This window comes from Drosophila yakuba, chromosome 3R, assembly GCF_016746365.2.
Source record: "Drosophila yakuba strain Tai18E2 chromosome 3R, Prin_Dyak_Tai18E2_2.1, whole genome shotgun sequence".
Lineage (NCBI taxonomy): Eukaryota > Metazoa > Arthropoda > Insecta > Diptera > Drosophilidae > Drosophila > Drosophila yakuba.
Window position 1 is genome coordinate 23,717,733 of NC_052530.2, and position 103,460 is coordinate 23,821,192.

The 103,460-nt window shown below is 45.0% G+C and overlaps 7 protein-coding genes and 1 long non-coding RNA gene across 17 annotated transcripts; 5 read left to right on the forward strand and 3 right to left on the reverse strand.

Moving 5' to 3' along the window:
- Window positions 1-2,018: 2,018 nt before the first annotated feature.
- LOC6538145 lies at window positions 2,019-3,198 on the forward strand. Its single transcript, XM_002098643.4, has one exon. The coding sequence runs from the start codon at window positions 2,036-2,038 to the stop codon at window positions 3,134-3,136; it is 1,101 nt and encodes a 366-aa protein (XP_002098679.1). The 5' UTR covers window positions 2,019-2,035; the 3' UTR covers window positions 3,137-3,198.
- A 105-nt stretch (window positions 3,199-3,303) lies between these two features.
- Window positions 3,304-4,287, forward strand: LOC6538146 (seminase). Its single transcript, XM_002098644.4, has one exon. It carries the CDS (start codon window positions 3,338-3,340, stop codon window positions 4,247-4,249), a length of 912 nt encoding a protein of 303 aa, XP_002098680.1. The 5' UTR covers window positions 3,304-3,337; the 3' UTR covers window positions 4,250-4,287.
- Window positions 4,288-7,870: 3,583 nt separating this feature from the next.
- Window positions 7,871-11,009, forward strand: LOC6538147 (putative polypeptide N-acetylgalactosaminyltransferase 13). The gene is made up of 7 exons (XM_002098645.3): window positions 7,871-8,723; window positions 8,787-8,935; window positions 8,994-9,172; window positions 9,228-9,691; window positions 9,835-10,004; window positions 10,148-10,327; window positions 10,554-11,009. The coding sequence occupies exons 1-7, from the start codon at window positions 8,592-8,594 to the stop codon at window positions 10,948-10,950; spliced, it is 1,671 nt and encodes a 556-aa protein (XP_002098681.1). The 5' UTR covers window positions 7,871-8,591; the 3' UTR covers window positions 10,951-11,009.
- Window positions 11,010-15,475: 4,466 nt separating this feature from the next.
- LOC6538148 (allatostatin-A receptor) lies at window positions 15,476-23,295 on the forward strand. 3 transcript variants are annotated; one of them, XM_039376841.2, is made up of 5 exons: window positions 15,476-16,770; window positions 19,349-19,627; window positions 19,697-19,855; window positions 21,711-21,792; window positions 22,730-23,295. In XM_039376841.2, exons 1-4 carry the CDS (start codon window positions 16,231-16,233, stop codon window positions 21,783-21,785), a joined length of 1,053 nt encoding a protein of 350 aa, XP_039232775.1. In that variant the 5' UTR covers window positions 15,476-16,230; the 3' UTR covers window positions 21,786-21,792; window positions 22,730-23,295. The 3 variants fall into 3 exon arrangements, with proteins under 3 accessions (XP_039232775.1, XP_039232774.1, XP_002098682.1); XM_039376840.2 differs by having other exon boundaries at window positions 21,711-21,758; XM_002098646.4 differs by lacking the exon at window positions 21,711-21,792.
- Window positions 23,296-26,030: 2,735 nt separating this feature from the next.
- LOC6538149 lies at window positions 26,031-64,921 on the reverse strand. The gene is made up of 29 exons (XM_002098647.4): window positions 64,751-64,921; window positions 64,229-64,486; window positions 63,949-64,165; window positions 63,758-63,887; window positions 60,129-60,812; window positions 59,064-59,690; window positions 55,246-55,569; window positions 54,270-55,189; window positions 51,736-52,533; window positions 50,137-50,724; window positions 49,865-50,048; window positions 46,625-46,902; window positions 45,603-46,151; window positions 45,037-45,194; window positions 44,261-44,882; window positions 41,598-42,278; window positions 40,823-40,990; window positions 40,442-40,731; window positions 39,995-40,076; window positions 38,958-39,851; window positions 38,683-38,876; window positions 36,501-36,749; window positions 35,204-35,567; window positions 34,820-34,957; window positions 34,393-34,655; window positions 32,885-33,059; window positions 31,486-31,735; window positions 27,972-28,240; window positions 26,031-27,200 (listed from the first exon to the last, which is right to left on the reverse strand). Exons 1-29 carry the CDS (start codon window positions 64,822-64,824, stop codon window positions 26,784-26,786), a joined length of 10,845 nt encoding a protein of 3,614 aa, XP_002098683.1. The 5' UTR covers window positions 64,825-64,921; the 3' UTR covers window positions 26,031-26,783.
- Window positions 64,922-65,230: 309 nt separating this feature from the next.
- LOC6538150 (ABC transporter G family member 20) lies at window positions 65,231-86,197 on the reverse strand. 8 transcript variants are annotated; one of them, XM_015193191.3, is made up of 11 exons: window positions 78,694-79,204; window positions 74,803-75,026; window positions 70,840-71,046; window positions 68,466-68,982; window positions 68,250-68,398; window positions 67,940-68,081; window positions 67,589-67,876; window positions 66,798-67,246; window positions 66,663-66,723; window positions 66,266-66,597; window positions 65,231-66,205 (listed from the first exon to the last, which is right to left on the reverse strand). In XM_015193191.3, exons 2-11 carry the CDS (start codon window positions 74,814-74,816, stop codon window positions 66,031-66,033), a joined length of 2,334 nt encoding a protein of 777 aa, XP_015048677.1. In that variant the 5' UTR covers window positions 74,817-75,026; window positions 78,694-79,204; the 3' UTR covers window positions 65,231-66,030. The 8 variants fall into 8 exon arrangements, with proteins under 8 accessions (XP_015048677.1, XP_015048683.1, XP_015048678.1 ...); XM_015193197.3 differs by having other exon boundaries at window positions 67,595-67,876; window positions 67,940-68,045; window positions 78,694-79,203; XM_015193192.3 differs by having other exon boundaries at window positions 67,595-67,876; window positions 78,694-79,203.
- On the forward strand, window positions 79,309-85,395 carry LOC120321739. Its single transcript, XR_005561453.1, has 2 exons — window positions 79,309-80,766; window positions 81,011-85,395. It is a non-coding gene; the product is annotated as an uncharacterized LOC120321739 (long non-coding RNA).
- A 2,836-nt stretch (window positions 86,198-89,033) lies between the features above and the next one.
- Window positions 89,034-90,481, reverse strand: LOC6538151. Its single transcript, XM_002098649.3, has 3 exons — window positions 90,324-90,481; window positions 89,862-90,269; window positions 89,034-89,812 (listed from the first exon to the last, which is right to left on the reverse strand). The coding sequence occupies exons 1-3, from the start codon at window positions 90,388-90,390 to the stop codon at window positions 89,145-89,147; spliced, it is 1,143 nt and encodes a 380-aa protein (XP_002098685.2). The 5' UTR covers window positions 90,391-90,481; the 3' UTR covers window positions 89,034-89,144.
- Between the last annotated feature and the right edge of the window lie 12,979 nt (window positions 90,482-103,460).

Sequence of the window (103,460 nt, forward strand, 5' to 3'; positions counted from 1 at the left end):
CCACTTTTCACTTGGCCAGCGGCGGTTCGTGTCCATTGCATCCATGGCTTTCTTTTGCCGTGTCCATCTCCGAAAACTGCACAAGACAAATGTACTCGCACAGCTGACCCTGCAGCCAAATCCCGGCCAGAGATCCATCGGAGCAGATCCTTCTAGACTGAAAGGCAGCAGCGCCTTTGATTGCTTTTAAAGTGCTCCCATTTCCAAATTGAATTTACCATTGGTCGCTGGCAACTTGTAAATTCAAATAAGCTCAACCCCCATCATCTAGCTGGCCCCCTCCTGTGTTTTTCATTGCGTCATGCTGCATAATGAGCTGCAAAATCTTTGCCGGCTTACATGGCGTGTGAGTGACATTTAATTTGCCGTCGACAGCGTTTGGATGAAACTCAACTACCGCCCTGGTGCAAATCATCCTTTAAGCAGAGTACATAATTGGGCTTTAGTTTTACGGGAAAGGGTTCATCATGCCACTCGAACATATGAACATCCTTTTATGCAAAGCCTCCATCTAGTTAATAAAAAGGGAATTTTTCCCACCATGCGTAAACAAATCGGGACTCGTCTAATGTATCAGATTTGGCGCCTATCCAACTTGCGAATGGAGATTGTTTATTGGATGAAAGTCAGCCCCTAGGAGCACTAAAATCCTTCCGAATCCGGGAACCGGATCCAACACGCGTTTTACAGCTAATAATAAATGACCCGAGGTTGTTTGTCGTCGTCCACGTTTTTCAGCCGGGCACGTACGCATAAATTTCGACAAGGCCGTTGAATATCCTTTTTTTTTCTGCCCATGCCAGGTGTAGTCCTCCCTTTCGTCCCCTGGCGTCGACACATAAACATAATGACCAGCTATTATGGCCGGTCGGATCGGCTTACGGGTACGGCAAACGGCAAACACATGTTTGTCAGTCGGGTAATGTGCCAAGTGTAACATATTTTAAATAATTGATGAGCGAACCCGACCCGGCAGCTGTTCCTGCTCCTGCTCCTACTCCTGTTCCTGGCTGCCTGCCTGCCTGCCTGCGGATATCCAGATCCTGACCCGTACTATATATTTGCATGGAAAAGCCTTCGTCTGCCCATCAATTAGACGCACTCGTCGCCGTCGAGCCTGCCGACATGGCTGTCACTTTTTGCTGTCGACGGCAGTGGAGGAGCAGCCGGAGTTGCCAGCTGGAAATGCCTTTGGCTCATCCGTTTTCTTGCCGCAGGCGGTGCATACATTACAAACACTTCAATTTCCGTCTGCCAGTCAGTCCACTTCAGAGGCCACGTCGAAGGCTGATTCTGATTCTGATTCTGAATCAGTTCTTTCAGTTTTTCCTCTAGCAAAAGGGGGGGGTACTATCCCGCACCAGACAACTGTAATCAAAGCAAATTAATTATCTATGTCCTTCGTTGTGCGCCGCACTTTTTCAGCCATCTAGCTTATATACCTTTCAAGCCTTTCATGTCCGGCACAATGTCGTCTGCCGTTGACAGGACGGTCCACTCAGCTGTCTGCTCCGATCTCGATGGCGGCAAAAGGCAAGAGTTAAATGCCGGGCATCGATGCCTGGCTTATAATTCAATGTGCAACCGCAGTCCAGCACATATACCCTCACAAATTCCAGCAAAAATCCTTTATTCCTTCATTCACTTTCGGCGCGCACGAAAGTAGACTACAAAAAATGGCAATGCCAAAACAATGACAGACACGGCAAATAAAGGACATGCAGGAATTACACAGAGAATGTGAGAGAAGAGACTGCCGATTGGCTTTCATCTAAAATTTTTAATTAATATTTCTACACTAAGAAAAAACCTACTTATCGCACTTAAAGATAAAGTTAAATAAAGCTAAAGTTCAACAAAAATAAACTTTATTTTATGTTTATATTTAATTGTAAATAATATTTTTTTCATTCGACCTTACGCTTTTTTTCTAAGTGACTTAATTTTCTATTGCTTAAAGTGAAACTAATTAAGTTAGCTAAGTGAATCTCTTTGCCATGCTGGAGTCTGATCAAAGGGCCAGTTTCTTTTCAACATGCGAATCTTAATCACATGCATTTTGTCCATCCTTGGGCTGGACTATAGTGCATCCATGTGGGTTAAAAAGTACGTGGAGAACTACCACCGGCCCACATACTACAATCGAGCCCATAGAACCAAGGACCACGTCGATTACAATCGCGAAGCTCTCGAGGAACGGGACAAACCGAAGGAGGCGGAGGTCCACGAGCGACTGCCCTTCGATGCGACGAGGGACCTGTCATACTACGTGAATGTGCTGAACGAGGGATCCGTCATTTGTGCGGGTGCGCTGATCTCCCGCAGAATGGTGGTGACCTCGACGCACTGCTTCCCGCCGCGGAGATACGATGTCCTATACGAGTACACGGCCAACCATCTGTCCGTACTGACTGGCAAAGAATTTGCCGACAGTCCGGAACCGCATAAAGTGCTCGGATTTTTCATGCCGTTTAATAAGAAGGAACGCCGTACCAACCACGTGGCTCTGCTCGGCCTAGCGAACAAGCTCGACCGGGACCAATACCGATACATTCCCCTGCAACGCAAGAAGCCACAGGAGGGGGATGACGTGAAGATGGCCTACTATGGTCCACCCAAGTACCAGATCCGACTGTACGATACGCGGGTACTGGACTTTGCTCGCTGCCAAATCTATTACAGTCTAAAGGAGGTATTCACCATTTCCACCATTGAGCCGGACTTAATCTGCGTTCGGAACAAGCGGCACTCGAAGAAGACTACCTGCAGCACCCGACCCGGGGATCCCTTACTGGTTGACAACAAACTGGCGGCAATCAATATATACGGCGAGCACTGTGACGAGGACGACGACTCCACCAACATGGACATATACCTACCCATTAGGACGGTCATACCGTTCATCCAAACGGCAACGGATGCACTGAGGGCTTTCACCGGTTCGGGTCCATTCAATGAATCGCACGCCAACGCATTGACACCCCTGCTTGAGTCCTTGATAAAAAGGTCGCCCAATGTTTATGTTGGTGGCGCTCTACCGGAAATACCATTTGATGATCCTATTAATGGAGGACCAGATCGTCAGGCCAAGAATCCCATTGACGACCATGTTGCATCGGTCCTCGATTATTATTAGTTATATTCAGAAGCAAAAAATGCTATGGTTTATTAAAGACACGTTCAATTTTCACCAGTGTACAAAAATACTTTTGTTATGGTTGCAAATATTGTAAATGTCACATTATAATCGGTTGTAGACGTTACAAATTGATTTTATAAGCCCTATGGTCAAGTCAAGAAGGAGATATGCTTAGTACCAGAGACTTATTGAGTAGCGATGCTGCGACCACTCTGCATTATTCAAATCCTGCTACTTGCTTTCCTGGCAAACGCGTCGGCATCTTCGAACACTCATGTCCATCGCTATATGCTGAGCGGCTATAAGGCCCAGCACAATCCAAGGACCCAAATGGACTACAAAAGACGTCGTACTGTGAACAAAGATGAGCAGATAGCATCCGCTCCCAATAATGACACAGCACAGTATGGACATTCCAAGGAGCCCGTACTTACGTTGACCAAATCAGACAAGAAGGTGCCGCTGCATGAGCTGATGGTTAGGATCTATCAGCAAAACAAATATATGTGCATGGGCACATTGATATCCGAGATGCTAGTGATTACCACTACCACATGTTTCGAAGATGACTTACATGACGTGGTGACAATGAAGATGCACGACGACCAACCCCTCGAAGGAAAAAAGGTGCCTTTCAACCAGACGTACCTGAAAGGAGCGGATCCCATGCTGGTTGTCATTCAACTAACTGAGTCCCCGAAAAATTCCAAAGTGACTGGCGACACTGTAAAGCTGTGTGACTCGGAGCTGGAAGTATACGAGCCCATAGAGATGCCACTGTGGATAAGGAGTCGCCACAGTATTCACTCGCAGACAACGTACACCATACCGGTTCAGGCGTGCCGACTCCGCATGCGGGATCCCGATGCGGTGGTTGCCACCGATACCATGATCTGCGTGAAGAATTTTAAGTATACCAGAAAGTGCCAGATGGCCATCGGGAATCCCCTGGTCCACGACGAGCGCATCTGCGGCATCAATGTGGCTGGTCACAACTGTCCCGCCTTCACAGGCGTTGATCTGTACATCCGGGTATACGATGCTCTCGCCTTTTCGATAATGGGCATGGAGATCATTAAGGACTCCCGCATCGAAGATACCATTTTGTAATATATTGGCTTAAGCTATTAAATAAATATTAATACAAATATTTTCTTTTATTTTTGCTAAATTGTAAGGGTCGGTAAATATATTATGCAACTTACTTAGTAAGTGACTACTTTAAGTCCCATGCCAAATTGCCTGTTAAAAAGCGAATTATCAATGGGGAGGTGTATTAAATTGCCTTTTAAAAAGTAAGCCAGTTGAAGATAGACAGTTGCTTACTATATATCGCCATGTTGAAAGCGGTAGTATTTTTGCTTTTGGCTTTGCTGCACTTTTGCAAAGGCGAAAAAGTACCCATTATTGGAGTAAAACACCACAAGATGAGGTATATGAAGGGCGATTGGCGTCCACACTTCGGGTACAAGCGAAGCCACTACGCAAATTCGCATGGATGATTTCATTGGGAACCTTCTCTAATTCAATTAAATTGTATATTTTAAATCATTTAAAATACAATATTTACTTTAGATAATAATCGATGAAAACGTCACTTAAAATACAAGTACAAAACTGTTTCCAGCAAAACATCAATAGTTTATACCTGTGAAATTGAAAAAACCATGCGGTGATTTTTATTTTCTGCATGATAATATCGTAATCGCCTTATTTATTGTTCAATTTGTTTCTTTTAAACTGAACAGTTTTCCGACTAAGGTCCAACCTGCGGAGATCAAATGAAAACCATTTTTTGTGTGTCGTAAATATGACATTAAATTGTTCTGCCTCATTTCCGTTCGGCTGACTGAGGTTCAATCAAATTAATGAAAAATTTCTGCCTTCGCCGCTGCCGCCGCTGCTAAATCAAAGTTGCCTAACAACCTGAGAACCATGAAACGCGCAGACGCTTAGCAATATTTGCCAGAAATGTCCTTTGGCTCAGAGTCAGTCATTGACGAAAAATCCGGCCGAATGAATGGCAAGAAATTGTACAAACACTGAGATGAAGTGGCAGTGGCAAAAAATCTTTTGTACTGCAGCGATAATGTCATCAACTAAAGTACTCCGTCGGGCATAGTGAAAAGTTCTAGTCAATCGCCATTAAGTACATAATGTGACGGGGAGTCTGGGAATCAGATACATTCGTCCATGTTGACAGGCGCATACAAACTGTGTAAACATCATTAAAATGGTTTTTCACCAAGGGCTTTCCCCCTCCCAATATCGAAATCGAAATGGAAAATCATTGAAATTATATTTCCGTCCATGTGTTCTGTTTACATTGGAGATGTTCCCTTTTGATCTTCCCGCTGCGATTTGTGCCGCTTCCAAGAAGTGAGGTCCTTGCAAATTAGCCGCATATCACTTCATGGAAAAAGCTCTTTGGTAAATTAAACTAAATAATTCAAGGGCGCGACCGCAGTTCATAAAATGGCCCGCCACAAACAAAGCACAACATTTGCGCCTCGCAATCTTTTGTTTTTGCAAATATTTCCAGCTGACACACACGCACTTCTAAGCGAATATGTGGCTGCAGCTGGATATGGAAATGTTTGACAAGAAAAATGCGGTCGTCTACTTTGGGGGAGAACTCAAACAATGTCAGGCGAAAAAATGAAACCATGCACTTCGAGAAAATGTTGGCATTTAGAAAAAGTTAAATCGAGTGCTAAAAGTATTTTAAATACTTTTATAAAAGTGATAAATCTATTTTATGTATGTGCAATGCCAAGAAACTTGATTAGTAAATACTCCTTTCCACTTCAAGAGCCTCCACATTTTTTCTCTCTGCACTCAAACGCATTTGTATGTGTGCGCACGTCCTTGGCCGTCAATTGTGCGGGTGTGTGTCAGTGTGTGTGCGTAAAATTTTACGATAATACGCAACAATTTCGAAATGAGTGCACCCTGCTAAGCGGCCTGGTCTGCTGAGCATTTCGAGTGCAAAGAAAGCAATTTCCTCAATTCCTCTTTATGGCTAACAGGAGGCTGCGAGAGAGAGAGAGGGAGAGAGAGAGAGAGAGGGAGGGAGACAGGAAGGAGTGAGTGGGACAGGAGGCAGGGGCACTGCTTGCTGGTTTTTTGTTATTATTTTCAAAGTTCCATAAGCCGCTTGCTAATAAAATTTTAGAAGCTTGTGCTGGGCTATTAACATTATCATAACAAACACACAGCCCAGCGCATGTGTGCGTGTGTATGAGAGAGAGAGTGTGAGTGTGGGAGTGTCCTTATAATAATCATGGCCCACACTCACACTCTCACATCCACATACACTCACCCACACTGACAGACATTTACATGCCACTTAGGCATTGTCGCCCATTCCGTGTGACTAGCGTTACGTATACGCCGCGTTGTGCGTGCGCCTTATAATTCATTTATTGGCATAATTTCGTTTTATTTTTATTTGTTTTACGGCTTTTGCGATTGCCTTTGATAGGAGCTGCTATAGCGATGTGCATGAAAAAAGCGGCAAATTGAAAACATATTGAATATCGAATTTGGTCTCCTTGGATGCCCTTGAATTGGCCGCGCCACTTAATTGCTAAGCTGCACACGCGACCCGGCATACAATTAGGTGTCCTGGCTGCTGCAGGATGCTCCCTCTTGCTGGATCCTGGGGGCCACCTGACCACCTGGCCACCCTGTGCATTCATTACAAAGCACTTTAATTCGCTCGAGCTTGAGCGCATAGATCACGCCCGGCTTAATAAATTCCCACGCCAACGGCAACCGAAAACAAAAGAATCCTCGGACGTCGCTGCCACTCAGTGGGGGCGTATGTCTTACCTGGCACCAGCTGGAATTGGAGTTCCAGCTCTGTCTGCACACTTGTCTGGTTTGTGGAGACGTGACTGGAAAAATGCATTTCCGCTGCACGTAAAATCCGGGGAAGAGCCAGAAAAAAAAAAGCACGGCAAACCGAGAGCGAAGAGGAAAACGAGAGGCACGTAAGTCAATCAGCAACTGGGCAGCAGCCACCGCCGCACAGGACGAAGGACGAAAGGCGAGAGGGGCGAAGAACCCAGGTCCGACCTAACAACTAAGTATAACCCTAATGCAATGCGGAAGTCACACTCCAATTTGGCCCAGGCATGGCGCCTGATTTTGTTGCTAACTGAATGAGTTACTTCCGCTTTGCCTATTTTAAATAAAATCACATCACTGATGGCGAAGGCGGGGCTTCCGGTCTATCCCGCCAGCAAACTCGGACACTAACCAATATGGACAATGGTGTCTGGTGAGTGTGTGTATCTCCTCCAGTTTCCCCATTTTTTTTTTGTTTTGCCCCATGAACAGAGACGTGGATGTGAATCGTAAACGACGCGACGCTGGCCATTGAAATATTTATGGCAGCTAGAAAGCGGCCATAAAAAAGGGAATGCCAATATGCGAGTGAGTTCGTTGTCCATCTGGTAGCCAATTGAATTCACTCCGGGGCAGATGTATGTGCCATGAACTGATTGACATAGGAAGCAGTCTATATTTGCAAGTCCATCATATTATTATGTTACCGAGCGCAAATCAGCGACAATTATGTTTGCCGTTTGCAAAAATAAAACAAATCAGTATATAATGAGTGTGGGGAAAATTGTGCAAATCATTACACTCAATTAATTGCGATGGCGAAAATATGAATTGCAAAATATATTTTCACCCCAGTACACACGCGCACACACACACACACACACACACAGTAATAATGCAATTATAGTGCAAACATAATTTAAACAAATGAGAGTGCATTCCACTACCCGTGGCGAAACTCGAATTACAATTACCTAATAAACGATGTTTCTGCTTTACAGCTACACATTTCTCGTATATCAATAACATTCAATCACAATCAGCTGGATAAAAACTTGTAAATGTTTGATAGCGAATTGCGCCAAGGGCCATGAATGAAATATCATCGATGACATGCTCTTGCTCACGTGTCCATTCCCCATAGCCCCCCCCTTTGCCCCCCCTCTGCCCACATAGCCCCCATAACCACCCAAATCTCACCGAAAAACTGACAGCTCATGGGTAATAGATAGTTTCGTTTGGCTGCAATTAACACCTTGCGAGCTGCACACAAATATTTGCCAGACTTATCGAGCATTTATCAATGACAAGTGTGACATATACCGATGATATGGCGTTGGGGTAGCTACGATTGTGGCATTCTGCATGTAACGCAACAACAAGAGGCAGCTAAGTAAAAAAGCTGGGGGGAAATTAAATATAGAAACAAGCTTTTTCTTCGGAGGTGATAATATGAAAGGCGGCCGACCAAAAGTTATAATGCAATGCGTGAAGTCGCTAACTCAACGATTTAGTTTCGCTTTTCGGCCCGACTTGTGACCACTTGGAGCGCCATGTGGAACCCAAATGGGAATCACATCAGTTGCTCAACATATTCGTCATGTACGCGTGTGGAAAATATTGCAGTCCTCGGCGATGCGGCTTCTATATCATTGCATTCCTCATTTGTCAATTGGTTTTCATAGTCATATTTATGCGGAGTGATCGCTATGATGATATATACGCAAGTGAAGTGAGTTAGTTATACAAGAGTACATATTTAGCATTGTGAAATATCATTGGAGTGTTTTCTTAGCTGTTAGCTTACAAAAATGTCAGCTACCTGGATTGGCGTGCATTCATATCCCAAACACCAGAAACAACGGAGGATTATTACCAATATAACATTGAACTGAGTAACGCTTTGGGTCTCATACGTAAGTTGCCAGTAACAAGGCATTCCAGGTAAGGAACATAAAATCAGTTAATACAATTATTATTAAAATTAATTTCACCTACTCAGTTGCACCACTCGAAACCCAATACTTCCGCCCCCTTTGGAGGCCAATGTGAGTGTGGTGATCAGTTTCCACAATGAAGCGCGTTCGATGCTGCTGCGCACCATTGTATCCCTGCTGCTTCGCACGCCGGAGGACCATCTGCACGAGCTAATCCTTGTGGACGACGGCAGTCAGCGGGATGGTAGGCCATTGAACCCACTTACGCAGTAGTATGGCACTTATCGCTCAATTAACAGTGACCCTGCTGGATGACCTCAAGCGCTGGATGGGCGGAGTATTCGGGTCGAGGCAACGCCTGGGGCTCATCTTCCTCAGGAACGAGGAGCGCATGGGCATGATTTGGTCGCGCAACAGGGGCGCCTCCTTGGCCAGTGGACGCTATGTGCTCTTCCTGGACAGCCACTGCGAGGTGAACGATGGTTGGCTGGAACCGCTGCTGGAGCGACTGGCTGGCAATGCCAATCTGGCGGTTAGTCCACTACTTGACCCCATTGATCCGACCACCCTGAGCTACCGGAAGGGCAACGAGATGCTGAAGGGCGGATTTGACTGGTCCCTGCACTTCCACTGGCTAAAACGCCAGCTGGCCAGTGGGGAACGCTTGGAGATGCCCTACCAAAGTCCTGCCTTCGCTGGCGGTGTGCTGATGATGTCACGCGACTGGTTCCTTAGGCTGGGCAGCTTCAATCCGTATCTGAAGGTGAGAAAACCCAATTAGCCGATGTCAATTGCTCTAATTGCTAATGTCGAATGCCGAGAATGCCGGAATGCCGCTACCCTCTGCCTACACTCTGCCACATTTGCCAGTGAATACCCACAGTTGTCTACATTCATCCCTTGCAGATCTGGGGCGGCGAGTCCATCGAGCTGGCCATTAAGCTGTGGCTTTGCGGTGGACAAATTGAGATCGTGCCCTGCAGTCGAATCGGACACATCTTCCGCCGCCGCCACGCCTTCGACTTCCCATCGCAATTCGACCAGCAGTTGAGTCCGGCCCAGGAAATCTATCTGCAGTGAGTCCGAGGTCGGGGATTAGGTGTGAAATGGCCGCACCGCCTCTGGAATTTTTCAATTTCATTGCTGCCCGGCTGCCCGTTTAATATAAACATTCCAATCACATGCTGATTGAACTCTTCTCCCCCTCCGTCCCCCTTAGCAACTCAAAAATCATAGCCGAGTCCTGGCTGGACGAGTATAAAAATATGTTCTACGCACTGAGGCCGGCGGCCAGGCGAATTCCACTGGAGCACACCTATGATGAGCTGCAGCGGATGCGAACGGAGCGGCAGTGTCATCCTTTCGACTGGTATCTGCGGCATGTCAGCCCCGAACTAAGGTCAGTGCACTGGAAAAAACATTGGGTGCATAAGTAGTGTAGAAACTGAAACTTATATGGGAATAACATGACTATATTGTAGTTATATCTAATATTTAGTTATGATTGCAGCTTTTAATATTATATTTATAACATATGTGCTAATAGTTAAATTTTTATGAGCAGTGTGCTCAGTTATCTGTGTTATGGTTATATGAAAAATAACTAACCCTCAATCAACTCGCAGGATGCACTTTGACGAGCTGTCGGCCACGGGAACGTTGCGGAACGAGGATCGGTGTGTGCACGCCAGGCACAAGGACTCGCAGCTGATCCTAGCCAGCTGCTACCTCAGCGACATTACCCAGTGGAGCCTGCTGCGCCAGAGTGGACAGCTGAGCACCCATCGGGAATTCTGCCTGACTGTGGGATTCGGGATGCGAATAGCACTGGAGCCGTGTGGCCGCAATGAAACCGCGAGGAGGTCGCAACGATGGATGCGCCTAGGCACCCGGCTCATGCACGCCGAAACGCACCTGTGCCTGGATAATCCGCTCAAGGAGCGATTGGAGATGAGCACCTGCCGTTCGCATGCCGTATCGCAGTCGTTTCAATTTGCATTGGAAATGGAGGGGCGCACATAAACTTGGCTAATGATACTGAAACTGAATCCGATAACGGCACATGATACACATGATACACATTCGATGAACCTGAGCCTCTTAGTTACCGGTGCTCAGGTGGCTGAGATTGTGGAGCGAATCTCTGGGCAAGCAGGTAAATCAAAACGCTGACATGTTGTGCTAATCTCTGTGAAACATTTCCGCTGCCGGAGCGGCATGCCCATAGATTACGGAGGCTCCGGTTGAGGGGAAGCAGTAAATTATGGCGCCATGGATATAGCACGAAAAGGTGCTCCTGCAACTCCCAACTCCATTCGCCTCTTTTTTTTTTGCCGCTTCGCAGCCTTTGTTGCCGGAGTCGGACTATCAAGACTCGCAGCGCTTCCTGTCGCATCCGTCACACGAGACAGGACACAATGGATTTGAGGGGGGGGGGAGGGGGATTGGGGAGCTGGGAGTTGGGGGGCGTGGCCAGATAAAAGCCAGCGACGCCGCGCGTATTGTGCGGCTTGTTTAGGCGGTGCTGTCATCAGTCAGCGAACAAAAGCGTGGCATCCTTCGGCTGCAAGGAGTCGGTCGCAAATGTAATTGAGTTGATGACAATGCCACTGACTGCCCGGCTCGCGCTTCCGGCAATTTTGATGGCCTCCGGATGCCGGCGACAAAAAGCGGCGACTCCGGAAACAAGTCCAAATAAAACACACAGACACAGAGCAGTTAGAGCAACAGTAGCAGAAAACAGGCAAGCTGAAAACAGAAGTTCATGCCATGGTGTGGCTGGCGTTGGAGAATTTCCAAAGTGCAGTTGCAACTTAAGATTTGTTTTGTTTCACCATTCACCATTCTTGCGGTAATAAAGCGTAAAAGTTAATTTTGTATCTCAACAATGGCAACAAGTGTGTCCTGCAGATCCTGCAGCTACTACAGCTCCAGCAATATTTCCCTCACAATAGCGCCAGCTGCGCGTAAAAATCGCATTTCTCACGGAAGTTAATAAAAACAAAAAAAAGGCTTGGGTGACCAGGGAAACGGAAGGCGGAAGTCTAACAAGTTGCATTTGCAGTTGCTTTGGCCATCGTGTTTGGGCCTGCTCTCCTCCTGGCATCCGGAAAGTTATGACCGCCCGACATCGCGACATTTTATTGTCCTGCACCTTGCCAATGCAAGTAACAATAAAGCGGCGGCGGTAATAAAACGGCGAAGCACTAGAAAATTTAATTTTCTATAAAGTTTGTCCAGGTAAAGTCCCTGCTGCTAAATTGCCGTAGCACTTTAAGAACGCTTCGCTGTTGGCAGTCCTTGACTTGAATTCGGCAAATTTGTATTGCCTTTTGAGAGCTGGATGCTTTCGAAAAGCTGCTCCATCATCGAATGAACCCAACTGGGAACTGAAAACTGGTAACTGGGCACTGAGCACTGGGCACTGGGCACTGGGAAAGGGGCACTGGTAAACTGGGCTCAAGGACGGACCTTAATTATGAGCGGTGGAACCATCAGCCAGGCATGCAAAACTTGATTATTCATTTGAAGACTCATTTTATTATCTGCATAAATCTTTGCCGAACCCGGCAACCAACTTTCTGTTTACTTTGTTTGGGGGAGGCCGAGAGCGAAAAAAGACAAAATGGAATCCATCATTCACTGGCGTGGCCGCATTTAAAACATCTTGATTAAAAAACTAAAAAGGGAAGTCGGCAAGCTAGAAGAATGGCGGTCGGTCGTTCGGTCGGTCGGTGAAATGGCAAAATGAAAGCCAAATGCAAACTCAGCGCATTCTAAGTGCGCCAGCGGAAAAAAACAAAAAAGGGATAGAAAATTCGCGGAAAGTACGAAAAAAAATTAAAACGAAATGAGCGAGGGGCTAAAAACTTATAAGCCGCGAGCGTGGAGCGTAGAACTTGCGGAATAACCGACTGGTGGGCAGCGTTTAAAAAGGGATTTCAAAATTAACGTCCATCGGGCTGGCAAAAAAGTCAATTTGAATGATTAAATAGCAAAAGCTGTGTAAAAGTTGTGTCGCCGTACCGCCTTTTGCCATCGACCCCAAAAACCCAGGCATTTCCAATCCAAATCCGTTGAGTTGCGCCCACCGTACACAAAAAAGCAGAGAAAAAAAGCGATTAGTGTGGTCTTTTGTGTGGCTTAAGCATACCCGATGCCTTCTTTTTTGGCCATTCTCCCAGGCGGATTTACATTTATTAATTCCCCTGGCAGATGCCAAAAAAAAAGGGTCAGGTTTCGGGGTGGGCTGTATACAAGTAAATAAAAACATGTGAACGTTAGCGCAAAAAGCGATAATCCATCATTTTTGTTCCAGGTTGACTTCGCCAAAGGGAACAGTGGTACCTCTCCGCAGTTTTCACTCAAGGTGATAGGAACCTTATAAGAGAGATTTTACACTTTTCATGAACTTTAGCTTTTAAAAATATTATTTATTTGAAAGAAGCTGTGATAGTTTAAGACTTTTTCGCTAAAATTAGCCCTTCTCCCACTGTTGCTCCCTTGACGACACCAGAAGTTCGTGTCCCTGGCGGAGACTTGTAATCCCTATCGCATGATTATGCCAAAAATGAACCAATCCATCGCAGCACACGAAAAAGGTTAAGCTCAATGTCCCTGCAAGATGGGTCCTTCAATTTTGTGTGTGTGGGTGTGTGCTCCATACGGATTATCATGCCGCTCAGGAGCACCCAAACAATTTTGACGCAATGAAATGATTTTGATGAAAAATTAAAAAGCATTTCAATCACGTCGAAAGTTTTCTGACATCACAAAAATTGTTGCTTCTCCCGTGGAAAAGGGAAAATGCAGAGTGGAATTTTCGAGTGTGTGCGGATGCGGATGTGGATGTGGATGCGGATGGCGATGTGATCTGATGTGGTCCCCAACTCTCGTGTCTGGTAGTCGTTTATTTAGATGCTAATTTAAGTGTGCGCCTCTCCATTTCAGCTAAAACGCTGCGAAAGTTGTGCTTCCAGGTGATGGGGTACTCGTGGAAATGGTTGGGGAAACAGGTTTATGTAAACTCTAGCATGTAAAATTATGTTTAAGTATATAGTTATTGGATTTGTAATTAAAGGATAATATTATGTGACATTGTTGAAGGAAATTAAAGTCAAGTCTTGCGAACGACATAAAACGGTATTCTTGATCTATTTCCGGTCGATTTTGTTCGCCAGCCGCAAAGTATGCAATGAAATGTGAAAAGTGGGCAAGATGGCGCTATCGGTATTCGACTGGAAAATTCATCCAATTCAACGCCAGTGTTTGCCATTTAAATTGGCAATGAAGCTGCATTAAGAATTAAAGACTTCATTAAGTTCGCAGTGCTGCACATTAAATAAACATAATGCCGCCTTTTGCCGCTTGCCTCTACCATTGTCTCCGGGTGATTTCTTGGTTTATTTTTTTAGCCGCTGTTTGTTGTTCGTGGTGCTTAATTCGCATTTAATCTCATCAGGCTGGCGACGTCCTCGTCAGGGGTGCACTGAGCCATGACCCCACACCCTAGACCCCACATCCCCACCTATGTACATCACATCGGGCGACAGGACAGCCCGCCGCAGGTTTGATGGGGGCCACAGCTGCCGCTGACGCAGCAGCCGACTGCGCAGTCGACGTCGACGTCTGCAGGTGACAGGTGAGCATTGCGTTGGCAGCGGCAATAAAAAGCATGTAAATGAGGCGAGGACTTAACCTAGGCCAAGACCGAGCTCGGATATCTGCCGGCTGCGGTTATATAATGTTGTGACAAGCCATCCCCGGCGACCGAAGGTGTTAAGCCAGTGGATCCCATCTGACTTGCACTGCTAAAAAGCGGAGGACGTAAGTCCGCATCTGGTCTGGATGCAGATGTATACATGTAAAACATACTTTGAAATATAAAAAATAATTATTTGCAGTCATTTATAACTATTAGTTATTAGAATTAATCATCTATTTATATATTATTTAGAAGACATGATACAATACAATTTTTTTCGGTGTACAATTGGGGGCGTGGAAATGAGCGCGTGCCAACTTTTTTGTTTTCTTTTTTTTTCCACCTCTGCCAGCAGTTAATCAGAGAAATTAAGCAATGTACTAAGCGCGGCAGAGCTGCGACGACGCCAGCTGTGCAGCCGACGAGGCTGACGACATCAGCCAGGACATCCAGCTGTGCAGGACAATGGAAGACAGCGGGCGCAGACCCAGCACAACTAGTGATTGCCCCGACAATTGCTGTGGCGCGTTGCCCATTCAACTGGGCCAGCAGCTCAGCAGTTTAGCTGTGGGAGCAACAAGAGCAAACATTCCAGGCCAGCTGATGGGGATTGGGTTTGGATACGAGTGGGAATGGGAATGTGGATGAGGATGAGGAGTAAGAGGTGGCTTCGGCGGCCACCCAAAACCATCAAACGCTCACACGCACAGAAGCCGGCGGCGCTGGTTGTTGCTATTGTTGCCATTATTCTTGCTGGGATGGCTGGCGTCGCTGCCGGCGTTTTTGCCGCCGCCGCCGAGGCATCGAAGTATTCCTCAACAAGCTCAGCCAGCAATCAGTTGGGCGCTGGATACGGACGCGAGCAGTGTGGACTTTCAAATTGGCCAAAAATACTAGTATAAAATCGAAAATATATAGCATTCGGCGGCGTAACAATCGGTAGCAACAATAGGAACGTTGTTTTTTGGCCCCAAAATTTATGCCGTTCGTTTGTCAATAAAGAAAAAAAGCAAACGAGAAATGTAAACAGAAACGAAGCGAAAGCAAAGGAAGACATCATATTGAATTTATGGTGTAGGTGCAGCAACGTGGTCCTCGAACCTAAGGACACCTCGTTGTCCTTGTCGTCAGGGTGTGACTCGGCACAGTTTGGTTGTGGTGTCGGTGCCGTTTTGCACGTGCCCTCACCTTTGAACTCACTCACTCTCTTGAGTGTGAGATCCTTGTGTGCTGTCCTTTATTGTTGTCTTACCTGTGCTACCCACCTACAATTACCGTTATCGGGCAAGGAGCAAATTGCTTTTGCTACCCGCCACGTTGCGAACAATTCCGGTCCGATTCGATACCACACCCCACACGCCGTATGGGGAACGTATTTGAGGTCTCCGGAGCTCAACGGTCGTAGTATTGCGCATGATAATTGAATTTTTGTGGCGGCTGCTTTGTGAAACTCTCCTAATTGGAAATTTCTTATTTGCGTTCGATGAACTGTGAGCGGAAAAGAGCCCAAAATTGAAAATGTCCCGTGACAATCAAGCGAAATCGCCAATAGCCCGCACAAAGTGATCCGGAAAGTTGTGAACTAAAGCTGTGAAAACATGGAGAACACTACACTGCTGGCTAATATTAGCCTAAATGCAACCAGAAATGAGGAGAACATCACCTCATTCTTCACCGACGAAGAGTGGCTGGCCATCAATGGGACATTGCCGTGGATAGTGGGCTTCTTCTTCGGCGTCATTGCCATCACGGGATTCTTCGGCAACCTACTGGTCATCCTGGTGGTGGTCTTCAACAACAACATGCGCTCCACCACCAACCTGATGATTGTGAATCTGGCTGCCGCTGATCTGATGTTCGTAATCCTCTGCATTCCCTTCACGGCCACCGACTACATGGTGTACTACTGGCCATATGGAAGGTTCTGGTGCCGCAGTGTCCAGTACCTGATTGTGGTGACCGCCTTCGCCTCCATCTACACGCTGGTGCTGATGTCCATCGATCGCTTCCTGGCGGTGGTCCATCCCATTCGCTCGCGGATGATGCGAACGGAGAACATCACCCTGATTGCCATCGTAACGCTGTGGATCGTGGTGCTGGTGGTTTCGGTGCCAGTTGCCTTCACCCATGACGTGGTGGTAAGTGGGAGTGGGGAAAAGTGGAGGAGGAATGGTAGAAATGGTAGGAGGCCTGCTGTGCCTGAATCTGCTGTGAAGAACACGGGCCAGGCAAATTTATTGCTTTCCATCATCGTCACCTCGTTAGATTCCTCTCGCTGCACGTCAATGGTGCCTTCTGTTCTGATATAGCTATATAGATACCCAGATAGATGGTCTGGCTTCTGTGAGATCGTAATCCAGAAGGTAAAGACCCCGCACAAACCAGCGATCGTTCAATCGATCCGAACCGATCCTGATACAACTCATTTGTTTTTACTATATGCCCCTATTAAAGTTTCCCCTTTTTATCTTGTTTTCTCTTTTGTGTTTATATTGAAAATTTTGCTGGATGCGCGGCGTCCGAATTTGTTTTTGTTACTAATTTGCTATTTTGAATTCATAAATTTTTAATTATAGACCAGATAGCCAGCGAGAAACACTTGCCAACTGGCGGTATCTGACCATTTCTGCCCACCTTCCCCCATCCGTGGGGTTTGCAAAATTTCCAAATTCAACTGTTGATCCAAAAGCGCGTAAATCATGTGCAGTCGTAAGTCGTAACAAGCGGCCATTATGGAAACTTTGCACTTGCGAACTTCGGGCGCACACTGCGTATGATAAATGTCTTCGCGGGTGGCGACCTTGAAGTGCTCCTCTTGGACATTAAGCTTTTATGATCGATGCGAAAAGTGCGAGAAACAATTTAATTGCGGAATAATCGACCAAGATCTGAATTGTTTTGCTAGAGATCAGCGGGTGATATCGAAAAAGTACAGGGGTATTTAGGAAGGGGTTTCGAGGATATACAAGTAAAACCTAAAATCAGACTTCAATATTAGGTTTTTATTCGCCAGTACCTATTCTCCATATTAACTAATATTAAACTTATTAGCTAGTATTAAATTTTTGTTGTTGTATGCCATGTTAAACTGAGTACTATATTTTTTCATTGCGAGTATCAACTACAAGTAATTAGGGTCGGACATAGGTTCCAGTTTCTGTTGATACTAACAATTGGCCTGTGGGCTTTTTCCACTGATTTCCCAGTGCCAATAAAGCGAGTCCCACATCACACACGACCAACTTTTTGTTTGTGCCGCTGAGTTTCCCCTTTTCCTTGGCCAAAAGCGACAGTCGCGGTTAATTAAACGAATCGCATCGTCACACGGATGATGAGCTATTTTATCTGTGAGATGGCAATGGCCCACTGTTGCTCCTGGTGTTGTTATTGTAACCTAATATTTTATTAAATGGCATTTCACGCTTCGTTATATTGTTATTTTTGTCTCGTTCGGTTTCTGTTCGCGTTGGGAAGAGAGAGAGAGTGCTCCAATGGGTGGCATTATTGTTTGTTTATGTGTTTGCTTTGCTTTGTCTAAGGATTAAGCTGGAAAAATAGAGGCCACATTGAATGCTCATATGTGTGCTTTGCTTTGTTATCTGGGTTATACGTATACGTGTGTGTGCGTGTGCAAATACAAAGAAACAGGCGATAAAAAGGCATAATTAAGTCATGTTTGATCAACATGTTAATTAACAGTTTGCTATTAATTATTTCCATATTACATTGCCCAGCTACATGGACGGTATATACGTATGTATGTATGTAATGAGCCTGTGAGAGCGTGTGCCATTATCTTTTTATTAGAAATCGATATCAAATAATAATCATAAAGGCACATATGTCCGACTGCGTAACTAGATATGCGATCTCCAGGTCATGGCATTGATTGACAGCTGTTGGCTGATTTCTCGCGAACGAGGGAAGGGCATTAATGGCTTGTCAAGTCTATTAAGTCGTTGGGTTTTGCGGAGAACATGCCAGCGAAATGAACCCATAAATCAGCGGGAGGGTCTGGCCATGATTTGTCTACTTCTGTGGCCTTGGCCACTTGACGTTGCGCAGATTCCGAGTTCGAACTCAATTTGTGGCCCAACATCTTTCGCTCAGTGTAACGAAAACAAGGGCGGACGATAAACAAACATTTTTGTAAGCATTTCATGCTGGCATTAATGGGAAGATTTTTTAAATGCGATTTTCCACACGCATTCATCGATTTGAAGCGCGGTGAAGGGGCGGAGATTGTAAACAAAAATGTAAACAAAAGGCTGCGAATATTTTTACGACTCACCCGGCAGTTTACGACCCTCCTAAGCGTCAGCAAACCAGTCTCGTCTAGTCAACAGACCAATAGATTCTCCATCTCCCCACCGCCCATCACCCACCGTCCACCAAACAACAAGCCCCAAAAACCTGATTGCGCATAGCCATACCCACTGCGCTTTTATCCAAAATCCAAAACTCCGGCTGAACAATTTGTCAGCCAAATGTCAGCGACAGAGAAACAAAGTGAGATTGCGAGTTAGTTGTCGACGTCCGAACTATTCGTATGACAGTTTAGTTTTATTTACGATGTCTGGCTGTTAGCCGTCTGACGTTGCTTGGCTGCCATGCAAATGTCACCGGCAACATGACGTATGCGCAATATTCGATTTCCACATCGCACACGTTGGTACATAGTTCCCACCACCACCACTTTCTCATCGCTTTCCGCAGGTGGACTACGATGCAAAGAAGAACATCACCTACGGCATGTGCACCTTCACGACAAACGACTTTCTCAGTCCGCGCACCTACCAGGTCACCTTCTTCATCACCTCGTACCTGCTGCCCCTGATGATCATCAGCGGGCTCTACATGCGCATGATCATGCGGCTCTGGCGCCAGGGAACCGGCGTCCGCATGTCCAAGGAGTCGCAGCGCGGACGCAAGCGGGTCACCCGCCTCGTTGTCGTGGTGGTCATCGCATTCGCCTCGCTCTGGCTGCCCGTCCAGGTAAGTCGCCAAGGTGAAACCCATTTATTTTTTCAATAATCAAACATATGCTTCGGCTTGATTGCACAGCTCATCCTGCTGCTCAAGTCACTGGACGTCATCGAGACGAACACCCTCACCAAGCTCGTCATCCAGGTCACCGCCCAGACTCTGGCCTACAGCAGCTCGTGCATCAATCCGCTGCTCTACGCCTTCCTCTCCGAGAATTTCCGGAAGGCCTTCTACAAGGTGAGTGGGTTGGTGGCTGCACTCGACGTGGGCTGGACGAGAAGGGTCCTTCGAGTGGCGACATCTGAGTGCTTGGTCAATATATCGATGAAATATTTTCAGAGCATTGTTTTCGCTTGCATTGCGTTTGATGGTAACTTTTATGTGTCGTAATTTTAAGATTTATTGACTGACAAACATCAAAACCCTTTCCATATATTTGATATATTTATTTTTTTGTTTATTTTTTGAATAAACATTGATTTCCGCTCAACCGCGTTTCCATTGCTATTCCTAATGAGTTTTTAAATGAGCGAATGTTTTGATTTCAAATCAAAAATCTAAAATGCAATTAAATAATTTACGAGCATAATGGAAAGCAAAAGCAAAAAAAAAAATCTATTGAGGAGAATTTTTAGAAAAAAAAAACAGCTCGTGTTTTCCCATTAAATTTCGATGGGCCAGCGGCAAACGTTTTAATGAGTTAAGTGCGAAAAACGCGCATACGCCGCGTGGGCCGAATTTGGGTTTACTCGCACAGCATCGGCATCGGCATCAGCATCAGCATCAAAATCTATATTTACGATATAAATAGGTAGAATTTACAGAATAATTTCAGCCAAGCGGATCATCATCGGACCGTCCATCTTCATTTCTCTATTTATAAGGCCGCCGCAGACAATTTGCAGCTGTTGGGCATTAAAGTGGGCAAAGTGCCTCCTCAACCCCTTTTGTTGTGGAACAAATATTTTCCATTATTGTATGTGTAGAGATCTTTTGTCTCATCAATTTATTGAAGTGCAGCGATGTGGCTTACGAGGCATTCCATTCGCTGGCATGCCACACAGTTTTCGGTGAAATGGCACAATAATTGGGCTTTAAATTACAAATGATTCTTTTCCGTTTCGCTGGCTATTTAAAGATATTCCCAAATTAGCAACGCACTGAGACAATAAGGGAATTACGGGCTTTATATTTTGTTGCTTGGGCGGGCTTTTTATAGCATTCCCCTGTAAATTCATTGACATTCGTTGATGTTCCGTCCCGCCCGCCCGCAAAAAAACGGTGAAAAAAAGTGAAAACAGACGGCTGACAGGCTGCCCGCAGTTTTTGGACTCCGAGAATTGCGGCTCATTCCAATTCAACTCACTTTCGGGACGCATTAATTCTTTTGGTCAGCGGCCATTTGCATAAACGCACGAAAAAAATAAAAAAAACCAGAAAACAGAATAAAGAAACGTTGCGGGTGGGAAATCACTGGACAGCCACGCCCACTGGAGAGGGGGTGACTTTGCTTTACTTACTTTTAATTACTTTAGGGACAAACAGACACAAACGGCTGAAGGAGAACAGCAGGAGCTGCCGAGGGATGTATATGGTACTCATTGTACTCATCGATCTGAGAATTTTACTTTTACCCCACAACATTTCCTTTCAATCATTTTGTGGCTTAATTTTAATATTTTAATTTGTTTTCCCGCTGCGGTGCGTGGGCTTCTCGTGTTTTCCGCGTTTTCCGCGAAGCTTTTGCCACTTTGCATATAAATTGTGTTCCTGGACTGCTGATGCTATCTTGGTTTTGCCTTTCGCTAATTGATGTGTTTGTCAAGTCATTAAATTAGATTAATTACGTTAATTAAATTGCGAGCCGCTGTTTGTATTGTTTTTTTATTCGCTATTGTTTCTGCTTGCGCCACGAGCGTGTTTCGAATGCCTTTTTCGCAATTTCCGGACACCACGTGATTGGGAATATGTCAATCTGATTAATTGGCCATGTGACTGGCCTTCGATTAGTAATTTATTCATGTGCCGAAATGTGTCGGTTTTTCTATTGGTCTTTCATCCTTTTCACGCCTTAACCAAATCATCCAAATAGGGCTTGCAATCCAATAGACTTGGTATGAGGACATCGACGCACCAGGATGTGAGTTCTGAGAAAACTACCTATTAACATAACTGTAAGGCGAAGTACATTTGTTTTACTTATTTCATTATAAATACAATTCAGTTCTGGCACGTGTTTATAAAATTTCTTCTTTACACTATTGCAATTACATATGTATTTTAAAGTTAACTTTCTATCTCTGTAGTCTTATGCTAAAACCTTTTGTTTTCTTTGCTGCTAGCATGTGCTTTTTTGTCTCTAAAACTTAACAAGGTACATATTTGAATGTTCGTTTTGAGTAAATATGGTGCAAATTCGTAGTCAAATACCAGCTTTAAAAGCATTCCGCTGCTGTCCATTTTCCGTAATCGAATAATGAGCAAGGCGCAGACAATGCGAATGCACGGCGCACCTGGGAAGCCGAGGACCGCAACTGCCGGCGGTTCAAAAGCCGTAATTCATATCCCCGGAGTCCTGTGGTGCTGTTGTTGTTGTTACTGGCTCTGTGACGAGGCACTAATCAACAATTTTAGGCAGTTCAATCAAAGCACAAATTCATAAATCATTTATATGCAAAACTCTCACTCCACTCAATCGGCAGGGATGCCAGTTCACAGATCCCAAATACCAGATCCCAGCTTCCCAGTTGCCAGGCAACGCGTCCATTCGATGCTTGTCTGCCGGCATTTCCACACCTCAAACCACTTTAATAATTGAATATTGAATCAAATCTAATCATTCAAATGCAAAGCGACGGCAACAATCGCAGCCAGGGGCCTTGACATGGGAATAGCTTTCGCCCCATTGCCCATTGCCCCACTTTCCCCGATCGAAACGCCACCAAAGTGACTCTGCATCAAAACACGTCATTAATCAAATATTGTGGCCGAACTGTGAATTCACTGGGTCTTCAGTACCTTATGTATATTAAAGCATTAAGTCCTGTCAATTTCCCACGATTTTCTTAGTTTTCCCAGTTCTCAGTTCCTCTCTTTCTCCTGTTCCTGCAGGCCGTTAACTGCTCGTCTCGATACCAGAACTACACATCTGATTTGCCGCCGCCGCGCAAGACGTCCTGTGCCAGGACCTCCACCACTGGACTCTAAGGTTGACTCTCAAGAGATATCAGGGAAAGGAGCGAAACTTTGAGGACACAAGTGGACAAATACACGGGACCAATTCATCAATGGACTGCAAGCGAGCGCTGCATTGGAGTATTGCTCTTCGAATGACTAGATATAAGATATGAGGACTTTGTAAATATTAAATTAGATTAATTGAATTCAATGTCTATATCGTGTGTGTATTTTTAGGCTACTTATTTATCTCTTAGACGATATTATAATAAAAATAATAATATCTTTTAAAATAGGCAGTGTATACAGGCTGCAATGATTACCGAAGATTATCATTTTTGGCAGTAGATTTCCCTGAATTATTTTTAATGTTTTATATGTAATGCTAATCGGAATGCAATGTGCTACATGCTCCCTTGGTGTAAGCCATATTGTTGGCCATGTTATCACAGTTTGTTATTTGCGTAAACCGTTAAACAATTAAATAATACAACTACAAACGAATTTTTGATTTGCATTGACAGTTGATGGCCTGCAGCTCATGAGGCAATGCATTGCAATGGCCCAAAACTATTGGCTACCCATAGAAGTATGCAAATTATGCCGCTGGCTTTTCAATGGGTATTTAGTGGCGCGTAAAACTTGAAATTGATATACTTGTCGAATATTCGCGTTGCCACATTGAAACCGCCCACGATTGACTGCTGCATTTGTGCAATCAATCGAACTCCCACTCACTCACTCATACATTCATTTATTCGTGGGCCTCACCAACTCACCCAGGATATCTCCTCGCAACCAAGCCCACGCTGAAGAGATCTTTTGCCAACGAGAGCCACCTGCTGTCATCATGTGAATGACGTGAGTAGTACTGTTCGTGAAGCTCCTGCAAAGTCGATGAGGTCCTGACTTGGGCAGCTTAAGATGCTGATTGCATTTCGCTTGACGCCGGCAACTGACCGGAATTAATTATGCCTTGTCCATCTTGCGGATCGAGCCGAGCCGAGGCGTATATATGTGGCTATGTATGTGGGTGTGTGCGAGAAAGCAAGCTCCCGTTTTCCGCGTTGCCTGGCCACTCGCACTTTTGCATAATTTATTCAATTTTAATAAGCGGCCCTGTCTAGAGGCGAGGCGTTGCCTTTTACACCAGGTAACGTAATTAATGCGTATCAGTCGCTGACAGGTTCCTCTTCGGCGCGTTGCCAACGTAATCAAAATTTCAAATGAGCATCAAGGAGTGTGCGGGCCCAGGTGGCGACCGAGCACCAAAGTGTCTTTGCAAATGAGGCGGGAAAACCAATGGATCGATTCGAGGCTGTGGGGCGAGCACCAGGAAGTTGGCAAAATAAAGCTGGGCAACTATTGGCGCCATAAACGCGCACGCTTCGCTGGCCAAAGTTTTGCTGCCTTCTCGTACACTTAGAAAAAACTAAGTTGAGTTCATTTTAAATGGGTGCTTGTACGGGAAGAAACAAAAATATATTTCAACAAAAATCTAGGTAATCCAAAACTGATTTTAATCGCACTTTCATAACTAACCTATTTGATACTTTTTTACAGTGATTTCTTGGGGCTTGCCCCAAAGATAAGTCGTTTCCCCACCGAGCAAATAGCAAATAGCCAAACAATAACGCCAAAGCCGAGCAGAATAACAACAACAAGGACTGCTCATGCTGCTGACATTATCATAATAACAATAATCATAACTGTGAGTGTAACAGTTGTCGCCCCGCTCGTCGTGCTTTCCCGCTTCAAGCCATCGGAGTATTAAGAAATTGCGCCATATCCTGCCCTGTCGCAGCACATCCTGCATGCCAAGGACTCGCGGTTACGTGTGTGTACGGAACGAAGTGGCATCGGCACTGTTACTCCACTGACCTAGTCTACGCGATAACAGTTCCGATTCCAGTTCGGCTATCCTTATTTAAGAGAGCAGCGGCGAAGAGAAGGACTCCGAAACGTGGTGAGTTCACAATTAACAGTGGCAGAGAGCGAGTGGAACGTGTGGCAATGGCACAACACCCACGCAGTCTACTTTCATTCATTCGAGCCACTCGCCTGCTGAGCGTAGGTCATGGCGGCAAACGGGTCGGCTACTTAATCTGCCCACCTGCTTTTTCCGGTCAGTCACATGCTCGCGCTGCTAATCCCACGAGGGGGCGCAAATGGGGGTGTGGCACTACAGCTCTCTGGCCAAATGAAGCGTAACCAAATGCTGATAGCCCAAATGTTGCAGTTTATGGCCAAGGCATTGGCCAAATTGCCTCTTGGCGTGCGGCATAATGGCGACAATAGCCACATTGTCTTGACACTGAATCAGTGCGCCAGAGCGAGAGAGCACCAGAGCGTGGGACTGTGCGAGTGAGAGGGGTGCACTAACATACACATACACATACAGAGACAGACACACACACACGCCCACCTCCGCTCGATTGCATAATGCGGTCGCGCCAAAACAGAAAAACAACTTTGAACAGCTTTGCAGTTCATTTCGGTGTGTGCTGCAACTTCCCTTCACCATTTTTTCTCTGCCGGCTTTTTGTCGTTTCGCGTTGAACTGGCAAATTTCCGGCAAGCTTTGCATGCACACAAAAGCCATCTTCCGTCCTTGTCGCACGCACACACGCACACACACAGTCTAAGCTAAAGTTTATCTGTCAATTTCGGTACACAAACACAATGACACGCAGGCGGCAAAACCGTTACGCACTGAGAGCATTTGCATACCCTACAGCTACCATGTAATACCCTGGAAATAGTTTTTATCCATATTCATTTTACTATCTCTGATCTTTGATTTTTTAATATCATATTAAGGCCAGTTAGTAAGATCTACCAAAATTATAGCAAACTTTATGAGATAAAAACAAATGACAAACTATAAGCTTGCCTACTTTGCAGGGCATCAGATATTCACGCAAAATCCAGCTAGTTAAACTTTTTTTCCAGTCCAGCACTTTGGCGATAGTTTGAGGACGAAACATTTTGTCAACTTTAATGCGCTTTGTTGTTAAGACGGTAGAACGTAGAAAACGCTCAGGAGCCGGATCCGCGTTACATGTGCCAGGATGGCAGGTAAGAAGCGCAAAATTCGAACCGATTTGCATACAGCTCGGTAATCCAAAAAACGAATTTCTCGGTTAGTTGGCAAAGTACTTGGCTCAGCTTTTATGCATTTCAAAAATCAAACACTCCATTTTCATGTGCCCCAGACGATGACACAGTTCCGCACTCGTTTTAATAGCAATTTTTATTTCATTAAACAATATGGTTATTATTTTGATTACAGTGGGAATACAATGAGTAGGGAGGGTTGTGTTTGCAAAATGGAATTTTTAATTAACTTTGATTGGAAATTAGCCGGCAATTGGCTAAGGCGCATACTAATGCTGAGTAGCGTGCCTTGGAGTGGGATTCTATTTCTTGCCCAGCAAGCAGCGTCATAATAAATAAATGATCAACTCTGGCCCAAAAACTGGCAAGAACATAATTTCCGTGTCCTGGGTCCTTGTCGAAAGCCGCAGGAATTAATTGCGGGTCGCTCGCTGCTGTCCTCGTTAAACTTTCGAGCAGATTAGGAAGTGCGCGCCGGGGTGGCGGACATTCGTTTGCAATAATTTAAATATTAGTTACACATAATGTAAAGCATAAATTAATTTTGTATTCGCCAACTATTAAAAAACTTTCCATTCGCTGGGGTCGCCAAGGGTCCTTCGAGTTGATGAAGTAGTGCAAGCGCAAGGAAGAGGGACATCCGCTTAAACTTTCTCTGCAGCCTGGGGCAATTAGTTATTCACGCTTGCGCTTGTCTTTGCAGCAAGTTTAGCCGCCTGCCAAACTCGACTCCTTTCCTTTTTTTTGACTGCGATTGGGAATTAAACGCAAGATAAATAGTTGGGTTTCCCTGCCAGCTAGGACCATCCACTCGTGACTATCATGGCATCGTATCGTATGGTGTGGTGTGGTATGGTATCTGCGTATCATATCACAGGCGCTGCAACATCCGGCCGTAGACTTGACTCCGCTCGAAGCTGCCGAAGGCCTCGCGGAAACGCTGCCGCTGCTCGCCACTCAATTTCGCATGGAAATCTTGTGCAGCTGTCACGAACAATGCAATTTCGTGTTGACCCAATTTTCGGGCCATCGCCGGTGCTGCTGCCTCTGCCTCAGTTGTTGTTGCTGTTGTTGCCGTTGTTGCCGCTGCCGCAGAGTTGGATGCCCCGATGCCGAGCACAAGCGGAAATAGTTTAATCAAATGCAGATTTATGGAGGCGGATAAAAAGATGACGCTGAGGCCCCAGACACCCTGCTGCTCCGGCTGGTCCAGGAACGTTGGCAGGGTGCAGATCAGCCAGTCCTGGAGCATCTGCAGGTACGACGAGTCGATGGCGGAGCGAAAGACCTGCGGAGTGGAGGAGCAGAGCGGGTTAAGAGCTGCCAATGAAATGCTTAAATAAAAGCCAAGCCGACAATACGGAAATTAAATTTTATTGTGCTGCTCGAAAGGTGCCACGTCGGCGGGCCGCAAAAGTCTGCTGCAGCAGCATACTTTGTGGCAGAAAGTTGGCTAATGAAATTCCGCAGCCTGGGAATCCGGCCCTGCGAATGACAGTGCAAATTGTGCCGCTCTGGGATCCCCCGTTGACTTCCGAGCTTGTTTTTATTAATTTCCATGCACGCACCCACCATGCACAGGCTAACCTTGAACGTAATGAAACATTTTTATGGCCCCGCTGTGGTGGCCAGTAGTCGAAAGGCGCCGTCTCCAGCTCCAACACCTCGCATTGACCCACGCACCTGGATGGAGGCCAAGCTGTAGCCATGAATTCCATTAATTTTCAAGCTGCCAAAATTCCACAGTCGCACACGCACACTCATGTAGACCATGAGACCAGTGGGCAGTTGGCAGTTGGCACTGAGCAGTGGGCAATGGGCAATGGGGAGTTGGCGAGTGTTTTACCCTTTCGACTTGTGGCCAGGGCAAACATTAGCGCTGCATTGGCCCCATTCCGTTCCGGTCTTCAGACAAGGACGAGGTCCTGGATCCGGGACTCGTAAAATGGAACCCAGCATGGGAATCCGAGTGTGTGTGCGTGTGTTTGAAGCAACCACGCACGAATGGCCAACGTCTTTACCTTTTGCCTTTGCTAGATCTTTGGCCAACAGCACTCACCTGATATACAATCATGGCAATAACATCGCAGTGCGGGTGATTTATGGCCAGAAACTCCTTTATGACCTTCGTCAATATTTCATTCGGTGGCACTAAATCACGAATAATTTGGCACAGCACTTGTCCATAAATCCAGGCGGCATCTCGAGTCGATGATTTAATACAATGCAAAAGTATATCGACTTTATCGTTTTGCTGGGCGATTATCTCCGGGTCATCCTGCACAATTCCATTCGACAGCTCCGTGTTCTCCAGCTGGGCAGCCGAGCCTGAGAATGGTATGGTATGGAATGAAAAATACGTAAGTCACTCACAGAATGCAGAAGAAGGGAAGAAAGTGAAACTTTCTAATTAACAAAGCAGCCTTCAAGCCAAATGCCGATGGCCATTATTCACATGCTCGGGGTCCTTCACACGCCACTGCTGTCACTGCCCTCCTTTTTTCCCTTTTTCCTTTTTCCCTCCTCTCCACTGGCCCACTGATTCTCCCGCGGAACACACACGTACATAAATTTGCATTTAAATTTTATGGATTTTTCCCAGCACCGATGCTTTTAGCCAAAAACTTTCTCCCATAACCGAAGCAAGCATCAAATTGAAAACTAAACAAAAAAAAAAGCGGAACCAAAAGTAGAAGCTGAGCAGCATTGCCCACACATAGATTAGAGTTGTTCGATTAAGCCTGGTGGAGAAGGTCACCAGCAATAAATGTGCGTTCCTTTGGCCAGGTGAAAAATGATGACGGCCAGATACCAGATACCATATACAAGAGACCAGAGACGAGAGACCAGAGACCAGAGACCGCTGAAAGCCGCAGCCCGTGTGCTGCTTAGTGTGGCTTAGCGGCATCGAATTATTTACAATGCGAGTGGAGCGGTAGCTGATCCACCTGGCCAGCCTGCCCAACTTGGCCAGCTTGGCCACCCACTCCTAACCGAAAGCCACCCGTAAGCACCCGTAACCCAACTCAGCCGCCTTCTGGCCGCGCCAACTTTGGCTTTGGCCTTTGTTTTGCAGCTTAACATTGTTGGTCGGGGCTGTTGGCCTGCGGGCAGCTTGTTTGGCTGGCTGTTGCCAATTTTGGCATTGTTGTTGCTGGCTTTGAACGGGCATGAAGTATGGCCAAGTGACCGGGGAGGCGGTTTTTGTGGAAGTGCACGGGGAGTTTGGGTGTGCTACCCGGCGACTGGCCACAATTATGCGCGCCACGAATGCCGCAGGCAATGCACGGAAAAATAAGAAAAACCTAACAAACTCTAAAATTAGTTTAAACACGACGAAAAGCGGCGAAAAAAGGTATTTGCTATATAAAACCGGTGGTCGGCATTATAGATTCTACTCAGATTCTATATTCTGATCAGGATTCCTAGCTAAATGAAAGGAAGCTTTGCGTAATTTTGTCGCACTTCTGAACGGATTAAATGGCATAAAATAAATATTAAAAGCTTTTGTTTAATTTCAAACTAAACCAATGAAACGAAACAGAAACAAGCATTCCTAATCCCATTATTTAAAGAGTGTCCTTTGTGGCAAGGATTCGCTGTCCCTTGGCTGACAAGCATTTTCCACCAACTGGGTGACCAATATTGCCGCAAATATTTATTATTGCGTTTTGCAACTTTGAGGGCAAATGTATATACGTTTTTTTTTTCCTCGACTTTCCCTGTTTTGCCGTTTTGCTTCTTTTTTGTTTAAGCCTTCACTTTGCAATTTTTCCATGCTTTTTGTGGGTAGCTGGGCAACCTGTATTGTCTTCGGCGACGCGGTCTTTTGTTTATTTTCGCGTGGAGCCCACAACGCTTTAAAAAGGCAAGCAGGCGGAAAAAGAGCAAAAAAAACGTGCCCAGCAATAGCCAACTTCCGCCAGGATGCGTTTCAGTACGGTCGTTCTCTGGGTCCCAAGCCAGGATCCTGCCCGTTTGGCCATATTCGAGATTTGTGAGTGGTCTGTGTGTGCGTGAGTGTGTGTGGAGTGTGCGGTGTTTGCGGCAGCAGGGCCCAAAATCGAGGCAGTTGCTGCCATTTAGTGGCAGAAGTAAGCATCGCGAATGGCTTGCTTCACAAACATTGACGTTTCTCAAAGGATTTGCGTGCTGTGGCCATGGCAAAAGGGACTCAGCAGTCGGCTGTCGGCAGTCGGGAGTCGGGAGTTGGCAATCCCGTGCACTGACAAAGTGCAAGGCAAATACGCAACGCTCCGCTTCCAATTTCGCCCACATCCACACATGCATTTCCCCCATTCCGCCGCTGGCATTCTTCGACATATTTGTGGAGCGAGTTGCATAATTTCTGGCCAGGAGTGGCCCAGTCGAAAGCTGTGCTAAGTTACCACGCACAGCAGGTTGGCCGGGCACAGCCCAAAGCCAGTGTATGCAAAAAAGAAGGCAGTTGTCTATCTTTTATTCTTTTGCAATGCTTAAAATGGCTGTTATTTTTTCTAGTTAGAGAATGGAAAAAAGGGAACGTGGTGGAGTAAAGAAATCGATGGACTAGGAATGGTTAATGAAACGAGACTGAGCGGATTACGATTGACCCGCATCGAGTCAATCCATTTCCATAGGCATCGATGTACCTTAAAGCTGGAGCACCAGCTAATAAACTGAACGACAATTAAAACCCATGGATATGCTGGAACGCTTGTTGTATTTAAGGATAATAGGTATCTAAAATTGTCTAGCACTTTTTGCAGTGTCAACATTATTGGCTAAAGCTTTCTAGGACGCACTCAGATAAACTTTATGCAAATGACGCGCACAGTTTGTGCTTAAACGAATACCTATTTATGAGCATTGAATGCCAAAAACTGAACTTGTGCACCCGAAAAACCAGTGAACTAACGTTTTAGCACAGGCGAAATGAGCGCACGACAGTTGAAACGATAATAATTGTCCTGGAATTGCGCTAATAACAGCAACAGGGATAATTGTTGGCCAGCAGAGACGGCCGAGATACGCAACAGTCGGCGGAATGTCCTGACGGCGGCCAGCGACAGCAATTAGCCTTTCTCTGGCAAGGACACACACCCACAATCGCACTCGCACTCGCAATGCATTCATGGCCATAATGATCAGCGCCAAACTGTTGACCCGCAAACACACAAAGTGCGCCATGGCCATCGTAGCGAGCGCATTTAAAATCGGACATGGCAGCATCCAAATAAAGGACATGGGGCGTGTAAGGGGAGTAAAGTTCATTTGGCCGGAGTGTCCTGCCGCCTAATGCCGCCCTCTGTCAGGATGTTTCCCTTTTAAAATGGTTCGCTCCTCACGCTGCCATTTCGAAATTGGGAATTTCCATCCCCCCAAGCACTTGCCCTTTGCTCAATTTTCTTATAACAACAGCGGAAAACCCGTTCGCGGCCCATGCGGTATTAAATGAAATTACGAAATATTTCCGTGCCCCCTCCCCCTCCCCCTCTGCTCGTTCGTTTTCCCTTCGCTTTGCTACCCTATTTGATCTTGGTATTACTTTTGTTATTTTCTTTGGGAGGGGGGCCAAGCAGCCGAATACTCACCCACATACATGCAGGACAAAAGCAATTTCAATGCCGGAATCGAAAATTTCTCATTTTCCATTTTCAGCAATTCGAGTGCAAGTTTTTCAATTTTATGTCGCATCTGCGGTGTGACCACGACGCCAACTCCCGCCTCGGATCCGGCTGCTCCGACTCCGGCGTTCGGTTCTCCAGCGGCGGAGTCCTTTCCACTAGGCTGAATGCCAGGAGGCGGCCGCACTCCACTATTGACCACCATGCGCTCCAGGCCCTGTCAATGGACAAAGAGATAAATAAATACAATAAGCAACATATACACGTACATAAAAAGTTGCAAAAATAAAGGCAATGGACAAGGACAGCTCATAGAAATAGCAATGCGCGGCGGCTCTCGACTCGCTTTTGAATTTTTATCATTGCATACATAAGTGGGTTTTTCAGTAATGGCCACGCTAATTGAGTGGCAAATTGTTATTGTTATGGCCGCTGTTGTCGCTGCGCCCCATTGCGCTTTCTCCCGCTTTCTCCTCGCGACGATGACGATGACGATGATGTTGATGATGATGATGCTGATTCCAATGCCGATTCGGATTCCGAGTGGCGGCCATCAAAGCAAAAGGCAGCGGCAACAACAAGGACATCATGGCCGGCAAGAGCAGCAAAATGGGACAATTGAATTGCGTGCAAATTTCATAAATTGCTTAAAAAGTCGAATTTAATTTTCGACCGAACGACGCCCGGAAATATGCAGTGCAAAAACAGTTTTTAATTACTTGCCGCTTGCCATGTACTCGTAAACTGCAATTAAAATCTCAACTCTATATTAAATGCTGGCAAATTACGTTCGCCAACTGAGGAATTTCTTTTCATATAGCAGACGTATGTGCACAACGCTTAAACAAAATGCAAAATGCTCTACTCTTTTTCATTACGCTCAATTTGCAAACGGGCTGCCATGTGTGCGTGCGTCCACCAAGGCCAATAAACATTTGGCTACTGCCATTGGCTCCTCCTCCTACTCCTCCTCCTGCTCCTGGTACTGTTCCTGCTCCTGCTACTGCGCCAGTTATGACAGCAACTGGCTGCGGTCCTTTCGCGTGGCTTTTCACCCGTACGGCTGACAGTTCCGTAGCCGTTTGAAAATTGTCAATCAAAAAACCAATTAAGCGCAACGTGGGCTGCCCAGGACTAAGCCACACCAGTCAAGGGATCGAGGTTTCCATCGCAGCCTGTGGGGAACGTTCGCCCCGGTCAATGGCAGTCAGATTTGCTGGCCCGCTAGTCGGCTGACAGTTAGTAAGTGGCCTGATGGCGGCTAGACAAGGCTGACAACCATTTAAGTGGCATGCTAAGTCCTTCCACGCCGCTATCCTATCCTATCCTATCCTACACACCCATTTCCATTCCCGTTTGTACTCACATGCAGAACGCACAGATAGAGCTCCTCGTTGGTGGTCGTCTTCAGAAAATTGTTGGCCGCAATTATTGTATTTGACAACAGATGACACTGCGGCACGAATTTCGATGTCCACTCGATCAGGCTGTAATTGAGCGTCCAGACCAGCTTCGTGTGCTCCACGCTGAACGGCAGGGGGCTGCAAAGATAACCCAGAAATGTTTACTCATTGTACATAGAACGAAATGCTCCTGCTGCAGCTGCAGCTGCTGTGCCGGTCATGTTTCCATCTAAATTAATTAGAAGTCTGACTACCGCAGAATTGCATCCGCCAATGCCGTGGCCAATGGCCAAAATGGCCACCTCCCCCAATTGCACTCCCTTATTGCTTTTCGCGCGTAAAATTACAAAATAATTAGTTCGGGTGAGCTCCGCCTGCACGCTGATTAGTTGCCATGGTCGTGCCTCCCAAACGCAGGGCCATCCATTGATTTTATGACCAGTTGCACTGCCGCTTTGGGTGCTGCAATTTTCGCTGAGGTTTTTGGCATATTGGTTTGGCATACGCTGCGTATGCGCAATAAAAGTTGTTTGCCCTTCAAAGCCAGCTACTCCTTTTTCTATTTCTATTCCTACTCCTCCGCTTAAAGCTCACATTTTGACGCATTTTCCGCAGCCTAGTTAGAGCACAAAAAGCAACTCAAGAAATTCCTTACCAAAAGCCGCGAACGAGGAGGCAGCTGCTCAGCCAATAATTAGAATTTACTGGCGAGCATAAACAAGCAAATGCAATGCAAAAACGAACACAAACACGAACACGAACAACACCATGGCTCCATTGATCGGAGGCTGGTTTTGACTTTGGAAAATCTATCGCAAGCAGCGGCAAAGTTTCAATGGCCATGGTTCATCGATGTACTGCACGTTGTCGAATTATGGCAACTTCCTCTGCCAGCATATCCCTTACCCAGGAAGGAGGGGGGGGAACGGTTGTGGCTGCTTCCGGCGCAGTCCTTGAAAACTTTTTAACACCCAAAACAAAAGGGGTGGCGGCCAGGTGGATCCAGCAGCAGCAGAACATCAGACCGCAGAGACCAGATGCCGATGAGCCGAGGTAACTAATGCGAAATGAGAACTTTTGCCATTAGTGAGTGGATCTGTGGTACAGATATAGACATGCCAGCGCAGTCGCTGGAGTTTGGAGACCCGGGGAGCCCAGTCAAGTCGAGTTGATGAGTTTCAATTGAAGATGGTACCGGGTTTGGCTTCCAACTTTCGGCTTTCGAGTAAGACACACTTCTAATTCAATCCGGGGGCACTGCAAACAGGCTGATAATGCCGATGTACCAGCTGGATGAGGGGTTGTTAATTGCGCAGAGAGGCAAATTATGGACAGCAGAATCCGGATTTTGGATTCTGGATTCCGGATTCGGTGTTTCGTATTCCGACTTCCTATTTCCCACATACCACACACTCACCTACCAGCTACCCCCACCCAGCTTCAACAACCTGCTTGGAGGGTCGGAACTCACCTCTCATCAATGATGCCATGACGATTGATGTAGCCCACAATTAGGGCTCGCAACAATGCCAGCTCCTCACTGAGCCGTCCCATTGTCGTGTTGGTCTTGCTGCAGCACTCCAGCAGACAGAGGAGCCCCTGCAACGTGGCGATGCGTATGAAGCTGTGCGTGCTCTTTAAGTAGACGTTGCCAATCAAGGAGCACAGGGCCTGCAGCTCGCCCAGGCTGGGGATCAGGAGGGCCTGGCTGCGGCACAGTAAGTAGATTATGTGCTGCAAAGTGCAGGGAGCATTAGCATGAGAAACAATAGACCGGCGGAGTGGTACCAGGAAACAGAAACATCAATGTTTAAAGATACAACCAGAACAAGTTGCTTAATAGAGAGGAATTCAGTAAGGCAGTAAGATTTGCTACACTTTTCACTATCAAAACTCACCTGATGCGAAATGGTGTCGTCCATGGCCACCTGCTCCTGCAGTTTGAGGCAGCGTTCCTTAATCCATTTGATGTGGTCGCGACTCTCGCAGATCTCGCAAAACTTTACCAAATTGGGCAGCACCAGGATGTGATTCAGCTGTCAAAGGATGGAGGGAATTGCAAAAGAGTTATGGCAAGTTGCAGCTGCAAATGAAATCACTGCCAACTGAAAGCCCCCAAGGATCGCCCAAAAAGGCACACAGTAACCGGCTGCATCGTAATGTCCGCGAAGCGGCTTGCATAATCAAATTAAAACCCATCGAATGGCCGGGTGAGGCTTGCGATGTGCGAATGCTGGCAATGCACAGGACGTGACTGGCCGTAAAAGTTTGACAGAACTTACCTCGATCATCTGCTGCAGTACGTCAAAGACCAGCTGCGTGCTGCTGCGAAAGTCAATTCCCGACAGCTGCGTAAAATGGCGATAGTTGCGCATTGCCATGTCGGGCACATCCGCATCGCCGGACTGCTTAATGTCCGTCGTGTTTGTCTGCTCCCCGCCAGATAGGCCCACTCCCACACCCACACCCATTCCAGCAGCCGCCTGGTCCTCCATTTGAGCCCAGCTGAAACTGAGATCGTACTGATTGGGCGCAAAGGTGCGTGTGCCAATCACATTGTCGTGGGCCAGCTGCCGCTCCAGATTGGGCTGATAGAAGACATTGCACGCCTCCACCAGCAACTGCACCTTGTGCAGTTTCTTCAAACTGAAATATGTATACATATATTTATATTCAATAGTGATGGATGTGTGGGAAAAGTTCGGTTTGTCGGTGGTGTATTGCTGCAAACTGCTATCAACTAAATGACGCATACGCCCTGTTGACAGAGCAGACGGAATGGCAAGTAAAAACTATTTGCTTGTAATTAAAAACTAATTTATAAAGTCAACATCGGGCGACAAGGATTTGTCAGAGTTTCGTGTTACCCAGACCCAGAAGAGCCAACAGCACACATTTAAAAGCCATTGCCGGGCAGCTAATACGGAAAATATGTATTTCGCAAATTTCCTAGGGGTTGTCAACAGAGTTTTTGATATTTCAGCTTTGGCACTCACTCATGTTTTTGCCGTTCCAGGCAATTGAATCGCGTCGACGAGCAGGAGACATGAAAAAAGAGTTTGGCACTTGTTAACTTTTAAAATTATTTTCATAATTCATGTGCTCGCGTCACGCCACGCTATAACTATACTTCACTATACTATACTATGCTATACTATACTATACCACATACATACATACATATATGCAATATCCGTGGTCCCATCGACAAAGACTTTTTGTCGCTTTTAATTAAAAACGCAGACATTGTAAAAGCATCCGAAAACTTGTTTACCAAATTGTTTTTGGCCGCACCGCTCCCATGTTAACAAATTAGTTGTGCATTTAAAGTTGAAGGATTTTTTCGTAATGGGGAACGATATAATATGTGCCACAGGAAAATCACAGGATATACACGCTCATTTGCAGACTCAACTTTGCCAGCATTTAATTTGTACTTTTTGCCATTTACACATTAAAAACTTTATCCACTGCTCTGTGAATTTTAATTTTCATAAATTTCCACCCCAAAACCGAACCCGAACACGTACCCAAACTGGAACTGGAGCTGCTGAAAGTGGAAGTGGAAGTGGGACTCACCTAATGCTGTCACAAGTGATGCGCTGCCAGCGAGTCGTGTGATGGAACTGTCCGTTGGCCAGGCCCACAATGGGAAAAGTTTTGTACGTCATTAAAAGTTCGAGGATGGCCTGGAGGCAGACCTGCTTGATCTGGAACTGTTCCTGCTGATCGACCATGTGCTCGTCGTACAGCTTGTTGATCAGCAGCAGGCAGGTCATGAAGTACTCCTCGAACTGCTGCCGTGTGGTGAATCCGAAGATGGAGAGCCTGCAATCCGGAATCCAAAGTGGCTATGAGTGTCAATTTGATTACCGATAGTCGGCTGGCTGCTGTGCGTGTGTGTAAGTAATTAATTGAAAATTGCAAATTTCTGCATAAAATGTTTTCAGCCAATGCTTGAAATTTTAATTCAATTAGTCCAGGCCTCTTCAAATATTTAAAATATGCAATATACATGCCACCGTATGCATATACACATATGCATATGTACTATATATATATATATATACATATGCCATGTAGAGTAAAATGTGAGCAGGCCTAAAATGTCAATTAGTCTTCGATTACTTTGGGCAGTCGGTGAAGCGGCAGCTCCATCCACCATCCATCAGGCATCAGGCATCACACCCTTCACTTGCAGTGGAGCCCGGGGTGATAGGGTGCTGCTGTGCATCGTGGTGGTTTCTGTGCAATTAGCAACAATGTTTCTGGAGCAGAGGCAGCCGTCCGCATCCGCATTCGCATCCGCATCCGTATCCGCATCCTGGCATGACGTGCCTTTTGTTGCCAGCCATCTGCAACACGCACACATGCATTTATCTCACTTTGCTGCTCATAATTTGTTTATATCGCTCGCTGCCTCGTCGGCGGCTCTTCCTGCAGCGCTGTGTCTTTTAGACAGCTTTTATCCCCACATCTCTGCATCCTCACAGTCCCACGTACCCACATCGTCGCCACCAGCACCACCCATCCCCCAGTGCTCCTCATGGCCAAAATGCATGTCTATGCCAGCGATGCTGAAGCTGATGCTGATGCTGATCCTGCGCGGAGTTTCGTCTAATAGAGTTGTTGATGTTCCGCTCCGTCAGCCCTTTGGGGATTTTGTCGTTATCATCCTCGCAGCTTTCCTCGCTGCCGCTGAAGCAGCTCCGCTGGTTGCCCGGTTGCTCGGTTCCCCAGTTCGCCAGTTCCCCTGCTGATGTGGTTATGATGTTTGTGCGCTTGTCGGTTGGGCAAAGCCAGAACTGGATTGGCTTTGCCGCCCGGTTTGGGGCGACAAAGTGCGAGCGGAGTGCAAGTATGCATACTTCTGGTGGGGAAGTCAAGTTTTAGGCTCCGGACAGCCAAACAACCAAACAAGCCAACAAGCAACAACCACTGCCGCAGACATCTAGCCGTGCACAATTATTCCGCCCAATTCCTGGCTGATGACGATTCAGCTTTCGCCATTCGGCTGACAGCGTAATGATGACGACTGCCATCGAAACAATGGAGCAATAGCTATAACGGCTTGGGGAGCCTGTCAAGTGACAAGGACGAGGCAAACAAGCCAAGGACAATGACGATGACAATGAAGTCTTACGGCCCGCACTCTCGCATATGTGTGAATGTGTATGTGGATGTTTGGATGTTTGGATTTGTGCTCGGGCTTGTGCTTGTAATAGAACAACAGGATGTTGATGTTTCCAGTTGCGGTTTAGCCGCTGCCATCGTCCTCATCATCGCTCCATGTAGCTGCCATGCGCTCGTCACCGCTGTCAGAGCATTGTCAGCAACTTGGTTGCTGCTCCCGCTCTCCGATCTCCGCTTGTTGTTACCGGACACAGTGACAACGACAGGAGCGACACCAACACTAGCACCAACAGTAACGGCAGCAGCCAGGACAATGCAACAGAGCCTGGTCGATTGATAAGGGAAGCGGACAATAGTGCCCAGAGGCAAGGTGTCAACTTGACTGGTTTAAGGTGAGCACCGAAAGATAAGCGGCTTTAATTAGCAGTATGCCCAGTACGATAAATACACTTGTGGTCAGCACAAGCTGATGGATGGAAATAATGCTTACCAATTATTTTTATGAACTTATTTTGAAACTGCCATTAAATCACAGCTTAAGGCGTAGAACTGAAACTTAACTTGTTGGGAAAAAAGAGCCCTCTTATCTTAAAGCGGCCATTCATATTTCAACCGGACTCACACTCACCTTTTGACAAATTGACGCAGCACATCCACATCGCTCAGGCTGTCCACAGGAATGGAGGGCAGCTTGCCATCGGCCTGTTGCTCCGGCTTCAGCTGCTGGTCGCCTGGCTGCTGGATGAGCTCGTGGGGAGTAACCGCGTAGGCATAAAACTGGTGCGTTCGCAGCAGCGAGATGCCGATGGAGGCCACCAGCGACTGGGGGGAGAAGGGGGTTGAAAAGAAAATGGAAAGTGCTCCTGGGTCGCACTGACAAATGACCAGCCGATTGTCACTTACCAATGCCACTTGGAATCGGGCCAGATCCTGACCTGCGAACTGCAGTCGGGCGTCCTCGACGCCTGCCAAGACCCTGCCGCTGTCCAGGGACTCGATTTCAATTTGGGTTTCAATCAATTTGGCCAGGAAAATGGCCTGCGGTGCCGGTCCTTTGGCCTTGTTTCTGTCCCGGCGGTGCCGACGATAGAAAATGGTGTCCTGCAGTATGCACCGAGCCACAGAGTCCAGCAGTTCGAGCAGTTCGCATCGCAGTAAGGGATCCAAACTGGCATTAAGCTCCCGCCAGACGCGGGGCTCCTGCAAAAGTGCATCCATGGTGGCCAAGAGCACGCCCAGGGCGTCTTGTTCCGACTCCTGTCGTGTTGGCATGGCCAAAATCTGTTTTGCCGCTCCGGCCAGCCAGCCAAGGTAGGCCAGCAATTGCGGCAGATGCTCGCGGCGCAGCAGGTGCTCGGCCACGAACTTCTCCATCAGCCGGGCATCGATGTAGATGAGTGCTGTTTGCTCCGCATTCCGAATGCAGGCCATCAGGGCGCCCACCGCCCGCGCCACATCCAGTTGCTCCCCGGTGGGTGGATTTCGGCATTTTGTGGCCTCTCTGGCTTCTGTGGCAGCCACCTTTGACATGAGCAGGGCGCAGGATACGCGCGCCAGTGGCGGTGGTTGCATGTAGTTGATGTGCGGTGCATGCTGGATGCACTTCTGCCGGAAGGCGGACATCATGGCGGCCAGGGAACCAGTGATGGCATGGCGCAGTAGCCTCGCCTCCTGCTCGCTGCCCAGACTTCGGAGCAGGCGCTGCAGCTTGGGCTCCGACTGGATCTCCAGGAGCAGCAGCATTAGTTGCTTCTGCTGCTGCGGGGCATCCGCATGTTGGGTGGCGAATTTGATTAGCTGTCGCCGGATGAAGGAAGGAAAAACGTTGTCAAAGGTATATCGAGGATGAGGAATAGAGCGAAGGGAAGCGGGGAAGGGAAAAAAATAACAACAAATTAGCTGTGGCAATGCCATAATGGCCAAGTGCTTGTCCCATTTACCTGCGCAAAGAGCCAGCTCTCATCAATTATGCGCGACGGCGTTGCAGTCTCATTGTCCTGGCGGCACTCCAAGTCCTTCAGTCTGCGATGCGAAGCAATGAAACATAAATAAAAGCATGGAGGATAATGAGAGTCTTTTGATCCGAACTTGGAGTACTCTTCGGTTCGCTTTCAGTGGGTACTCGTTGGTTAAGACAGGGAAACCACTTTGCACTTTGGCGAGGGTGCATCGAGTTGTTTATTAAAAAATGTAATGATAATGAATGTATAAGTCTTTACATATTTCCGGAACTAACATGGTTTTTTACAAAATATAACAAACCAAATAGATTCTATACGCTTTCCTTGTGCTTACAAAACTGACCCACCCTAATGTGCAGCAATGTAATGAACTGAATATAAATTGCCATTGCCCGGGTTGAATAATTGGAGGGGTGAATTACTTACAGCAGAGTTCGCAGGGCGTCCTGGTCCTCTCCGCCGGCCAGGTCGCCTTCCACCAGACGCTCGTAGATGACGTTCCTGGCGGCCTGGCCACTCTGGGCGCTCAGCCGGCGGGCCATCCGCTCGATGGGCAACTGCAGCGAGCGTTCTCCATCGTGGAGCTGGTGCAGGCGACTTAGGAGCTGCAGGGCCTGCAGGGTGGGATCCGCATCGCTGCCAACGTCTCCGGAGGCTTCACGTTCAGCGGGCTCACAAAGACGTCCCAATAGCCGAAGGACGATGCGAATGGATTGCTGGCGGGGAATTGGAAGGACACCGGTTGAAAGGACGAACACAAAAGCTGGCAAATGGGCTTTGTTATGCAAAAAGTCATCGGCAACTTACCCTGCTCAATCGATGGGCATTCCGGAACAAGGCCACCTGCAGTAATGAGCCGCACTCGGGACGCTCTTGGCATAGCTCGCAAATGAATTCCAAGTGGTCAGCAATTAGGAAATTCAGATACCTGCCTTCGAACAGACGGCGCACTTGTTGCACACTCCAATCGCAGTCCTGCAATTAGTGGACAATCGTGATTTGTTCGGTTCACAGGCAAATAATGCGAATTGATATGGGGTTGGGTGGGTGATGGTGATTGGAATTGTGCCATTATCCAACAAGTGGCGCATGCTCGAGTGGCAATCGTTTAAAATTATGCCCGCCAATGAACTGTGCTTAAAGTAAGCCAACCGTTTAAAGGCTCACTGTCGCCGGCGGGACGGTGAACTGAAACCAAAGCCGAAACCAAAAACCCGATGCGGTGAACCGCAAAATTGCGAGTGCGACAACTGTCAGCTGGAAAAATTCGCATTGTCGTATATGGTTGGGGCATCCGGAGGAGGGGCGGTGGAAATTGGTGGGGAGGTTGGCGGCCCGGCAACGCTGTCGTCTGCCAAATTCAAATTAAACTAATGTGTCTGATTCGCCATTACTCCGCTGCCCGCTCTTTACTTAACAACACTGGGAGAAAGAACTTCGCTAACAAATGCTCGAGTTTAACAAAATATTTGCAGCTTTAAATATGCATGTAGTTTGGTTTAAATATTAAAAATTATTGTTTAACCATTACTTATTATTTAAGGTATATTCATTATATTGATATTTGTTTAAGTTCACTTACCACACTTGCACGACAAACTTCGCGTAGCAAAGCCCGCTGCAAGTTCCTCTTCAGCGGCAGCTGGGCGGCCTGTTCCAAAAGGGCCACCGGCTCCTCCAGCCGCATGGCGAGCACCAGCCTCAGGCAGGCCAGCAACACGGCATCCAGTGAGTGGGAGCCACCCTGGCCGGCGGCACTCATCAACAGCAGGCTATAGTATTTGCAGAGAAATTCAGACTCGGCCAAAACCAAACGGAAAACTGATTGAAGTGCATCCTTGTGCCGCGAGCGACAGCAGACATTGAGCAGGGCATCCACGAAGCGCCCAGCCAGCTGGCTGTAGGCGTGGCAGGATGTGCTCGATTCCAGGCCCAGCAGGACGTCCAAACAGGCGAGCAGCTTCTCGCTGAGAACTTTGGCGAAATAGTTAATTTCGCTGATGGAGGAGCGGCTGGCGGAGAAGGATGCGGCGGCCGCTCTGGCAGCTGCCGCCGCCGAAGACGTCGATGGTGCCTCGTCCTGCCAATGAGGTGCTGCCGATGTGGAGCTGGGCCCCATCAGTGCCTGCAGACGACGCTCGGCCGTTGGATTATTTTTCAAATAAAGTTTAATGTGATTCACTAGATAAATCTCCTCCGTTTTAAGGATTACGTTGGACAGCATAACCATGGCCAGAGCTAAATCACCAAAGTTCCCAACGCCCTGCAACGAAAAATGGAGAAAAGCGACTGGTTTGAGAAGAGAGAACGTAAGTACGTTGGCTGATGACTCCTTTCGTTGTTGACCGCCAGTGCAGTAAAGTGTGAAAGTTTGCATAAATTTGTGTGACAAAGTTGCCAGTGCCAACATCAACATATTTTCCGGCAGTAATTAGGACACAGACCCATCCTGCCAACCTTCCTACCCATTCCGCACATGTGGCGGAACTACCATTGCACTATGTTACCATTGGCTGTGCTACCCATTTCAAACAGAATATTTTTTTGCTTTTTGCTGAACAGATCGCGTGCCTCCTCGAGTCAATGTTTACACGCAGCATGTTATTTAAGTTGCGGTGCAATTTCAATTTCAATTAAAATGCTGCTGCCATAAACTATTCACCTGCATCCCACATAAACACACCCGGTCGCAAACGAGTGGGAGGCCAGACTTAATTACTCATGCCACCTGAGCGGCAAAGACTGCGTAAACCCTGTTAATTTCCCCAACCGTCTCATCTTTTTTATAAGCATGCGTCCAAATTAAATAAACGATAATTAGTTAAAGTTTTTAAGCTCTGCGCATAACTTACAAGCTAGGCTACATGAAGATGAATTGCCGTCGGCAGTAAAGTGTCAGTTTGCCATTAATACGAGCGATTGGGGGCTGTGAGTTGGGTGACCAACGGCCAAAGCCATTAGACACGTGGATGCACGGGAGTCAAGTGGAGTAGTTCTCACATGCAATTGACTCTGCCTACGACAAGTACTCCACTTGGATCCCCAGAACCAGAACCCGCTGAACCAACACACACGCCCAGCTGTGCTAGTGAGACTCCGTAATTAAGTTGGTTTTAACTGTAGCATAACGCTTGACTGGTTGGTCTATGAGGGGTGGGCGTTGTGGGGGCGTGGCTGGCCCTAAAGGCACGGGCTGCACGACCATGGAAGACAGACCCGACAGTTAATGCATGTGTAGCTTAAATGCGCATTAATAGTTGAAAATGTGCGGCGTTGAAGCGTAGGTATTAAAAATGTCACGTATACGACATGTGGCACATTAACTACAGCGCCACATGGATCAGCAACAGCAGTGGCAACACCAACAGCAACAGCAACAGCAGGGCCAAATAAAAAATTGCCCCGTAACTGCAACTAAGTGCATTCGTGTGTATGTAAATGCGAAGGGTTGCAAACGTCGGACAGACGAACGGAAAGGCGGCAATGACAAATCGTTGATGAGCATCGGGCATCGGGCATCGAGGGTCGAGGGTAGAGAAGGGGCCTACAGGTGTTTGGCTAACGCCTTTGTATGTATTGGGCTATTGGGGGTGAAAAGCTTTTAAACTCTGCAGACAAAGTCCTGTGAGCATTGATTCTTCGATGGAAAGCGTGAGGCGTGAATGGAAAGTGATGAGACATCGCCACAATGGGACGTCATCTTAGGACTCGAACATCTGCCAGTCGGCAGTTTAATGTCATCGAGTTCAATTTATGCAATTGCAGGCGTTGGGCCCTAAGTACCAGTTAAGTCGCACGGGGCCATCGTTGCCAAACTGAGAGTGTTGTAATTTGTGGCATTACTTCAATTATATTATTAAGTGGATGCCAGGCACGCCCGATGACACCTACTCAGGACATTCATATGTCATTTGCATTGGCAGCCTGCCAAACCGGCGGCTGATAGACAGCTTTACGTTCATTTGCATGTCGGGCTGGATTTTAAGTTTCTGTCTGCATTCATAAATATTACAAATTGCTTGACGCCTCCAAGTGTGTGTGGGCATGTATATTTAAGCAGGCTTCTCGCATATTTATGAGTTCAATCGAGAGCCGTCGGACGGACGGACAGACGGACGGACGGGCGGAAGTAGCAGGGCACAGCTCTGCCGGAGTCTTAATGCACGCCGTAATTGAGGGCTTGATGGGCAGCTGTGAATTGGCTGAGTGCCTTGTCAAGCTTAGGCCACTGCATATTTAACCCACCTGCTCGATGAAAAGCTGCAGCAGCTGCAGGAATCCCTTGCTGTCCGCCAGCACATGGTTGCCATTGTTGCGGAAACAGCTCTCCAGGAGTCGCAGATCTCCAACGTTGTGGAGACGCCATTGCCGCGAGCAGAGACCTCGACAAAGCGTTCCGTACACGGCGTCCGCATCCTGGGCACTGCGATACGGCGGCGTGTCCAGTTGCTGCACACTCCGCTCGAACAGCAGGAGCAGGGCTAGGACCTGTTGACTCGGCCGTGCCTCGATGAACTTCTCCAGCATGCCCAGCACCACTTCCCGTTGGGTGTCCAGTTCGCGTCGCTGCGCCAGCAGGGCTTCTCTGGTTTCCGGCGTGGGTGCCGCACTCAAAGGACTCTGGCACGCGGCTCGCCCTGAGTTATGGCCCTCGTTGTCCAGCGCCTCCTCCAGCTGGCTGTGCATAAAGAACAGCTCGTAGCTAAGGGTCTTCAGGGCCAGCAGGGCTACCTCGCGCACCGATCCGTTGGCCAGCAGATTGTTGGTGATGCTGATGATCTTGGGTATCGTGATCAGCTGCCGGTCGCTCTTGTGCGTCAGCTGCACCAGGAATCTCAGCATGGGCGGCACCATGATGAAGGCGTTTCTAGAGTTACAGGTTAAAAAGTAGGAACATAATAGCAGTTACAAACTTAACTAATATTTATTTATATTAAAAAGTAGGCAAATTATAGCAGTTACAAACTTAACTAATATTTATTTATATTATTTTTACAGGTTTATTTCTAGTCCGCACTCACCTATCTATTCCGCCTTCAATCAGATCCATATTGCTGAGTACCTGATCGAATATTACGTTCTTGGAGTCCAGTATGCTGTAGGTCACATTCAAGTCCAGCAGTTGGGAAAGTAATCGCAAAATGGGCGCCTGTATCAGCGCATTGGATTTCATGAAGAGCTGGGAAAAGGGTAAAACACAGAGTTGGGGAACATGTTACATGCAGGCATACTAGTGCTCGGCAAATTTTTGCCATTAATAAAATATCAATGGTTGCACTCTGACCCAGCCGCGCACACACTCACATTCACACACGTATGAGATTAAGGACTGCTCCCCAGGATGGTCGGTCGGTACTCGTGTCTGTGCATTTTTAATCAAACAAATTGGCTACAACTAAAATTAATTAGCCATCGCTGGCTACCGTTGCGTTTATACAGTGAAAAAAATTGCACATTTTCCAATGGCTAACGCAAATACATAACAATGGTTTTTAACGAAAATACCTATCCCCACGGATATTCACTACTCATACATCCTTTTAAAATCAAGCTGAAATGGGAGAAATGTTTCTCCGAGTGTACTCACCGTCAGACAGTATATGACCAGCGGCTCGAATAGCTTTATAAGCCGGACAGAGTCGCCCGCCGGCGGAGTGGGTGGCTGCAGGCCGTGCACAAAGAGCATGCCCATGTCCTGGAGTGGGCCGACATCAATTGGCTGGCGAGCGTCGCCTGATGCCCCTCGCTGGGATACCGCCAGCGCTGGTTTTGAATTTATTGTTGGCAACAATGTGGTGCCGGCGCCATGACCCCTGCCCTTGGCCGCAAAGTAGGGACGTATGAAGGCGGCATGGTGGCCAATTCCACTGCCATTTTCACCGATGGCCGATGCCTGCAGCCGCACTTGGCTGGCATAATTTTGGGCGAATAAATATTTCAACAGTTGCCGCAGACATGCAACGCACTCGGCGGGCGCATAATTTATGAGCCTGGTCAAATAGTGGAGTATTTCTTCGATTAATTTCAGCTCCGGTGGCGAAGCACTCGCCATGCCCTCCAGGCACAGGCTCAATGCGTTGAGGCAGGTTTTCAGGAGACAAATTAATAAGCTGCCGGCTTCCTGATTTATGGTTATCTGGGGAGGAGAATTAGAACAAAAATGTAGTTACTTATCCAGCAGGTGGAGGAGTAAGTGGCGGATGCGGTGTGGGGGCAACCTAATGCAACCCGCACATTAAGTCACTCCGAGTGGAGAAGTTTTCTGTTTGAGCTGCGAGTGGCAAAAGTCAAGTGTGGATGCTACGTTGGCTGCATTTCGTCGCGGGCTGAATTTTTACAACTCATTGCCATTGCTGCGGCAGCGCTAGAAAGTGTTGCATATAAAACGGCGCATTGCGCTGTACGTGCATCCAACTGCAGCTCCATCTCCATCTCCATCAGCAGCTGCATCTCGAACCGAATCCTGGGATGCTGGATGCTGGGATGCTGGATGCTGGGATGCTTGGGAAATCTCAGTGCACGTGCCGCGCAACTTTTGCCATTTCGGCGCCACCAGCGACTTAATGGCGGTTCCCGGCTCGGAATCTGCGAGTCCGTGGTCTGACTTACCTTGTAGCTGTCATTAGCACCTCTTAAAATGTTGTAAAGTTTCATGTAAACGTAATCGCCGGCAAAGTAACCCAGTGCCTGATGGGATGCCGCTGGCTGTTCGCGGGCAAAGAGCTCGCTCTTGGGCGGCTTGGAGCTGCTGCTCCCCGACTGCGAACCAGTGGTGGGTGGGCGCTGATTGGTGACCAGGTGATAGTAGATGTTCAGCATCTTGACGCTGTGACGCAGCAGAAAGTCCAGATGGGCGGTGTTCGGCTCACCTGAGCTCAGCATGGCACCTGCAATGATGCAATGATGGGTGGCGGTGGCAGTGGCGGGGCTTATTAATGGCAAATTAAGTGATCCCACCTGGGCTAATTGTGTTAAAATGCAAACGAGCTCTTAAAATTATACAAATGCGGCGTAATTGCAGCTCACAAAATGAAAAACGCATTAATGGATTTGCAATTGAAAAATGCACGATTCAATGGGATTTTCATGGCGATATACACGTTTATGTGGATATGTGTATATACGAGTATGTGGGAATGGTAAAGGCGGCAAAATAATGCGAAATTAAAACAAAAATTGCATAGGTAACAAGCGGAAAACGCTTCAAAGTATGCTATGATTTATCAGCGTTAATTAATGTGAGTGTGTGTGCGGCACGCAACATTTCAATTTATGTGTCAACAATGCATTGCAATGCAACAAACGTTCAGTATTCAGTGGCAATAAGCAATATATATTTGTATTTGGCGGCTGCAAAAGGAAATGGCAATGCAAAAAATTACTATTTGCAAATAAATTAAACTGTATGCGCATAAATATTTATAAAAATTAAGTGTTAAGGGAGCCATTTAAAGAACCCCTTCGGGTGCCACAATGTGCAAGTGGATAGCCTGCAGTCCCGCATCGCCGTTTGCATTACATTTACTAATTAATTGAAAATTGCGCACAATCGCAATGAGACGCCGCCATTCTTCCGTTACCAATTTATATTTATTTATCGCACATTTCAGTTATTTTTCCCAGTTTTCCCAGTTTGGCGCCAGGTCAGCGTTCGATTATGAGGCCACACCACAGAAAGGTAGTGGGAGTTCCGCTCACGATATGTAAGTAGATGAATTAAACCGCACCATATTACAAGTCTATACACGAACAATTGTGATAAATGATTCCCTAGGGCTCTTAAAATTCATTTATTATTATCGGAAGCTTCAAGCTTGCTACACAGTCCAGTACAACTCAAACTCTCATTCATTAAATTCTAACGTAATAATCTCCAAAATTCATTGAAATTAGAGAAGCAAGCTGCACTTTATTCTGTATGCAACATTGCATACAACCAGAGGTGAGGAAATTATAAATATTTGCAATCGAGTAATGTATATGGCAAAATAAATAATGTTTGGATTATTTATCAAGACAAATTGTATTAGTTTACACTTTATATCTTCATCTACGGGGTTTTTCGATGTAGCTGCACTACTAAGACCTATATAACTACCATCACATGCCGCGAAATCCAATGGATTGCAGGTGGCTCTATGGCTTTAAGCCATCGGTGAACTGTGAATTTACATGGGTCACAATTAAAGGATTTCGCTGGCTGTTTGTTTTGGTTCCGGGCATGAATTGGAAACTATTTGCATACATTTTGGCAACTGTCAAAACTTATCATGAAGCGCACGCGAGAGTGTCGGAAAACATTTGGCGATTCTGTTTTCAAATCGATGTCCAGATATGCGAGGCACACGGATACATAGACACACGGATACGGATACAGATACACGGATACGCGTATACACGGATACATAGCCACATAAGTACGAGCGGCTTAAATATTAAATTGTTGAATGCACATTGCATGCAAGCGACACAAATGCGAATGCAAATTCAAATGGGCATGGCAAGTGTTCTAGTTTAGGGTAAAAGGGATGGGAGTGTGGCAGCAGCCGGCGTCACTGACACAAAAATTGTTTAACATTTAATGGTTTATTAATAATTTAATTACTTTTTGATTATGGTGGATTACATTAGCGCGCAGCAAATACGCGGCCAGCATGATAAATAATGAAGCGCCTGTCGCCATTCCCCATCCTTATGCAGCACAATGTCCTAAAATTTATGGCATCCTAATGCATGCGATGAAGTGCAGAGGTTGGGTTCGATGTGAAATGCCCTAATGAAATTGAGTTGAAGTTTGGTTTTCTGTTAGCATTTTTTGCTCCATTCCATGGAATAAACATTTCGCAAATTGAATTGAAATGTTTATTACTGAACTATGTGCATAACTGTTGTTGATGTTGCTACAGTTGCTGGTTTTTTTTTGTAGCTGCACTTTGTTAATAATGCTGTTCAGAATTATTAAATTAAAAACGTTTAGTTGCATGGCAAAAAAGTGTGAGAATGAATGCGGAATGCAGTTTTAGCTTTTAATGCTAGTCAGTGTGGTCGTAAGCCTATTAAGTGCAACATGTTGGTACTTTTTAATCAAAAACATTCGATTGAAAAATGCGCCAGAAATAATTCTTTGCCTTATATACGGGCACATCTGTAGAAACCACGCCAATTGAATGATTTATATAGTTAAAGTGTATTTTAAAGTCGTCCAAACTGCCATTTGTATTGGGTTTCGACATAGTTAATTGCCTATTTTTTGGTAGCGAAATATGCATTAAGTGCAACGGAAATTTAAAACCATTTATGCTAATTTCCCCTTTTTCTTGATTAAATTTAAAAATAATAACATCTAAAAAAAATAGACTGCGCCCAGTCACTTACACCGCAGCATGAAAATATTTATGCAAATCTATTTAATGACAAACAATTAATTAAAATGATTTATGCAAACGTTGCCACAGCATTCATTACAGCATAATGCAATTAAATATGCAGTCTGAGACTAAAAATTACTGCTTTTGTAATTCCATTTAAATTAAATTAGCCAAACGAGCCGCAAAGCGTCGACTGCGTACGGTCCAGTCAAATAAATCCAATAAATATCGGAAATATCAGAAATATCACAAATATCGTGAGGGCATTCAGGCGCACCAGAGAAATCATCAGCCACACCAACCAGCTAGCCATGAATTAATGCGGCATTTGAATGTGAATGTCGGTTAAGATGGTTGGAAATTGGGAAATTGGTGGATATGGATATGGAGATTGGGTATGGGTTTGGGTTTGGAATTGGCACTGGGCCAGCAAGGAAATAACAGAGTAACCCCTTTTGTGATCCGCAGGCAGTCCACTCACCTGCCATTAATTTGCCCATCACATCAATCAAATCGGCCTGGCAGCCGAGGTCCGCAGCTGTTGCATTGTTGTAGTAGGCATAGCTAATGCAAATTTCAACGAAATTGAATTCCAGCCAGGCCTGTTGATAGTCCACGAAATTGAAGTACCTCAGCAGGACTCGCAGCGCGTAAATTATGCCAAACTGTAAGGGGAAATTTTTGGGATGGTTTGGTTGGGTCGATTCACTTCGATTTGGTGGCTCCGTTCGATTGGCAAACACAAATATTTACCTGCACATTTTTATCATTCAGCGTCATCAATTTATTTGTCAAGCGATACAAAACTTTGGCCAAAACTTTTTCCTCCTGCGCGATTTGACGTTGGGACGCGGATGCCAGCGCAAAAACATGCCCCTCGGCGATGCCGATGCCGTAACTTGCCTCAAAGTAGGCCGACGCCGCGGAGACTGCCGCTGCGGATCCTCCGGATGAGGCAGATGTCGATGTGGAGGAGCCGGACGTGCTGCCAGTTTCGGGGTGGCTTGTGGCTGAGCTGAAGGTGGCCAATGCATCCAGCTCAGCCAGAGGCGGCACAATCGTCGAACTGGCCCGGAATAAATTACGCAACGTCACGGACATGCTGCCAAATATGCGATAGTCGAAAAAATCCCACAGCAAATTGAAATTAGTTTGTTGAGTTTCCACATTGACGTTGCCATTGCCTTCGAAATCGACTTCTTCTGCTCCTGCTCCTTGGTCCTGCGATGGATCCTGGCGCGCCGTTTGCATTATAAAACGGCAAAGACAGCAGGCGGCGTGTTCCCGCACCCGCGCATCATCGTCGCCGAGCAGATGTAAAAGTTCAGCCAGAAACTGCGCCTGCAAGGGGACAAAGTGCTTTTGAGTCAGTTGACGGCACGTTGTAAATCAAAAAGTGAGCCAAGTTTTCATTATGCAGTTTGGCAGTTTCGAATGCCCGTGCAGATGCGGTTTGCCCAGTCGATTTGGCCCGCAAGGTAGAACACTGAAGAAAATGGCCATCGGCATGAAAAGCCCACCACTGATTGGAATGGACTTGAAAATACGTACGATATTATATATATATGTACAAAATATTAAAAAAACTATTTGATTTCATCATTTAATTTAATAAAATAATTAAATTAATATTTAGTTTTTTTCTTGCAAAAGTATTATTTAGTTTAAGTGTTTTCAACGCCCATCGAAAAATGCGGGCTACCAAGTTTTGAACTCTGGGAAAACACAGTCAACCATAATTGCAACTACGTTTGGAATACGAAATTCAAAGCTTCATCAATAGATGTGAATGTAGGCACACATTTAAGCTCTTTTCATGCTATTACATTTTCTCGGTTTGATTCTGTTTGATCCGTCTGTCGTCCTTTGGCGCAATTGTTTGCCGACTCTACTCGAGTTGATGTACGTTTTCCCTCACAGTGCCATTTAGTAAATTGCTTAGCTTTGTCAAAATAATAAATAAACAAATATATGTGCGAGCTGGTGCCACGAAAACGAAAACCCCCCAAAGCTCTGTCAGCCAGTCCGTCAGGCTGTCAGTGGTACCGTCATTCTGGATTCTGGATTCTGGATTCGGTATTCGGCACTCGGCAGGATGCGCTCGCAGTCCCCTGCAGAATGCACAAAGAGCCCGGCCACACACTTGAGTGCACAAATGTTCAATAAGAGTTCTCAGAGGAGCGTCCCCGTCCCGGCACCCGAATTGCCTCGGATGCTCCACTTGCTCCAGTTGCTCAAGAGAGCTGGGCGAAAACACACTCGTAAAATAATCTGCACAATAAACAAGCTGGCGAGCGGCGGTTGGTGGACTGCCAGCGGGAGCGGCTGTAATAAGACGATTTAGCTGCTTACCTCATAAGTGCAGACAATGTCCTCGCCCTCCGCATCTCGTCCAGCGTAGCAAACACTGCCGGCATCTCTTGGCGGCCACTTGGAGTCCTGGTTCGTGGCGCCGCTGTTTTTGTTGTCGATGGCACAACGAAAATTTGCGTAGTACGACCGCAGCAGCACGTAATTTAAATTCGAAATAACTTCGGCGTATTTATTCTGGACCAGCCAATATTTATTGTGATGGCAGAGCCGTAGTTTGCTCAAGAGCAATTTCGGTGAGATGGCAAACACACAGGACGGCTCCACTGCTGGATCGGGATTGGGATTGGGATTGGGAATGGGTTCGAGATCGGGCTCATTACCCGAATGTCCAGTGCCGGTGCTATTATTCTTCTGCTGCTGCCGCATGCCAGTCGATTGCAATTGGAAATCATTCAAAAGAGCAGCCAGTAGCTCATCATTATCAGTGGCCGAGGAGTTGGCACATGTCCCGGCATCGTTAGGACGCCTTTGTTGCTGCTGTTGACTGCTTAAGGCATTATCCTGGTCCTTTGCAAAAGTTTGTTGGCCAAATGTTTGCGCCTGGCCCGAACGCTTTTGTTGTCCACTTGAATGTCGTTGCAGGTCCTGCTCCAGCTTCTGGTTGTTCTCCTCCTCATCCTGCTGCTGCTGCTGCTGCTGCTCCTTTTGCTGCTGCTGCTGATGAGCATGATAATGACATGGCGGCTCTGTCAAATATTTGGACACCACATGCGGAAATATCTTATCGAATGCATTCAACGCTTGTATAACCACTGTGTGGATCTCGTCCTCAAAGCCCTGCAATAAGTGGAGAAGAGCAAAAAGTTTTCGGCTAAATTTCTTTATACAGGATCTCAAGAACAGGCATAAGACGGCCACAGCCAAAACGAGACGTTGGCTAAGCGAATTTGTGTTTTATTGTTTGCACAAGCAAAAACTTTTCCACAATCACACAGTGGCCAGCTCTCGGGCATCCCTTCCCTTCCTTACCAACCTTCCCTCCCTGCCCACCATCCGGGCATCCATCTGAGAGTGTGTGCATTTTTAACGAATCCCTAACAAGCTTTTCCTAGCTGCAGACCCGGCCAAAGGGCTATTGTTATCAAAGTTGCTTTGCCTTTGGCCCCGGAATGGCCTGGGTTGGCCAGCTTCAGGGAGGATCTTCCCGTTTACCATCCTCATTCTCATACTCATCCTCATTCCGATCCCCATCCCCATCACCAACAATCTCTATCTCGTTTTGGCTCCAATTTCGGTATGCTGGCAAGTGCCATTGAGACGGATTTGCAGCCATTATATAGCAGGCATCTAATGTGATTTTCAGCTAGCACGTCTTGCGTCCCATGCCCATTCCCATTCCCATTTCACTTCCTCCTCATCTGCGCGTGCAACTCGCTGCAACAACATTGCATAATCAAATTGCACTTTTGGGGAGGCCAACAGCCAGCAGCAATTTAAATGTTCGGTGCTGGCCACTAAATTATTGAATTCAATAAGAAACCATCCCCGCATCGGAGCCCCAACTTCCAACTTACTGCCACGGCCAATCCCCAGACAGAAATCAATGTGCAACTTATGCGCACATTCTGCATACCGGAAGGGTAAGCTTGGCAAGATGGGGGATGGGCATGGTGGCATAGTGGAATAGTGGAATGGTGCGGTGATGGGAATGAAAAGATGGGAGAAAGTAAGATGGCAACGGATGCGCGCTGCTCCCTTTAGGGGCATTTGCACTTGCACATTGCGAAGGCGATAAGAATTTTCTTTCTTATTTTCAAATGAAAAACAACCAACCACACAAAATGCCGCCGGCTAAGCTTCAACTGCAACTGGCTTGGCTTGGCTTGAGTTGGTGGCCGGAGTTGGAAAATATTCAAAAGGCAGCAGCCATTGATATGGACACGTGTCCGTGTCCGTGTGTGTTTGCCTGCATGTGTTAAAATATGTTAGCTTGATGGTTTAACATAGAAAAAAGTACAGCGAAAAGGTGGGGGCGCATATTTATAGATATAGAATGTTTGCTCAGAGGGGAAAATAGAGGGCGGACTTCGCTGCTGCCACATAATAATCCGGGCCAGTCGAAGATGGAATGCTCTGGGAATTTGGAATTTCCAAGTGAAATTCTTCAATAATTATTTTTTCTGTGAACAAACTTCGTTATTTTTGCGTTAATAAACGCACTGATAAGAAGAATGTGCGTTATCTATAGTTTAAAGCCAAAACCATCATCCTAATCAAGTTACTAAACCTTACGCAGAGTAAAGCAAATAGTCGTACAACATGGCGTATGCGTTATGCAAACGCAGGGGAGAAAATGGAGTAGTGAAAGGAGGAAGGAAGGAGTGCATGTGGGCGTGCTATGACAAAGATATAGCGCCAGATATACAAAGCGGGTTAGCATACATGTAATGTAGCTTACCATTAACCAGGCACCGGCAGGTGGGAGGTACCCATTAAAGGAACTCGCGCCAGAGTGCCTCCGGCTATGAAACACTTTGTGCGAGTATCGTGTGTGGGACTATCGACGCACTCACCTTCAGCAAAATGGCCAGCAAGTGTTGCAGGCCAAGACCACGATGCAGATCCAGCAGCAGACCAGCCCCACTGGATTGCAGGAAGTTGCCCACGACCTGCTGGACGCCACCTCGCAAGATGGGATCGCAGTGGTCATGGAAGAGCAGGACATCCGAAAGCTTCTGACGATCTTGAGCTGGAGAGTTTTCAGTGGTTGAAGTGGTCCTGAATGCTCCTGCACGACTTCGCGTTGACTTTGTGCGCTTGGGTGGACGTGGAGGCATGTTCAATGGAGGCACATCCTCCACTGCCACTGTGGGTCTATATGAACTTCCTACGATCTCGGACTTGGAGAGTTTCTCTGCCGATTTCTTGGCAGATGACGATGAGCTAGTGCCTTCAAGTAGGAGAACTGAAGCGTCTGCACTGCGACTTAGGGTGGGCGTTGCTGACTGCAAGTATGCTGGACAGGTGCTGGGCCCAAAGTGATCGTCTTTAATGTCCAGCAGAAGCAGGCTCTCCTCCAGGCTAGTCTCAACCAGACTACTATCCAGCGGTGGCTTCTCTCCGCCCACCTGAGAATTTTCGCTGCTCTGGGGACTCGAAACTTGAGTGCTATCACCACTTCCAGTACGTGAGGTGGCCTCCTCCAGAAGCTGCAGTTCCTGCTCGCTAATCTCCAGGCTGAGTTGAAGAATCCTCGGAGACAAACGCACACATTGGGCAATCACGGCCAATGAGAGGCTCTTGATGGACACTCTGCTGATGCTATCGGGCTGCAATCCCGCCGCCTGTCCACTGAGCAGAAACCGAGCTGCCACCAAGCGAGCGGTATAGTAGACCAACGACTGCTCCAGGATGCTGCCAATTTTCACGGTGATCAGGGCACGACCGACAACTGTCTGCCGGAGCGGCGAGTTCTCCACTAGAAAGGGATTAGCTGCGGAGATAAAGCTCCTAATTAGTGTCTCCTAGGTGCGACAGCTAGCGACTTACCGTTGGGCGTGCCACGCAGCTGCGGTGTTTCGGGCTTAGAGGCTGCCACATCCACGGCCGGAGCATCCATCATGAGGGCTGTGGAGGCTGTGTGGGAGGCGGTTATCGAGCAGGAGTCCTCCACCGGCGTGGGCGTCTCCGCAATCGAGGGCTGCCGTTCCGGCGGCTCCAGATTGCTGCTGGCCAAGGAGCTGAGCGAGAGCGTGAGCGAGGCCGTCGAGATTGCATCCGATTTGTCGGCGGTAGCGGGAGTGGAGGCGGACTTGGTGGGTGTGGACTTAGAGCCGCTTGATTGACGAAAGAGCTTACTGACCGACTCCGAAGCTGGAAGCACAAAAGCCACGAGAGTTAGAGCGCTCCGTCGAAGGTCTAGCAGATAACTTGGTTTGACACTAATGCCAGCAATGGCGTTGGTTAATTTGCGGCCACTCCAGACGGCCAATTACCCGGCACATTCGTCTATCGTGGCAAACTTTGTGAGCCATGAGGGCACAAGTATCTGGCTAGGATGTGTATGTGTAGGGGGAGGTAAAACCGCTGAAACTATTTTCCTAGCTACTTTTTATGTTGTTCTATTAGCTTGCCGCCGCGGGCAAACTTCCCGGTTCTCCATCTTGTATTGAAAATTAATTGAAAACTTCAATTTCATGGAAAGTACGAGCATAGTGCAGCCACTCGCTTCCCTCACTGACCACTTAAGTGGGTTAAAAATGGCTGCATCTTTTAGATGCACTTGTTGTGGCTTTCCCTGTCGTAGTTGTTGTTCTTTGTTATTTTTCTAATGGATGTTCCGGCCGCATGCAAGAGCTGTAAAAATTAGAACAACCACGATTCCACGACTGCGGCCAACGGAAGCAGCAGAGCACTTTATGGTCAGAGTGCTCGCATGTATTGTACGGGCCAGATAAACTACCGAGGAAGCCTGATCAGTGTTTCAGAACAACACAACCTTTATGTGGGAGTGGTAAGCGCATCAAATTGGTTACAATTTGCTTCGCTTTAATCGAAACAGACTGTTTTTCACATTCGAAAGCATTCTCTGCATATGCTAAAACCCCATAGCAGATCAGAGTTGAAGCAGCACATCTGGCACTTAACATGTAATCCCACATCTAAAAAACTGATTTACAAAAAACCAGCAATCTGAATTATCCCTCAAATTAGGAAAAGCTGGGTGCTCATAAAAGCACCCAGAAATCAAGGATTTCAGCATGCAGTTTTATGCAACTTTCATGCTCATACACTCGCCGGTAATTATGTTTGGGGTTGGCTGGCATTTTATGCTTTAATAGCTTCGCCTCCATAAAAGTGAAAACGGCAGCAGCTCCGCAACTTCGGTGGAGTGTTTTCCTTTTATTATAAAATCACGCTGAAAACGCAAACAAAAAATGCAGCACACAAAAATGGCAAATACAACTTTGAAGCGTATAAGCAAAAAAAAAAAAAAGGAGCGAAACCCCAAACTAGGCGACAATGAAAACCGCGTGGGAAACGCGCGCTCCGCTCGGAAAAAAACGCGGGGAGGACCGTGAAGCGATGGTTCCATGGCTGCTACTTTATGCGCGCCACACGGACGGGTAAAACCTCTCCGCCTACCAGCACACATGCAAATGTTTTTTACTGCTCAAGTTACATATGTGGATGCAGCGAAAGGGTATAAAAAATAGCAAACATACAGCGAAGGACACGACTAAGAGAGGCAAAAAATTGTATATGAATATAGGATAACGTGGCTGGCCTAAACAAAACGAAAGACGGAACTCGCTATCTGCTCTTAAAGCAAGTAAGCTTATTAAGCTGATATTGCTATTATAATATGCATTTAAACATTATTGCTATCAATTTCTGGCTGAGATTCCGTACAGCCTACCTTAATTCCTTTCAAACTAAAAGCATTCAAGGAAGCTTCTATTAAAAGCCCAGATCGCAAGGCTATGTCGCTGGAGTACTTCCAAGAGTATACTAATCGTCGGGGCTGTAGTGCAGATAAAGACGGGCGGATCTGGCTGCGGCTTCACATATCTGAGCGCACATATAGTCCCAGATATATGTGTACATATTTATAGAAACAAAAACAAACAAGCGGCAATAACTACCGCGGACGGACGAGGGAAGCAGCGCAAAAAGGCTGATAGCGCATAAGTGCACAATAGCAAAAACAACTAATGCGGCCCAGAAAGGATAACAACAACAACAACAACAAGAACGACAACAACAACGACGGCAGTAACAACAGGCGATGGGCAGGACGAAAATAAAAAGGAGCCAAGCGCGGAGCAGGCAAAGTGCAGCAACTGATGGCTGGCTCCTCTCGTTTTGGCCGACTGTTCCTGGCAATGCTAAATAAACCCGTACACACACACACACAACATACACTGCACACACCCGCGCCGAAAACACACACACTTATATGTAGATATATGTATACGTTTACGTATACTGTGACACAACATGTAAGCTTGCATACATGCAATTTGAGTAACCGCATTTTATCACGTAACCCATTTGTCTTAACCACTTTGTTGCCAACTTGCAGTGTGATGCTTTGGCCAAGTGGCAGTGGCGGCACAAGAAAACCAGCAATGAGGTTGGCGTACTTGGGCGTGCGGGCGGGGGGTGTAAAGCGGGGAGTTTTGGGGCCATCGCACAGCGCAAATGCATTGCCATGTTTCAAGCTTAATCCGCATCCCTCGCAGAGACTTACACACACAAGAAATGCCGGATTTAAGCCCAACATTTACGTCAAGTGGATGTGGGTTTTTATACGCACCCCAACTCGTCCTTCGCCCATCCAGTTGTCTTCATGCTACCTCCCCCAACCCCCCCCCCCTTGCCAGGACTCTGTGTGCCCCGCCCACAACTCATTCGCTTAATTAGTACTTCCGGCTCAGTGCAGTACATTTCCTTTGTTTATTACTAGCCTCCACCCCCGCGCACTAACTAACGACAGGACATGGGTCTGGCATCATGTCTGCCAGTCGTCGTCCCTCTTCCTCCATTTCCATTTATAGGTCAGGGGAAAAGTGTGGCATACTTATGGTGCTCCTTATTCCGAGTCGAGCGATTCAAATATTGCAACAAATTATATCACCGATTGATTGCCGTATCAATTGGGATCGAAAAGTCAGCAAACAGCATTAGAGTCGAGGGTGTAGAGCTTTGTTTGCCCACGTTAACTGAGGACACTGAAGCTGACAACAAGATGCATCTTAGGTGCACAGAGAGAAATTGTGGTAAAAATAAATTTTAAACTAGAAATATTAAGTATGTACATATAAAAAACAATGCCTAAAATGAGCCACTGAAAGAGGAAATCAGTTTAGGTCAATCCTCCAAACTCAAGGGAAAAAAGGTGAAGATAACCTTCTTATAAAGGATTTTAAAACTCAATAGTAGATTATTTCGATAAAATCGATATTTTTAGAGTTACATCCTTCCTCTTCAGAAGGCGAGATCCTTGTGCACGAATTGCCTAATTTCACTCGACAACTCGGCAACAATTACGCTTCATTAATTCGCAAGTGCAATTGCCTTGGCTGCGAGTCACGTCTGCAGCGCTGTCGCAATTATGCAAATAATGCCATCGAATTCCACCCGAATATTGCAAATAGATGCGCAATTGTTTGGCGCAAAAAAAAAAAACAAAAGGCGAAAGTCAAAAATGTGGGCGAAATGGGATTTGGTGGCGACTGCGGTAGACCGTGAAATGCAATAACATCAAATGGAAATAGTTTTGAACTTGCTTCGCTAACTTTGAACTCTGCTAATGAAATATTTGCAGGGAATGGAATATCGTATCATAGTTATGGCTGGCTCACCTGCATTGGAATGCGACAGCAGATTGTTGAAGAATGTGCCAATTGCTGTTGCATCCCCGGATTCCACCGTATCATCCGCCGTTGGATGTTGCTGCTGCTGCTGCTGCTGTTGCTGTTGCTCTTTGCTGCCGGCAATTGTGATTTCGGCTTCGAAATCGATGCTGTTGAAAGATTCATTGTCGATGTCACTCAAATGCTGGGATTTGTCATCGCTGCCGGCGAGCAGATTCTGCAGAGATGACTGATGCTGCGGTTTAGGCAGCCCCCCGACATCGGCATCAACATCAATCAGTATATCGTCCTGCGATGTTGCTGCTGCTCCTGCTGCTGTTGCTGCTGTTGTTGCAGGCAATTTCAATGCCGCTGACAGCGCCTGTTGTTGTTCATTTAGTTGCGACAGGGTTGTAAAGTCATCACACTCGGCACTCAGCAGCTCCATGTCGTCGTCGTCGTCATCGTCATCATCATCAACATCATCATCATGCTCCGCCACGATGCCATCATCCTCGTCCCGCTGCTGGCGGTGTCCTTGCCCCTGCTTGTCCTCATCCGAGGCAACGCATTCGCTGATGCTGCGTGCGGCATTCCTAATGTGGCAGCGCTGCTTCGTTGACTCCGGCTCTCCCCCTGGAAAATGCAAAAATGGTGTGGGCATGAGTACTGTGGGTATGGGTTAGCCTTACAATTTGTGTAAATATTTGTGCAGGATTCCGCTGGCGGCAAATGCAAATGCAAATTTGGCCTGACCTCGTTCCTGCATGTGCCGCCGCCTAAAAGCATGCACTAATAATTTTCATATGTGCATTGTGTGTGGGCGTCTCCATCAGCCTGTGCAATTGCTCAATTTTCTTGATTTCGGCATGGTCTGTCTGTTGGTTCCGTCCATCCGCCCGTCCGTCGACCCCCCACGGTCCTCACTGTCATGCCCCGCCCGCCTGTTGTCCCTCAGTTGCTCTGATCCTCTGTCAGCATGTCACATTTCCACATGACTGCGCGCACACACTCCCAAACGCAAAGGCAAACCCACAAACCATCTCGACTTGCATTCTGCCTTATTTGCCATACCTTCATCAGCGACGGAACTTGAAGCCTCGGTCGTGGCATCTTCCCCAGCATTAATTCCCAGCGAGCTGTTGTCAACCTCGACTTGCTGTTGCTGCTGACGCTGATGCTGATGCTGATGCTGATGCTGCTGCTCTCGACACTTCGCCTGCTGCAGTTTTGCATTTGAATTCTTTTTCATTTGCATTGCAGTGGCCCCGGCCACCAGCTCATCCACATCCTGATCCTCATCCTCGAGCTGCTGTTGACTTGTCGCCACTTCGTAATTTTTCAATTGGAATATTTGATTCTTTAATGATTTCCTTCGCCGCAAATACTCATTGTGCTGCAGTTGTTGATTGCACAACAGTTGGCGCAAACTTTGCCCCAGACTCTGGCTACATTGGCCATCGGATGCGGCGTCCACAGCCTGGAGTATGCCGTTGATGACCTCCAGGGTGGCATTTATGATGGCGTGATTCGCTGTGTGCTGCGTGCTCAGCAGGTGCAAACAATAATCATAAATTTCAATAATTTGCCGACAGTCGGAGGTCGTTGTCTGCTGCTGTTGCTGCCTCTTGCCGGCCAAGGACTCGGAATCATCGTGGCTATCGCCGGGGTAGCCGCGTATGAGCTGTGGCAGCAGGAGGCGCAGTAGACCCAAGGCTCCAAGCACGCTGTTCGCTTGCTGATCCGTCAGCAGGAGCTCTGCAAGAAATAATAGGGATAAGTTAGTTAATGGAGGGAAACTTACGGCTGCTCTTGATACAAATTAAAAACGCTCTGCAAAGTTTTTGCGCAGCGTGTGCTGGCAATTCCAATTTGCTCAATAAGCAATAAGCAATAAGCGAGCTTCTGATACAGATACATTTACAGATAGCAATACCAATGCCAATACCAATAGCAGTAGCAATACCAGATACCTTTACCCACTTTCTTTGGCGTTTGGCCGGCCAATTGCAGTTCATACTTCTTTCGTGTTCTTGGCAACTTTTCCCTCATATGTTTTGCAACAAATTGCCTCCAATTAAATTTATCTCGTTGAAAACTTTCCATCTGATATTTATAGACTCTGCACACATGCACAGACTTTCCCCCACCCCAGCAACCACCCACCCACCGAGGACTGAGTCCTCGACCTCCCGCAGTTCTTGCTCTTGTTGTCTCCGCTTATTTGTCGTTTCATTACGTATACGCCACCAATCACAAAACGCCATGTTGGAAGTTTGTTACTCAATTAGTTTTCATTTTCTTCCTTTGGGGCGCAAAATTGAAAACACTTCTCGCCGGAGAAACTTTTTACATGGCCCTCATGGCAGCCAAGTGACTTTGCCGAGCACAACTTGCGGCCTGTTTCCATGTGTATCAATTAATTGCGGCAGAAGCCGCAAGAACTTTCTGCAAAATGGGCGAGCCCAAAACGAGAAGAGCAAAGGGAATGGGAATGGGCGACTTCATGCTGGGCACGTTCGAGGACTGCAATTAATAGCCACCCGAATAGAGGTGTTTAGTTTGAGGCCTACTTACTGCAAAGTGCAGAGTTGGAATCCAGTAATTCCAAAGTTTGGAGAGAAAAATGTTAACAAGTGCAGCTACCTAAATTAAATACAAATCATATAAATAAAATAATAATTATTTGAAGAATTCAGTTTCAGTTGAAAAATAATTAATTTTGCAGCTGTTGGACACTGCAAAAGCCCCAAATGAAGTCAACATGAAAATAATAACTTCGACATTCTCGACAAGGTGAACAGCCTGGGGGCCATGGAGTACGCATTCAAAGAGATCAGCAGCGGTTTCCAGATTCCAGATTATGAATTGGTCATTGTGCCATTTATACACCACTGCCACACAGTTGACATGGAAATAATTTGCACTTTTTGTTTAGCTCGGCATCAGTCAGTGGGCAGCATAAATTTTGCCAGCTCCCTTTTTGCAGCGTTGCCGGCATTGCTGGCCTCGTTCGGCTGGCATTTGTTTACAACGTTGATTATCCGCTTTAAAGCTGCACAGGAATGAATATCTGATTCAATTTCGCATGAATTATTGCATGGAAGTGTCCAAGTGCATAAATTTCATTTCGTCTACGGGCGGAGACAAACAAACGGAGATGGCGTGGGTGTCGGGGGCTTGGCTTCTGAGGGTTTTGGATCTAGGATCCCGGCTCTGAGCTCTGAGCACTGAGTTCTGAGGTCTGAGCACCGTACTTTGTGTCTGTTTGTTGGGGCATGCCAGGAGCATGCCAGAACACAGGCAGCCCAAGTACTGTGATGGGTGCCCATAAAAAGAGGCGCCAGACTGTATAAGGATGCGCTGAAGAGCTGCCTGGCATTGTGCCTTTGCCGAGAAGTGGCATAAAGTTGACACAGGACTAGAAGACCGGTAGGCGGCTGGGAAAGGCGCAGAGCTGGGAAGCGTACCAGGAGCTAAAGGAGTTGATTTGAAGGTAAACATTTGGACAAGAAAAGAGCAAAGTAAGAGTCAAGTCGAAGCTTAATTTATATGAACTTGGGCGAGGTTCGAATTTTGACTTTCATAAAGGTAGTCCTAGCAAATGAATTAGTTTTCCCAGTCCGGCATATCACTTCAATTGTTTGCAAATGCCAAACAACGAGTTTCTCTGAGGTTTAAACTTAATTTTTTGTTGGCCAACGGAGCTTATAAAAAGGCGATGGCAAATGTAACTATGGTGCATTTACCTCTTCGTCGAAGTTTGCCAATAATATTTTCATGAAAATTCAATAAAAAATGATTTGTGTTTGCAATTTTTAAGCATTTTCGCATAGCTCACGTTGCCATGACTTTTGTTTTTGCCGCTGCAGTTATTGCTGCAGTCCGCCAGTCAGCAAATGTTAAAATAAAAACTGCCCGCTATCGGTGCCTAAAATCAAAACAAATCTCGAAAAAATATTTGTGTGTATATTCGTACATTCGATGGCTCGACCATCGATTGCGCGTGGTAACCAACAGCAATGTAGAAATATAATTTATATCAACTGCTTAGTTACTTTTATTGTGCCACGCCCCCTCAGCGCCCACAGGCCACAGACAAACAAACCCATGCCTGTGATTGCATTCACAATGCGAGTTTGAATAAAACCAAAAACCATCTATACCCGCGCTCGCGTAGTTCGCAGTTCAATGGCTTTATATTTTGGTAAGGTATTTTTCATGGATTTGCGGCTTTTTAGAATATTAAAAATATTTTTTAGCTGCAGACCCAGCGCAGACCCAACAATATTTATATATATATGCAGATCTATGTGAGGCTTAGTATTTGCCCGTTACACGCTTTTTAAACACCTCTTTCATTATTGATGCGAATATAAAGAGCGTTCTGTTGGACAGAATGAATCGTAGCGAAAGTGCGTTAAATAACTAACAACGATAACACCGAATATTGGATTAGTGTATCCAAAACTGGGCAAACAATAGGGCAGTTATGGAGGCTAGGATATTGTTCAATTTAATGGTGTTACTCTTGGCGAAATAACAATAGAGGTTCAGTGTTTTGTAACAACTGTTTCATTTTGATTTATGTATACAACGTTTCAAACGAAATAAAATCTCTTTTCTTGAACACATCACAAACTATGGCTATCGTTGCTAGTAATGATGCTCAGGCACTTAATTTCCTATTTTAGCTGTCTTACCCATCACTTTGTTGACTCCATGTCTGGCCATGAGGCTCCTATTGCGCGCATTCTCAATCAGACTGATGCAGTTCTGGGCCGAACAACGACGTTTAACGGCACAATCGGAGCTAATATGGTCCAGAAAAGTCTGCAAATGCCAACAAACACTTAGGTACATAAATAAAATAGCTTAAGGGATATTGTTCTACCTCGAACAGTTTGCAGGATTCGCTGTCGCTGAGACCCTGTTGTATATGACGACTAAAGTTTTTGACGAAGTCGCAGAGAGTCTCCTGGAGCAACGTCTCCTTGCGCTGGGAAATGGTGGTCATGCATTGGAGCAATCTCACGGCATACCACTTGATGTGTTTCTCCTTTATTTGTGGTGCATAGTAAGAAAACAGGTTCAGGCAAATCCTCAGGGATCTGTGCAGAAAATTACCCTTTTACAAGTTTATTCTTTTGGTTTTAAGATATTTGTTTCCTTACTTCTGGTTACCATTCCGCTTAATTTCACCATACAGATCCATAAGAATGCGACTGACGCGAGTTTTCTCGAGTGACCTCAGGATTTTGTTAAGGTTTTCCTCGGCGCTCATCCGGACCACGGAATCCACATCCTCGCAGAACAGCAGTAGGACATTGGTGGCCGTGCCGCAGTGGGCGGCATAGTTGATGTGCCCCGCCAGCGAGGGCGACATGATGCACTCGGCAATCTGCTGGAAGCAGGTGATCTTCTGCTTTTGGCTGTGGGAAATTGAGGTAATTAGGTTTTAGTACAGTATGTGGCATGACGTCATAGCGGATGCACTTATTGCCCAATGCTAAACGAATGTTTTGGGTGGCTTTACCAGCTGGCAGGGTCATTTAAGGGGCAATAAACCCTGCGGAAATCACCTGGACACCACATTTTAATCAATATTGTTCCGTAATGAGCAACAAACTGTTGCCGGTCTCCTCCCCAAAACATTCGATGCAAGTGAAAACAATCAAATTAGCGTTGAGTCGCACCTGCATTCTGTATTCCGCAGTTGTTCCACGAAGCCAACGAACTTGTCGTAGGCACTGGACCTGGATTTGTCCATTTTCGCGTCCAAAATAACGCTTTAAAACGCTTTTTAAAAATAAACAACACAGGAAAACATTGCTCTTTTGTTATGATTTCTATCAGCTGTAAGGCCAGTGTTACCAGATCGCTTAACTACTCTTTACCAGAACGCTGTCGACCAGCCCTGGTATCTAATTTGGCAATCGTTAAATTTATAATCTTCTTATTAACAGGCTTCAATATGGTTATTTTTATGCTAAATTAAAAGTAATAACATAAATATACAATCTTAAGAAATTGCAGTCCACTGGTTGCAGTAAACTGTTCATTTCTGATTAACAGTATTTAATAGACTGTTATGAACATGCATTAGTAACATATCATTGGCGCCAATGTTAACCTGATAACATTAATTTCAAAATGTAAATAAACCAACAATTAAATTGAATTTTATTTATTTATTCACTTTTTATTATTATTTATACATAACTGCGTTCACATTAATGTTTACTTAAATAAGAACGTTTTTCACTTGTTCGTTGTTCATTGTCTTATATTTGCTCGTTGTGAAATACTTATGCTCTGCGCATAATATTTCCTGAAATATATTTTTACGTACTCTTTAGGGTAGTTTACATTATTGTATTTAATTATGTTTTACCTTAAAAAACTTAAACCCATACAAAAAATGCTTTAAGCTACTTAATGTTAATAACAAAACCCACCATTGTTTTTGTTCGTTTTTCATTGTGTTTTCTTTTTGTTTAGGCTTGCCCTACGTGTATTCGCGTGAATTATGTAGAAAAAACAATCACAGTCCATTGAAAATATATAAAATTAGTTGTGTTTGTATGTGATAAACTGCCCGTGTCGGCATCGAGAAAAGGTCTAGTACAGAGAGTTGCAAATAATGGACATCTAGAGCAACGGATTACTGAATTCGTGACACAAAATATTTACAACATTGCATTTAGGAGTACCTAAACCTTACGCTTTAAACTACGAAAGTGCGGAACTTAGCCTAAGGAAAAAACGAGTGCCGAGCGGAAAACTAAGGAAAGCTAAGGAAAGCTGCGAATGTGCTTAAATAATTTATGACATTTGGGCAGATACGAGGGGAAGTGAAACTCGGAAGCGGAAGTAAGAAGAAGACCCGAAGTGGGGGGTAAACTAACTAGGACGACAAGGACGACTAATCGTGTTCTAAAGTAGGCATCTAAAAGTAGCGTAATATCTGAAGATCCTAGCCGCGCTTGGACCGCAGCACGAGAAGCGTCAGCACCAGGAAGCCCACGATCCAGGACAGCGTGCTCACATAGCCGATGTACACATCCGACTCCAGTATCGCCCATCCACGTGTGAGGATGGAGCGCAGCGAAGAGGTGGCCAGCGTAAGTGGCAGGCACAGTGATATGTATCTGGTGGATAATAAAACCTTACTTTCCATTCACAACAAACTAATCCACACACGAACTCACCTCAGCACCACGGGCATGCCCTCAATCGGCCAGATCACTCCAGACAGCAGCAGGGTGGGATAGAAGGAGCCCAGCGCCAACTGGATGGCATTCCTCTCCAGCTCGCACACCGAGGAGATGAGGAAGCCGAAGCACATTCCACACATGCCCTGCAACAGGGTCAGCACGATCACCCAGAAGAGGTCGCCGTTGTTGGTGACTCCAAACACCACCAGCATGAAGATCAGCACCAGAGTCGTCTGTCCGCACATCACCACAAACTGGGTGATCACGTGCGAGAAGAGGATCTCGAAGGGCGAGACGCCAGCCACCCAGGAGCGATCCAACAAGCCCTGAAAGGAAGTAAGCAATGGTCATTATAATTGCTTCCTAAAAAAGATAGTTTTCCTCGACTTACCTCAGTGCGCTCAATGATCAGAGCCGATGACGTCAAAGCGACAGCCAAGAAGAATACAATGCTATTAAATAAAAGAAACAGGAAAAACAAAAACATTAATGACTCTCCCATTAAATGTATATCTATGAAACCTACGTCAAGATCACGCCAGGTGCCACGAAATCGGTGAACGATGGATTCATGGTGCCGTAGATGGGGTCCCTGAACTGAATGGGCACGTCGCCCAATTTTGGATTGCTGCCGCACTGGCCGAGAAGGCCCATGGCGAAGTCCCTGAAGGCCAGCTGGATGTCCCGATTGAGCATGACGCCGATCTGCTGGTTGGACATGTCCAGCCAGACCTTGACCTCGGAGGAGTCGATCGTTTCATCGTCGGAGTCACGTCCCAGATTGGCTCGGGCAATAAAGGCGTCCGTGAAGTTCTCGCTGATGTAGACCGCCCCCCAAGCTGTGCCCTTTCTCACCGCTTCTTTGGCATCGTCCAGGTCATCATAATATGTTTTAACCACGCTCGTATTCAAATGACTCAGATAACGACATCCCAGGTTCTTGAAGTGGCATCCGTCCTCCCAATAGCAGTTTTCCTGAGAGCACAAGTATTTGAATTTGGTTAGAGTGCAAGTGATTGGAATACTAAAATAGTTAAACTGGTCTTTAATTCAAGTTGCATTGTCATTAAGTTTATATTTAAGTGCTTTTTATTTTCTCATATAAAACGCTCTGCTTAAATGGCATCAAATGGTAATAAAATCCCTATATAACTTTATAACGATTTTATGGTTGTGAGGGTTTTAATAAACTTATATGTGTAAAATCTATAAATTTCTGTCGGAATTCAAACTAACAAACTCTTTAGTTTATGCCACCTTGAATACTGAGTAAAGTCTTTGAATGTGCGAATAATGTGTGTAAAATGTGTGTCTTACCCTTACCGTGTCGTTCATCTCTCCGTTGACTATGGCCAGGTTCAGGCCCTGAGGATCGCGTCCGATGGCCAGGCAGAAGAGGATCACCTGCATGACGGGCAGGGCGAAGATAAAGAGCATGACGCCCACGTTGCGCCACATGCGGAGCATGTTCTTGGTGAGCAGGGCGCGGATCTTGCCCTTAGAGGTGATCTTGCACAGGTTGGCATAGCAGTCCTGGCAACTCTCCTCGTCGTTGGGATTATTGTTGCGCCTGGACGGCGGCGGACTGTAGGGCTCCTGGTTGAGCTGTCCCAAACGATAGATGCAAAAGATTAACCCTAGCAATCACAAGGATATTCCAAAACGAACCGTGTAGATGGAGCCATTGCTGTCGTTGATGAGCACCTCCTTGCTCTGGTGGAAGTTGAGGCCCACCACGCCGCCCTCCTGACTGGAGCTCGGCTTGTCCATCTTGCTGCCAAAGGCCATGGCGTGCAACGAGATGTTGTTACTACTCCCGAAAAACCAGTTCAAAACCACAAACAGATGGAGGTGGAACACAGATTGCGAGCATGCGAGTGTGTCGGATGGAGGAGAGTCAAAGTGGAGAGTACAGAGTGTTGATTAGAGTGGTTGTCATCGGGTTAGCCACGTGGTGCATGCCAGTCTAGATCCTTACCTGAAGTTTACATGAGTCACATCGCCCTTTTGACTTTGGATGCGGGACAGCTTGAGGAACACCTCCTCCAGGCTGATGCACTTGTAGATGGAGAGCAGGACGCTGGGTGACTCCTCCGCCAGCAGATGACCCGACCGCATCAGACCGATCTGAAGATAATTAATTTAAATTAATTAATTATTTTATACTTAGCTACCCAATCTCTGAATCACTTACTGTATGCGCCTGTCGTGCCTCTTCAATATAATGTGTGGTAATAATGACCGTCTTCTGTCCCGCCTTGGTAATGTGCACAAGGTGATTCCAGATGCTCTGACGCAGCAGTGGATCCACGCCCACGGTGGGCTCATCCAGAATCAACAGCTCTGGATCGTGCATCAAGGCCACAGCGAAGCTCACACGACGCTGCTGACCACCACTGAGATTCTTGACCAGACGCTTCTCCGACGGCAGATCAAGGAAGTTGAGCAGGAACTGTAGACGCTCCAGGATCTCCTTGGTCTCCATGCCGAAGATCCAGCCAAAGTACATCATGGTCTCCTGGATGGAGAACTCTCCGTACAGTGCGATCTCCTGGGGCATATAGCCCACACGCTTTCCGGGAACACCTGATCCCCTAGTGCCGGGCTTGCCGCCCAGCACAAAGATCTCACCGGCGTCCATGTAACGACGACCCACGATGCAGGACAGCAGGGTGGTCTTGCCACATCCGGAGGCTCCCAGAAGTCCATAGCTGGGAAAAGAGAAAAAGAAAACAGATTAAAATGTGTTTATTAAGGATGGAATGTTAAAGTAATAAAATCCTAACACATACCATACTAAATCAAAACCGTCATTTTAAACACAAATTGTGAATACACTTATATTGCCTTTAAATCTTTTTTGAAAAATATTATTGGATAGCAGACGTTACTTATTAGCATTTATCGTTTTACTGAAAGGTCACATTTTTATACGTTTTTCGACCATTAAAAGGGGGTCACAAAAGGTCAAGACGCCAACCGTGACAAAGAGGCAAAGAGATTATATGAAAAGCAAGCAGAAAGAGGGAAAAACATTTAGCCAATTCAGCACGAAAACTGTCGCCACCGTAAACAAGCCTATATATGTAACTGGATAGATATATATGTACGTATATATACGATCGTGGCATGTCGGCGGCGATGTCAATGCTAATTTCAGCAGTTCAAGTTGAATTATTTCGAAATGTTCACCTTGAAATGTAAGAAATGCCAGCAGCTATCACAAAATGCGACTCCGCCCCATTTTTGTGTGTTTGGGGAGGGGTTAGTCCCCCATTATTATTATCACCATCATCATCATGATGAACTTGGTGGCTGTGATTATTGTGATTATCGCATTGTTAGTTTGTCGTCTGTTTTCGTTTGGTCTTCGGCCTTTTGACAAAAAAATATTGCAGCTCGTAGGTCGCACGTTTTGGCCTCTTATTGAATCTATTATTATAATTAGCGTGCTGAGCCATTTAACGAATTAAACGAGACAAAATCTGATAATATAGCCTCTGGGAATGGGAGTGTCTGTCTGGAAGTTGGCCAGCCTTTAATCGACTTCAATCGCTAATGCACTGACTTTGAGAGCCCAAAAGCAGTTCGTTGACTCGTTTCAAGCCGAAAAACAAAATATGACTAACTCGGCGACCTGACCTAGGTCAAAAAGCTGAACGAACCAGGCTGTTAACTGGGTCAAGACTGCTGCACAGACGGCGGAGAATAAAATAAAAAATCCGTTACGACACAGCATTAATTCGCTGAATTAATCACTCAGAATGCCGAAAACAAGAAATAAACAAACTTTAATAATACAGCTCGGGCCGTAACCAATGCCAAAGGCAGCGAAGAAAAAAAAAAATGAATATACGATTTTTTATTTTTATGGCCCCTAAATGTTTGCCAAAAGTTCGTGTGCCGCAATTAAGCACATGTGCCGCGACAAAGATGGCAATAGATCAGTTTGGGGGGTCTCTGAACAAACATCATTATCGTTTTGCAGCCATTTGCAATCCCTTCAGACGACAATCGATCAATATAGCCGGGCATATTGGTTTTGTTTCGAGAATAACGCAAATAAGCCCGGTGTCTGGCATACAAATAGATTTCGGGATTAATTGGCAAGACGTGTGGACTTAGTCGCGTCATTGACGTCAGTTGGGTAGCGGCTTAATTGGGATCACTCCACCAGGGGCATCTCTGCGATCCGAGTTCAGTTGAACTTTCCTAACGACCCTCGCTTAGCCGCTAGAATTATCATGCAAAAATGCCGTTTCAATTGCAAGATAGTCGAACGACTAAACCGGTTAGTCGCATATAATAGCCGCAATTAGACGCAAGCGTAACCAAGTGACCTCTGATGTAGACGAAATCGGATCGGAGATCGGTGCAAGTGCAATCAAATCTGCGACACAAGGAAATCGCTTAGCATTGCTGCTAATTTTAAATTCGAGTTCAGCCAGCATTAGGTGCTAATTACTTTCGCCGTTTCTATTTCATGAACTCGCTAAATTGAGCTGTCAACATTTCACTTTTATTGATGGATATCCCGCCCCGGAATCGCTCTCAACACTCTCACTCACATTGTTCCCTTGGGCACGGTCATGTTCAGGTTGTTCAGCACCTGGTTGGCGTTCTTCTTCTTTCCGTACGCCTTGAAGGCATGCCGCACGGATACGGCGGCCTGTGTGTTCCGGGGTCCATTGGCCGGAGCACCCCATGCCGCCACGGCATTGGGCTGTGTGCCACCATCGTTGTTTGTGGCCGCCATCGCGGAGTCTGTGGAGATGCTGCAACGATATGAGGAAATAAGAATTAGTTCAAGGTTTCAGGTTAAGCGTTTCAAAAAAGTATTATTATCATGGTACCTAGAGTAATTAAATCTTAATTGTTCAAATACCACATCTAGTATTATTTGTAGAGTTTATTGCTAGTCACTTCATACTATCAACATTTTTAAAATCATAGATTATCGTATGATTAAAGAGAACCCCAAAGCTGACTTAAACAAATCTCTAAAGTAAACAATGCAGCTTAACTCACATAAAATCAATGCATAAATCGTATGAGAATTTACATTTTAAATGTACGCTGTTATTGAACTTGAAAAGTACGGTGATTACTAAGATTACGTTTATTTAACTTTAGAGATCAATCGCGGAATTAGCAAACTGTTTATAAACTTTCTTATGAATTAATAAAAATTTTACAAAGTAAGATCTCAATATCCATTTCCATAAAAGTCGCTTAACTTTGTCATCAATTTTTCAAAACGCCTTACGTATCTTTTAGTTACTCTGGTTTTGTAAGACCTTACTGAGCTAATCCTTTTAAGTGCGAACATTAATGGGAATCATCAGTGTTAACCATACATTGTAGAGAGTTTCAACCATACAAAACTGGTTTCATTCGCAAGCTAGAATATTTAATAGTGTTATAATTGGCAGCTTCCTGCTGTCGCATATCAGATATATTCATTTGCATAACGTTTTGCATTTGAACCCGCTTTGAATGTGTGCTTTGGGCTTTGTGGGGTATGCCTCAATAGCTCGGCATCTCGGCACCGAAACTATGTCAGCGGCACACATTGCAAAAAAGCATAAAACAGAGCGAAACGGCAAAAAAAATACAATGGACAAGCTTGGCAACACTTTTCATTTCAATATTTATAGTTGGGCACTCGTCTCTTGAGCAACGCGCTTTTTGGCCACTTGGTCGGCCGAAAAGCTGGAGTCCAGCCGAAGTTAAAGTTAAAGTTAAGCTGAAGTCGTATTGAATGCACGAGGTGAGGTAAAGTCGTTGGCCAAGTCTGGTTTTGGACCAGCAATGGTTGATTGCCCAACAGCCATCCATCCACTACCAAGTTGGTCAGCCGTCGAGTAAATATGCAAGACAACTTTGCAGTTTGCAGTTTGCAGTTATCATTTGCATTTGCATTGGCAAAAAATTATGCAATTCCCATGCAGTTTTTGCACGCGTCGCAAACGTGTAAGCAGCCAAAAGATTCGACAATTTTGGGTCAAGGTTAGCTGCACTGTTAGTCGGGGAAAGAAAGTTCATAATTGCCTGCAATTAATCACATTCGCACCTTATAAACATATTTTGACTGCCAGCTATAAATTATTTTTTTTTCGGCTTTTCATATCATTAGCGCTGGCAAACGAGCAAGTCATACCAGAAAACGAGAAGCGAGACAAACAGACCCAAATATAAATAACACGCTGGAGGGGGAAACTAGTTCAAGGTCACTAGTTGAGCGCATTCGATTGACGATATTTTGCCTTTTTTCTGTTCCCACCGATGTCGCTTTCGAAAACGAAACGATTTGACCGTCCCGAGTTTTTGCTAATAGATTGCGTTACTTCTCGTTAAGATAAATATTCGATCGGTGGCAAATATTTGCATTTATTATATGGCACGAGATGGGTTGGGATTGGAATTGGGACTGTGTTGCCCAACGGTCGAGTGGCGAGCAAACATCCTCAAATAGCTCCGTTTGCAGGGAAAATTAAGTGGCTATATTATGCGGCCTATCAAATATTAGCATAATGCGCTGACAACATTTGGGGCTGGGCCGCACGAATTCTGAATATCAAACGCACTCAGAAATGCTGCCATGCTGCAATTTCATTCGACCGGTTGACGAAATGTGTTTCAAGTTCGTTGCCTGAGTCTTTCGATTTGCGTACGCGCACAGCGGTTGGCGCGGAGTTAGTCACAGCCCAAAAGCCAAGAGACAACAGCCAACACTCGCGGGTTGCGTAAATCGGTGCGTCTCTGTGTGCGCCAGTCAACAATGGACAAGGTCAGGCCAGGTAGTTTTTTATAATGACAACAAACCGACATTTTTTCCTCTTCTCCTCACTTTTGTGCTTGACATTTATGGCTTGAAGATTTTTACCCGCCGATGGTGGTGTTTGTTTGTGCTTGTGAATGCTTATTGATAATTTAATTAACTATTAGAGCGCTATTTATGCATGCAGCGATGTGCTCAGCACGGGTCCACCATCTTTTGTGACTCTTATCTGTTTGATTTCTTCGGAGACGCACCCAGCTGAATAATGAAGCGTGAGAATTGGTTAGGCTTTGTCAACATACCGAGTTTTGGGCGGAAAAAACACTTCGAAACAACGGACTCGTCATTTCCCTTAACCAGAAACCATTAATAATATTAACTGCACTACTCTGCCATAACTGACACATTTTCCTTTCCGCCCTTTGCTCACCGTGCTAAATGCGAACTTTAGAATGTGTAATTGTCGTGGCGAATAGTTTGAAATAAACGCGTGCTGCGAGAGGCAAAGAGCAGAGTGACTCCCACCGAGACGACAGTGAGGTCATCTAAAGATATAGACTAGGAAGTACACTGGGAGAAAAATCAAATTTGATGTATAAATTTTGATTGGACAGAAGCATGTACGAATTTTGACCCGTCCTTAAGTAAGTTGATTGTCATCAATATCTAAATGGGCTTCGTTTTTTTCAGTGCCACTTTACATAATAGCCTGAGAGGCTGCACTTCGTGCTGCGATTTCATTGATGATCGAGCCTCCTAATCGTCTATAATCATTGAAAGGGGAGGCATTATCGGGGCTCAAATTGTTCCTGGCTCCGATGAGCTGGAGTCTGTCACGCATCGATGCCAGCGAACGAATGCTGAATGCTAAACACGCCGATCCCCGGTGGATTCTTAGGACTCCAGACTTCAGGGGAATTCCAGGTCGGACCGGGTACTTATTATTGGCAGGCAAAACACTTCTTAGCCATTTCCATACAAGTCGCTGCCACACGCGGAAGATGGAAATGTCGTGTAATTGCCTTTTGCTGTACTCTTTTTGCGCGCGCATATGATTAAGAGCTTCTATTCTTGGGACAACGAGGAAGCCATTGAACTGACAGACTTGTCATTTGCCAAATAAATCAGCAAACCTCCATAATTTACAGACTGAAAATTTAAGCTGGGAGATACCCAGCCAGTGTTTCATCTTCACATGAATCGTTTGAGTTCGCAGAAGTGGATTTAAAACCAAAAGAAGACGAATTCGCAATGGCGGGGCATTATGCAATGAGCCTTTTGGTATTTGACATAATTACAAACTCGTTCGCCCCACTGAGAAATGCGGTCGCATTTTTGGGCCTAGCTGGCAAATATGCAAAAGCGATTAAAAAATCAGCAAAAGACACAAAAAATACAACAAATACATATGTATATGTGTTCACAAGTGGGAAAAAAGACAGGCAAAAGGGTGAAGAGCTGGAAAAGTCAAATCGCTGGATTATGCAATGTTGATGGCTCGACAAGTGTTGAAGTCGAGATCGGGCGTTGACAGCAGGAAACTGGTAGATAATGCCGATTCCCCAAATCCCAAGCCGATGACTGATGGCCGATTGACTTGCCACCAAGTGGGTCAACATCAGTGGGTCAAAATGGAGAAAGAAAAAAAAAACGAAAATAAACCGAAATGATTGCGTTTGTTTCGCACCTTGATTGCAATTTATAGTCGTAATCTCTGCACGTTTACCCACGAATTTACGAATTTACTTACGTTGATATCAGCATTTTATTTGTTTTTCGTTTGTTTTTTTTTTGTCGGCGATGGTGGGTGTTGTTTTGTTGGCTTTGTTTCGCCTATTGCTTGTTTTTATTTGCCTTTGTCTAAATGCTAGTTACTTTGTTAAGCGTTTACTTTTACTTCGCTGCCGGGCCAATCTTTTGCAATGCCCAAGTGGCTGAGAGGCTGTGCTTTTTATGTGTTTCAGGCACACATTGCTGAAATGTATAAATAATAGTCATGTTTGAGCGTAAATTTTTTGTTTGATTTATGCATTGGCTGGAGACCTGGAGTTTGCAGAGCTTGTATGTGTATCCATTTATTTTTCTTTGCCGGCTTGTGTTTCTTTCTGGGCTTTCAATATTGCGCATGCGTCACGTTGTATATTATTAGGTCAAGTCATTGATGCTGATGAATGAGAAGTCATCAATGATTTTACGCCATAAGTAGCTTAGAATTTGGGAGAAAAGCCTGCTTCTAGATCACTCGAAAAGTAACAACAACCGGTTGATCAAATTCCCCGTTTCAAACATGATACAATCAGCACCTTGCGGAGTTTACTTCTGTAGTTGTGATAATGGTATAATGCCATAATGCTGAGTCATTTCTGATGACTGCAGCGTTATACGGTCAACTTTTACACAACTGTGAATGTTTCTTGGACCAAAAGCGGCGATTCGATATGCGAACGGACCAAAAGCCGCTTAGTTCCGCGCCACAATAACAATTTAAGTAGTAATAACAATAATAATTGAGAGCCCGATAGCAATGTACGCATTTGACATTGGATCTCTGATGTATTCGGAGCCACTTGGAGATGTGTTAAGCACCGAAGTTTTAGCTTTCAGCTTTGAAAACAACAGGCAAGTTCTTAGCAATCATTTGCTATTCGCTGATGCCTAGTTTGCATGCCGAGTGCGTTGCCGTTTTTCTATTGCCAAGGTCAAAAGTAGCTGGCATGCAATGGTGTAGCTCCGTGAGTTTCCGGTGCAGCGGAAAGTTTTATCTAAGCGCTAACAAGTGCGTCATCACATGTGCTAAGTGAGAACCCGAAAAAGTGGGGGGCAAGCATCAGTTACGAGTTAGTCATCTGAAAAACCCATGGACTCGCAATGCATTTAAAAGTTTCTCAATCGGTTGGTGGCCAGTTGAGCATGAAAGCATACAGCCATTTAACCATTTAGCCGTTTAACCAGCTGCAGACAATGCTTGGATGAATTTATTCAACACTATTTAAATTTCAATGGGGCAATCTCGATGCAAGCGCTGAACGACTTTTCAGCAGCTGCAGACAGGAAAAACCATAATTAAAACTTAAGGCTTAATGGGCCTACGTGTGTGGGCTACAAAACGACATTAATTCGGCCTCGAAAATTTTAAGAATAACAAGCGAAGAAAAAAAATCTCCTCGATGTGCACTGCACTGAACACCCAACACTTTCGATCTCTAGTGGCCAGTTTTCATTTTCTTCGACTGGCTTTTCCGATGACATAATTTCAGGCACGTATGTCGGTGAGTTGGCTTTTCAGCAGAAGTGCAACAGTATGCGACACACTTTCGTGACTGCAACTTCTTCGACGGGCGGGCATTTGGCCATTTCTGCAAATGGCGAGCCAAACCAGTTAGCAACTGGTTCTGCAACAGGTCTTTAGACTTTTCTGCGCTCCGTGCCCAAAAATAAATAGTCGAGCACTCACCCTCACTCCCGCACTGACTAAAACCAAGGTGTTAGATAATCCAGATGGTAGTCTGTAAAGCCAACTTGAGTTGGACCTAATCAATTCGCTAGTGGCGTGTATCGATTGCCAGTAGTTGCTCTACTAAAACCAGTCTGAAGTCCGATTCCTGCGAAAACTCGAAAGAGAATGTCCGATTGCCTCAATTAATATTTAATTTTCTCAATTGTTGTGTATGTCTCACAGTTGCACAATCACATCCAGACTACTTGGAGTTCAGCAGGGGTCACGTGAACCCCGACAAATGTTGGGCTTGCCATGGAATATTTTTCCACCCCTTTTTGAATTTATAATGTCCACGAGTCGAAATTACAGATGTACCTTAAAGGTCTACAGCTGTAAGGCCAATTGAGAAATCAATATGACGAACTGTCGTACAGATTTAATCCCAAGCAGCTCGTTAAATATCTTACTTGACTTTATTGAGCAATTAGGGCCTGTTGATCGGTTATTAAGTGACCGGCGTCATGGGACACAGCACAGTATTAAGTCCAGTTTAAGAACAATTTGATTCTGATTTGTTATGCAGCTCAGTGCAATCATTGTAAGGGGAAGTATTAGTCGTTCGCTTAAAATCGGTTTGAGCAATGCAAATTGTTTGCAATTAGTCTAACAATCCCCATAATCATATCGGAACGGATCCGATTGCTAAGCGAATTTTCTCGAGTTCTGCCGGCTATTTATATAAGCTTTTATCTTAATAGCTCAGCGCCGCTGCCTTGGTATTAATTAAGTGTCGCAGCGTTTTACGGCTTAATAATGATGCCTATACCTCTGGATATCTAGACACAGTCTCAGTCAACTTCACACTGTTGCCGAGTGGAATGGATCGAAGGCACCTTGAACTCTGCTCGAGGCACAGCCGCGACGTGATAAACAGAGAATAAGAGGCCCCGAAAATGCTCACAGACCGAAAGAAAGAAAGACAGATACTGGAAAATAAAAAAAAACCCAAGTCGAATATACCAGTTCAAGTTTAAACTTTAAATGCTGCACAGCTCGGAAATGCACATGTGGAGAGAGAGGGGCTAAAACCTTGACAACTAATTTCAGGGCCTTCGCCGAAGGTCTTTGGGTGCACAAAATACGACGATGAATGCAGTTTATTGTAAGATATAATTGTTATTATTATGACGCTTTGCAACTTGTGCAATGAAAATGCAAAAAGTCACAGAACTTAATTGCGCTGAACTTTGCTCGAATTGCAATTTGCAATGTCCAGTAAAAAAGTGGCTAGCTGCTATCTGTTTGTAGTTGACCTCTTCCCATTTTGGTGGTGGGCGTCACCTAAAGCCGCTAATTCGTTTATTTGGTCAGACGGGACGGATCAGCTGGAATGCGCTGATCTCAGGCATATACTGAGAATCAAAGGGCTTTTAGCTAAATACTTATGGCAGTCGTAGGTCAGAAACGTGTTTTTTACTGCCCGTGGAAAGTGCTTGAAGTCCGGCACTAGAATCAGAAAAATTCCACTGCAACAAAAAGCCAGGCAGGTTATTGTTACTGGGGCTTCTGCACTCTGCCATATAGCCGATCAATAAAAGCAACATTACGCAAAGTGCTCTGGCGATAATATTCATGTACAATAGCTGCATGAATGACACATCGGGGCGATGTGAAATGCAGTTAATGACCGAAATTATGACCACATTTTCCACAATTTTTTTATGCAATTCACATTCATTACAGGCAAAATGTGTAGCAACATCGCGATGGAGTTGCCGTCGACGGATTGGTAATATCAGACTGGGCATATTCTAACAACGTTTTGGGAAGGGATACGATGACCACCACTCCGCCCATTATTTGTATGCCAAGCGCGGAGCACACGCGTTGAAACATTTTGAGGGGAGAAGGAAACGCGGGCGGAGACATCCACTTTGTTATTGATGATGTGGATCTCGATGATGATGATTATGATGATGGTGGAAGTTCGCAAACAAAGTAATTGACGACAAAGCAGCCATTCGCAGCGGCCATTTGTTGTTGCAAAGAATAAGCTGTTGTTCGCTTAAATATCATACTGAATGCCTTTTGGGCGATTTCCTGAAACGTGTGTCGGTGTCTGTACTGTGGCACTGTTGGCCATTCAAGCTCGGCAAATTCCAAAAAAGTCCCATTTTGTTTGATGAGCAAATTTACACTTACAATGCGCGTTCTAGTTGGCCTGGGAGCAAATTTGTTTGCACACAATTTCAGTCGTTTCGCTGGTTTCGTTTTATAATCCACTTCTCGCCAAACGAAAGACTTAGGACACGAACGCGATCGCTTGGGATCTCAATAGCCGATGGGGATGGGATCTGTCGACGTTCCACGGGGGTTCACACTTAAAACGACGAGCGGACCGAGGAGCGTATAACCGGAGCACTTGCGTTGCGCTGAAAGGTTCGGCTAAGACTGACTTTGAGTCGCTGGCCAAAAGGCGAACTGAGCCGAGCTGAGTTGACTTAAGCTGATGCTGAGACGCTGACGCTGCGTCGACGTCGGCGCTGCTGGCTTTGCACTTTACACTTTGTCAATGGTAGCGACAGAGATGGAGGCAGCGCAAGAGCAAGTGCGAGAGAGAGAGGGAGCGAGCGAGCGGTAGGCGAGCGGACTGCGATTGCACTTTTGCACGTGCGTTTCAAGCGCGACTTTAAACGCGTCTAGTTGTTGGACCTGCGAGTGACTGACTGTCTAAGTGCCTGAGTCTCGACTGAAAAGCTAAAGCTTAAGCGATAGCAAACCGCAAAACACCTGCGCCTCAAAACCACTCGAAAAGCCACTCACTTTTGAGCGGTTTGGTGGCAAGTTTGCGGCGAATGAGCTCGTCGCGTCCAGCAAAACAAGTGAACGAGTGGCAAGTTTGTTGGCTTCGCTCCTGGCGGCGGTTCACCTTCTCTGAAAAAGGGCCCCGGTTTTTGGGTTTTTTTACGTCGTTGTTGTGACGTTACATGTACATACATACCACTTATGCAATCCACGAACGACCTTGGCTATCTTCTTCTTCGGCCAGAATTGCAAAAGCCCAATGGGCCGCTCACCCATTCACTGCGCTTCTCTTATTTTTTTTTAGATCATTTAATGGCTTCATTTGACCGTAATTGCAATCGCAATCCCATTAAAATTCCCAAGTCTTTTTTAATTAGGGCTGCTACTGCTTTTCTTTGCACAAGTAACTAACAATCCAACTGGAGCAAAGTTCACCGCTAATAGATCAAATGGGCCATGGAGAGATAGACATTTTTGCAGCTGCTCAAGGCGAAATTAAATGCCTTAATTACTATAATTGCTATGCCAAAGAATGCTTTTGGTGGCTGAGTGATGGACAGACAGGCAGCCCAGCCGCAAAATCAATAAACATGTCTATATTAAAATTTTGTTGTTTGTCTATTGCACAATTTCAATGTCATCCAAGAAGAAAAAAAAAAAAAATCGAAAAAATTAACAACCCGGCGTTAAGGGCGTGACTAAGGGCGTTTGACGTGTGTTAGGGAAAAACGAAGCCACAAGAAAGAAACAAGAAAATATCCAAACAGACTAAACTGTCCACTTTTGCGCAATGCTGACATTGAAAATGCACAGCCAACTTGGCGATGTGGGTGTTTCTGGCCAAAAGAGTGCCATCGAATCGGGTGTTGTAACAAATCGCGTTCGAATATCTTAAGCAGGTGGTCAATGGTCAATGGACAGCAGTACAATAGCAAGTTGGGTTTCAATTTTTTGGGAGCTTTAAATTTTTTCTTTTGCTATTAAACGGCAATTAACTGGCAAGGTCGCCTGCTACACATTAAAATATCTGCCCGTCATGCATTCCTGGGATCTAAAACAGTAACTTATCAAGCTAACAAATCGCTATTTAATAGGCCTGTGTGATTTTTTCCTTACAGATTACTCATTCGCCAGGTGGAACGAGCAGTCGGATTTAATGAATCGCATAAAACCGATTTCGCGGCTGACTGATGGGCCTGTAAACATCCTCGTAGTCGCTGCAATGGATATTACTGTAGTGTACATAACAAGCAATTCAGACTTGTTTCTGGGGATATCAAGAAATAAATAAACGAAGTGCGTCGCTGTCGCACTTGACATCGTTTTTGGAACATACGACGCGCAACGTGCTAATGAGCCCTGAAAACTCTGTTCCTCAGCCCTCATTCATCATTAAATTGGGATATGTGGCAATAGTTTTATAACGGTTATGATTCACTCTGCTCATCCACATCTTCTTTCCATTTCCAGGTAATTTACGATAAGTAAAAAGCCAGGTCATGGTATACTAACTTGTGCAGTGGTAGCCGTGTGAAGCCTTCAATATTTTGGCTCTTACAAGTTGCAAATTTCGTAACCGTTGTCTTAGTTTCAACTAATGGATAACGCCCACACAAGTATAACAAAGCCAACACGGTTTGCCATCAAGACGAAATCCAAAACTAAGCTTGCAATTTTCTAACTTGGCTTTTTGTCTTTCTTTGTCTTTTGGAAGTTTCTTTTTTCGGCCAGTCATGCTGTGCAAGCAACAACAACACCTTGGACAAGTTTGTTGACTTCGGCTTGGAAAAACGAGAACAACAACAAATGGTAACTGCGAAAATAGCAATAAAGTTATTAAAGAAATTGGTTGACAAACGTTTTTGGGTTTTGCCATTGCATCAATACTACACTCGACAGCTTCACTTACAATTTCGCTCTTTTGTCTTGCGATGTGCACATTTCAAATCCACATTTATAGCCCTCCATTCCCAGTCTTAGTCCCCATTCATTTCAGTTTAGTGTCTTCTTTCCCTCCATTTTTCGGTTTATCTCTCTGTTTTTACGCTGCTGTGAAAATGGGCACAAGGTCGTCGGTTTTGAGAGGAGGAAGTTTGCTGGGAAGCTGGCGGAGCAAAGGGGCCAAATTCCAGACGGACTGCAGAAGCTTCAGCCTGGCTTTAAATTAATTGCATCCAGCCACGAGACGACGGTGGCGGCAAACTAAAGTCCATAAAACGGATTGCACTTAACGATAAAATTTCCCTTTCGCTCGAAACTCGTTTTTCTTCGCTCACTCAGACTGTGTCCTAATCCCCTGTGAATCACAGGAGATTTAATACAAGAAAGAGGCATCTAAAAATACTGTTGAAGAAGAGACCTTAGCGCTAAAATTAAAAGTAACTCTTTGAGCGAGTAATTGAATTGTATCTTCCTGTTCCTGTTCAACTAAAGACAACAATTGACCTCAAGTAAATTGAAACTTTATATGCCATCAGATCAATTAAGTTTCATTAACCTTTATAAGGTCGTTGTATTTAAATCTTTCCAAGATATTCAAGATTTTTCTCCAATTTTGCTCACTGCAGCTCAAAGCAATGGAGTGAAAAGCTCGAGCTGCCGCCAAGCTTTTCAGCACTCAAAGTAGTTTCTTTCGCGGCTTGCCAAATATTATGCAATTTGTACAACTCTGAGCTAAGGCTCGACTAGTTTGGCATATTTTCGAGTGGACACATGCAAAAGAGCTGCTAATGTAACAGATAAATTAATTACAATTAGGGATTGTAGCTGGTTCATAAACAAAGATCTACGAAATGGCAAACGCAAACGGCCCATTGGTTTTGCTGTAATTACTTGGTTCACTTCGAATCACAGAGTAGAAGCTGAATAGTATAGTGAATCTGGCTTGACTCGTCTTCAGCTGGAATAATTTGTGAAGATTTTGGCCAAAGCTATCAAAAAAAGAAAACATAATACACGCCCCAAATGTGTCAAGGTCTTTTGTAAACCAGCAAATTAGCAAAAGAAACAAGCCACATAAAATTAAATCAAATGGAAACCGAAAGCTGGTCGAGCGATTTGGGACTGAGCTCTATTTTTCGGATATACATATATCTATAATTATCGGGGGGAAAACTTTTTTGGCACACAATGCAAGGCATTTGAGTCAGATTTTTGCCAAGTTGATTGGTCGCGTTGTGCAACTTTTTGTCTGTTTGACCACATTTTGTGGCAATTAGCAGACTGGCCAAATTGTTGTTAATAATATGAGCAAATACGCTGAAATAGTTGCTCTAAGACAATGCATATGGCTTCTTGCAGTGAAAGTACCTTCAATATATTTACAAAATTTCACAAAAAAAAAAACCGACCATAACAACGTCATTGTTTCGTGGAAAAGACCGTCGCACAAAAGGCCTAAGAACAGCCGACAATTTATGCGACAGTCTTTATTCAGGACAATTATATTAAGCCTACGTGATATGGATGGTTGACATTAAAATTTAGCTCACACTTTTTAATTCCAAACTGTGTTCTTCAGTTTATCAAAAGGTGGTAGGTTACTCAGAAATGCTGAAGCCAGTGACACTTGCACATCACGGAAATAAACCTTCAATTGTTAAAGTTCTTATGACACGCGTGTGCTCTTTTTTTCAGATTTCTTTTTTTTTTTATTAAGATGAGTGGTGATTTCCTTTAAGATCTGTGGCCTTACAGGCCAAACGACTGTCTCCACAATGAGTGGGATAGAAATTAAGCATAATCTACCTTAATGGCTAAAAAACAAAGTTCCACATAGCTTGTAGACGGTCTGTCTGAAAATGTACGTATAGAACATGGCTTAAATAGTTACTAATGTTCTACAAAAGATAGTTTCAAATAGATTTGCTCTACGACCTTTGAAGCCTATTACTGGAGATCAACGAGTCTGTACATTCTCAGAGCCAGTAGCTATAATCGTGTGACTGAGCAATCAAATGGTTATTGAGCTTACGTTTTTTGTCTCGGCTAATGTCATTTATTAGACAACGCTGACGACTTTAAATTGCTTTGAAGCTTTTACTTTGAGCTTGAGTTTTATATCATTTTGCTACGCCAATTCAATGAAAAGCTTAAGTAAAAGCGGGCTTTGCCGAGCTAAGCCAAGTTCAAAATAAAACGATAAAAACGTGGTAGCTATACGATTCATCAAAGCTCATATCAAAGCTTTTTACACTATGCAACACATTTCGGGTTTTAGGTTTAAAAACTCAAGACACATATTTGCTAAGTATATACAACTTAATATGGATTTTACGTTATTCATTAAGGATCCTAAATTTCGTGTAAGCAATAAATTTCCTTTAAGCCTTCTTAAGTTAGCGATAAAAAATAATTTTAATTGCGCCATAAAATAACTGCGCAGATTAGCAGATAGCTATCATTTATTGCATATGGTTTTCGGAATTCCAATTGTACAGTCAGCCATTAGAATTTTAATTTGAACGCGTGCTTAAACTGTTTTAAACGGCTTCGTCTGTGTGAGGGCGTGCTTGGGTTGCAAATCATCACCCATAATCGTTCATAACAACAATTAACGACACGCCAGGAGCGATAGGTATAAGTAAGACATGTTGACAGACAAAAAAGGCAGACAGAAATCGGAGTAATTTCCCAATACTTCGATGCCACTCACATCTGAACTAGTTCATGCGGAAGTGACGTAGCTGATTGTAAGGTGGATGTTGTATAATGAAGGCCAGCACAAGAGAAACACCGTTAAAGGCAACAAACAAACTCATTTCGACCATCGATACGGCGGTTATAGACCCGACCTAAAGCCGCATTCGAATGCTAATGATATGATTATGTTTGAAATATATTGTGGTACATGGGTGTTGGCATAAAAAGGGGTGCTAGTATACAAAGTGCAAATTAATTTACAGATATTATCAAAGGAAAGTTCTTCGTAGAGCACTTATAAGTTCATATTATAAATTTGTACCCTAAATTGATATACTTCTGTTGCTACGCCCTTGCTTGGGATCGCATGTGCTGCCAATATTATGTCATTCAAAAAGCGAACCAAAGAAGAAAACCAGCATAAATGAATGACCAATTTTATTTGCATAAAGCCGATACTTTCGCAGCGAAACACACCTCCCTTGTACCTGAAGTTGCGTGGAATTATGGTAAAATAATTTTTCACACATTGTGCGAAATCGACCGATTGCCGGATGTGTCACAATCCACTCAGCTGCAAAAATCTCCCGGCTGACGCTGATTGCGGCGATGATGGACGTTAATTTGTACGAAAACTCATTTGTTTGCCATTATTTGTGCGGATTTGTGAGGGAAATTATTGAAATTTGCAATTAGTTATATTAAATGCTAAGTGCTGAAAGCCAGCCAGCCGTTGCCGAGCGAGGCTAAGCAGTCTCTTTACTAGAAACCATCGCCCTATAGCTAAAGCGACCCTGGGTTCTATTTTTAAGCCTTCAGCTTGGCGTTCAGTAGCTCATCGCAGAGTGTGCCATAAGTTGCTACGAATTTGTTACCTTACTACGTATTTATATAATTGCGAATTTCACTCGTCACTTTGCAAAGTGGCTGAAGTTGCTAAAGTTGCTTAGCTGAATAAATGTGAATAAATGCAATTAAAGCCCAACGCTTAATAAGCATGACGTGGAATTTGCGCAGACTATTACGAATTGCAAAATTGGGAATTTGCCAGGCGGCGACAAGCTGGGCTCACGGATTCCTGACTTCGACTCCGACTCCGATAATGATCAGCTCCCCAGTGAGTTGTCTATATTTTCATTTCACCCAGCCAGCCATTATGCCAGCCTTGTGCAATGCACCCAACTCCAGATGTCGAGGGTGGCTATCGAGGTGTCATTCACGTTTGGATCTCAAATAAATACTTCACAGCTCGCCCAGTAATGAATGTGATTATATGCGGTTTCTTTCACTCGGCTTATTTGAATATTCATTGATCGGCGAATCGAACTGATAAATATGTTTTTCGATCTGGCGTTCCAAAAATAAATGACATAAAACACGTGCCCGACTGTTATACAATGTCTAAGTTTAAGCTTTTGCTTTGCAATAAATAACAAATCTATTTGATTGAAACGAAAACACTTTGTTCTTGACCATAAAGCAAACAACAATTTGTTGTTATTGCTTGGGGTAAAATCGAATGACTTCGGCAACGAACTTCAGATGATGATCGGCAGATGGTTCAGTTCCGTTTCGAAGACGGCACTCGACTTAACGACTAGTTTATGGACCATTAAGGGAACTGTTAAGCCAGCTGTAATGGCTGTGACTCACATGGCACTGGGGTCCGACCAGCTGAAATGCCGCTTTATCCTTTCGAGGTCCATGACGGGCTGCTGTGTCTGCTGCTGGCTCAAGGTTGCCTCTTTCTTCGGCGCCATTTTGCCGTTTCCGAAAGGGATGCACTGGTCACTGGGCACTGGGCAATGTGGTTCAATGGATGATGCGAATAGCAGTTGCACAACTGGTTTGCCTGCCGCAGCTGCCAGTAAATAGTCTTGTTTATTTCGATTTGTTTCTGCACACACACCGATCGGTTTTATCACACTGAAATTCGCGTGCGCCTCCGCACAAAACAAAAGACTTAGGCAGCGAACTAAGACTTCATATTAGGCGCGAGTGAGCGAGCGTTTTTTTTTTTTTTTTTGCTTTGTCTTGTAACAGCTGTTTTCTGGTTTTCAAACTCACAACGTGGATTCGAACGACAATCGCAAGGGCGAGGCGACAACAGCGAACTTTAAAAAAAGAGCGCAGGTAAAACACGTAATTTGATTTATAACTAACGCTTCTTTCTTATAAGGTACACGTAATAAAAGAGCGCAAAGTGATATCGTTTTCTTTCGCTATATGGCTGTAGCTATTGCTTCGCTGCCGATTTCTACTGCTGCTGCCAAACGCGACGAAGTCGTGAACGAAACTGAAACCCCAAGACGCGCGCATCAGGCGCAAGAGCTGCCGAAATGCGACAAAAGCTGCAAAACGAGAGAGTTGCCGAGAGTTTTATTTAAAAAAAAAAAAAAAAAGAGACTTGAGATCGTGGGTCAGAGAGAGAGGGAGAGAGATTGTATTTTATACGATGTTGATATAGTTTTTTCACATGGCTAAACATGCATGGCTTTAGTCATGCACATGAGGCAGTGAAATATCAAAAATCGAACACACCGAGCCAACGAACTTAATGGGGGAATGTAAATTTGTTAAATTATTGCAAAGGTAATGAGTTAAAATCGCTGTGCAGATAGTTAAATAAATAACATATTTTCGTGATTTAAAGACTTTATTTTGTTTAAGCTTAATTGAAGAGTGCAAACTTTAAATTATATAATTAAATATTTTCCAGAGTAGCAAAGCTATTTGTATTAGCCACCCATACTTCCTCCTTGCAACAATAGATAGTAGAAAATGAGCTTAATTATAGCCGTTAGAAAATCACATTTTCGACTAGCTTCGGCTACACCCAGTGTGCTTCATTTAACCATTTTTCACGGCATTTGTTGGGCCTTAATTAAGACATTACACGATACCGTTAACAGTCCCCCAAAGCGCCTTATGGGTCCTAAATACGAACCTCTTACTGTCGCGTTACGCGCCACTATAAATTATGAACTACACAGAAGAGTGTTGAACTTTAAAGCGATTATCAAGCGGTGGTCGTTTACCCATCAACGGAATGGTATCTTTATGGCAGTAAAATAGCAAGATGTGTACTACATAAACGAAACTTAATTAGTAGCGCTAATAAAAAGCGAAGCTAAAGTCATTCGGTGAAAACTTCTCTGCATAAAACTTGTATAATTCACACATTTCACGTCAACGTGACAGAGATCAAATTAGAAAACCGCATATTTTTCGACATCTTCATTTAAAATACAGAGGGAATTTCACGCTGCATTATTCAGGCATTAAAACCAATCAAATGCATCAAAACAAAGTCAAAACAAAGCAATTTTCCTCGATCAGAGGTCAGTTTTCAAGTTTCCGGCTCAAGCGAAGGGGCCAGTGAAAGCGGTGGTAAGTGTTGCGCAAATTGCAGCAGAAACTAAATAGCCGGGTCTTAAAATAAAACCTTATCTAAATATTTATGCTGTTTTCAATAGACCGAATTGGTATGCAAATGGCGGGCATACTGTCGTCGCATTTCCCAAAATGCAAATGGGCTGCTCTCTTGGCCACAAAAAGTGCTCTTTCACTCGCCGGAAAAATCGAAGGATGGGTTACCTCATCGGCGGGTGTCGTTAAATTGCAACAATTACGATGGCGGCGAGTTGTCGGTGTAAATGAAAATCAATGAAGCGGCTGACAAACGAAAAAAACGAATCGAGACATCTACGAATGTTTGTCCAAAGAAATGAATGCTAAAAGTGGCGCATGAAAAGAAAGTTTAAAGCACACTTTGTTTGCCGCCTGCTCTTTGATATCATTTCGTTGGCGGTCTTGTATACGAATTTTTTGTGTGCCGCGTGTCTTTGAATGGGTAAAACTGCATTTGATAATTACGCGAGTACCTCGGGCTCGGGTGATTCAATAAAGGCGTTGACCACTGACTACATCGGCTAGCCTTTCCCGTCGATGCCGGGTAAATAACCAAAATTACAAAACCACTCTACCACCACCAACTGCGCCAAAGAATTTGTGTCACAAGTTGCACAATGCCCACAGCGCCGACACCAGACTACCGCCGTACACACGGCGTATGAGCAACGAGTTGGTTATGGCCATAGCGAACAAATACCGCAACCGCCAAAGAAGTAAAACTGCAATTTGCAAACATTACATAAGCCCCAACTCGCCGACTGGGCAGCCGACCGGCTTGGCAGAGTCGCCTTGACGGAAGTCGGGAAAACACAGTTCCAGCAGGAAAATCGGTTTTCCAAGTGCATGAAATTAGATGAAAAATGTTGCCACGGACGGGTAAAGTGCGTATAAATTTCAAACATGGTCAACGTCCACCAGCGAAGTATGTAGAGTAAGCCAATAAGTAAATTGGCCAAAAGCAACCACTGTTAAACTGTGGTAGTTGGATGTATGCGTCGGAAGTGAAATTCCGTCCAAACGACACCATAGTTTATGGCCACTTAAATGTTCATTTAATGCACTTATTTGTAAACAATCCCAAATGACTTAAGGTGTAAATGAGGTGCTAGGAAATAATAGTTAAATTGAATAATACTTTATAGCAGATGTTATTATTATATTACCAATACTTGAAAAGTCTGAGCCACTGAATTTTAGGAGCATGGCAACATTATGCCAGATAACATTTAACAATGAACTATCTTTCCATTTAGTTTTTGGATAATCGTTTTAAATTATATTTTTATATATTTATAAGTAAAGTTAGGTTTGTTATTTCCTAGTCTCAGTCAACGGAATTTCCCATATTTCTAACTTATAAAAAATTCCCCTTTTTAAATTTCGCGCATATGTGCATATATTTATCTCGCTTTCCGTTTGTTGCGTATTCAGTCGCTCTTATTCCTATCTCGTTCGTAAATGTACTTCTGATAATAGATGGCGCCAGTGGATGATGCCTGGCGCCCACTATTGAGTATTCGAAACTGCACATGTGCGACATCTAGGCGGAAAATTACCAAACTACAAAGCGTACCTAATATATTATAGCATAACAAAGGGTGGTGAAAATTCCGACATTCTTCACGGTTTGTTGCAGGTCACAATTAATACTAGACTGATAAGCGTTTGCAATAAAACTCATCTTCGCTTGGGGAAAACGCAATTATGTTTCCAAAATACCTTATATTTTTTACAATATACATTTTAAAGTACGGAACAATAATAGAACAAATGATGAAAGTAGCTTGACGAATTCAGCAAACACCAGTTAAGTGTGGAACGTTATTTGTAATGAAAGGGTACGGCTCGCAGCAGACAGTACGTCCAGGAAGCGTGGTAGTAAATTGAAGACCCGGATGACAGGGTATCACTTCACAGATGGCATTTATTGCATTGTCAGTGGGGCTTATTCTGTCGTTGTAGGTCAACATCACCCATTTATCTCCGGAGAGATGGCTTACTATCTTGTACATCCACTCTGGCACGGGTATTTTGTTATTATCCAACAGGTAAATTGGTATCATGTTGTTACTTCTATTATGTTTTAGTCTGTGCACTCCCAGTGCCCCAATGCAAACCTTAAGGACATCGTATGTACGCGTTATTCGTATGTTATTGATGATGGTCTGATCATGCATTCCCCTAACCATATTGTTCACCCAGGTCTCAACGGTCTTCCATTTGCCGCGATTGACTCCTCCATACTGAGGGATGGCATTTAAATACCTAAAGGTTGTCTCCTTAAGTGATTTTGATATAAAAGCAGAAGCCGGTGTCATGTGGCCACGATCAAATTTACACTGCGGCTGTGCTGCACCCAGGTTAGTGAGCAAGCAAGCTTGAGTTGCTTTTCCTTCGTATGCATTATCAAATCCACCACTTAATTGATCTGACTCCCAAGGGGGATGAGGACGTGGAGCGGCTAAAAAAAACAGGTTTACTACTGGATTTACACAATATTTCCCACTTACTGTTTACGTAGCGATAAGCCATGTAGATAGAATGTTGGAACGCCAAGCTCTTGTGATCAAAACAGTTGCGATACAGTTCCAAGAGCCTTCCATTGAAGATAAACCCTACGGCGTACATTTTGCGTGGAACATTTTGAGAGGAACAAGAAGTATCTGATACCACTACCACGGCAGGTTGTGGTGGTGCACATGATGCTGAGCTTAGCGCTGGGCTGAAAGCACTGTCAGATTTACACTCGAATACGGCTGAAATTTGTCCTCCATTGCATAGCAGATGCACCGAATGACCGATTTCCACAATATCACTGCGCTGAATATCATAGACTCCGTTATGGTAGCTTAGATACACATTATTGCCTTGCAAATGAGCCAAATCGATAAGACATCTAGCTTGAACACTTCCTACAACTTAAGAAGGGTTGCACCTCTGATAATAATACAACGTTTGAAATTTCTACTCACAGAAAAACAGGCTCAGACTAGTCAACAAATACTTTAGATCCGGCATCTTTACAGCTTTACGTTGCATTAAGAACTAAGAATTCTAAAAAGCTTTGAGCGGTGGCTACTAAAAGTAATTCTTATCAGCATCTGCCATTATTCTTATCTGTCTCTCTTGGGAAAGTTTCAATACTTCTCATCAGCCCAGCTATAAGCGATAGCACTTGGTTTGATTCTTGAGCAATCATGAGACAGCGCTCATTAACAACCGATTAACCAGTCAATCAACTTTGAGCTAACAACATTTTTAACACATCTATTTATATTTATGCACTGTATGGATTATCTGCAAAGCAGTACTGAAGATAGAACAAAAATTGCCTTAACGAGAAACTTCTGAATGATAAGATAAGAAGCTGTATTATAATCAAAAACACCTACTAATTACAACGCAATTAAGTTTAGTTGTTTTAACTATTTAATTGAATATTGCAAGCTTATCAGTTTAAAGTCATACCAAGTTTCCACGAATTGCCAATTACTCACTTTGCATCTTATATGATAATATATTCACGAGATGCATTTGTGTGCATACTCTTAGGTACTAACCATATTTATCACATATTTGGCCAACGATTTAGGGTTAATTTAAAAACGGCTAGTACGCATTACAGTAATTTACTTACCTAGTCATAATAGAAGTATAATAAAATGTTCTTTGGGAAAGCTGGCTGAATAGCACACTCCTTTTCTTTTATCAACTGGCTGTTATTAGCTTTACATCATTAACTGAGACCCAGAGCTTTGTACATGTGTATATAGAACATGGTTCCTGCAGCATTGCCAAGCACACTGTTGGCCACTTTCCACTGCATGACTGCTCCGAGTCAGAGGATCGGACAAACTCATCGCAGCACGCCCGCATAAACATGACCTGATTGATGTTGGTTTTAGTTGGCCATTTATTTGTTATTTGCACGCCACATGGCAGTCGCAGTCGCAGTCGCAGTCTCTCTGCAGGCAGGATGAAGGCTGAAGGACGAAGGACCCGGGAGCCAGAACCAAACCGATACCGAAGCAGTAGGGGCCTAATGGATGAGAAGCCTGCTGGGCTGATACATCTTTAAAATGCACTCTCGGCTTAAAGTGAAGTGTCTAAATGCTGCACATTCAATTTGTCACATGCCAGCGTGCCGCATATTTGGACGAAATATTTTCGAATGTGTCAGAAATTTTACAGGGCGCAGTGGGGAAATCCCCTCACCAACACAGCGAACATGAATTATGCTTATCCACGTGTTAGGCACAATGGCCAGCCGACCTTCCTGGCGGCATTGCCACAACCTAATATTAATTTGCTGATTTATGGGCGCTTTGGCCACAGCGAGGCAACTATAAATTTTAATGAAAATTTAATAAATGCGTCGAACAGAGGATATTTTTTCGGTCGGCATTGTTAGCATGGAGCATTAAAGCCTCAATATGTATGATGCAGTTGCGGCTTTAAGTGGCGAAAATTTCAATATTTGCCGCACCAACAATAACAAGTCATTAAAAATACAAAACACATACACGCGATGCTATGGATTAGAGCAGAATGCTGCGAAAAAAAAGCAAACCCAAACCGACCCCGCAGAAAGGAAACCTCTTCAGAGTAGCCGCAAAAACAAACTGGCAGGCCGGCGAACCGAACCGAACTCCGAACTGCAAGCTCCGAAATTCACGGGCAGAGGATCCAGGGACACACAGACGGTCGATACAAAATAGTTAAATATTTTATGCCACTGCTATTTTACGCTTGTAAATCAGAGTCCAAGCCGCAGTCAGACATTCAGACATTCAGACATGCAGACATTCAGCCAGTTAGACAGACGGCTTAGTTCGGTTCAAGCTGGGCAAAACCAAAATGTTGGCATCGGAAAGTAAGCTGAACCAGTTGGACTCTGCCAACCTGGCAGACCGCTTTTGCATATGTCTCTGGGATTGGGAAAGGGATCTGGATTTGGATTTGGAATTGGAGAGAGAGAGTGTGTCTACCTTCCTGGCCTCCAAGAGCTCAGACCTGTTTAATATTAAAATCAAATTCCTCGAGATAAATCTCATTTTGGCAGGCCCAAACAAATATTTGCCCGGCTGTGTGGCATGCAACATTGAATTATTTACCGATCTAATGCACAAGTTGAAGTAAGATGCACTGTAATAATACGATAAACGCTTGTCCATGGAATGCAGCAAATTAACAGTCATAAATTACATTAATTGCATTGCCAACCGGTTAATAATTTAGCAAATAATTCAGCTTTAGCACATGCCAACGTGTCTCAGGTGTCGAAAGGCATACAATTCAATCTGCACTTGGTAGAAGGCCAGAAAAAAACATGCCTCTGGCAGTTTCAGAACCTCGTCCTGGTACAAACAAAACACCATTTGGTCTGTTCACTTTTTTGGTTTACCTGAAAGGATAAGGACAGCTTCCTTGCCATGACCTGTTTGGGTATAAACGGCAAAACAATACAGGCTGACAGTAAGTTTGTAATGGATATCGATATTTTTTAGATAGTTCAGGGTGTGGATGCTACGGCTCCGGTTCCATCAACGTCGGTACAGTTGGTCCTTCGTGCTGGCTAGCAGCGATTTTAACAAACAAATCAATTTATTTGCCAGATTACAATTTACGTGACTCCGTTACAAATTGCTTTATTTATTTAGCACAACACAATGAATACACCAGGCGCAGGCGAAGTAGGTGGGTGGGTGGCTGGTGGTGTAAAAGTGTAGCCTGGACTGAAACAAAATGTTGCCGGGCAAATACATCAATTAGACACACAGAAGCCGTCTAATGCAATGACTAATTGAGTACACGATATGCTCACATGCAACGCGGCCTAATCTGGAATTCGAAGCCCTAAGGTTCGAGTGTCTGGCTAACATAATGAAATAATCCTTGATGTAACACGGTCGAATGAAGTCAGAATGGGTTTCAAAAAGCCAGACACTTTTCATGACACAGCACCAAATCGCATTTAAAAGTATTAATTAATATAAGCCAAATATAATCATGCCCAAATAGAAAATATTTTATGACAATGTCTGAATGAAATTGCTATTTTATGTTGTTATTTTGCTGTGGGCTTAAAACCCTGAAATCAATAAGCGTTGCGCCGCAAACAAACGCCAACCATCTATGAATTCCAATTCATCAAGTCCCAGCACAACAATTAGGAAGTGGACGATGGAAATTGGACGATGGACATTGGACGATGGACATTGGACGAGGGACGATGGAAAGCAAAACAAAGAGATTGAGCGGAGGTGGAGGCGGGATAAATAATGGAAAATAAAGAGAATCGATCTCATTACTTAGCAACGGCCGGGAGCACAAAGCCGGTTGAAGTGGCTGCAAGTTTAATAACAGCAATGCTCAAAACATAAGCCACAAAGGCGGAAATCTCATAGAAATGTCCAGCGATGGCAAACAGAACAAAAGTCTGCTGCAAAAACCCAAGCCCGAACCCGAAAGCAGAACTCAATCAGGCATAAAACATTAAAAGCTCCCCAAGTAGCACGAAAGAAGTGGCACAGCAGCAATCGCTCCAAAGAAAAGGAACGCTGGATAGCTGAAAGGTGGAGGTGGAGGTGAAGGTGGAGTTGGAGGTCCTGACCCCCATCTTCCTCGGAAAAATAGCTGAGGATGCGGAAAACTGTAGCAGAGGAAGCGGAAACAGTGCAAGTTAAAGTTTGCAGCGAACGGACTCCATCTTTGAATTAGTGAATTTCCGGTGGCAGCAACTGCAACAGCTAAAAATGTTTTTAATTCTGTTTCTATTTGTTTTTTGTTTGCGTTGCTTCTGTCCTTCTGCAATCTCGGTTGCATTGCAACAATTGTAAAGGCCAAAGGGAAAATGCTCGATCTATCCTATCTGCTGGTCATTTGTGTGCTTTCAGTTTTAGTTTTTTTGTTCCACTGGACAGCGAGATAGATGGATGAATTTTTCCCATTTTCACAAGCCACGCTTAGTTAAAAGAAATGCAGAACTTTGCTTTGACTGCCATAAGCCGCGTTCTCCTGCCGGCAAATATGGAATACCGATGACCGAGCCAAGTGAATGGCGTCAGCCACAGTTGGTTTTGAACCCCTTTTGCAACGAAACAAACATGAAAGCCCTCGGCCACAGAGGCTATCAACATGCTGGCCCGCAAATCGATTAACTTTGGCTTCTTAATTAACATCTTTTGTGGTCCGTGGGTCCATGGGTGAACTGCCGACATGTTGCTTGAATAATTACGTGCGACAAGCCGCAACATGTTAATCCCCACGTCAACACAGCCTCTGTGTCCGTGGTGATGGTCGATTCCATATGCACAGCCATCGCTCATTTAACTGCTTATCAAGTATGGATGCCCATATATACGGAGGATTGCAGATTGCGGTCTCATGTCACTGGTCATAATAACAATAATAATAATACTACGCACTTCCACAACCTGGCGTGCAATCAGCGGATGCGCCTTAATGTATGCAATGATTGATATTACTGCCAAATTAGGGCATGTCGTTGGGCATTAGTTGCTGGTATTATTGTATTGGTATTAGTATCGGCATTCGCATCGACACTGGATTGCGGGTGCCCAAATTGTTTGCGTTGAATAATGCATTAAATTAAATGGCCGAGACTGCAAAGCAAACAGCTGCCAGGTAAGAGCAACTTCTGTGGCACACGGATCCATTCCATTCCGATCCGATTCGAGGAAAAATGCTGCACACACACACAAAGACACACACAGAAACGTAGCGTAAATGCAGTTGCAATGGCAAAAACCAACGACCAAAAACCAAACCGAAGCAACCCAAAAGCCGAAACGCACAGGCAAACCCGCAAATTGCATACAAATGAAGCAATTTGCACTTGAGGCTGCCTGCCTTCCAGGCGAAATCAATTTCCAATTAAGAATTGCATATTTTTGTACACATTTATATACATACATAGGTGTGTATTTGTTTGGATGTGTTTGTAAACGCGACTGCACTTACACACACCTTAAAGCGCGACTGGTGAGGCTGACGCGCTCGCTGGCTTAATTGGAAAATCAAATTAAATTTCGAGACTTAAGCACATTACGTATACGCCACGTTGGCCGCACATAAAACTTCCCTCTCGCTGTCTGCGCAAGTTAAGGCATTTTTAACAGCTCCCGAGAAGCTGAGCTCAGCTTGGTCTGCGCTCCCAGACCATTCGCATCGCCACTTTCGTACTTCCCACTTTTAGCCATCGGCTGTTGCTCCTCTAAAAGCTTTGCCCCATTTGCAACAACAACTAAAATGGCAAGAAGAACAACAGTTACAATAATGGCAAACCCAGGAGATAAAAAGATAATATCCATTTGTCTGTTTGTTCGTTGTTTGCAACAGCAGCAGCAACAACAATCGAAAGAGCTACAAAAGTGGAAGTAGCAACATTTTAAGCGGATTTCGCTCTGCTGGCTGTCAACTTTCGGTCAGGATCGACCGCTTCTCGTCCATTTTAATTGATTTGCATGGAACATTTCGGATGGGCAGATGGATTTTGGCGGTGGGTGTGGCAATGTGGCCATGTGGCTATGTGGCTCTGTGTGGCTCTGCGGATCTGTGGCCATTGGTTTTTAGTTTGCGATAGCTGCACATTTTCGCTGATTCAAATTAAAAGCAGAGTTGAAATTTGGGTTCTGGCCGGGACAATGTTTAAATCGAACCGCCCGCCCATCGATGCGTAACGCGAACAAACTCTAATTGGAATGGATCGGCCGGAAGGAATGCTAATGTGCCACATAACTTTCAATGGAAGGGAGGGGGGGGGGCATGTAGAAACGTATCGCATATACTCGTATGTAAGCTGGGCAAACACATTTGTCATCCGATGTCAGGGCTTTATTATAATGTCATCATGGCTGGCAAGTGTCAACCATTAAAACCGAACATCATCATCTATTTAGAACGTTTTTATTATTTCTGTTCAATCTGCTCATTCAGTGCGACAACGAGGACAAGAACGGCGGCAAAATAAAATAAAAAATCCACATCGTTAAAAATTTGCGCAACACCACCGACATATTGGCTAAAGTATTTCATCAAATTGAATTCAATCACGTGCCAATGATCAATCGATACTGTCAACGCAAAATACAATGCCAATGGAGCCATGAATGAAGCATCGCCCAACTGGATTCAAGCTTTCAGTTCGTTTCGACTTGCCTTTACTCTCGCAACTCGAGCTGATTGAATGACTTTTGACATTAGTGCACAATGTCGTTAATCAAAATGCTTTCGACTCGAGCCCAATCCAAGTGCGAGTATACAGCAGCCAGAGTCCTGAGTTCTGCGTCCTGCGTCCTCAGTCCTGAATCTGGATTCCTAAATTCCGAATACCGAATCCTCACATCCACCCAGCTGGCAGCCTAATGCCGGGCATGTGTCGAATGTCAATGGTTGGGTTGTTTCAGCCACAATGGCATGAAGCTATGCGACCTATGACCAAATCGGGCCACCTACAAACCAGCCCTCCACAACACACAGCACACACCACGCACCACACAACACACACCACCTACCCTAATTCAATGAGTTGGCTTACACGGACAGACAGCAGTGGTGTTATGACATGCCGGGGAATTCCATTTAGCGACCTTGAAGTGATTTTTGGCCAGCCAAATGTTTTGGGGCCACTTCATTGAAATCGCCTTCCCAATCCCGCCGTCTGTCTTTCTGTCTGTCTGTCTGCCTGGCGTGCGTGCTACAAAGTTAATTCTGGCACAATAAAAATCTGTTTTATGGCGCCGAGTGTGTGCCTGCTCATTAAGCATCTTCCGCTGGCAAACAGCTGTGAATGTGTGAGTAGGGCGCGGAAAGTGGGTGGGGGGGTTTTTGGGGGACCATAAGCGCACTCTTATGTAAATGTAGCCAGGCACGAACTGACGGGGATCCTACTGCTGTTTATATCCTGTGCACTCAAAGAAAGCATTCTTAAAAGGAAATTGAAATTCTTAAAATGAAAATGTTTGAAAAATTATATTAAAATAGCTTAGTGCTCAGCCAAACATTTTACTTGCTATTATGTGACCCCAAAAAGTATGCAATTCTTTTTGCAAACAAAAACATTTTTTTTGACATTTTCCAATACTTTTTTCTGAGTGCATGTTGGTGTGCCTGTCTGCTGTCCTGCTGTCTGCACGTTCTGCGTGGTGCATGCATTTCGTAGTAATTGTGTAAACAACCTCACACACACGCTTATACATTAGACTCTCCCCGGGTGCCATATGCCAGCCCCCCCCTGCCCCAACAGAGCCCCCTCTGGCCACTCCTTTACCCCGCTTGTTGTTGGGACTCCTTAGTCAAACGCATAATTATGTCACGTAAGTTTAGAGCAGTTAACTGTGATGTTGCAATTTAGTAGCAATTCACGCTCAAGTTTGCAAAGAGAGTTCTCGACTTGAGTCAAGTCGAGTATGGAGTCGCATTGCCACTCGCCAGCAGCAACGACCCGCAAGTGGCCTTTAGTGTTTTACGGTTGACAGCCTGTCAGCTTGTCCTGGCTCTGTGTCCTGCATCCTGGCCGGCTGTAGTGTCGAGTTAATATGACAGAGCCTTGTTTGCCGGTCAGCGGTGGGAGCGCTCATACGCCCCATTGACCCATCGACTTTGCCAGCCATTTTAATTGAGCTGAAAATCACTTAACCTACTTACCGCAAAAACAGCCAAGCCGGCGAAACTAAGGCGAGAATCAGCACAAAAAATAGGAAAAAAACGGTCGAAAGTGTACCAAGCATAAGTGCACACCCAAAAGCCGGTTGAACGGAGTCGCAACATCCATTATTGTGGTCATTATGCAGCTGGAAAAGGTGAGACGACTGGCAACATGTGTGCCCTGCCTGTGGCCGAGTTCATGAATGCACTCGTTTGGTTAGATAAGTGAGTAGAGTGAGTTAGTCCTCCCAGCAGTTAATGGATGATCGGACTGGGGTTAGAACTTGAAGTGGCTAAATCAGATTGGATGGGGATTTAATGCGTTGCAGTCGAAAAACAATGGCAAAAATACAACAGATTGATATCATTTTGGAGGTCCAAGGATAGAAAAAGTAATTTAAGCTTGTTTATCCGTAAGAATAGACAAAACAAAATAAATAATATTTATGACTATTAAATATTTCGTTAAAGAATGTATTTAAATTTATTCAAATTTCTCCATTGTGCTGTGCTCAAGAAATTATCCACTCACCCAGTTTAAGATGCATTTGTGCATGCACAAAAGGAAAAAATGGTAAAATAGTGAATGGTGAATGGACAAGGAATGAGAGCTTTCCTGCCGAATGTCTGCATGTCCCACGTTGTTGTCTATGCCATCTTTTTAGCTGGCTGCAATAAAACATGCTGAACTATTTTGCATTTATTGCTGCAGTAGCTGGCAAGTCCTTTTGTCGTGAATAATTTATGAAAAACTAGGGAAAAATAGATGCACATTGTTTAGCCGGCCCAGCACGGCATTGTTTCGCTCAGCTCGCTAATAGCTCAAAAATTCAGCTGCGAGTGCTGCGCGGATCTCAAAGCTTTGTGCCAGAATGAAAAATTGAAAGTTTCTCCTGCCAAACTGCAGCTAATTTCATCTGCAAGTGGAACTGCAGCACGTCTACAGATAGATGCAAATGCTTATCGCGAAAAAGTTTAGCCAAGTATTCCATTGTGTCTTTGTGATCCGAATTTGGAACAGGACTCCAAGCTGCTAAAGCATTTAAAACTACAGATGCAGCAGGGTGGTAGGAAAAACCCACAGATGGGGAAATGTTTCAGAAAACTGCTTCAGGGCGACGACTTCTATGGCAAAGTTTGGCAACTGTTTGTCGGATTAAACAAGCTAGATTCTTTCTCCTTTCTCTTTTTTGGGGCGAAGCTTGCAAGCGAGTTAAAGGCCACTTATGAAGCATACATAACATAAACCCCGGGCCACAAGTTGATGTAAGCAAAAAGCCATCAAGAGTATTAGAAATAACTGGGATCCGGATCGGGCGATTGACCAAATGTTTTACCACTCTTGCGGAGAGTGCCAATTAAATTCAAAACGATTGCCAGTCCCGTAATAATTCCGTCAATGAATTATGACAACAAATTGGTAGTTGGAAGCCCAAGAAAAACGACTCGTGCCACATGGCACATAAATTCGGGCCCAAATTATATGGCAAGTGTAAATAGAAGGGGCGTTCTCGGGGGCTGAACTCAAATTTATGAGAGCCACTCAAGCGGGTTTCAAAGGGTTTTCCTTTCTTGGCGCAGAAGTTAAACAACTCGCCAGGAAGGCAAGTCGATCCAGGACGAAGGATGTGTGCCACGCCTCTGGTGGGCGGAGGAGTGGGGGAGGGGGCGGAAATCCGCAAATGTGCAAGTTAAATATTGAAAAGTATTTGTTGATTGTACGCAGTAAACGAACATTTTATTGTATTCAGGGCGCACTCAAAGCTGAAGCAAAAGGCAAAGCCCCAAAAATTCGATTGGCATCCGGGAAAAGGGGAGCTGGACTTCTCAAGCCCGAGTTCGAAAGCAGATTACCAAATCGTAGCAATGCCCCAGAGGCGCCGATGCTAAAAGGTAATGCACACACGTGTAGCTGCCACAGGAACAAGCAACTCCCAGAAACAAGGACATCAGGACTCGGACTACGGACATTCGACAATGATGTGAAGACCTGCCTCTCAGACAGACTGCCTGCCTGCCTTCTAATCGAATTTAAATATTCAAATGCTCTGAGAACTGGACGGAGAATCCGAAATGGAATGGCAGAAATTTTTGTAATTTAGCTTGCTTAGTGCCGATGCAGAAGCCGAGATATGCATATGAAAAATACACAAACCGATTGCATTTCATTTGCATCCAGCATTCATTTGCATTCGCATTGTTTGCCGCAAGAAAGCTGCTACTGCAAATAAATGACAACGCTTCCCAATTCTGAGTCCTGGAAACTGCACTCTGCTGCCACACAAGTCCTGTCAAATGTGAAATATAAATTTGTGCGTGCCATCCAGCTGCGCCTCGAGTAATTTGTCAGATTTGTTTGACATTTTTGGGGTTTCGTGTGATTACTTTGGATGCGCGCGTAACTTTGCCAAAAACCCATGTAAGTCTAATGAGTACAGCTGCACATTTCGCTGCAATGAACTCGGGGCAAATAGTCATTTACAATTGTACACAAAGTTGCATGTGAAAAATGGAATGAATGGTATTCAGTAATATTTTAGGGCCAATGGGTAATTCAAAATCTCATCAATTAAAATATTATTCTGAAAAAAAAAATATTGTTGCCCATCGAATAACTTAAGTGGCAACATAAAAGCTTATCAATTCAAACGTCATTTTGGTGAAATACTCGTTTAGCCTTTAAGTAACTGCAATATTTTGATGAATTTGGCATATTATGACCCTCAGTCAATTTAGTAGGCAAATATACGTTTTTTTAACCATATACATTTCCTACTATTTGAAACGCATGTGTATATTTGCAAAAAAGATTCCGCTCCGATGAAATCAACCAGCAAATCTGCTGAATGTATTTTTAAAATACAGAATGTTTTATTCTGTGGGCGAAATAAATTGCAACAGCAACCGAAAGCCTTTTATAATTCTATCAAATTGAAATGCTGGCATTTTAATTGCTTACAAAAAATGTGCTTCGTTTTTATTAAAATTTTTAAAACAGAATCTATAATTTGGAGTCTGGCCTGTCCAGTGTTTGGTTTATTTTCGTTTCGGCCAGCCCACTTTTATGGGCTTTTAATTCAACCTTCAGCTGAGTGACTGCCGCAAATCAAGAGATGACAGCATGTGGCATGTTCAGTGTCACACATTTCCACTGACACATTGAACTGAAGGCAGAAGTCAGATCTCAACCGGATCCGCAGATTGTCACTGCCATCCAGGCGGAGGATGGCAACTTAAAGTTGCAGCTGTTGACAGATCGGGAACGGGAAAACTTTGAGGAGATAAGCCGAGATTGCTGGGACAAACTTTCATGGCATAATTATCGCTATCTTCTGATTTTAGGGCCACTTAAAAGCGTCGCTTTGCCAATCAAAGTGAATTGAATTCGGCTGCCGGCACGGGCACATTAAACTCAACTGAAAAGTGAAGCGCTGAATGAAGAGCGATGGCCCTGGCAGCCAAGATAATCTGTTGGCGGTGTTTTCCGCTTTTCCGTTTTTCCGCGACGATAGCAATTACCCAGTAGCCATTTCCATTGGCAGTTGGGACACGTGTTCGCCGATTAAACGATATTGCCGCGGAGCATAAAGTATGCTAAAGTTGTTACCCCAACATCGATTGGCCTGCTACATTGTCTGCCGCGTAGATGCTGCGTTTTGTCGGCGCGTTTTTCGGTGAGTATTTTATGGCCACGTGGCGTATGCGCAATATTGCCCACTATATCAACTGGAAAAATATTTAGTGCATTCAACAACAGGCAACAGCAACAAATGGCAGGCCATATATACTGAGCTCGCTTTCGGCAGGAAAGAAATATTCCGAAAAAATATACTACACAATGCAGTGCGCAGTGTGCAGTGTGGGTACAAAATGGAAAAATGCCACCGACAATTTACCCCTGATTTTGCAATTCCCGGCGCCTTAAATGCAGTTTACAGCGCTCCATGGCAGAAGTTTCATTAACTTGGTGCTGTACAATTTCTGAGAAAATAAGCCAGACAGGCCAGACAAGCCAGAAACAGCCATCGAAGTTTGCTGGAACAAAAAGCCTTGTCTAACCAATCAACTGTGGCTAACTTTTGGCCACAGAACTTGAATTACAACGTGGCAGGAGAGTCGCTGCCCCCGGGCAATGCGACACGAAGAGCCAAGAAATGGAGAGAAAAGTCGAGAAATCGGGGGGAAAAAATGGTTGCCTGAAAAAAAAAAAAATAAAAAAATAGAAGCAGAAGAAATAGTCAACTGGCAGACACAAATGAGAAATCAAATAAATACTCAATCGAGCGTAAAGCATTCAAAGCGACAGCGTGCCAAAGAGCAGCGGCAACAAATGGGCCATGCCATGTTGGGTTAAGCCCAGTCGAATGCGAATGCCAGTGGGTTAAGTGGGGGGGGGGGCACTATACCACGTATACCAGCAGAGATGGGGTTAAGTATACGCCCTGTAGTGCGGTTCACCTTGGCGACGTGTGCATTCGCACAAACTGCTAAGCGCATCAATCGAGGAATCAAGCCACCCTCCCCCCACCCCCCTTTATTCCACCCAGCAGCCACCCAGAAAACGCTTATGCAATTGTTTCCCATTTCCGTTTACGACACAATACAAAGCATCTCAAGTGTTTATAGGAAGTCGAAACTTTCTGCGCTGCAGAACGTGATCGGGTTTTGTAATTTTTAAACAGTCTGCAGCATTTTGCCGAGATTTACGAGCCCAGCTAGAAATTAAGCCACTGAGCGCAGTTGCGAAGCAGCTTAACTAGCCCAGTGGCAATGGGACACGCAGGACTCGTATCCTGGGGGGTGCTTTAACTAATTTCCAATAAACAGCTCGAAAGTTTTTTGCGATGCGCGTGCAAAACAGCGCAGAAAATTGCTCAGCACTCGCCCCCTTATGTTTTTTGTTCATGTGTTTTTTTTTCTTTTTTTTTTGTCTTTGGTTTTGTGGCACAACAAGAGTATCCACTTATACACATGCCCCCGTGTGCGTGAGTATCTGTGCTCGGTGGCGCGTGTGTTTGCGTGCTTGAAATTCATTTAGAGGATTTATATGAAAGCATTGTCTTGCATATTTAATATAATTTACAATGCGAAATGGCAACTGCTCCTCAGCTCATTCAGATCCCGGATCCCAGGATCCCAGGATCCACAACAAAACAAGCGGCTTGGGGACATTGTGGGGCATGGCTTACAATTTATTATACTAAACGTCAATTTGGTATATATCGACAATCGACTTTGCGCCGACAAACAGCAAACAGCTCCTTCTCCTTTTCAGCCGTTGCGCCATATCGTGTATGCAAATGATCCAGAGACCCATGCTATACCCTGCTTTTTGAGGGGTAGAATGGACTTCAGATGCGTTTGGCCAAGTCCACTGCAGTTAGACAAAATAAAAAATACCCCTATAGAAAAGTATTCGGTTTTTCTAGTAGAGACATACA

What these genes read in the sequence shown, in the direction of transcription:
- LOC6538145 (XM_002098643.4), top strand. Translation starts at nt 2,036, where the DNA reads ATGCGAATCTTAATCACATGCATTTTGTCCATCCTTGGGCTGGACTAT.
- LOC6538146 (XM_002098644.4), top strand. Translation starts at nt 3,338, where the DNA reads ATGCTGCGACCACTCTGCATTATTCAAATCCTGCTACTTGCTTTCCTG.
- LOC6538147 (XM_002098645.3), top strand. Translation starts at nt 8,592, where the DNA reads ATGTACGCGTGTGGAAAATATTGCAGTCCTCGGCGATGCGGCTTCTAT. An exon ending in ATGATATATACGCAAGTGAA is followed by an intron (nt 8,724 to 8,786) that starts GTGAGTTAGTTA and finishes GTGTTTTCTTAG; the next exon opens with CTGTTAGCTTACAAAAATGT. An exon ending in GCTTCAATCCGTATCTGAAG is followed by an intron (nt 9,692 to 9,834) that starts GTGAGAAAACCC and finishes CATCCCTTGCAG; the next exon opens with ATCTGGGGCGGCGAGTCCAT.
- LOC6538148 (XM_039376840.2), top strand. Translation starts at nt 16,231, where the DNA reads ATGGAGAACACTACACTGCTGGCTAATATTAGCCTAAATGCAACCAGA. An exon ending in CCTTCACCCATGACGTGGTG is followed by an intron (nt 16,771 to 19,348) that starts GTAAGTGGGAGT and finishes CGCTTTCCGCAG; the next exon opens with GTGGACTACGATGCAAAGAA. An exon ending in CGCTCTGGCTGCCCGTCCAG is followed by an intron (nt 19,628 to 19,696) that starts GTAAGTCGCCAA and finishes TTGATTGCACAG; the next exon opens with CTCATCCTGCTGCTCAAGTC.
- LOC6538149 (XM_002098647.4), bottom strand. Translation starts at nt 64,824, where the DNA reads ATGGACAAATCCAGGTCCAGTGCCTACGACAAGTTCGTTGGCTTCGTG. An exon ending in TGGAGTCAACAAAGTGATGG is followed by an intron (nt 60,813 to 63,757) that starts GTAAGACAGCTA and finishes TATTTCTTGCAG; the next exon opens with AGCTCCTGCTGACGGATCAG. An exon ending in ACGACACCATTTCGCATCAG is followed by an intron (nt 34,656 to 34,819) that starts GTGAGTTTTGAT and finishes TGCACTTTGCAG; the next exon opens with CACATAATCTACTTACTGTG.
- LOC6538150 (XM_002098648.4), bottom strand. Translation starts at nt 85,697, where the DNA reads ATGGCGCCGAAGAAAGAGGCAACCTTGAGCCAGCAGCAGACACAGCAG. An exon ending in AGGCACGACAGGCGCATACA is followed by an intron (nt 68,399 to 68,465) that starts GTAAGTGATTCA and finishes AATTATCTTCAG; the next exon opens with ATCGGTCTGATGCGGTCGGG. An exon ending in GCACCTGGCGTGATCTTGAC is followed by an intron (nt 66,724 to 66,797) that starts GTAGGTTTCATA and finishes TTTATTTAATAG; the next exon opens with CATTGTATTCTTCTTGGCTG.
- LOC6538151 (XM_002098649.3), bottom strand. Translation starts at nt 90,390, where the DNA reads ATGCAACGTAAAGCTGTAAAGATGCCGGATCTAAAGTATTTGTTGACT. An exon ending in TAGTCTGAGCCTGTTTTTCT is followed by an intron (nt 90,270 to 90,323) that starts GTGAGTAGAAAT and finishes ACCCTTCTTAAG; the next exon opens with TTGTAGGAAGTGTTCAAGCT. An exon ending in GGCTTATCGCTACGTAAACA is followed by an intron (nt 89,813 to 89,861) that starts GTAAGTGGGAAA and finishes TGTTTTTTTTAG; the next exon opens with CCGCTCCACGTCCTCATCCC.